Source organism: Tiliqua scincoides, chromosome 2 (genome assembly GCF_035046505.1).
Source record: "Tiliqua scincoides isolate rTilSci1 chromosome 2, rTilSci1.hap2, whole genome shotgun sequence".
NCBI lineage: Eukaryota > Metazoa > Chordata > Lepidosauria > Squamata > Scincidae > Tiliqua > Tiliqua scincoides.
In genome coordinates this window covers 228,605,223-228,749,401 of record NC_089822.1, presented here as the reverse complement: position 1 = coordinate 228,749,401, position 144,179 = coordinate 228,605,223, and the positions used below count along the sequence as shown (strand labels likewise).

The following is a 144,179-nucleotide window of genomic DNA, read 5'->3' as shown; positions in this document are numbered from 1 at the left end:
CTTAGCTGGACCCAGAATGAGAAGGTGCTATACATATGAAGCTGTCTTGTACCAAGTCAGATTATTAGTTTATTTTCCCAGTGAACTATGACTGGAACTGATTCTAAGAACATAAGAAGAGCCCCACTGAATCAGGCCAAAGGCCCATCTAGTCCAGCTTCCTGTATCTCACAGTGGTCCACCAAATGCTTCAGGGAACAAACTAGACAAACGGACACAACTTGCAGCCTGGTGCCCTCCCCTGCCTCTGGTAACCAGAGGGAGCCTACCTTGACCTTGCACATACCTACCATGACTTGTAAACCCGTGATGAACTTTTTCTCCAGAAGTTTGTCCAATCCCCTCTTAAAGGCATCTAGGCAAGATGCTGTCACTACTTCCTGTGGCAAGGAGTTCCACAGACTAATTACACACTGAGTAAATAAATATTTTCTCTAAGACCTCAGCCAGAAGTACTTACTGACTTCATTTTAACTAAGGACATGCAAGACCAAACACAGGATCTTGTTCATCTGTGTATGAGCTGTGAGTTCTCCCCACAACATATTCCCTGACAGCATGTAGGAGTTTACATTTAACAGGCATAATATTGCACCCAAAGCAATTACAGAATGTACCATCCTCCTGTTCCTTCCTACTCCTAAATGCAAAATTATCAGAGTCTCTTTTCCAGCTGTGTGCTTAGTTCTGAGAAAATTTTTCCCTTTTTTCATTTCTAACCAGGAAAAAGCTTGTCCTCTGAAGGACAGAGGAGATACTAGAAATATGCAAAGAATTGTCCACATTTGCTAAGGGAAGAGGTTTCATTATTATCTATGGACAGGGAGATAAATTCAGCCAAACATTTCTCAGAGTTTCCATATTGCACGCCAAATCTTCCCTTCCTTTTTAAATTCAGTGATACCATTTCAGCTCCATACAGGCTACAAATATAGCTTTGCAGAAACTGACTGGTGCCTAGTAAGGTACAACAGATGTAGACCATCATTTTGCATAATTGAAAGCAAAGACGCCTATTTCAGCCATTTCCATCAACGTACCCCTTTGAAAAAGTCAAAAAGCAAAACTTTTGTTTACCTTGCCTGAAGGCTATGCATGGAGGGTTTCACTACTGAGATCCAGTCTGGTGGTTAGAATATTAGATTAGGTCAAGAATGCTTTCAAACCCCAACTCAGCCATGAAGCTCTTTGGTGACTTTGCACCAATCACCCTCTTACACTAAACAACTTCACAGTGGACCAATTCAGACAATACTTTGCTGCCTGCTCTTTCTTTCTTTCTTTCTTTCTTTCTTTCTTTCTTTCTTTCTTTCTTTCTTTCTTTCTTTCTTTCTTTCTTTCTTTCTTTCTTTCTTTCTCAATTAATGCAAGGTGGCTTACATTGGCAGGCCATGCATATATCCATTTTTCAATGAGAAACCTCATAGAAACCTTCATTTCTCCCCATGTTTCCCTTCACTATGCAGTCATAATTCTGGCTACTGACTCTGGCACTTTCCAAGCCTCTCACAGGCAGCTGCAACCATGCTTCATGCTGGCTTCTCCTTTTGTTATCCTTTCAGAGCGCGATACCATAGTCTTTCAAGACTGAAGGTTGCCAACAACAATATCCTTTTGCAGCTGATTCCTCCACATCTGCCACACCAACATGCCAGGAGCATAATGTACCAGTCTCCCACCCAGTAAGCAATCCTGCTTAGCTTTTTCAAGCAACTCAAAACTCTGGACCACATCTCCTACCCAGTTAATGTAAGTTAAGGACATTCCCCTCAGCATATGCCTGAGCCCTCAGCAGCTGCTTAACTATGACCCAAATCCTAACCTGCTTTTCAGCACTGGCTTTACTGTGCCAATGGGACGTGTGCTGCATCCTGCAGTTGGGGGGCACTCACAGAGGCCTCCTCAAAGGAGGAATGTTTGTTTCCTTACCTAGGAGCTGCATTGCCCTTATGTCAGTGCTGGAAAATGGGTTAGGATTGCGCCCTATGCCTCACAATATCAATCCCTGCCCTCTCCTTTGTCTCACCCTAATGCTTTATGTTCCCAGGTCAGGCCTTAATAGCAAGTGTGCTTAGAGTTGCAGCCTTCAATCAGCAACGGGTCTTCCTGATGATGACCTGATGTGGTTCCTACTTTTCCCAGTATTGTTGAAACTGGTTCTTTTCACTTCAGCACTTCCCAAAACAGTTTCTTTCCATCCTCTCCCTTTTAATTGCTGATTTCCTTAACTGCATCATCTCATTGTTCTTTTTTTTTCTAATGCTATTTTACTTTTCAATTTGTGCATTTATGTTTTGGGGAAACAAAGGAAATGAGAATAACAACTGGTTTCATTTTTAAATTATTGTGCTTGCCGAGCTGAGCTGATCTGCAATAAGGAAGGTGACAACTTGGGCCCCTCCATTCTCTCTCCCAGTCCAGTAGTGTGCCAGTTCTCTCCTCCCCACCCCTTCCTTCCCTGATGTAGTTAGCAATTGGCTAAGAACAAAACGTCCACTGAAGATAGCACAGGGCTTCGGTGAAAGGAAAACACTGCCTTCCTTCCAAAGTCCTGGATTGCTATACATACATACAGGGAATAAAGCCTGCCCAACTTGAAAGATTCCCTCCCTCTCTTTTCCAGAGCCAAGAGAAGGACAGATGGAATATTCCTCATTTTCTCATGATAGCTGGGAAGTGAGACATCATTTCAGGGTGCAATCCTATCCTGCACTGGAACAGGCAAGCCAGGAAGCTTGCGGTGTATCCAGCACAGGATAATGGCCATAAGTAGTTCAGCCAGAGGTAAGGGGAAACATTTCTCCTTACCTCCGGGTAAGGACTGCTGGCCCGGGTAAGGAACTTGCGCCAGCCCAAATACGGATCTGGATTGTGCCCTCAGTAACATTTTTTTTTTCAACTGAGGAGATACAACCATTGGCACCTCTTGTGCAGCTGCTGCTGTGAGACAGCCATCTTCCTCTTCTTCCATCACTCCCTTCACCTCTTGGCCCTCCAAAGTGTAAAGCCAGTGATCTCACCAACTGGCAGTGTGCTCTTGCCCTCCTGCTCCTTTCTTCCTGCTCTTAAGAAAACCTGTATTGCTTTGAAACTCAAAACGAAGAAGATGCCACAAATTGCTTTTTTTGATCACTCCCCTCCCAGAAAAAGATGGAACTTTTTCCCCTGCCAATATTGTGTTGCTATTGCCTCCCCCCCTCCCAAAAAAAAAAGCTGGATTATTTTGTGTTTATTTGTTTCAATTATTTTTATCCTTCTTTTCCTCTTCAACAGACCACAAGGCAATTAATAAAAATCAGATTTATTTATTTTTTAAGTATAAAAGAGCCAAAATAGCAATGGACAGAAAAAACATCATAAAAATCTAAAGCAAGCAAGTTATAGCAATGGAAAAAGAAGGGGGAAAAGAGTAGAGCAACAATGTGGGGACAACATCAGGTGGATCCCTTCTAAAGCATGAGTGAACAAAGCATGGCAATTCCAGAACAATGTTAATCCCAGTATTCAGCCACGGGAACATTTTCTCCTTGAGAGCTCTCAATTTCAAAGAATCAGAAAGGTTTAGAGATGGCGTGCAAGAGCATTTCCTTCACTGCTTCTGAGCTGCCTGCTACAAGCCAAGCTTCGGGCAGGTAGGACTGCATTTGTGCGCATTTGCTCACACCCATGTCCTGTGACAGTGCACTGGTAAGACCGAGACACAAAATACGAACAACACAGATGGTGTTGACTCTTGGCTCAAAATCTATTACAATGGGTTCATTATGACCTCAGTACATTATGGTCAATTATCACAGGCTCATGAAACCTCATCTTTGACAACCTAGACAAAGGGAGCCTAAAGCCCATTTTAATTTGCTCCATAAAGATGGCAGTAGTCTAAACAAGACTTTAATTTGGACAAAATTAGTTTAATTGGAAAATTGTATAAAATAGGTGTGCTCCAAGACAGCAAAAGGACTCTATGGCAGACAATTCTGGGATGAAAAAAAATGTCCAGTCGCAAAGGACAAGAAGCATACTCTCAGGTGCCCACAAATACCCAAGACCCTCATTGCCAATGAAAATGCTCAAGGCTATGCTCATGCACAAAAGGAGGAGTGGACTTGTTGATGTTCACAATTTTTATTTGACAAATTTACAGCTGTGAGTGATACACTATGAACTCATATTTTTTTCTAGCAGCAATGACAAAAATGTGATTTGGATGCCGGGAAATAATTATATCTTTTTTAATCTTTTTTTCCCAAAGAGCTGGAGCCTAGATGCGAAACAGGATGAGGTGGTAGAGTTCTGGAGTATTAGAATGGGCTGTATCACTTCAGACTGTAAGCCCATAAACACACATTAGAATTACTTTAGATGTAAAAAGGATTCCTTGTGCTAGCACAAGTCCAAGGAGACAGAGGGGGCAGGTTAGCTTCCACTGGAGTAAATAGCATCTGACACAAGATGTTCATGCTGGGTACCACCCCCTCCCACCTCCAACAAGCCTATGGCTCCAGTATGCAATTTTGGAAGGCATTTTGCAACACCATAAAGCTACTGTTGCCATCCGAGCACTGATTTTGGTGTCAGCACAGCCCAATAGGATTGGGCTGTAAATTTAGGAAGAACTTTGTAACTAAAAAAAGCATTCCAGGGAGATATTTTATGATCTGATGTGATCTGATGATCTGATGATCTTATCTGATGATGATCTGATGATCTGATCTGATATTTTGTGATTTTATGTGCTATACAATTAGCATGACTTTACGCATCACTCAGGATCCCTTGGTTTCACATTAACCCATTTTTGCCCGGCCCATAGGTGTACACGTTTGGTCCCTGTTGCACAAATGCAACATTGGGCAGAAATGACTTTTAAAAAATGATATGTAAATGACAGCTAAGGAACTTATTCACTAATTAGTTTCAAGACCCTAGAGCAGGGGTGCCCAAGGCCCTGGGGCCGGCCCTGGGGCCACATGCGGCCCTCGAGGCCTCTCAATGAGGCCCTCAGGGAGCCCCCAGTCTCCAATGAGCCTCTGGCCCTCCAGAGATTTGTTGGAGCCCACACTGGCCCAACGCAACCGCTCTCAGTGTGAGGGCGACTGTTTGACCTCTCACATGAGCTGTGGGATGAGGGCTCCCTCCACTGCTTGCTCTTTCACATCTGTGATGCAGTAGCGGCAGCAAAGGAAAGGCCAGCCTTGCTTTGTGCAAGGCCTTTTATAGGCCTTGAGCTATTGCAGGACCATCATTCATTCATATAAGTTCATCTTTAATATATTCATTTATGTAAACTTATTCAAATTTTAAATGTAAATTAATTCTTTTTTCCCCTGGCCCCCAAAACAGTGTCAGAGAGAAGATGTGGCTCTCCTGCCAAAAACTTTGGACACCCCTGCCCTAGAGACAAATTGTTGAGTTTGTGGAGTTACACTAAAATCCATACACCTTTCTCTCTACATCATCTTCATGCTACAAAGAAACCAGACCTTTCTATTGTTTCCGAAAGAAGAAATTCCTTGTGTAATTATAGAGAAGGATCCGTAACGGGCATAGCCAGTGCTTAGCCAGGATTGTCTCCAAGGAGATATTTATCCTGGACAATCTCAGCATTTCAAAGACTTTATTATACTGCTGTGTAGCATCCTCAGCCACAACACACAGTCCCCAAACTCAGTGCTTGCCAGCAAAGCACATTTAATTAAAATTAATGAAATCTGACAGATTGGAATGACCTCCGTTGTAAAGATATTCTTTACCCCATTTAGAAATGGAACATTTGGGATATCATTAATAATGGGTGGTCTTAATAGCCGCAGCGAAATGAAATGGAAGGATAATTGGTGCAATTTGTACTGCAGTGACAATTTAATTATTGGCAGTTTTACTCAAACTGAGGCATGTGACTGAAAGAGGACTGCAGTTTAATATCACACTGCATAAATGTTTTGATACACCAAAAGAGTTATCCAGGTGTTAAGGAAGGGCCATGCCTTTGGAGCCGATTCCTTATTCCTTGGGGTTGATTTGTTCTCAAATATAAGTCTTGGTTTCTCTCTCTAAAGAGCAAACCCAGCTATCTGGGATGAAACCAGGGGTGGCTCACACCAATCTGCTGCTTGAAATAGTGGCAAATTCAGCTGTCCCCTCACCCCAAATTCTGCCGCTCACCTTCCACCAGAGCACATGCCAACGTTACAATCGTCTGCATGACAGCATATGGACCAATATCCCACACCAGCACACACAGACTCACAGCCCAATCCTACCTAAGTCCCCACATGGCGATGCAGCAGTGTCAGCACATTTTTGGCTGTTGGAGGTTTCCTTGGGGTAAGGGGACATTTGTCCCCGGGCCCTGGGGTAAGCCCTAGCAGCTGCTATGTGGTAACTTGGACATGCTGGTAACTCAATTGCTGGTGGATCAGGTCCACAAAGGTGCTCAGGATTTGGCACATGACACTGCTGATTTCACCCCCTCCTGGGCCTGATCTACCCTTCTCCCTGCCCCCATCACCACCCTGTTCCCTGCCCCTTCCCTGTTCTGCCCTTTCCTATCCTGTTCAACCCTTCCCTCCCCCCAACCCACTATGTGAGCTTATCTGCTCCGGCAAGTGTCTGTGGGCCTGCCAGCACACAACAGACTCCTTCAGCCTCCCAGTTTGCAGGCCAGCTGCGAGCATCAGTGGAGGTTGCTTTGGCCATAAAGCAGCCTCCATGGCGCAACACTAGTCATGCTGTGGGGAAGGAGGTTCGGACTGGGTATGCACACATACACACACGCATGCACATCATGCCAGCACGTACCTTACCATCCTGTTTGTCATTGCCGCCCCCCCCCCGCCACCTCCTAGAAGGTTAGTTCTAAAGTGCTGGGAGGATCCTGGTAGTGAAACCAGAGGAAATGAATGGCAATTTTCAGATTCATTTGGCCCTGTTGATAACTTAATCCCTTCTCTTAATTTAAAACTTCTTACACAATATTTCCTATTCATGAAATATTCATGAAATATTCACTCGGTGTTCATTAATCAAGAACAACTGTCATTCACTGGTTCCATTGTCATTGTCATCTAGATTATAAACCAGGTTTGTCCATAAGCAAACATAGAAAGGAACTGCACCTGTTGTCCGTTCCTTAAACCCTTTGATGATTCAAAGAGGCAACTGATATGCATTCAGTGAACTTGAGTAAGAATGAGTGGATTTCCTCTGTTTAATTCCATTACTGTTTCACAGGATTGCTCTGCCCCAAGTTCTGTTCTGCTTTCCTTCCAACTCAGCCTGGAGAATTTCCAAATGTAATTCTGAATTCCTTAATTGAATTAATTCATGTTTTCAATTTGCCATAGTTTTGTTACTTCTTTTCTTTTCATTTGCAGCATTTTTAGTTACCAATGCACACAGCACTTGGGTGCAATGATCAAACACAGTACAGAGAGAAATATTTATCCCAATGCCAGCACCAGGTTGCTGGGGGGTCCAGGCACAATGCACTCCACTGGGTCCTCCTTAGTACTCCCTTTTGCCCCAGTGTTGCACTTAGTGTAACTTCTACCACACAACTGTTACCCTGCATATGCCTGATCTTGTCTGATCTCAGAAGCTAAGCAGGGTCAGGCCTGGATAGTACTTGGATGGGAGACCGCCTGGGAATACCGGGTGCTGTAGGCTTATACCATAGTCTTTCGAGACTATGCCAACCTAGTCTTTCGAAGGTTGCCAACCAATGAGGTTAGGAGTTGAAGGTGGGTGTCCTCTGTTGCCACCCCTGCTTTGTCCAGTCATATTCACCATCATATCAAGATGCTTTTTTGTACTTTCTCATCAGAGCAATTAACAGCTCAATTCTAATCAACACCCCTGATGCAGCCATGCCAATGGGGTGTGCCTTGTACCCTGTAGTGGGGGGGGCAGTGACATAGGCCTCCTCAAGGTAGAGGAACATCTGTTCCCTTACCTCGGGCTGCATTGATGCTGGAAAGTTTGTTGGGATTGTGTTATAACAGAAGGAACTGGGGGAGACATTTGAATGAGTAGAATATCACAAGTACTCCTCCTGTCAGCTTTATGCCCATTGGCCAGAACTAACTAAGCGATATGAGACAGAACGCCTAGAGCATGCTTGCAGGGATGTGCTAGCAATTGAATCTCATATTCAGTCAGAAGCTTCTTTCTTTTCCCAATGTAAAGGAGCCAGGAAGAGCTGAGGAAAAAGTGGGAAAGTCTGAATATGGGGAAAAGTGGAGGAAAATGGCACAACAAAGAGAATGGGGAGAATGGGAGGCAAGATAGAAAAAGCACTGAAGCTCTTTCTTCCCATAGTCTCCTATGTATCAGCTGAAAAAATTCACTAGTCATATGTTTATAATAGTCATAAACACATACTTAATCTGTCTGGACAATTCTCTGTGACTAAAATTCTGTTCATTTGTGTGCACCCTGGTGCACTGGGAAAACATAAGGGAGAAACATGGAGACTTCAACCTTTTTCTCTTTAACAAATGGTTAAATGAGCAATGGTTAAGGATGATGTTATGATTAGAAATGGATGACTCTCTCACAATGTGGTCTCCAAACTTTAGCAGTAATTTAGTGTATTTTCTCACTAAATGTTTTCCATTTACTTTCTGAGTAGAGGGAAATTGGTCCAAGTGCAGATGAAAGCTAACAGAGGTATGTGTTTCTGCAATCCTCTGTGGATTCCCATTATAAGGCCCACTCAGATCTTATTAGTTAGACTAATTGCAACAATTATGCCTGACAGAACTTGCCAACAAACTTTGCCTTATAGTTGGGCTAGTCCCTTTGGGGGCATTCACTCTTGCGTGAAGCGGAGACATCATTTTCTAAAGTGCCAAGCACTGCAGTACCATAAAGCAATGTATGAACCTGTTAATGTGTGCCCTGAGTTCTCAGTAGATGTAAAGATACATAGCTCTGAGTACAAAAGGTCAGAACAAAGCCCTAAAGTGGAATAGATTATAACAACATCAAAGTTCCTGGGCTGGAAGATGATGGATCATGTATCATTCAAATCTCCCTGGTGTTCTAGGACATGTGAGGAACAGATAGATAAAAATGTAGTCAAAAGATTTCTTTTGACATCAAACCCTACCAAAGCCGATAGTAATCTCAAAGGTGACCTGTCCCTTTGAAGGCAAATTTTACTGTTTAAATGCAAACTAGATGACTCCAAAGATTACATGTGACTTGGTGGCAATGAATATATCTTTCTAATAACCCCAGCAGTGAAGGGAACAAATGCAGCTTCAAAAGAGACTGAGCAGAATGCAGAAGTGCTGTGTGACATACATTGGCATTTGCACGTGGGAGGTTTCTCTTCTCCTTCTTCTTAATCCTTGGTTTCCCCTGAAGCTGCTCCAAGTCCCAAACTGCTTTTAAAATAGTGGAAATGGAAAAGGTGCAGAAGAGAGCAGCCAAAATGATTACTGGGCTGGGGTACCTCCCTTACAAGGAAAGGCTACAGCGTTTCGGGCTCTTCAGACTAGAAAAGAGGTGCCTGAGGGGGGACATGACTGAGATGTACAAAATTATGCAGGGAATGGATAGAGTGGATAGAGAGATGCTCTTTTCCCTGTCACATAACGCCAGAACCAGGGGACTTCCACTAAAATTGAGTGGAAGAGTTAGGAGAGACAAAATAAAATATTTGTTTACACAGTGTGTAGTTAGTTTGTGGAACTCCTTGCTGTGGTGATAGCATCTGGCCTGGATGCCTTTAAAAAGGGATTGGACAGATTTCTGGAAGAAAAGTTCATTATGGGTTACAAGCCATGATGTGTATGTGCAAACTCCTGATTTTAGAAGTGGGTTACCTCAGAATGCCAAATGCAAGGAGGGCACCAGGATGCAGGTCTCTTGTTGTCTTGTGTGCTCTGAAGCATTTGGTGGGCCACTGTGAGATACAGGAAGCTGGACTAGATGGGCCTATGGCCTGATCCATGGGGCTCTTCTTATGTAAAATGGCTGCACCATCCATTTGTAACAGCACTGGGTACAGATTTGGTTGCTTCATCACTCAAAAGGATGTTAGAGAGATGGATACAGAGAGATGGATGTTACAGAAATGCAGCTAAAATAGGAACATCTCCTCTTCGGTGAAACTTGATGTGTTTGGGGATTTAAATTTAGAAAAATTACAGTGTTGGGGTTCTCAAAAATGGAAAGGGGTTCTTAAAATGATAACCATGGAGAGAGAAATATTTTCTTCCTTTGTCAGAAACTTAGAACTTGAAGCAGCCCAATCCTAACTAACATTCCAGCTCAGATGTAACTACACTGCATTTCTGAGGTAACTTGGAGCCCTCCGGACACAACTAGAGTCCCCACCAGGCCTTAGAGGGTTTCCATAGGCCTCCAGAAGCAGCCAGAAAGTCACTTCCAGTTTACTTCCACGTTTGTGAAAGTGACTTGGAGTTGCTTCCAGAGGCCTGTGGAGGCCCAGTGAGGGAGAAGGAGGTGGGTCGCAGGTCCCTCTGTGACAGAACATGTGGGTCGCAGAAGGAGGAACTTTGAGAATACCTGATCTAGTTGCATCACAGGCACAATGTGAGATATTCGAATGTACTAGTTATAAATTCTTCTCACATCCTGGGAGCATCACATACAACCTACTCATAAGCACTTACTGGAAAAAAAGAAATGATGTTAAAAATAAAATACATGATAGTACTTCAACGAAATGGCCCAGCCAAAAACTCTTGATAATATGACATTTGCCTAGAACAAAAGAACAGCAAAATGAGTTATGTGTAAACAGGATGTTTTTTGTCATGATATTCGTAGCTTTAATAGCCTCAATAACACTGACCAAATTATTTGTATCACAGTTGCAGCCATTTTGGGAGTAGTTTTGAGTAGTTCTTCGCAATCACTAGGTGGCAGCAGCTTTTAGCATACTATTGCATCGTTCATATTTTGCTCTCTTGATTATAGGAATTTCAGTTTTTGTGTGAGATAAGTGATCTAACTTTATGTAGACTTAGCAAGTCATTTCATGAGGACTGTAAAGCACTTGGTACCAATCTAGGAAGCAAATGGATCAGGATATCAAAGGTCAAATTTGTGTTTCTCAAATCTGTACCCTACCATGCAAACTGGCATATCTTATTTCCAGTGATATATCTACATGGTGATATCACATCATTATAAAGCAGTCCCATTGCTCTGTGTTATCTCTGTGAATGCTACCAATAATGAACAGAAATAGCCCCTGAATTTGAAGGGAGAATAACAAACCTAGGAGAACAAGCAGAACATAACAGTGTAAATCCATATTACTTGTCTCGTCAGCTTTACTTGGAAAATGCCACTCCTCCCTCATGAATATGGGCTTCTCTTGCCTGGTTCGCTTCATAAGGAATGAAAAAGCTGGGAGAGATGCAAGGTGATCCTGGGTTTGGAGCCAGGGTGGCTACACCTGAAGGAGGGCAAAGGCAGATAATGGTCTTCTCCACATCAGGTGCCTGCACAGGATTGTGGTCATAGATCCTGTTGAATTTACCATTTGTCTGAATGTCTGAATAAATAAAATCAAGGAATATGGCCCTTAATTTCTACCAAAAGTTGGTGTATTGTGTGTTTATGTGGGGGGGGGGGGGGAGGAATCCCTGGGCAATGAAAAGTGGCATGGATTGGAGCCAAAATACACTGTCTTGTGTGACAATTGCGTTTCCAGGTCCCAGTGGCACCGAGCATCATGTGACATCACAGAGGAGTGTAACACACGCACTCCTGTGCCTGCATTGGCATCCTCTCCCCTGCGCATGCACGGCCATTACCTCTGAAAATGGCTCCTTTTGGAGCCATATGGAATCGAGAGCACCTGAGATGAGCACTGTCACTGTCCTTCAGCGGAGATGGCAGAAAACCATCACTTTGCAGTGGGGAAGGCATTTACCCCCTGGGCCCACCTCAACTACACCACAGTCGTGTGATCACTGCCTCCCATTCATGTAAGAAGGGCAGGGGTGTGATTTTTGGCATCCCAGTAGAGCCCCCTGTACCTGTTAAAAAATCTGCTCCTGGGAGCTGGAGACTGTCAAGAACAAGATGGTATGTGGTACAAGAGTCTGGAGAGGGAAGGACTGAATTACTGAAAATCAATCCTCTCACACTTTTCTGTGAGCAGAAAACAACACTCGCATAAGACAGAGTTTGGATCTAACCCATGGAGCCAAAAGCTCCTCTTTACAAATTACTTATAAACACAGGGTCTTTTCTCAGACTTGCAGGGCAGTGTTGCTAGACTTGTGGGAATTCCTGTATCTGAACAAGAATAAATATACAGGACCTCCATATAAAGCAAAAGGCCTTTCTGCAATCTCATGAACCAATATACTGGATTAATTCAGGCTGCTCAATCCAGCATTGAATTGGGCAGCACAACAGCATCTGTGAGTGATCAAAAAGTCTCAAGCAAGAGCACCCGTAGACGAATGTGGAAGATTTAGATGAATAGGGCATCCTCAGTTCTCCGTCACTAAGGGTATCACCTCTGACCCTGACCAAGTATCATCCCAGCATATTCACCACTTCTGAGGAACAGGTCAATTGCTATATAAATGCCCAGAGGCTTGCAGAGAAATGTCAGAGGCTTTAAGTCATCAATTGGGTAATAATATGCTCAACAGATTTCCCACAAAAGGAAATGTTGGAGATGAACCGTGTCCAGGATTGAGGTCACACAAACACAGCCTTGAGTTGTTTTTTTTAATGCTGCCATCCCTAAGCAAGATGTTCATATCTTCCAGACAGCTAGGATCTCATATTGTTCACAGTACAGTAGGTCCTCCTTATCTATGAACTCAGAATCCACTGATTTGACCAAGTCCAGATGCCTTCCCATGCCTCCCTGTGCCTCATACCTCCCAGTTGCAATAGGAAAGAACTTCCCGTTTGTGTCTGTGACTTCTGATCACATCCAGAAGGGCTCAGCGCAACCTTCAGGTGATTCTGGTGCCGGACTTGAGCATCTGCAGATTTTGGTATCCGTGGTGGGGTCTGGAACCAATCACCCATAGATACCGGGGGATAACTGTATTGTTTAAGTACCTCAGAGAAAGATACACCAAAACTAAACCCTGAAAAGAAGCTGCTGTAACCTCAGTGTGTCATGGCTGCACAAGAGGCATCCATTTTGTACCAAGTGGCATGTGGAGGACAAACAGCTGGTTACCAGGTCTAATCAAACACATGAAGAAAACCGAAGATGGAGGAGAAGTCAGGCTTGTTTGATTGGCCTAGAGTTTGAAATCTGTGGTGCTAATTAAAAGCACAAATGGCCATGTACAGCATACGTGAGAATGTATGTGTATGAATACATACCAACAGACCACACATAGACACACATGTGTTAAGTTTTGTATTCCTTTTGTTAAATCTTTACTTACATTCCAAATCCATTTCTACACGTTCCACAGTTCATCAGGCCGGCCGCTTCAGTTTTGTTGTCCTAGCTGTCAGCAGACAGGAACGTGCCTATCCCAGTGATTTATCTGATGGTGGGATTCAACTTTCACTGGATCACTGAACACATCTGGACTGGCCTAATGAGCACAGCCTTCAACAGCAGAGGATTTTTTTTTTCAAAAATATTTTAGGCATGATTCACAGACCCAAAAGGTCTTGTTTTCTGATATGCTATTTATACCTAGCTCAATTAAATCACCTAGAAGAAAAATGGCACACACACACTCACAAATCTCACACACTCAGGGATGCCAGGGTTGTTTGAAGTGCAGCTCTCCTCATTGCATAGGTTAGGAAAACACCATTAATAATTTCTGATGGTTTCTCTCAGGCATATTTATATTGCAGGCTTTGTTAAGCAGCATTGAGTATCTTTTACTCCCAACTTCTGGCAGCAGAAGAAATCAGTTTGAGTTTAACCATCTCCTCCTACAAACTAGCTTAATAGCTATGAGGTACTCAAGAGTCTATTTCCAGCACTTAAATTAGCATTACTCTTGGATGAAGAGAAGATTTCTCACAACCTGCAATTCTAAGCACACTTACCGAGGAAGAAGTCCTATTAAACATAGTGAGACTTCCTTCTGAGTAGACAGGCATAGGATTACACTATGAAACACTTCGATTTGTGTGCTACAAAAGAAATAAAATTAGAAAGTAAAAACTAAAAACATGCAAAGAATATGTGTGTGTGTGTGTGTGTGTGTTGTGTGTGTGTGTGGTGTGTGTGTGGTGTGTGTGTGTGCGTGTGTGTTGTGTGCGTGTGGTGTGTGTGTGCGTGTGGTGTGTGTGTGTGTGTATACATCTCTGTGGAAAAATGTGAAAGAATATGGAAGCTAGGGAAGGATAATCTGCAATCCATCCTCTTGGAATAAGCTCCTTGTTATTTATTAAATTTATTTATTTTTCACATTTTTATACTGTCCTCCCTCCTCAGGAATTCCAAGAGATAGTGACTGGCCCTAGGTCACCCAGGAAGTTTCATGCCTGAGCGTGGATTTGAACTTGGATCTTCCAGGTCTAACTCCCAAACCACTACCCAGTGGTTCTCAAACTGTGGGTCTAGGACACACCAGGGGATTGTGACCCAGTTTTAGGTGGTTTGCAAAACTGACAGGGCTGATTAGGATACGTGCATCGAGGGTTAAACAAGCTGCTTCTTAGAGTGAGGAGCACTGCTGCCCAATCACCATTATAGCCACTGTACGTGGCATTTATAAATTAGACAACAGCCTCTAGGGCAGCAATTTTCAACCTTTTTCATCTCCTGGCACACTCACAAGGTGATAAATTTGTCAAGGTATACAATCAGTTTCTTGACAACTGACAAGGCACACTGCACTGCTGGCTAGTGGCTCACATCCTCCAGTGGTCCTACTAATAAATGACCCTTTCCCAAACTCTCGTGGCACACCTGCAGACCATTTGTGGCACACCAATGTGCCCTGGCAAACTGGTTGAAAATAGCTGCTCTAGGGTCTCTGAAAAATTTGAGAATGACTGCACCACAATATCCTGGTTCTCATTACACAAGTTAGAGAAACACCATTAATAATTTTTGATATTATGTTGACAGGGCCTCCGAGAGAAATTTTATCAGGGGGTACAAAGTTTCATTTGGGTCCCTTTGCGGGGGGGGGGGGTAAAAGAACAAGAGAAGATGGTGATGGGCAAACAGAAAGGGGGCACACAGGGGCAAAAAAACATGGGGAGAGGGTGAAGACAGCTGGAAAAGTTTTTGGAGCCCAGGTCTACCCATCCATGTGGCATAAGCAACCAGATACAGTAATACAGAAAACTCAACACACTCCTAAGTCTCTTTAAAATCTTTTAAATATAGAAAATCATTGCAGAAAATTAGCATCATCATATTGAGGCTCACACTAGAATGGAGAGTGTCCTGTGCATGCCAAAATTTGCTTCTGAGCTCCTATACACTGCTTCATGGTAAGCAGATCCACAAGCCAAAGAGCTCACGTAGCAGTCCAATTTCCTCCCATATTTGACACTGTGTGAAGGAGTGTCACGTCTGCATTCCTCAGTCCAGCATATATGGCTTGCCAGTAGCTGCAGCCACATACTCATGGTAGTGTCCCCAGCATCCTGTAAGGACAACAAGTCTGATAGGGAAAATGTCAGATCCTGGGAAATTTCTGGGCCCCCTCCTTTGGCTCCTGGGCCCCCTTTTTGACCCTGGGCCCAGGTACAATTTACCCCCTTTACCAGGGTCTAGGAGAGGGGGTTAAAGGGGGTAATTTGTACCCGGGCCCAGGATCAAAAAGGGGGCCCCATAGCCAAAGGAGTGGGCCCAGAAATTTCCTGGGATCTTACGTTTTCCTGTCTACTCAGATTTGTTTCCTGCATGGGATGCTTGGGACACTACCAGGAGCTTGCAGCTGCAGCAACTGGCAAGCCATATATGCTGTGCCAAGGAATGCAGACGTGACACTCCTTCACACAGTGTCAAAACCTGAAGGAAACTGGGCTGCTACAGTAGCTCTTGGGCTTGTAGCTCTGTTTACCACACAGGAGTGTATAGGAGCTCAGGGACACCACTGTGGGGCTACAGCTGCTGCAGAAGCAAGTTTTGGTACGCACAGGACACTTTCCATTCTAGTAGGCAACCTTCAGTCTCGAAAGACTATGGTATCACGCTCTGAATGGTGGTTCTGGAACAGCGTCTAGTGTGGCTGAAAAGGCCAATTCGGGAGTGACAATCCCTTCCACACCGGGAGCAAGTGCAGTGTCTCCCTGGTCTGTCTCCCTGGCTATGGGCCTTCCTTCTTTGCCTCTTAGCCTCAGACTGTTGGCCAAGTGTCTCTTCAAACTGGGAAAGGCCATGCTGCACAGCCTGCCTCCAAGCGGGCCGCTCAGAGGCCAGGGTTTCCCACTTGTTGAGGTCCACTCCTAAGGCCTTGATCCCTCTTGCAGATGTCCTTGTATCACAGCTGTGGTCTACCTGAAGGGTGCTTTCCTTGCATGAGTTCTCCATAGAGGAGATCCTTTGGGATCCAGCCATCATCCATTCTCACGACATGACTGAGCCAATGCAGGCGTCTCTGTTTCAGCAGTGCATACATGCTAGGGATTCCAGCACGTTCCAGGACTGTGTTGTTTGGAACTTTGTCCTGCCAGGTGATGCCGAGAATGCGTCGGAGGCAGCGCATGTGGAAAGTATTCAGTTTCCTCTTCTGTTGTGAGTGAAGAGTCCATGACTCGCTGCAGTACAGAAGTGAACTCAGGACGCAAGCTCTGTAGACCTGGATCTTGGTATGTTCCGTCAGCTTCTTGTTGGACCAGACTCTCTTTGTGAGAAAACGTGGTAGCTGGAAAAACGTGGAGTCTGGAAAACGTGGTAGCTGCTTTACCGATGCATTTGTTTAGCTCGGTATTGAGAGAAAGAGTGTCGGAGATCGTTGAGCCAAGGTACACAAAGTCATGGACAACCTCCAGTTCATGCGCAGAGATTGTAGTGCAGGGAGGTGAGTCCACATCCTGAACCATGACCTGTGTTTTCTTCAGGCTGATCATCAGTCCAAAATCTTGGCAGGCCTTGCTAAAACGATCCATGAGCTGCTGGAGATCTTGTCCCTGCAGCTCCAGTCATCATCAGGACCTGTCACTCTCATCAGTGCTTATGCACCAACTCTGTCATCTCCAGCAGAAGCCAAAGACAAATTCTATGATGACCTGGCCACCACTATCAAGAAGATCCCCGTAAAAGAGCCATTGTTCATCCTTGGCGATTTGTGGAAGAAGGTCATTCACAGCCCTGCTGTCACCACACACAAAGTCCTGCTGCATTGAGCTAATAATGTAATTTCTGAAGAAGGCTGACCACTGACCCAGACCACCATAATTTGCAATAAGTCGCTCTACTCATGCTGGATTTTTTAGATCTTAAGAGGGAGGAAAGACAAAATATATTTTCAATCTCAATTCTTGCCTGAACAAGCACTTGCCTGAACAAGCACTTAAGTGCTTGTTCCCTAATCAGTACCTCATATGGAGCAGAATTGCCCCCTCAAATGGTAAGCCCTTTCTAGAAGTCAAAAAGAACTATCCCTTGGGAGAGAGTAAAATGACTGTCTCCCATCATAATGACTGGTACTTAGCAAACACTTCCTCAACATCCAGGCTTCTGATTCTCTATATCAGGATATTGGCCATTCAGGAGTAATTCAGGAAACCAAAAATTGTGTGCCTGTTTTCAGTAGTGAGCACCATGCTCCAATAAGAACACACACACCCCCTACCTGCTCAAAGCCCACTGCTATTTGCCCTGTGGGAGAATGAACGGCATAATGCCACACACCAATATGCATTAGCGGGCAAGAGTATGATAGTCCTGGCACAACAGCTTCTGAATCATTAAACTGGTATGTTCCTAAACTTCACATCGTATTTCGAAAATGAATATCATTCAATTGGAAAGTGGTCTAATGTGGCTTTACACAGTACTATTAATTTTAAAAATAGCTTTTCAAAACATTCACAACATACCATATAGCAGAGATGACTGTATTTCAATATTTTGCTCCGTTTTACAGCAATGAGTTATGCAGACATGCTGAAAGCTGTTTCGTGGATACAGAATGTTCCATGGCGCCTCAGAAGGCGAACCAGCAGTTGCATCCCTGAATTCAGGATTATTGTCTGAAGGGTGTTTTTTTTTTGTTCTCAATACAAAGTTCTGCACTGCCACAACTTGCTCAGCAACCAACAGACTGGGTCCATTCCTGGTTGGACCTTTGAGTGGCATGAGCCATGGATCCATGCCAAACGTAATCCCACTCATGGCACTGTCCTTTGAAGAGGTTATTGGTACATTCAGGGTCAGAGACCAAAATCTCTCTCTTCATCTATTCCATGCAAAATCAACAAGTTGCCCCAAAAATCAGTATGTGTATTGCAGGGTCCTGCTTTTAATGAAAAACTTGGTTTTTTTTACAAAGGATCTCTTATAGTGTCTTAAAAAAAACAACTTACAACACTAATTGGCAGTAGTGTCCGTAAAGTAGAGAGTTATGTTTCTAAGTGATGAAGAGACAGTTTCTATAGGAATTGCTGTTTTTATGGACTACTTTAAGGAAATGGTCACATAAAACTGCAGACTACAATCCCTCAGCAGCTCTAACTTAACATACAGCATGTTTCTGTTTCACTCAAACAATTGTCTACTCATAAATGAGCAGGCCACAAAGATTGACTGCAATCCTACACACAGGCTGCTGAAATCCCACTGAGCAGAATGGGGTGTAAGCAGTTGGAATGCAGGACTGAAGTCACAGAGAGTGGGACATTTCCAGGACAAAATTATGGTCAAGTAGACCTCCACATTCCTCAGATCAATTTAAAAACAAATTGGGGTGGCCCATCCACTGGCAATGAGTTGCAGGTTGCATCAGTGGCAGATTGGGGGGGAGAATGTGGTGGATTTGGGGTTTTCCTCATTCTACCACCACCACCACCTGCTTCCAGCCTACCATGGATGTAACCTGCACTGTTATGCTAAAAGTGAACAGGAAGTAGGTCGCCCACCTCCTTACCTTGCTCCAGACGCAATCTGTTCAACATGGAAGTGTAGGACCTCCAATTTGTTTTACAGCAGTGTTTTACAGCATAGACGGAAGCAAAAATTGGAATTGTCATGGGCCACATGCAACCTCCTGCACAAAAAAAAAATAGTTAAATTTGGTAGACACTTGGCAAGACACTGGAAGTGATTGAGGGCAATCTTTTTTTTTCCCCTGTGAGCTCACAGACCACTTCTCAGGATCTCGCAGACCACCTGTGATTCGTGGACCACAGACTGGGAACCACTGCTTTAAATCAAACCAGAAGCCCTACACTTCTGCAACTGAAGACACCACACAAGAAGAATGGTAATTAGCTGCCTTTCTTTCTTTCTTTCTTTCTTTCTTTCTTTCTTTCTTTCTTTCTTTCTTTCTTTCTTTCTTTCTTTCTTTCTTTCTTTCAGTTACAGTGCCAAGGCAGCAGACTCAAGGTGGCATTTCAGTTCCTAACACCACTGGAAACAAACTAAGCAATTTGTAAAACAAAAACACATCCCTTCTCCATGGGGAGGCTGCAGGCAAAATCAAAGATTCCAAAGGCCATCTAGGTTACAAAGACAATAGCATAAGGTTTGAAGGGTCTATTGTGAGGGGTGGAATTTTTCCTGTACCTTCAGATTTTACCCCTGGAACCTCATCATGTATCTCCCTATTCAATGTAATCGAGTAACTTTGCAAAGCCACTCTGTTGGGGTAGAGAGGTGTAAAAGGCTGGAAAGTATGAAAAGGTTGGTTGGGCCACATCTGGCAGGAGGAATCACCCCTACCCAGATGCTCAGTGGTAGACAGTTCTCTGTGATGGGAGGGCTTCCCCTATAATCATGAATGTGCTCCTTCAGCTTCTTAAATCTTCAGCCTAGTCCATCTTCAGGAGCAAAACCATGAATCAGCTAATCGTTTTCTCCAGGATGCTATAGTATAAACTATTTGGAGAGCAAGCAGGCAGTTCCATCTCTCCTTCCCTGCACCTGTTTTCCTTCCTTTTTTTTGAAAGCAGTGTTTCCAACATTTCATAGATCCTGGAAGCTCACAGGTCCTTGCTGAGCTTTTTATTTTGGGGGAGAGTAGTTTATGAAACATCTCTTTTTCCTTTTAATTACAGGCTATTATCCTTCTGCATAGGCAAGCAGTCCCTTGCATAAACAGAAGCTATTACCTACTTAATTTTGGGTTGCTATGTTTTTGCTTAAAAATGGATAGATGCTCTTAATACCCAAGTTTGGTATTAAAGGGTCCATAACAAAATGGGTGTTCTATTCAGGACTCCATCTCGCCTGGGGCATGAGCCCTGTAGTCCTGTTCAGAGTTTGCAGACTTTCCCATTTTCCTGAAAATTATTCCTGCTGTCCTAAGTCATGCTAAAGATTCAGGATTGGAGCTAGCTGTCCCTCAACTAATTTTTGGGTACCCTGTTTCATTTCCAGAGACTTCATTGCCCAACTTCACCATGAGAAGGAATTAGGATGATATTATAGACAAGACAGGGTTCCCTGATTCTGATGGTATTTCCATGTGCTCTGCATCATTGGCCCTGTGTTTCACTCTTGAAAGCACCCTGTGGAATTCAGAGAGGCAGGCTCATTAATGTCAAGGTCTGGCCACTGCTGGAGAAAGGACAATGAAGAAGATTTACTGTTGCAAGGGCCTAGTAAAACTGTTTTGATGTCGTTAAACAGCTTCACAGGATTCCAGCACTTAACAGGACTGACCAAGTTGCAGTCTGGAAGTACAGCAGACTTTAATTCTGACTTTATTTCAGAGCCTTTCTTTGCTTGAGAACATGCCTGAGATTAACAAGCATACTCACAGAAACACGTCTCACTGTTTAATATAGCCACAATTCAACCAGTTAAATCTTCAGACTAATCTCGCTCTTTTAAAAAAACCCTTAGGCAAGCCGGAACAGTGCGCTTTTCAGATGTGCCCAGCTTCTCAGCTAGACATTGCTTTCAGAAGGATATGTTGTAATAATCCCTTTGTCTTGATGCCAGTTCAGACTGAGTGTGTCTCTAAGCATTGTTGAACTAAGAGAGGATATATTTTAAAGTGACAGGACTCAAAGAGTTATGGTGTCCTAAATCAAATTAGCAGACAGTGCCTGAGTGGGAGCCGCTGTAAGATTAATGGGCTGCCATTTTTTTAAAAAGAGTAACAACAAGGTAATGAACAAGTTTAACATGAAGCTAAACGGATGAATGGAGATAAATTCACAAGGTGAAATACGAGCCCCACTGAAGTCAACAGGAGTTTTGTCATTGATACCACTGGAACTCGGTTTTCACCCACACAACTTTGACAAGGAGATTTGTTATAGAAGATCACTGGCCAAGACCTTGGCACAGGATGCAATCTGACATCCCTAGGATTAAACCATTAACAACAAATCCTAGACAGCAGCAAAAGCAATGAGAAAGATCATGCTTGCAATGACAAAAATTCAAGCAAATAACATTGTTGGCTATGTTGAAAAACATGACTCAAAGCCAAATCCTATGCCTGTCTACTCAGAAGTAAGTCCCATTAGAGTCAATGGGGCTTACTCCCAGGAAAGTGTGGATAGGATTGGGCTGTGAGTCATGTTTTTCAGCATAGCAAACGATTTTATTTATTTATTTATTTGCTGTCAGTTTGTTCTCTTCCTTGCTCTGAAATAAAAATGTGTAATGCAGAAGCCCCCTTTGGACATTCTGTAACCTTATACAGTTTCTACGGTTACAGATGTATGTGGGAGTGTACTGGTTAGCCCCAAGCCTAGCATGGATGTGCTGTGTAGTCCCACCATTACTCTCCCCAGGTGGGTGGCAGGTGATGGAGCTCATTGGCATCATGGACAGGGCTTGCCAGTCTACATCCTCCCCATAACTGAAGATACTATCCACTGTTACAGAGCATCCAATAACGATAACTGTTCACTTTATATCTGGGTATTGTTTACCCAAATAGCAACAGGCGAACAACTAAAAAATGGATTATGGAGGTAAAACACCCCATAGTCTATGATGCATTATTTTTTATTAGCAGCAGGTGTGAGCGAATCTAGGGTTGACTTCACACATTACAACAGTGTCCTTGTTGCCACTGAACAACACTGGAAAATATTTCCAAATTTTAGAATTGGTGAGACTCCCAAGCAGAAATACCAGAAAATTGTGAATTGCAGTGAATTGTGCAGGATGGAGAGAAAGAAGTCAGGGTCAGAGTGAGAAAATGGAAGTCTTCAATGTATAATTAATAGCAGAAGCCATGGGATTTGATGATGTCACATAAATATAGTGGTGGCTGGAGAGAAAATGGAAAAGAACCAATAAGAGAACCCTGAGGAACTCTCATAGATTAGATCAGGGGCGTCCAACCCACAGCACACAATGTGCCACTTTTTATGTAGAGAATCTTGAATGGTTCGTTCCACCTTAATATCACTTTTAGTGATTCTCATGATAGCTAAATAGAGCTTCCAAGTTCAAGGGCAGTTTATCTTAGAATGTCAGAAGTTACAGAGCAAGAAACATGGGAGTGATGTTGCCTATTTGAGGCTTTCCAAAGACACCTAGCTGATTGCTGATGAAGCCAGAAAGGTGGCATGCATGGACCTTTAGTCCAGGCCAGCAGGTCATGTTCCAAGGTACATATAATGTGCGTTCATTGCTCCCCTCTGCCTGCCCACCTTATCCTCAAAGATGATTTTAGCCAGGAACTCTTTGCAGATGATTTTCCTGAAGTTGGTATGCTTCTCCACTGGGCTGGGCCAACTGGGCTTTGCTGATCTCATTGGCCATCTCTGCACTGCCCCACTTGGCCCCCACTGCCTTCTACAGCCTTGCCTTTTCAGCATTCTAGACATCTCCAGTAAGGTGAGTGACCTGCCAGTCAGTGGAATACAGCTTGCAAGCATCTGTCCTATTGACTTTTTCTCCTCATCATTTTTTTCCTGCCCTTCTGATTTTCCAGCCAGAGCAAATCCAGCAGAATAGCTGTGGCTGCCCTGAGTGTGCCCACTGCAGAAATAGAAACTTGGGGACATGCTATGTAAGGAGTAGCAAAGAAATCAAGCCAACCATAAACTGCTGCAGTACTTTATTATTATTTAAATGGTTCCCCCCCCAAAAAAAATATATGGCAAATTTGTGTCTACCACTTAGATAGTGCCACACATGCCACAGGTTGGCCACCCCTGGACTAGAGCATGGGAAGATAGAAGAGGAGCTTCTCCTAGTGCACCCTATGTAGCAAAGCCACGAGAAAGTTGATTTTTAATCAGTGGCATTGAATTGGACCAGAGAGAGAAGCAGCTCTCTCTGTGCTGTAGCTTTGTGCTGTAACAATTACAATTTTATTCAGCCATAAAAAATTGGTTAAAATTTCTTGAAGGGATTTGATCTGGTACTAGATTCTACCTTCCCCTTAGGAAAAGTTGATACAGGGTTACATTGACCTGATTTTTCATAGTCTTGTGTAATATAACTATGAGCTCGTTTCCATTGCTTCCCCTCCCCAATGCACCAGCACCAAAATGGCTACTGTTGTATCCGGTGGTGTGGGGCAGCCCGGGAGGTCTCTTCTAGGTGAGGGAACAATTGCTCTCTTACCCAGGAGTAAACCTCTGCAGCACAGGGAGGGTCTACTATTTAGCTACTGTGATATCTAAATTGCTGGCACAGGTGTGTGTGAACCCATGCCTTGCAATTGAGACTAGGGTTAGGATTTGGCAGCCACAGCTACCGCCAAACCTACCCCCTTACTGGACCTGATCTGCCCATCCCCTACCCACATGGCCACCCCATTCCACCTTCCCCCACCCATATTGCTACATCATCTTGCCTTCCGCCACCCACATTTCACTCTCCTGCTACCCCTCCTGCCTCCCCCGCCATGGATTAGCAGGCAGCTCTGGATCCTCTGGTGCTGGCAGGAGTGCCTTTTATGACTGACACTGAACAGTCAGTGCCAGCAGAAGAGTGTCATGAATATGTACATGTTAGGCCTAGATTAGCATGTGGAGCCTGAACCAAACTAAGTCAGTAAAGTAGAAGTGGTTAGCAGTTACCAGCTGCAAGAATGTGAGTAAATAAACAAGAATTACAACCCCCTGGAATGTTTAACACCTTAGTAGACGGAGAGGCGGCTGATCAAGCAGAATGGAATGCAGCTATGGATCTCCAGTTGGGAGGGGTAAGAACTAGGAGGGCTAGCAACCAGGCCAACTTTAAGAAGGTTCTGTCCTCAAAAGTTTCTGATTGGACAGTCTAAATAAGTATGAAGTCACCTCAGCACTATTAGCGTAAGAAGTATGAGTGCCCCAAGGGGTGTGCGTGTTCCTTCTTGGACAGAGTTTGGGGGCAACATCCTGCACACTTGGAGCTCCATTGTCCAACACAGGCACCTGGCCTAATAGGTAGCCTGGAGCTAAAAGATCTACAAGAGAAGTTGACCCAGGTGAGAGATAGGGACTAATAGAGATACCCAGCTAGCTTTATTATTTTATTGCTGATATGTTTCCTAGATGTTTATGCCTCTAGCATTTGCTGCCTTACTGTAACTTTATGTAACTTTATGTAGCCCCTGGGGGCTGGGGATAAGAATGGGCCCTCAGTTTGGCTGTACTTGTCGTAAGAGGCGACTAAACAGCCACCGGGTAGATGGGACTCGTCGGCCTTGGAAGGCAGCTCATCTGATAGAAGGAAAACTCTGATCCCAAACCTCCACTGCCTTGTGGCTACATCCAGTTATGGAAAAGGCTTCAGGAGTCAACCTCGAGGCAAAATCCGGAGCCGGAGTCCCTGAGGCAGTTCATGGCTGAACACAGTCACGTTCTGGCAACTCCTGCAACGCCGCTGGAACCAACCGTATTGGCCTCTGCCTTTCCATTGGACCATTTCAGCGACGTGGAGAGGGGGGATTTGCTGCATGGGTAACAGTCTATCCTCCATACCTACTTTACCCAGGCTTCGCGCACTGGAGAGGACACTCTGTTCCAGAACCACCATTCAGAGCGTGACACCATAGTCCTCCCAGACTGAAGGATGCCAACATGTAACCTTATGTACTTAATAAAGTTGTTTCATTGCCTGTTGGGGACAAAGGTTCAGAATCCTGCCTAGCCGTTCAGCAAGCTACCAAGTGCTCATTGAGGTCTAGTAACTTGAGGACTGAAGCTTTAATTGGAGAAAGAGCTCAGTGCCTGCAAGGGATAGAGTTAAGCCTAGAGGGTCTCAGTGTCCCTGGACTGAGGCACTGGCACATACAGGGTGGTGGCAGTACTACTAAGCAGAGGGGCCTTGAGGGCTTTAGGGTTCGAGAACCAAGAACTCTGAGCACCCCAAACCCCCCTAAGTTTACAATAAAGAGATATGAAGATTATGGCCAGTAAGTATAGGATTGGGCAATATTTTTCCATAATAATCAATATCCCAGATCTATGATATTCCCATTGTGCTTTTAAGGAGAATCTGCTCCAACCCCTGCCTCCCAAGCTTGGAAGGTTCAGACACTGCAAACCTTGCCTTCTTGTACACTCTCAATCTCTGCTTGTTCATATAGCTTTAAATTTCTGAGTTGATCACTGTAATCAGCTATGTGAAAACACCAGTCATTTTAAACATTATTATAGTCATGCCATTCCCATGTCACTGGCCCTGTCAGTTACACTGGTTCTTCTGTTACAAAGATTTTGTATTCCTCACAATTTGTGATTTTAACTCTGGCTCAGATTTGGCATCTAGAAACTGCAGTTCCAATTCAACGTCCTTTTACACTGGGTTACGTCTCTGATTTTGTGTTTAATTGAGAAAATGTATATACATTTCTAATCACATCTGGCTTCGAACATCAATGAATGGAGGAGAAGAGCGTCCAGTTCTTGCTTTCATTTTGAAGTGAGGCATGTCTTCAATCTTCAAGGTTATTTTGTAAACCAAAGCAACATTTTGAGGATGAAGCTATTTTCTTTGAAATCTATAATTGTTTTCTCAGTCTTACAAGCAAGCACTTAAGCCAGAAAGATTTACGGAGACCCTGGAGTAATTGTCTACCAAAATACCAAAGCATGTAAACACCATTTGTTCTTATGTCTGCGAAGAAGCAAGCTCTAGGTAACAAAGAAAATGCTTACATTTCCAACAGTGGAGCCTTTCTTTTCATAGATGCTGCTTAATATTTATTGCTGGAGCAAATGGCAGCGTAAGTGGTAGCACTTAAGCAATACATCATTAATTAAAAAAGAATGGCTACTGTCAGCTAACAATAAGCCTTGTGGATAATTGAGGCAATATGACAAAAGTTTGAAAAAAAATGGTTGCAGTGTTATAATGCCAGTTTAAGAAGAGCATCTTTATCATCCATGAGAAAAGGGAAGAAAGCTTTCCAGACAAAAGGAACCTGAATGGTGAGTGAGACCACAGTCAAGTCTTTGCAAATAGTTTGCCTTACTTAAGTAAGATTCTTGTGATCGAAAACTGATAGCAAGGCAGACGATGGGCTGACTTCATGGGTTCTGACTTGTTCATTTTTCAAGAATCTGGATTTCCAAAGTCTTCTTAAAGGAAGCTGCTTTGGTGAATCACTCTGCTTTGTTTCAAGAAAGGATGTGAGTGGTAGGCAGAAACATCTAGTTCAAACGTAACCTGATGTTTTGTGTGTCCTTTAGGGAACAAACGTATCTGTGATGCACCCTGCAGAAATGTGAGATGAGTATGCAGGGTTCAAACTGAGCTCATGGGATCCAGGACAGCTGTCATTCATGTAAACCGCTGTCTCCGTGTGGGTCATGTGCCCCAATTGTGAAACTGATGGAGGCTTGAAAAAGTACTCCCTGCTATCATTACAGCCCAAGCCTAACCTGTGCTGGAACAGGCAGGTTGGCTGGCCTGTGCAGTATGCAGCCTAGGGCTGGGGCTGGCTGAGGCACAACTCAGGGAAAGGGGAATCACTTCCCCTTACCCTGTGTAGCATGGCAGCTGCCCCAATGGGGGATACTTGGAGCTGTGCTACCAAAATAGATGGCACTGGCCCAAGCAGGCTGGTATAAGGCCAGGCTGCTTTGGAGGGGCTGCTAGTATAAGGCCAACCTGCTCAGCCTAACTTTCTTTTCCACAGAGCTGATGCCCCTGTCATATGTATGTAGTCGTAGTCCGTACTCCCTCATATGCTATTATCTGTTACAGGCCCACAGACATCATGAAGTCCTGACCCATATTGTTACCAAAAAGGGCTGTTTTGTATAGGGGAATAATTACACTGCCCTTATTGGAAACTTCAGGACCATAGGCTGGATAACAAGACGGCGTAATGCAGAGAAATTCCCTTTTAGCTTAAGGAGGAGACTGAAAGAAAGATAACTTTTAATAAAAGATTATATTTTTATTACAAAAACACACAGGTAAACATAATGCACATGAAAAATGATGAGTCTTGGTCCTAGTACTTGCATCTAGTGTACCTAGCTTTATGGTGGTTGCATGTGAAAAGTATTTGGTGCATCCGAGGAAATTAGAAAGGGAACGGTTGTAGGGAAGGATTTTAGGGGTCCCTGGTCTGCCAAACCCAGTCGCTAACTAAAGATGGGGAGAGAAGGGGAGAAAAAAAAGGGGGGGGAAGAAAGGAAAAAGTCCCAGATGCGAGATAGTTACCTGACTTGTAGAGCAGTTGGATGGGGGGGGGGGAGTGCTGTGGAGGACCCTCTGACACGGAGGGAGAGCCAGAGAGAGAGAGCATGTGGGCAGAAGCCCTCTCTTAAAAGGGTTTTTTTTCCAGACCTGGAGCTGACCTGGATGAACTGGATGTGACCTAGAGCTGACCTGGATGTGCTTGCTTACTACACACAGTGGGGTACTTGGAATATGTAAAACATTGAAAGGATTATCAGCAAAATTCAATAGGGTCAAATGACTGTCTTCCTAGCTGGGGGAACTTACACAATACAGTAACCCAGGAAGGCAGTTCAAATTTGCATAGAGTGCTTAATCGGTGATTGAGTTAAAACAATACAATGAATAGGAGACACTCAAACAATGATTTACTATGCCAGGCTTCTTCCTAGAGAGGTGGAAGTTGTATCAGCTTGTGACTTGACCAGAGTTTTTGGAAACATGTGCTAGGAGAAGTGTGGCCTGCATAACCTTTTAGTAACATAACCAGATATAGAGAGAAAATTACAACTAAAAGGAAAAAGGGGATTTTCACGTAACAATATGAGACCAAGTAGGCTTTAATGTTGAAACCACTCCCATCTCCATCAGTTCAGGTAGAGAGACTGTTAGGGTGGTGCAGCAGCAAAGTTCTGTTTTTATCTTTTGAGCCCAACACACACTCAGCATTAGGAGAATGCACAACAGGGTATGTAGTGAGTAAGGTGGAGTCTCCCTCTTCACATATTTGCAAAGTGAATGCATTGTGAGTATATGTGAAGTGGTGGAGACTCTACTGCCTAAACATGAAGGGTCAGGCATCCAGTCTGTAGTTCCCCACAGAATTAAGCAAAACAAAACAAAACAACACACACACACACACACACACACACACACACTCAAAACCCCACAGAAAACAACTGTGGTGCTCCATTAAGTGGGCAGGACATGCACAAACATGGCATGCTAGCTCTTTAAATGTGCAAAATACTAGACATGATTCCAAAGAAGATTTTTTTTTTTAATGACTTAACCTTGCTGATTTTTGTTGAGTAAGAATTGCCCATACGAGTAGAGACAACATTCCAGTTCCCGTATATGAATAGTAACCAAATTTGGATATATGTAAGATGAATTTCCTTTACAACTGCATATATTTTTTAGGTTAAAAGGAAAGGATCTATTTCTGCTTAATAGCATCCAGAAAGGAAGAAAAAATGCCAGAGTATCACAGATGATCTTTCAGAGGAGCAGCTATAGTGATGCAGCCTTTCCACCAAAGCACAGGAATATAATTATGAGCACATCATCTCTGGTAAAACTGACACATGAAGAAGTCCTTATGTGCTATATTGGCAATCAACATGACAGTAGAGTCTGGATTTAACTGTGCGCTTCTTTCCCCCCATTTCCGTGTCTTCTTCCTATAATTTCTCAAGTTCATTTCCATTTATTCTGAAGCCTGCAGTACTTTTCTGGATCTATGCAGAAGTATTTAACATCTACGTGAAACCACTGAAAGAGATCGTGTGTGGTTTTGAGTGTCATCAATAAGCTGGAGGACTTCTGTACATAGCTTTTCTGCTACAGAATGCCACAGAGCTCCAGGAGAGTTTTGTCTCCTATGCTATTTCACTACTACATAGGAAAGTTTGTTTGGAGATTTGGACCGGTGTCATCAAAGCGCCCAAATCATCCAGCTTCATCTCTCCTTTTCATCTGAGTCAGGTGTAACCATGGAAATGCTATACAGGTGCCTGAAGGCTGGATGAAGGTTAATAAGCTAAGGCTCAATCCAGAAAAAAATGGAGGTAGTATTGGCAGCAACTTGTGCATAAGTGATATTCATGACACAAACCACCTTTTCGTAAGATTACACTAGTATACTAGCTGTGGCCCCTCATGACCACACGTGATACATTGTACCACATTATGCCACAAGAAATAGTCTTTCCAAAGCTATCCACAACTTTTAACATCCAGAATTAACTATTGCAAGGTCAACTTCTACCCTTAACTACTCAAGACTTCAGCTTGTTCACAATATGGCTTCAAGAGTATTGAGTGATGCTGCCACCCAAACCAACTTTTACCATCATCTAAGGATCTCCATTGCCTTCTAGTTCATTTCAAGGTTCAATTCAATGTGCTGTTTTTGAGACATAAAAACCTATAAAGGTTGAGAGACTTGTAGCCAAATCCTAACCAATTTTCCAGCGCTGACACAACTGCAGCTCAGTCTTGAGGTAAGGGAACAAACATTCCCGTTCCTTGAGGAGGCCTCCATGACTGCCCCTCCATCACAGAATAGAGTGCTTTCCCATTGGCATGGCTGCATCAGTAGTAGAATTAGGTTAGGATTAGGCTGTAAGATATCTGAAGAACCATCTGTTCCCAAAGGAACAGCAACAGAGTCCTAGCTAACTGCCCAATCTTATATGGGCCTTACTTTAGCATTCTGGTGGTATCATGTGCTTTACAGCGACTGCAAAATGCAACATGCTGCTTGGAGCAGCCAAGCTGCTGCCACAAGCTAAGAATGGCAGTAGCCTACCAATGGACTCTCTACATCCTCCAGCACAAGTAAATCAGTGCAGGGGTGGATGGGAAGGAAGTGGGGACAAAGAAGGGAGGAGAGGAATGGTGAGGAGATAGGGCAGAATGGGGGGGGACAAAGACTGGAAGGGGCAGTATCGGCAGCAGTGGTATCACCAATGTCCTATCCCTCTCCCATGCCTTGATGCCTTCTGAGTAGACTCATTCTGATTCCAGAGGCTTACCCCCAGGTAAGGAAACAAATGTTTCTTTACCCAGAGGATATCTCAAGGGCTCCCCCCTCCCCGCCCCCGGCAGGATGCAGCAATGCAGCTGCATTGGCAGGGAGGGAAAGAATAGAATTGGCTCTAAAATGTTTAACTTCAACAACTTACATTAAATTAAGACAATAAAATGTCAACCAATCACAACAGTTAACAAAAACCAATAGTGTAAACAGCAATAAAAGCAGTGATGTAGCCAGGATAACATGAATCTCCCATTAAAAGCTTATGAAAATAAAATAATCTTCACCAAGCACCAAAAACTAGTGAAGTAAGTAATCCTGTTTAGCTAAGACATCACTGCTAATTCCAAGTTTTCACTACTGATGTATCAAGCCGCAACCATTCATGTCTTTCGTCAGAGCAGGCTACTGTCTAATTCTACGGACCCATGAATACACTGCAGGAAGCAGGACCTCAAGGGCTTGCAAAACACACAGGAAGTAGGTAAGCTGGATGCAACACATTTTCCAATAATTAAAATCCTTTCCCCCTTCATCAGCTTGTCATGTCACTTCCCAAACGAATACGACTTCTTCAGGAATTTAGCTGTATTTCATCCGAAAAAGAATTGTCTCTTCATCGCATACTCACAAGCATGGCACAGACTTATTAGTCAGAGGCAGCAGAGAAGACATACAGTATTCTGGAATCCTGCCCACTACACAGCCTGAGTATCTCAGCCTCTGTTTACTTCCAGCTCTTTGCCAACACAAATGCTTTCATTTCTGAGCGTGCTTGCTGCTCAAATGACTATTGCCATCTAAAAATGTAATTTTGGTCTTCAGTTTGTCTCCGACATTCAGTGCTGTCTCCTGAGCTTGGCAATTAATTGCTAATCGTCAAAGCACCTGGTTTTTATCTTCAGAAAAGCCTTTTTATTTCCCCTTGTTTTAACTATTGATTAACATCAATCAAGCAAACTACTTTCTCATCAAACTGATAAAGGAGACAATGAGTGTCTGGAGAGGTTCTGCCAGGCCAGAATTCTATCGGTTTCTTTAGCTATGGGTTTATAGTCAGTAGCGTAGCTGGGGGGAACAGTAAGTACTGGTGCTGGCATGAGCCATGTAAATGGCCCCTCCCACTTGCCATCAGAGCCATTCTGGACAGCAGCTGTGGGCTTCAGTGGCACCAGCTGCTTAGTATTTTGACTATACAGGGGTAGACTGAATGTTCTCCACTATCCCCACCTGACAATGCAGGAATGGCATGGCAAATCAGATGGGGAGCACAATCACCTCTTCATGCAATGGGTGCCAATATTGCCACCAAACATAAGAGAACAACTTCTTGAAAGGGTGCCTCTGCCCAGCGCCAGGAATTGATGTCATAAAGAGGAGAGCTCATTGTTTTAGATTCTTGTTCAAGAAATGAGATCCAGAATGGTAAATGTTTGGGAGTTGGACTTAGATCTGGGTTCAAATCCCCCACTCAACCATGAAGCTTCCTGGGTGACCTCGGGCTAGACACTTTCTCTCTGCCTCACCTATCTGGTGTATGTTGAGAGGACAAAAGGGAGAGGAGCAACCATGTGCACCACCCTGAATTCCTTGGAGGAAAGGCAGTATAAAAATGTGAATAAATAAATAAATCTAAGTTGAATCCAAAAAAGCATTATATGAAACACTAAGATAAACTAACCAATAATGTCAGCCTAAACCATTTCTAAAGTTTCATTTTTCTCACATCATGCTAAAGCAGCCCCACTGGTGTCAACAGCACAACTCCACAGTAAAGCTACCATCCTATACACATTTACCTGGAAGTAAGCCACATCAAACATGATAAGACTTGCTTACTGAGTAGACATGCACTGTACTGTACTGCAAGAGTTCAGTCTAAGGCAGGGGTGTCCAAAGTTTTTGGCAGGAGGGCCACATCCTCTCTCTGACACTGTGTCAGGGGCCAGGGGAAAAAAAGAATTAATTTACATAAATTAATATATTAAAGATGAACTTATATGAATGAATGAAGGTCTTGCAATAGCTCAAGGCCTATAAAAGGTCTTGCACAAAGCAAGGCTGGCCTTTCCTTTACTGCCGCTACTGCATCACAGATGTGAAACAGCAAGCAGTGGAGGGAGCCCTTGTCCCATAGCTCACGCAAGAGGTCAAACAGTCACCTCACACTGAGAGCAGTTGCATTGGGCCAGTGAGGGCTCCAACAAATCTCCAAAGGGCTGCATTGAGAGGCCTCGAGGGTCACAAGTGGCCCCAGGGCCAGGGTTTGGGCACCCCTGGTCTAAGGGTTGGATCCCAAATCCCATTAAGTTCAGGACAATTGAGGATGCCACTCTGTGCTTCAAAGAACAAAAACAAAACCAGTCTGAGCAGCGTAGGATTTGGCAGATGCCCCATTCCATCGCGGGCTCTTTTGAACACCTCCATCATGATTACAGCATTAACAGCCCCACTGGCATCTTGCCAGTCCTCCTCTGGTTCGTGTTTCATAACTGTAGCCTAAGGAAAAACTGCACCTTAAAGAAACTACTCCCATTTAAATGGTTGAACAAAGAAAACAACCACAATTTTTTTTCCTATTCCCGCCCCCCATCCCCAAGAACATGTGGAAGAAATTTGAGTAAGACATAACAGCATTAAAAATGGGAAATGGCAAATTTGGTTTAGGGCATTTTTTTTGCAGGACAAATTTAATACAGGCTAGAGACAAGGAAAATAACTTCAATTTTGGAGCACGGCACTCCTTCAAAACTCTTTGAAAACTGTGTTTTGACTTCAGAACAAAACAAATAGCTTTGCTCTTTTCTATGTGGACTGGATTTCCTATTTTCTCTGTGTTTTTTTCCCTACCTTTCTCCTTCACCGGGTTCAGATTTTTACAGAAAATGGAAACATAAAGTGGATAAGAGATCCATTTGGACTTGTCACGTTGCACAAGAAGGATTTTGTTTCTAAAGAGCTTTTTTACTCCTCTGTTATAAAAAGTTCAGGGAAAAATGTTCTGCAAAAGCCAAAGAAATAAATAAAAAATCCAATAGGTTTTTATGAAAGAGAACAGTTAACATATATATCTTGTTAATTCCTGCAGATCATAAACTTACAGTGAAATCGGATATACATTAGTGGTGCCAGTAAGAGAGCAGAAACAAAAAGGAGCCAGGAATGACAGCACATAGGCTTAAAGCCCCCTTTTGGCATTCACACACATATGCTGATAAGAAATACCTGTTTGACTAGAGAAGGTAAGGGAAAGCAAGATAGCTCCCTTGGGAGGCCATAGGCATGTGTAGCCAACACAAGGTCTCTCAGAGCAAGGACTTAGCATAAGAACATAAGAACAGCCCCACTGGATCAGGCCATAGGCCCATCTAGTCCAGCTTCCTGTATCTCACAGCGGCCCACCAAATGCCCCAAGGAACACACCAGATAACAAGAGACCTGCATCCTGGTGCCCTCCCTTGCATTTGGCATTCTGACATAACCCATTCTGTCATGCCAACCCAATCCTGTCTGGGCATTCTGACATAACCCATTTCTAAAATCAGGAGGATGCGCATACACATCATGCTTGTACCCCATAATGGATTTTTCCTCCATCCACTAGCATCCACGAATAGGCCTATCCATTTGGCAAGGTAATGTCAGGGCGTTGTGGTGGTAGCGGATTCGGTATGGGCTTCCCCTCAAGTTTGCTGCTTCCACCACCTCCCTCGGATACCTCCCTGCTTCCACCACCTCCCACAATGATCCACTTTGCAACCCCTAAAAGTGAGTGAGAAACGGATGGCCTGCCTCCATACTTTGTTCAAGCTAGGGTTTCTTTAAACATGGAAGTGCAGGACATCCAGCGACATACCCCCAGAGCACAGAGCCTGCATATAGAATGTTGACACAGCAAAAAAAAAAAAAAAAAAAAAATGCAGTGGCAATGCACAGGCAGCCACAGAGCCAAACATAAGGCATGCGCTGTTTGGGACAGGCTTGGAGAGGCCATAAACGGGCACTCCTGAGGGACTAGCAGGTGAGCCAATCAGAGGGAGCACTGCACAGGCAATCTGGTTTACACCAAACACAGGGTTGCCTTTCATCAGTCCACACTCTGGCTGGGGCATACTATGTGTCTTTGCTCACCTGCCAACAACACCTGCTGATGATCACCCTCAAGTGTGACTCTTCTCCACCCTCCTCTTCCCAACAGACTACAGCATTCGTCATGACAGCATGCTTGTTGTCCCAAAGACCTGCCCCCCCCAACCCCTACTGGAGCTCACAAAGTCAGGATGGGGATGATGCAGACCCTTAGCACAAGCATCAGAGAGCACCTTCCCTCCTGGTGTAGGGGGAAAAAAGCCTTTATTGACTCACATTAGGGATGGAGCTGCATTTGAAAGAAAATCACACAAGATGGGTTGCCAGTCACATTATCCAGGCAGAACGGTTGTGCCTCTTGCAAATTATAGCATAGCAGTAGAGTAGGAAGTACCAATAAGGTCTGGCTGCACCCCTGACCTCACTGCATGACATGGAGTTTACAAAGGTCCAGGGGCCTATCTGGAACAAGTAGGTCAGCAACCCCACAAAGGAAGAGACAGCTGGGATCATACCAGTCACTGTTGCCAGGCATGCTGTGGGCTTCCCTTGTGGCCTGCGCAGCTGGGCATGTGTAGGATCTTGTGCCATCTGTTGGAAAGGTGCCCGTGGGGAGAGCAAAGCAAAAACAGAGAGCAGCAAGAAACACTTGTGTTCAGTGGGGATTACTTTCAGGTACCTGTGTATAGGATTGCAGCCCCAAGGTGCAATCCTATGCACACTTTCCTGGGGGTAAGCCCCATTGACTAGAATGAGATTTACTTCTGAGTAGACATGCATAGGATGGGGCTGCCAGTTAGCTTCATGGCTGAGAAGGGATTAAAGGCCCAATCTTATCCAACTTTCCAGCTCCAGTGTCACACAATGCAGCTCTGTGGTAAGGGAACACATGTTCCCATACCTTGTGGAGGCCCCAGTGATAACCTCCCTCCACAGGATGCAGCGCACATCCCACTAGCACAATTGCACCAGCACTGGAAAATTGAATAGGATTGGGTCCTAAGATTGCAATCCTATCAACACTTACCTGGAAGTCAGTTTCATTGATTATAATGGGGTTTACTTCTGAGTAGATATGCTTAGGAGCAGGCTTTCTTGCTGCAATTCTAAGCACAGTTTCTTGAGAGTAAGTCCCATTAGATTTAATGGAACTTACTTCTGAGTAGACATGCCTAGGATTGGGCTGTAAACCTTGCGCAAAGGCCAGCTTTCTGACCACAGCACAGCTGGGGCTGCGATCCTATGCACACTTTCCTGGGAGTAAAGCTCACTGAATGCAGTGGGACTTAGGACATAAGTCTATCCAACTTTCCAGTGCGGATGCAGCCATGCCAGGGTGTGCTGCACCCTGCAGTGGGAGAGTAGTCATGGAGGACTCCTCAAGGCAAGAGAACATTTGTTTTCCCTTACCTTGTGAGTGCATTGCAGCTGCACTAGTGCTGGAAAGCTGGATAGGATTGGGACCTTAGTTCTGAGTCAACCTGTTTAGGATGACTGTATGCTGAGCCTCTGCCCCCAAATTCTTTGCTGGCTTTGCTTCCAGAGGCTGTCTTTTGTTAGGGGTTCCCTCCCTCCCAATCAGGGCCTCTGAGAGAAATTTTATCAGGGGTACAAGGTTTCTTTTGGGCCCCTTCCCCAAGGGGGAGGGGGCAATGGAGGCAGGCAGGGGGAGGCTGCTGACAGCCAGAATAGTCTTTGGAGCCCAGGTGTATCAGGTTTCTTGATGCAGAGTGGAGGTCTACCTGACCATGTGGCACTGGCATTTAAATAAAGTAGTATGGAAAACCGGGCACACTCCCAAGTCTCTCTAAAATCTTTGAAATATACAAAATCCATTGCAGAAAATTAGCATCATTGTGTTTAGGCTCACACTAAGATGGAAAGTGTCTGGTGTGTACCAAAATGTACTTCTGAAGCAGCTGTAGCCCTGCAAAGGCATCCCTGAGTTTCTGCCCACTCCTGCATGGTTACTGGATCCACAATCCACTATGTAAGTAATAAGTAGCAGGCCATTTTCCTCCATGATTTGACACTGTGTTAAGGAGGGTCATGGAAGCATTCCTGGGCCTGGTGTGTGTGGCTTGCAGTAGCAGTTAACACTGCATGCACATGGTTGTGCCCTGAGCATCATGCACAGGCAGTGAATTCAGGTGAGAAAGGAAAATGTCAGATGCCAGGAACTTTCTGGGCCCCCTCCTTTGACTCCAGGGTCCCCTTTCCGACCCTGGGAACAAATTACCCCCTTTAGGCCCTGCCCCCAATCATGCCCCCAAACCAGAGATCACACCTGGACCCAGCTAACAGCCCCATCCTATGCATGTCTACTCAGAAGTAAGTCCCATTAGAGTCAGTGGGGCTGACTCCCAGGAAAGGATCGGGCTGAAAGTCTCTCCTCCAAGTGGGTTCTCCTGTTTCCACTTGGAGCCTCCAAAAATGCAGAGCGCCCACGTTGCCATGGCTGGAAAATATGTTATTTGCTTTCAACAGAAAGCTGCCTCGCTGAGACATCCCCAGCCGGAGCCAGCGGAGGTGGACAGGAGAGAACAAGGGCGCAGGAGCGACGCTGAGATCACCATTTATTTCGGGGGCTGCCAGCCCTAAGAATAGCCTCCCCGACACACTCGCTTCCTCTGGCTCTCCGTGACTCGGCTGCCCCGCCGCCCTTTAAAAGGGAAAGACGGGGGCGGCTGACTCACAGCGGGACACCCAGATGTGCCGCGCGCCCTGCGCAGCTGGAAGGCGGCGCGCCTCGCTCCGATCGCGCCCTCCCCTCCGGGTGGAGCGCGAAGACAAGAACCTGAGCGGGAAGGCTCGCTCCCGATTGGCGGAAAGTTTGAGCGCCGCCTCTGATTGGCTGGCGAACTTTGAGAGGGAGTTGTGGGCTGCTGTTAAAGGGACGTCGTTCGGGGCGGCTGCGGGAGAAGCGCTCAGGGGAGCATCTTGTGTGAGGGGCTGTGCTTCCTGCCACTCGCAGCGAGGGACCTGCGGCTGTCGGTGGGGCAGGCACGCCTGGGGAATGGATCTGAGTCCAGGCATTCAGAAGGTGAGTGGCTGGCTGGCTCCCTTGTTCTCTGCTCCCAATCCTAGCCACACTTACCTGGGAGTAAGCCCCACTGACTATAATAGGACTTACTTCTGAGGAGACATGCATATGCTTGGGCTGCGAGTCTGCAAGCAGCACTAGCCAGGCTCGTTTGGTCGGTCTGTGGAACTCCTTGCCACAGGATGTGGTGCTGGCGTCTAGCCTAGATGCCTTTAAAAGGGGATTGGACAAGTTTCTGGAGGAAAAATCCATTATGGGGTACAAGCCATGATGTGTATGCACAACCTCCTGATTTTAGAAAGGGGCTATGTCAGAATGCCAGATGCAGGGGAGGGCACCAGGATGAGGTCTCTTGTTATCTGGTGTGCTCCCTGGGGCATTTGGTGGGCCGCTGTGAGATACAGGAGGTTGGACTAGAAGGGCCTATGGCCTGATCCAGTGGGGCTGTTCTTATGTTTGTTTCAGTTTCTGTCTCCCCAGATGGGTTCTTTCCAGCTGATTGCAGCCATGGAGACTCTTCAGGTGGTCTCTGACCTCCTAATTGACAACATCAAGTGTATAACTTGACAGTGCCTTCACTTGCCTTTGGCAAGCTGCACTGCTGCTACATGGGCTCTTTCACTGACCTGGGTCTTGTTGAAGGGAATTCAGTGGATGGTTTTGCTGAGTTCCCCCCCTCCCCCTTAACTCTAGACTGGTGTTTCCCAAACTTTGTAGCACTGGGACCCACTTTGTAAAACAACACTCTATCAGGACCCACCAAGCTTTACAAGACTTTAAACAAATCCAGAAACTTATTTTTATTTACGAAAAAATGATCAATTTCTGTTAATGAGGCAACTCTTTCCCATTTCTCCCCAGAAAATTAAAAAAAATCTTATTCCTTACCACAGCTACTGTGCTGTGGCATACTGTGGTAGTATGTGGTGGCATACTGTGGTGTGCTGTGACTAGTCTGCAGGTGTGCCACTGGAATTTGGGGGAGGGCCATTTATTAGTAAGGCCACTAGGGGATGTTGGGGCCCCCCCCACCAACAGCCTTATGTGCCTTGTCAATTATCAAAAACCTGATGGTGTGCCTTGACAATTGTGTGCCATGAGATGAAAAAGGTTGAAAATCGCTGCTTTACAGGGTGCCATCAACTAAGACACATTTATCTCTCTCTAGATTTACATATGCTTGCAAACTGCTGGAGCTGGGCTCTTTGTAAGGCAATTAGCTCCTGCAGTTTGCAAGATAATTGTTGGTTGCTCTGCAAAGAACTTCGCTCCTGCAGTTTACAAAATGGCTGCTGAGCTCTTTTGCAGGGCAATTAGCAGCTATCTTGCAACTCTAGGAGCTGAGCCATTTGCAGAGTAACTAGCAGATATCTGATTTTTGAATAACATCAGGCTTGGTGTAATTAGTTATGCGATCTTGCCATCACTTGTATTTACATGGAAGCTCTGCTCAGCACTTTGTGACCCACCCAAAATCAGTTTGTGATCCACAGTTTGGGAAACACTGCTCTAGACTCTTCTAGCCTCTGCCTAGGTTGCTTTGTGTGGTAGCCGCAGTGTAAGCATCAGGCTGCTAATCTCTCTCTGGTTGTTGTAGACCAGCCATTTTCAACCACTGTGCTGTGGCACACTGGTGTGCCATGAGTGGTCCACAGGTGTGCCACAGGAATTTGGGGGAAGGTCATTTATTAATAGTGCCAATGGGAGATGTGAGAACCCACTGGCAGCATGGTGTGCCTTGTCAATTGTCAAAAACCTGGTGCTGTGCCTTGACCATTTTAGTGCCTTGTCAGTGTGCCATGAGATGAAAAAGGTTGAAAATCACTGTTGTAGACTGTGCTAGTCTGGAACCAGGTGTGTGCACTCTCTATGTATGCACAGTGAACTCAGTGTTACACTAAAGTTGTTCCACTGCTTTGTATGCACATCTGTGGATTTCACAAAGCCAATGGAAAAGTAGCTGCAAATTCATGGCTGTGATTATATTCCTTTTCATATAGTAAAACTTTAAGAAAATATTCCTTGCAAGCCTGTGAGCCAATATCTTGCTTGTAGGAGTGTTGAATAATGGAGTTGATCAATTTGTTGCTGACATGTGATTAGAGATTGAAGGCTTTGCTGGGGTAGCTATCATGTTAGAGGGGAGTCAGTCTCTGATAAGAATATATCCTTATTTCTGGGTGCATTTTACAAAGACTTCTTCTGGAAAACTCTGTGTACACAAGTCTTGTCCATACAATGGCTTTGTATACAAACTCTTGTTTTAATGCAGGCTTCTTGCCATCAGTCCATGTGTTGTGCTAAATGGGGGTCATTTCCAATGATTAGATTTTTTTTTAAGGCATTGCTTGGAGGAAGACTATAGCACTCAAGTTGCACCTCTTGATACCAAAAGGATCAAGCATTGTCTGCGCCAGAATCTATCTGGCCACTTATTGGTTAGCCTCCATATGAACCCATTTTTGCCCAGCCCACAGATGTATACATTTGGTCCCTGATGCATATATGTAACATTGGGCAGAAATGGCTTAAAAACAACCTGTTCCTTAGAAATAAAGTTGTCTGTGCTGCTTAGCTTGCTTTAACTCCTGAGATGGTATGAATTCCCTACTTTTTAAAAAATGGTGCAACATATCTTCAGTTTTACAGTTGGAGAATTCTGGTTTAGGAGATGAGCTAACTCTTGTATCCATAGCTGACCTGTGTGTGTGTTTGAGTTTTGTTTTGCTAAATCTAAATCCTCAAGGTCATAGCCCATTTGACTCATTCTACCAAGATGAGGGGTTTATTTTCACAACAATAGTTTCTGGACCAACAAAAGATAAATGTGGTAATAACTTTTTCTGAAGTACAAGGCTTGAATATTGCTTTTCTTTCCAGGCTCTTTGCTTTGGATGATAACTTTTATTGCAATTGAGACTCTATTGCTGTCTAAAGAAAAACTTAGCCACTTTTTTGTGCTTTAACAGAATGTACAGTAATTATGGATAGCCAAAAATTAAAGTCCACATGTAACACTTAAATAATGGGGAGGGGGGGAGAGTATGGAATCAAGTGCAGGGAAAAAGTCAGCCCTTTTCAAACCAGGCAGGCAGAGACCTAATTCATGTCTGTCAACATGCCTACCCTGTAGGTTATTCAATTTTTTTACCCCACCTTTCTTCCCAAAGGGCACTCAAGAAGGCTCACAACCAATTAAAATACATATATAAATTACTCATTAAAAGCCAGCAGTATAAGAAACTGCCAATCATAAAACATTAAATTACTAAAAAGCATGACCCTTGGCCATCATACCCTAGTGACTTTCAATCTTTTTCATCTTGTGGCACACTGACAAGGTACTAAAATTGTCAAGGCACACCATTAGTCATTTGACAACTAACAAGGCACACCATGCTGTTGGTGGGGGCCCCATCCCCTAATGGTCCTACTAATGACCCTCCCCCAAACTCCTGTGGCACACCTGCAGACCATTCAGCACACCAGTATGCCACGACACAGTGGTTGAAAAAGGCTACTCTAGATCATTGACTTTCAACCGTTTTATCTCGTGGCACACTGACAAGGTGCTAAAATTGTCAAGGCACACCATCAATTTTTTGGCAATTGACAAGGCACACCCATTGACAGCAGGGGCTCGCATCTCCCAGTGACCTACTAACAAATAATAATTAACGGTATTTATATACTGCTTTTCAACAAAAAGTTCATAAAGCGGTTTGCTGAGAAAATCAAGTAATTAAGTTGCTCCCCATCCGAAGAGGGCTCACAATCTAAAAAGATGTAAAAGAACCCCAGCAGACAGCCCCTAGAAAAGACACTTCTTGGGTGAGGAGGGCCAGTTATTCTCCCCCTGCTAATGAAAGAAGAGCACACATCTGAAAAAGTGCCTCTTACTTAGCAGGGGTAGCCAGCTGACCCTCCCACAAACTCTCATGACACACCTGATAATCATCCACAGCTCAGCAGTGTGCCATGGCATAGTGGTTAAAAATGGCTGCCCTAGATCCTACGGGGTACCTAAGGTGTTTTGGAATAAAAATGCCTTTACAAAAAATGTTTTTCAGGTGGGGAAAAACAATATAGCCAGAAAACTAATAATGAGGGAGCTGTTCTCGACTCAAAGAGGAGGGAATTCCATAGTGCAGTCACCATCACCAAGAAGGCCCTGCATTTATTCAGCCAATGGCAGGAGTTTGGTATGATTTGGTTTGTACTGTACTGATCCAGCTTATTTATTACATTTTCCCTGAGCTGACCAAGGGAAATTAGTTTTAAGCAGGATAGCATTTCTTTCTTCATTATGTTTATTCCCAAATCATGCAATTTTCATGAGGCCTTCAGGAAAGACCCTAGCTTTTCCTACCACCAGTAATCTAACCTCCTTGCAGCAAATGGTTGAGTACATCTCGCAACTATGGTAAGATCACTTAGTTTGGGCTTGCCAAACAGGGTTAAATTTCCAAAGGGTGGAGAGATTTTTGGTGATAGTTCACTCAGATGTGTCTTCCCTTTGTGATTGTTGGGTTCTTGTTTAAGGATTTAGGTTGGCCATTTTCCACCACTGGGCCGTGGCACACTGGTGTGTCACGAATGGTCTGCAGGTGTGCTGTGGGAGTTTGAAGGAGAGTCGTTTATTAGTAGGGCCATTGGGGGGTGTGAGCCTCCCACCAACAGCATGATGCGCCTTGTCAGTTGTCAAACTGATGGTGTGCCCTTTGACCATTTTCGTACCTTGTCAGTGTGCCATGAAGTGAAAAAGGTTAAACATCACTGCTTTAGGTGATCATATTGAGCCTTTGGACTTGAGTGGCTTAATATGAACTAAATACACATAGAAGGAAGAACAAAGAAAGATGTTTTGAATCAATAATTCAAAGTACCCATAAAAATACAGATATAGGAAATATTTAACAGCTCTGAAATTTAGACATGTATCAATCTCATGTTGCAGATTTGCATTGATGGGCTGAGATTGTGGCTTAAGGCCACCCAGGGAACTTGGTACTAACCTTGTGCTGGAATGTGGAACTTCTAGTACAACTATCAAGCTCTTGACTACAGTATTTCTCTACATCCATTACATTTGAAAAAAAATTAATTTTTGGTCATTCTTGCCACCCTTTTGCCTCTTGCTTCAAATGTACTGTTCCTGCCTTGAGAAATGCTCACTTTAGCCCTCTAACCTTTCTATTTATTTAATATCCCTGATTCTCTTTATATTTCCACCAGACTTGTCCAGGGAGTTTTGCATTGCTGCTTTCAGTTTGATCTCTGGTCTTTCTACTCTAGCAAGCAGCTTTTCAAAAAATCACCAATGACTTCTGGCTGCTGCATCAAACAGCCTCTGCTCTGCTTTCAGCAACTTTTGACACAGTTGATCATCTCTCCTCTTGTAAATTCTCTCTTTAGGTTTCAGGGACTTCGTCTTCTGCTGGTTCTCTTCTCCTCTTTGTGACTGATCTTATACAGCCTGTCTTTACTTGTTCTTCCTCTGCTGCTTTCTTTTGGTGTACCCTGGGACACAGCTGTTCCCATGGCTTTATGCATCATTTAAAGAGGAGTTTAAGCAGCTTATAGCTCTCTGCTCCTGTCTGTACCTCTTGTCATCCAATTCTGCATACAATACTTGACTCTAAACTTTTTTAAAATACAGATGTATTTTTCAGCTTAAACTCGGGGACCTGTTCTTTCATTAGAGTAGTGTGGTTGCTCTATGGCTCCTCTCTACACTGCTTAAAAATCTGTGTAGCTGGGAAACCACATGGGATTGATCCATGACCTCTCCATGCCAGAACTACATGTGTGCATCCCATCCATGGAAAGTTATTCCATGCCCTGGCCTACAGTAATAAAGTGGGCTCTTAGTATGTAAAAAATAAGACTCCCTTTTTTTCCTTCTACTGATGTCCCTGTTGTAAGCCTTCCCATTGTGTTCCACCACATTTAAGTCAAGAATTGGATGTAAAAATTCCCCATACTTAGTCCTTTACCATTATAGCTCTGCTTGCATTTCTTGTTCCTTTGCGTTCCGAAAGAATCATCCTTTGTTTAGATTTTGCCTTTGCTGGGCCTCCATGCACTTTCTCCTCCCCACACCTTCCAAGCTTTTGAAGGGATTTTGGTATTATTGCCATACTGCCAATTTGGTTGTCATGAATTCCCTCCACCAGTCATCAGAGGAGGGGCAGTGGACACTGAGGGGGAGACCTAAGACCTCCTCATCTTCCTCTTGGCGCTCAGCTTTGTGGCCACTGCTGCCTCTGATGGCTGATGGTGGGAGTGGAGGCAGCACTGGATGCTAAGGGAGAGAAGTAGGCTCCCCTAACCCTGCCTTAGAGGTTAGCTCTCTACTTGTCTTTCTCCTTTGGCATTTAGCATTGCTGCCACCACTTCCTCTAATGGCCATGGGACAAATGCTGGGTTTGCAGTGTCCTCTCCATTGCCCAGTACAGGAAGTAGCGGCAGCAGCTGTAATGCTGGATGTTAAGGGAGAGGTAAGTTAATCCTTGGCTGTAGTGTGTGAAAGAAGCTGATCAGCATTCCATGGGGGCAGGATGCTGCATGGGAGGTGGTGTATAGTGGCTAAACATGGCTCCCAGTCACCTGATTCAGCCACATGTTGCTTGCCAAATCCAGATGCTAATTGTTTCCATAATAATGCATATGTTGTGGGACAGCCTCTGGCCAGAAGACTTGGTATCTGTTTAAATGTGCGCATGGTGTTTATTCATATTCGCATTTGGTTGATGAACCTGAAATAAGTTCCCAAAGGACAAAATGCCTTTTTTTTTTTTTTACACAGGGACATTAGGTATGCAACAGAGAGCTTAGAGGTCCTTGGCTGGCTAATGTGCCCCTCCCAGCATTCTCCTGCAATTGGATAAATACCAAGATGCTTAATTGTTTCAGTAATCTTAGAAATGTATACTTAGGAGATATGCATGAAAAAACTTGAGCTTCTGTTAAATTAATATTTTAATGAATTTATACCACGTGTCTCTATAAAATGTCAGTCTGCTTATAAAACATCAAAGTCAAAAGTCTGGGTGGGGGAAAAATAGTTATCCAGTGTTGAAAACACATACTCATGGTGCCAGGTGTGCAGAGGGAGATTGTTCTTCAGCTGGGATGTTGCTGTAAGAGAGGCCCATTTTATCTAGTGCCTGTCTGAAATGCTCAGTAAGCAGGGAGTAAGTAAGTAAGCTGAGGAGGGGCTTCTCTTCTCAGAACACCTCCTAATCTTCATGGGAAAACTAACTACTGTGTATAGTAATGCAGTGTGTGGAGGAAGGCTTCTCTGGGAGATCTTGAATGTTGTGGAAGGAAAGTTGGGAAGTTGACTTGAAGTTTTCATGGACGAAACCGAAAAAATAATGTTCTTCTACAGCATTCTGCATTGCATATTTTCCTTGGTTCAATTGTCCAAAGGGCTTCTAGTACAGTTTAATGACATTCATAAAGCAATAAAAATAGTTTGCATGTTCCTCTTTAAGGTGCCAAGATGAAGACTGTAGTATAAGGAGTCAAACAGGACCTGGCTGCATTCTTGATTAAAACCAGGGTAGCTAGGTTGCAGTCAATGGGATCAAAGTCTGAATAGGCTGGTTCAACTGTGAATTGAGCTGTAATCTGCTTCTGTTAAGCATGATACCTTGCCACCCTTCAGGTCACACCTTGGTTTGCTTTTTTTTTCACTAAGGTTTGCTGTGAAGTCTCTGTCCCTGCACTGGTAACATGACACGTCGGTTCCATAGCTGCACAAGTAATTTGAAAAGTTGGGCATAAAGCCAATAGTGGAAAGCTGAGAGTTGGGGCTTGTCATCATGGGCTTGTGTGTGTTTTCCCAAATCCAGAATGTAGGTTCATTGACTTAGGTACTTTTCCTTATGTTGACTTAGGTACTTTTCCCTTTCATAACAGCATGGGGGGAGGTGTAAGAACTACCACAATTGAGCTGGTGTTCAGTCTGGTGTGCATCCCTTGCTAAACTATGTACTCTGTTATAAACAGCTGAGTTTTTAAATGTGGCTAGTCTGGTAAGGAAGGAACAGCCATAAAAATGTGAACAAAAACAATGGAGTGGGAATGCTGTAGACAAGAGAACAGCAGAGGAGGCTTTTGGCAGCAGGGAAGCAGCGTTTAAGTATAGTATTGTCTAGCTTGGTGCTGTCCAGCCAAGACAGTTTTAATTTTTAAATGCCTATGTCACAGTCCCTTACTTGCAATGTCTCTGGGAAGTTTTAGTTAGAAACTGGCTTATTTTTCATTTGAGCTTATGAAGTCTTTTGATGACTTCAAACTCATCCCAGTTGAAGAATGATCTCCCACTGTCACAAAATCAGAATGTCATCAAACTTTCTCCAGCTTGGTGTTGGTGCTGAACAATGCCTAGGAGTGTGTCATTCCTGTAACTGGGTCGTGGAGATATGTTGTTGAGGACTAGACTACTCAGGTGAGAAGAAATGTGTTCAAGCACTTAATATGTGCCCCCTTCATGTTCTTCCAGCATTGAGGGACTTAAGTTGCTTGACCAACCTGTCAAACTTGATGGTGGTGGTATAGCTTATGGACTTGATATGACCTATAGGGAACCCATCTCTTCCACTAGAATCCTGTCTGGCAGGACTGTGGTTCTGAATGCAGTAGGCTCTAGAGCAAGGGTGTCCAAACTTTTTGGCAGAAGGGCTACATCATCTCTCTGACACTGTGTCGGGGGCCGGGAAAAAAAGAATTTACATTTCAAATTTGAATAAATTTACATAAATGAATGTATTAGAGGTGGAACTTATATGAATGAATGAAGGTCTTTCAATAGCTCAAGGCCTATAAAAGGCCTTGCACAAAGCAAGGCCAGCCTTTTCTTTGCTACTGCTGCTGCATCACAGATGTGAAACAGCAAACTGTGGAGGGAGGCCTTGGCCTGCCGCTCTTGCAAGAGGTCAAACAGTTAGCCGTCATGCTGAGAGCAGTTGCATCAGGCCAGCACAGGCTCCAGCAAGTTTCCAGAGGGCCAGAGGCTCATTGGAGACTGCAGGCTCCCTGAGGGCTGGATTGGGAGTCCTCTAGGGCTGCAAGTGGCCCCAGGGCCAGGGTTTGGGCACCCCTGTTCTAGAGCAGTGGTTCTCACACATTTAGCACTGGGACCCACTTTTTAAAATGAGAATCTGTCAGGACCCACCGGAAGCGATGTCATGACCAGAAGTGACAACATCAAGCAAGAACATTTAACAATCCCAGGCTGCAATCCTAGCCACACTTACTCAGGAGTAAGTTCTATTTACTATCATTGTTAAAAGAATATATATAGTAGCTTGTTAAAATTGCAGGTCTGTAACATTTCCCCAAATGCAGTCACAACCCATGGTAGCATCAAGTCTAATATATTAAAAATAAAATATTGAAATGAATGGGGACCCACCAGTTTGAGGAACATTGCTCTAGATCAGAGGTGTCAAAATCGTTTCATACCGAGGGCCGAAGTTAGCATTCAAGGCTCCAGCTGAGGGCCGGAAGTGATGTCATTAAGCAGAAAGTGACATCATTAAGCAGCTAATGACCAGAAATCAGACCCTGTTCTCGTATAGAAACTCATTAATTGCAAATGACAGAAGAGAAAGTATGCAAATCTTGATCATATTTCAAGATTTGGGAACGCCTAATTTTCATGTGGGCTGCCATTTCAGCTGTAACACCTCAACAGCTGAGAGCCTGAGCGCCGGATAAAAAGCTTCTGGGGGCCGCATTTGGCCTCCGGGCCTTGTATTTGACACCCCTGCTCTAGATGCAAATTCTTTTGGTGTGCTGACCACCCTGCTGACAAGGGTCTTTGTCTGAGCTGATAGAACTGGTCTTGGATTGGTATTCCAGATGACTTCCATGTTCATGCTAGGAAGCTGCCTTTTTTGGGGTGGCTCAGGATGTTGCTTCCTTCCAGTGGTGAACCAGCCAGAATGGTCTGTTTTGTTGGCTGATGGAATTGGAGAGGTTGCTGAGTGAACATCTTGTAGGCAACTGTGTTTTGAAAGTGGATCCCCTTTAACAGTCAGAAAAAACCATGCATGTTTAGAAGCTAGCGGCATCATAAATAGTGTTCTCTCCTACACAATCTCTGTAGGGAAAAACATATTCTGTGTTGTGGCCCCCTAGAAACCAAAAATTCTTTGACCTTTACCTGATACAGCAGATGTTCCTTTAGCTTGGCAGTATTTGACTTTAGTCCCCTCTCCCTGCCCCAGGTTAGAAAAGAGAATAGCCTGTGCATCTCTTTCAAGTTATAGCCTGCTTCTTGAGATGTCTATGACAGTTTCCATAGACCACTTATCTATGGAAGTGTCTGTTCTTTTAGCAGTGAAGGAGATTCTTATCACCTGGGTGGTGGTCCTGCCTCTTGGATTGTGGTCTAGGGATCCGGTCTATGAACGACTCTTGGCTTCTCCAACCTTCTGAAGAATCCTGGAAGTGGTGGCAAAGGAGAGGAGTTTAAGACACTTGATTAGGGGTGTACAGTGCTTTTTTGTGGGGGAAAAAGGTGCAGGATTCACAACTTGTTAATCTTTTATTTATTTATAAACCATTTTTTGGTTGGCAACGTTCAGTCTCTAAAGACTATGGTATAAGCCTACAGCACCCAGTAGTCCCAGGTAGTCTCCCATCCAAGTACTAACCAGGCCTGACCCTGCTTAGCTTCCGAGATCAGACAAGATCGGGCATGTGCAAGGTAACCATTTTTTATTGGAGAAATACAATATTTTTTATGTGCTTCCCCCTAAAGATGAACTTACTTTTGAGTAGACATGCATAGGATTGGGCTGTCCATCTCCACATCCCCTTCCCCCTATCTACTTTTTCTACACATGGGGAAAAATACTGTACAGGTGCACTTGTAGCGTGTAGTATGTAGTGTGGCACTACTTTGAGGAGAGGAAGCAGTGAATGGATTCCAGAAAATGGCTTACATGAGTTCCATGTAGTAAAATTACTCTAAGCAACTGTGGGAGTAAGAACAAAAAAGGAATTCTTACATGAGAGGGGTCCTTAGGTGCACATAGAAACAGCTATTTTTGCAAACAAGCGATTAAATATGGTTTAATTCAGGTATCAGAATACTCTGTGTCTTTGGGAAGGCGCTTGGCATGCAATTGTATGTTCTCTGCTGCCCTGAGCAGCTGCTGTGCATTGCTGGAGAGGAGCTGCAAATGCTGGCTGGAGGGTATGCTTGTGGGGGAAGGGACGAGGAAGATCTCTGGCAAGGCTGGACAGCATGTTGTACACATGTAGAATCCCTTTTCACCTGTCCTTAGCGTGTGAAAACGGGTGCAGATATATATCTCTGCCAGGATTAAGAGCCCAATCCTAGGTATGTCTGTTATGAAGTAAGCCTCGTTCTAGTCAATGATGCTTACTCCCAGGAAAGTGCCTAGGATTGCAGCCTATGAGCCCAATCCTATGCATGTCTACTCAGAAGTCCACTTTAGTGAATGGGGCTTACTGTGGATAGGATGGCAGCCTTAGAGTCCAATCCTGTGCCTGTCTACTCTGCCTCTGTTTTGCTCCCCCCCCCGGAATGCCTCCGAAGGGGAGGGGCCCCTGCAAAAAGGTGCCGGAACTCCGTCCCGTCCCCCCCCCCCGCGTTCCATTAGAAAAAAGCCCTGGGGGTGTATAACCCAAGAACATTCATTTCTTTAAGGCTTGAAATCTGCATATGGGAAAAAGAAAATAGTCTGAGCAAGAAATGTCAGCACCGTAGATGGAATGTGAAGCAAACACTGCAGTATGGTCATGTTCCAAGCAGTATCCATCACCTGAATTGGAATGGAGCAGAACACTGCAAACAAGCAAGAAAATGGTCTTTAGCTGGACTTCAGAATATTAGCGTTATTGCTTAAAGAGAACCTTGATGGGTCTTTCTGACTAGCACAATAATGCTGAACATGTGCCTTGGCCAAGCATCATTACAGTACATGACTGCTTAATTTTCAGGATTGTGAGAAGAATGCTCTCTTCTGGGCATGGGGGTGAGGTACTGTCAGTTGGGGAGTTTAACTTGGCAGTGTGACACAGCCTGTTTTGAACGAGTCTGTGAACAGAGTCTGGAATCCATTAAGGCTTGCTGCAGGGTCCTGAAATTTTGATTGTTCACCCGGTGTTCGGCTTAATTATTGTTGATGCCTTAAGCAGCCTATGATGAGTCAAAGAGAAGCAGCAGGTAGAAGAGAAATTTCAGTGCTGGAAGATTTGACTTGAAACATAAAATGAAGAACCTAAGTCAAAACTAGGAGAAGGTTGATGGGCTGTGCCTTTGAACAAGATTGGAAACACTTGACCCTGATGTTGGGATGTAACCTAAGAGCACATGGCCATCTTGCACTGCATTGAAACAATTTCATCTTCAAGAAAAGAAAATGAGCTTGTTAATTAAAACACTTCAGCTGAATTTCACGATGTCTCTCCTTGCCAAACTTCAGCCATACTGTTTAGTTGCCAGGGCCCCACAAATTCAGTGGTGTATAGGTGGAAATGCTGCCAAAACAGTGTTGGTCACAGAATTCTAGCCATGGAGGAATGTCTGGTCTAGGGTATCTGAGGGACCACCTCCTTCCATATAATTCTACCCATTTTCTCAGATCATCAGAGGGGGTCCTTCTAACTGTGCTGCCACCAGTAGAGGTGAGGGGAGATGGCAGCAGAAATAGGGCCTTCTCAGTGGTGGTGCCCGGTCTATGGAAAACCTTCCCCTTGGAATTGAGAACAGCTCCCTCTTCAGAGTCCTTTTGGTGGAGTCTCAAGATTTTTTTTTTCCTCTAATGTAGGGAAACTTTTCAGTGCTGACACTGGGGGGCTGGCACTTTTTTAATGAAACATCTTTTAAAGATCCAAGGTGTCTTACTGTTTTATTGTTTTTATTAATGTTTTAGCATTACTTTATTGTACAGAAATATTTTGTAAGCTGCCTTGAAGTCCCCTAAGCGGGGTAGAAAGGCAGGATAGAAATTTCTTAAATAAATAAATGTTCGGTGTTCATTTGTTTTCCATGGGTAATCAGAGTTCTAAGGCCTCTCTCAATTGCTACCTTCTAGGCCAGGGTGGTCCAAAACACTGATCTTGGTGGCCTATCAGTCTTCATAAAGATCCTCCCAAATATTTCCTCAGTATGTATGCATATGCCTGCTCATTGGGGATTTAACTTTATGCATCTGAAGTAGATCATAGTCTACAAAAGCTTGTGCTGAAGTAGACTAACCTAAGGCACTACCTCTTTTTGTGTACTGATGCAGATGGGCAGCCCAATCCTGAAATTCCCTGCACCCACTGGAGCAGTGGTGCCTAAGCAGCTACTGCTGTATCCAGCAGGCTCCAGGAAGCAGCTGGAGGTGTTCTTGGGAGAAGGAGACTTTTGTCGTGCAATGGGGCTTCAAGTCAGCATCAGCTGTTTTGCCTTCTAACCCAACACAGCGTTCAAGATATGGTGGAAACAGAGTCCTTGGAACCAATCCTACCTTGGTTCCTTTCTTCCACCAGCTCCCCAGAGGCTGCACTGCTGCCCAGGCAGTCGCACTTACCCTCGGCGATGGTGCATCTTCCCTTGTGCTGGGCCCAGCACCTGATTGGCACAGGCCCCGTGTCAGTGCTCCCTGCTCTGAGGGTGCCATAAACCATGCTACTAGGGGCTCAGTGCTGGTGGTGGGCCACTTTGGGATTGGGCCCTAACAGAGCTCCTTCTGTAGTGAATGACTTGCTGAATTTAAATTTTGTAGGTTGAAACTGGGAGCTGCAAAAGAACTTGGATAAAACTGTTGAATCTGGGGCTTCTTGCCTCAGAGAAAAGACTGTGGCTGGATCTACAGGTGGGCGTTAAAATGCTGCCCTGTGAGAAGTTTCAGGTGCAAAGATCTAATGAAATGTATTAACCTTGGTATTGCCAGACATCAGAATGCAACTTTAAAGCTCTTTTAAAGTTTAAAGCTCCATTACTTGTTTCTGGTATGAATGTTATTTCAGGCAAAATTGACATGCATGCTTTTGCCCACAAGTTTTTGGCATACTTTGGAGAAAGACACTCCCCCCCCCCCCGCCTTACTACATTAATGAGAACCACACTTGGCTTTAATGCCAGACATGCCACTAGATCACTATTAATTTTTGACATGGTTTAAATTTTCTCATTTTCCTAAGCTTGTTTACTGGATTCTGTGCCATGGGTTATAAGAGCTGGAAATGGGCTTTACTCCATGTTTTGGAAGGCCTTGGAAATGGAACTGTGGCACTCTGGGAGCCCCATCAGGTTAGTTTGCTGAAATTGCATAATATCTCCTCTACAGCATTCCCCTGACCTCTTTGCTTCCACAAGTGTTGCCTACCTTGAGACTAAGGAAATAGATTGTGATTCTTCCTTTGAAGAAGTTTACGGCTGAGACTGGTTTGGCCACTTAAACGGCCTCCTCTCCCTTTCCCATATATTTATGATCCCAAGCTTACCCTGACAGGAGCTTTGTATAACCTTTTCCAATGGGGTCCCCTCCTCATTTTATTGCAGGTGGAAAAGTAACTTCCAAGTTATGACCTTCTTAAAAATGTCACATGCCCAGACAGTAGAGGGAGACTAAATGTAAGTTTAAGAGCGTGGTGCTTTTGCTAGCCAGCAGACTTGAAACACTTCAGGACGGAAGCAGAGTAATAACCAGAGAGAAAATAAAGAGCTCAAATCCGACATCCAATCCCCGTGGGCTTGATTCTGGCCTGTATAGTTATTAAGCTTTGACCTGACTGCTGGAAATTGGATCGAGTTCTAATACGATGGTTAACTTGCCCTTTAAGCAGCAGAGAGATTTGTTGCTTGTCCCCTGTGTATCCCTCTGAACACCTGCAGTGTTCAAAGTGTGGTGAATCAGCATACATGCTTAGTAGGTGCATGCTGGGAGCTGTGGCTGGCCACATGGGGCCATCCTAGATAGGCAATTCTGAAGGGGATGCTTTTGAGCACAGAAAAGACAGTGGGGAGGGGAGTGCTCACTCCTTTTCTTGACTCCCCCCATGCTTTGTTTGCTCTCCATGCTTTGTTTTGTGGTCGAGAAACAGGAAGTGGGTGCGATCAGTCTGCAGGGGTGAGTGGATGCACGCCCCTGTGCCCCTCCACAGCAGCATGATGCTGGGCATCGTGTTGCTGCCTACCTCCCGCCTGTGCAAGAGCTTACAGCAGTGTTATTCAAACTGTGCGGCAGGCTTTTTAGGGAGGCGCCAGGAACTGAAAGGGGAGGCGTGGGATGTCCTATCACAGCGATACAGTCACACCCCTGGGCAGAATATGAGCCCATCTTCTACCTGTCGTCTGCGTTTTTTTAAAGCAGATGAAACGGGAGTTGCTCAGCTGCGAGAGTAGCTACTGCCACCCCGCCCTCTTCTCCCTCCACTCCAAGACTGCCGCCTTCTGTGTTCGCTGCATGTTGTTTCCAAAGCTCTTGGACTCTAACCCCCAGCTGGCAAGTACCAAGCATGCTCAGCTTGCGATCCTTGACCCTTGATGATCCTTGTCTGGTTGGTTCCTAGTTCCCAGCCTGGGATCACTTCTCATGAAAGTGAAATCTCTTTTCAACCCCCTCCCTCTTCCACTCCCCCCTTTCAGTCTCCAAACCTTCCCGCTTTCCTCCCCCTCCCCAAATAAAATGCTTCCTATTTTACCAGTCACCAGGGGTCTTAAAGTTGTTTCCATGCAGTTGGCAAAGGGGGGAGGGGAGAGACAAGCACACACTTTACTTGGCCAGGAGCAGAAAAAGGGTACTGTATTTAAAGTGATTTATTAATCTTGTTGTTTGACTGAAGAGGAAAGGCTGTATTTTTAAAATGATGAATCTTTCTATTTGAAGGGAATACTTATCAGCCATTGATGAAGTGATTGCCAGCCCAATCCTATCCACACTTTCCTGGGAGTAAGCCCCATTGACTCTAATGGGACTTCCTTCTGAGTAGACATGCATAGGCCTTGAGCTGTGCATCTCCTAGTATAGGAGATAAATCAGCTTCCTAACCAAACCCTTATCAGCTCTGATATATTTTCATGGTCTATTTTTGTTTTCCTCACCAGCTGCTCGAAAAATTTAATTTCATTAAATTAAGAAAGGGTTCAATCCTATCCAAGGAGACTGGGAGAAATGACTAGTTGGATTGAGGTCCACAGGGGTGTGTGTGTGTGTGTGTGTAATGTTGGTCAGACCGGTTGTTCACAAAGTTCATTTGATAAAACAATTCTATTGGTATGCTTACAAAGTTTAAAAAAATGAGTCCTCCTGGACTAGACAAAATCTACCTACTCCAGCATCCTGTCTCCAACAGTGATCAGCAGCTGAGAACTCGTGCAAGGAAAGCGCCCTACAGGTAGACCACAGCTGCGATACAAGGACATCTGCAAGAGGGATCTGAAGGCCTTAGGAATGGACCTCAACAAGTGGGAAACTCTGGCCTCTGAGCGGCCCACTTGGAGGCAGGCTGTGCAGCATGGCCTTTCGTAGTTTGAGGAGACACTTGTCCAACAGACTGAGGCAAAGAGGCAAAGAAGGAAGGCCCATAGCCAGGGAGACAGACCAGGGGCAGACTGCACTTGCTCCCTGTGTGGAAGGGATTGTCACTCCCGAATCGGCCTTTTCAGCCACACTAGACGCTGTTCCAGAACCACCATTCAGAGCGTGATACCATCGTCTTTCGAGACTGAAGGTTGCCTACAGAGAGAGATATTGCTGTGTATTAATATATTTTTAAGATCTGCATTTAATTAATGATATGATTAATATTAATATAGTTAATATATACTTAATATTTAATATTGTATTATGATAAATATAATATTATATTTAATATATTATAGTTAATATTTCTGGCCACTTCCTGTTTAATGATGTCACTTCCATCCCTCAGGAACATGATGGGGAGTCATAGCCAACAGCCACAGGGGTCAAGGGAGCCACTGGCTGGAAAAGTTTGAGTACCACTGGCTTACAGGCTCTCAAACTCTACCAGAGAGTTTGAGAACCACTATACTAGTCCCTTACCAGTGGTTCTCAAACTTTCGCACCGCTTCTTAGAATGACAATCTGTCTGGGACTTGTCAAAAGTGACATCAAGTAAATTAAAATAGATAATTAAATTACAGTAAAACAAATAAGGAGAAACCACCTCTGTTCTACCAAGTGAATTTTCTATGTAACCTGCCTGCAATAATCCCCCCCATCAGTATAATTTTCAGCCCTACCCAGTGCCCAGTTCAGTTTAAGTTCTTATTTTTGAACCTGTTGTGTTGGCAACCTTCAGTCTCGAGAGACTATGGTATCGCGCTCTGAAAGGTGGTTTTCGAACATCGTCTAGTGTGGCTTAAAAGGCCAATTCGGGAGTGACAATCCCTTCCACAATGGGAGCAAGTGCAGTCTGTCCCTGGTCTGTCTCCCTGGCTATGGGCTGCCCTTCTTTGCCTCTTAGCCTCAGACTGTTGGCCAAGTGTCTCTTCAAACTGGGAAAGGCCATGCTGCACAGCCTGCCTCCAAGCGGGCTGCTCAGAGGCCAGGGTTTCCCACCTGTTGAGGTCCACTCCTAAGGCCTTCAGATCCCTCTTGCAGATGTCCTTGTATCGCAGCTGTGGTCTACCTGTAGGGCGCTTTCCTTGCATGAGTTCTCCATAGAGGAGATCCTTTGGGATCCGGCCATCATCCATTCTCACGACATGACCGAGCCAACGCAGGCGCCTGTTTCAGCAGTGCATACATGCTAGGGATTCCAGCACGTTCCAGGACTGTGTTGTTAGGAACTTTGTCCTGCTAGGTGATGCTGAGAATGCGTCGGAGGCAGCGCATGTGGAAAGCGTTCGGTTTCCTCTCCTGTTGTGAGCGAAGAGTCCATGACTCGCTGCAGTACAGAAGTGTACTCAGGATGCAAGCTCTGTAGACCTGGATCTTGGTATGTTCCGTCAGCTTCTTGTTGAACCAGACTCTCTTTGTGAGTCTGGAAAACGTGGTAGCTGCTTTACCGATGCGTTTGTTTAGTTCGGTATCGAGAGAAGGAGTGTCAGAGATTGTTGAGCCAAGGTACACAAAGTCATGGACAACCTTCAGTTCATGTGCAGAGATTGTAATGGAGGGAGGTGAACCATATCATCAGGATCCACCTAGCTTTACAAGTTTAAAAAAGAGGGGGAAAATCTACCTTTCCAGCTCCAGCTTCCAGTTATATTCTTTTTATTGGGGGAAGGGGGCTGCATTCTGGAGCATTTGTTGAGCTCCACTTTCATCAGAGCTGTACCATTCTGGTAGCCTTACATTCATCTTTGCTTGACTTGACCACGAGCCAAGACATGTTTGCTTACTTGTGAATAAATGGAAACATGTAGCTTAATTTCACTTTCCATAGGGCTCAATAAATTTGTCAGCTTTGAGACAGGGACTTCTTCTCAGGTGTTTTTAGGAGTCTTCGTTCATCACATAGGGACCATTCTGGTTTTACTGGATTCCTCTCAGCCTGCCCTTGCCAGTGGATTAAGGCAAGTTGGCCTACTCATGAGTAAACATGCAAGATGGCTGGTTCACTTTCCACATGACTCCATGCATTTGCCTTATTGGCTGAAGCAGTGATTTTTTTTTTTCAACCAGTGTGCCATAAATGCTCTGCAGGTGTGCTGTGGGAATTCAGGGGTTTATTATTAGTAGGACCACTGGGGGATGTGAGCCCCCCCCCCACAGCACAGTGTGCCTTGTCAGTTGTCAAAAACCCAAGGTGTGCCTTGACAATTTTAGCGCCTTGTCAGTGTGCCGTGAGAGGAAAAGGGTCTTAAATAGCTGAGCTAAAGCTTCGCGACCCACCAAGTGGGCCATCACCACAGTTTGAGAAACCGTACCTTATCCTATTGTAATTAAGTTCAAGTGAGCATAAGTGGAATAACTCTTCTCAGTTCCCCATCTCCCAGCCTCCTCTGTCTGGATTGCACAATCAAAGCTATATGCTCAAAGGTCCTTCAATCACATGTTCATTTTGAACAAGATGTGCTGCTCATGCACAGAAGGGTCTCGTAAATTCATTTGAGGATTGTTAGAGTTTGGTTTAGATTAGAGCAAGTGCAGAACTGTTTTGTCACCTGCCAGTTTCTGCATGTGACCTGTACTTAGTGCAGAGAAGGCTGGCTGTCCTGGTTCCTGCCCACTTGCGTCCTTTGCTGTTGTCGTTACTGCTCTGCACTGCACCCAGTCTATCCTGCTGCCTCTTACAGCAGCGTGTATGTCTTTCTCTCCACCCACCTTGCCCTACAGGCAGTGCCACTCTCACTTGCACAAAGGCACAGCATGGTGTTGTGAGAACTACTACTGTGTTCCAAAGGAAAAACCAATAAAATTGCTGCTGCAGCCACACAGTGGTTTTTTTTTTTCCATCATAGGTATTTTCTAATTAAAGTCTGGGACACATAGTATATTTCATTCATCTGCTTCCGTGTTAAGTGATTGTGCAATATTGTGCTTGTGCTGCATATGTTTGAGAGCTTTTGGGTAAACTGAGGCAGGAATGCATACAATGATTATACAAGCTGAGCAGAGATGTCTGTGTAATTCTGGAGGAACAATGGCCTAAATACTAAACATACCTCTATAAAATAAAATCCTCATGAATGTATGGATGTGTACCAGCTATACCTTTATTTCAGCTTTGTTCAATTTGGCCTTAAGCTTTCATTTCATAAAATACTAGTTTATAGTCACTTAATTGGATTTAATGATCTAATTAAAAGCCAGAATCTACATGCCAGTAGAATATTTGAGTGATAATAAAGTACTAATGTAGTAGAAACACTGGCAGTTTAGTTAGAGCATGTACTCCCCCCCCCCGTAAGAATGATGTAAAGAGGCAGTCAGCCAGTCAGCCTTGCCATCTAGACCAGTGTTTCTCAAACTGTGGGTCGGGACCCACTAGGTGAGTCGCAAGCTGATTTCAGGTGGGTCCAATGCATTTCAACATTTTATTTTTAATATATTAGGCTTGATGCTACTATTGTATGTGACTGCATTTGGGAAAACGTTACAGATCCATACTTCTACAGGCTACTATGTATATGCTTTTAACAATGATAGTAAATGGAACTTACTCCTGGGTAAGTGTGGGTAGGATTTCAGCCTAGGACTGCTAAAAGTTTTCCTGCTTGACGATGTCATTTCCAGTCATGACATCACTTCCAGTGAGTCCTGACAGATTCTCATTCCAAAAAAGTGGGTCCTGGTGCTAAGAGTGTGAGAACCACTGATCTAGACTAAATTGTATAGTGGCATGAGAGCTGAAGCTTATACAATTGGAATGCAGACGGTGAAAGCAGCTAGTCAATGACCCTATAGATAGCATCACTGGCTATGCTGTGGGCATACTATGTAGCCTTATAGTGAAGTGCACCAGTCAGTAGGATTAAGAGGACTTAAATGTCCCTGCCTTGCTGGCTGGCTGCCTATATGCTAATTTGAAAACAATTCCATGATCATCATGCCAAAATTTGTTCTGGCCTGTGTAAAATGCCTTCTGCATGATGTGAACATGCAACAGCAGGCGTCCTGGTCAAAAGAATACTGAGAATATATCTCCCTTTTCCTACCCACTGACATATCACATTAGCACTTGAAGGGAACTTTGGCTATGCTTTGTGTACACCAGCTGGAAAAGAGTTAAGTTTGCTCTTAATGGTTTGGAAGTGGGTCCTGTCTGTCTCAAAGATGCATTGGATGTGTGGTATCAAAATAAAATGGTTTGTAGGCAAGGAGCTTAGGATGACATTCATGAAGCTTCCCTGTGTTGTCCTCCCAACACACCTGCGAAATAGGTTGGACTGAGGGGATCAACTTGATGGTTGTAGGGGATTTGCCCAGTAAGCTTGGTAGTTTGGGGGGGGGGGGAGAGATTTGAACCTAGGCATCAGAGAGACTGAGCAGGGCTGCATTTGCTCTGGTCCTACTCTCAAGCCTTTAAGCATCCATGGCCCTTAATACAGAAGAGTCCTATAGCTCTTGATTGCTATTGCTTGGAATTGGCTATTGATTAGTATCTTTTAGGGGTGACTGTAGTATACAGCTAGGACATCTTAAAACTTTCTCACTCTGCTTATGTAAAGGCCTCTAGGATGTTGTGGTAAAGGGTTAAGAATTTGCTAGAGGGCAGTAGGGATAGTGCCCCAGATATCTCCAGCCCCACACTGTCCACTAGACAACATTGTTCTGCTCTTGAGATGGAGGGGGAAGGCTCTCTAAGGCTGCAGAACGGAGTTTATTCTGTATTTGCAATATTTTTGTGTGTTGGATACATTCTTGCACCAAGCAGATCTTGTTCTACACCAAGTTACTATCTCCTGTGCTTTCTCCAGTTCAGGCTCAGTTTTTGAAATATTGGTCTCAAAATCCAGTTGGGTAGGGGTGGGAGGCGAAATCTTTCTTTCTGCTCTATTTTTAAAGCCTGTCTTTTTCCTTATCATGAATTCACACATTGTTGCTGGGGAAAGAAATCCTGCCAAGTATGTACTCCTGGAAGGGCATGATATTTGCGGAGACTCTTGTACAATTATATCTTTGTCATGCTGGAAGGAGGCTGAAAGCTGGCAGTTACTGTTCAAATAGTTTCCTTGGGTATTGGCACCCTTCTCTGTGTGGTGGCGTGCATGAGAATGGCCAAAATTAACTGTTTCAATGGCACACTTCTAGAATTATTGTGTCAAATTTGTGATCCCAAATCATGCTCTGGGTTTCTAGGTTGGGGAGCAGCTGTAAACCGATAGAGCATTCTTGCATACAGGAGAGCCTGGGTCAACTCCTGGTATCTCTAGGTGGGACCAAACCCCTGGTGACCCACTGCCAGCCTGAGTTGACAGTCCTGAGCTAAATGGATCATGGGTCCAACTCTGCTTAAGGCAGCTTTCTATGGTCTAGATCTCCTTTCTGTTTTTTTGTTTGTTTTTTGTCAGGTTCCATTTCTATCTCTTTGGTGTCTGGTCAGCATTTGCTGCTATGGTAATTGATAGCTCATTTATTTCCATGTCATCAAGAAAGCAAGGCTGAAGTTGATAACTTTGACTTGGTAAATGTCATGCAAAGTGATTGGCTACCATTAACTCCAAACTAATTGGACTGCCTTTTGTTTGAGGTGGGAGTGGTGTATTCTGTCAATATGTTGACACCAAACATCTTTGGGGGAGGGGGGACGAAAGAAGACAAAGTGGTGACATGGACAGATGTGTCTCTTCATGCAGCTAAGAAGTAGCAGATGTTTGCATTAGAGCAGAGGCCATCATGTTTTGTGATCTCTGAACTAGGAAGCAGTTGGTTTACATGGAAGCGAAGCTATGTTTGCACAGGCTGTACACTGGGCTAGCCACCAAAAGGAAGAATGTAAACTTATAGCTTCTTTATGTTTAGGTTTTCAGCTGTACAAATCTGTTGGCTGAGTAGCATCTGGAGAATGTGCCAAAATTTGATGAGGGGAACTGCTTTTTGGTCATTTATCTTCCAGGATTAAGATTTATTTAAAACTGTATGCATGGCTGAGTGGAGAGTTTGGTATTGCCTACAGTAACAAATAGGTGGTTTTTTAATTTCATAGATGGTTGTATGTATCGAGTATAAAGGTCCACATTTCGTAGACATGCCAGTTTCCACTAATCCTCTGATAATTCTTGGATGCTTCAATCACACCTTGCTTGAAAGATAGTGGAGCACTTTTTCCATGCAAACAATTCTAGTTTTCTTTAGGACCCTGGTATCCATGGATCCAGCATCCATGGATATGACTTACCCTGAATACCCTGGATTTAAACTGCGTCCAAGTATAAATGCCTTTTTAAAACAAAACCCCCCAAAAGCGTGAACATTTGGAGCTCCTACTGTTTCTTTGCAAAACCATGCAGTTTCCAAGCCTCTACAGCTATTTTTAGGGCTGAAAGACCCACTTCCAGGTCACACAGAGATTACTTGCTTCTCCCATATTGGTCCCAGAATTCATCAGATACCAGGGTCCACCCTGTACTCATATAGACAAACAGAACTAGGTGGTTCTGGTGAGCAGTTCACCACCACAGCATGCTTTCTTTGGCTGCTGTCTTGGCTTCAGAGCTGATGCCTTCTTGCCGTGCCATTCTGTGAGGAGAAGGGAAGACAAGTAAGCTGAAATTGCCAACAGGCTACCCTGTCCCTAAAGAAATGCTCCAAGTTTCCTAAGTGTTCGAGCTCTGTGAAAGTGGTGCACTTTCCAGTGATGATGCAAAGGCATATTTCTTGATATGGGAAAAAACCAAGCAGTGTACACCACTGGTGCGTACCAAGGGCGTGTACACAACCTCAAGCACGCATCAAGATGTCATCTATGTATGGACAGAATGGCAATGATACTGATACTGGCTCCATGTTTGTCAGTGTATGAGGTTCTATTGAATGGAATTGGGTCCCTTTTCTAGTCAAGTCTTTCACATTTCATGACCACTAAAGAAATCCATGTTTAGGTGGCTGGAAAGAGACTTAACACAGCCATAAACCTCGGTCCCATTTAGGATATTGGTAGAACTCTGTGGAGACTGTGAATAGGAACACTGGAAGCATAACTATGTATCTGATGCACAATACCGAGCAGGGAGCAAATGACCCAACACTCAGTTTAGCAGCTCTCAATTCTCAGTCATGTATAAGACAGAAGCAATAGTAAAGAGTCCAGAACTGATGCACAGTCTGTGCAGATTTTGGCCAATCACCCCCCTCTGAATAGGGTTGCAGTCCCTCTTATGGAGCAGATCCACAGCCTAGGGGTTCTCTTGCAGCTGCTCCTGGATTCCCAGGAGCCTTTTCTCGGCTTTAATTAAGCCACCGGCGACAACCATACCTGAATGGTTCAGTTCTGACCATGATGACCCATGCCTTGGTGACCTCCAGATTACTTCAATGTGCTCTATTTGGGAGATCTTGGGGATGGGATCCAAATCTAAATGCAAAATTCATGTTTTATATACCCCATACGCACAACCTGAAGGTAATTTTATACAATATTTTAAACAAATTTGTGCATGAAACAAAGATTGTACATGGAATACAGTTGGTGATTTTATTTAGGCAAAAAAGTTTAAAAAGTCATGTTGGCACTCAAAGTTTCATATTTCGAACCTCTGGATAAGGGGTAATCTACCAGTACTATATACAATAGTTAAATGGCTTTCACAAGTGACTTTGAGGGACCTAAGTCTCTCTTTGACCAAAGGAATTGGCTGCATGGCAGGTTCTCATGCAGAACTTGCATGAGATCTTGGAATGGCAAAGTCACCCTGCATGAAGAGACCAACAAGCTTATACTAATGTGAGAATTCAACTGCTTTCCTATTGCACAATTCCATAACCATGGAGAAAAGAGGAGTTGCTTGCCTGTCTCTTGTTACGCCAATATGGGTTCTGAGGGCATTTCTTAGTTTGAAATATCTCACTGAGACTGCAATCCTAACCACACTTTCTTGAGAGTAAGCCCCATTGAACCGTTCAATGGGCACGAGACCTTTCAGAGTGCAATACCATAATCTTTCAAGACTGAAGGTTGCCAAGGTTCCAAGCCCCATTGAACAAAATAGAACTTACTTCTGAGTAGACCTAGTTAGGATTGTTCCCTGAAATGCATACCTTCAGTCATATTTATTGTGGTGGAAACACTTGCAGATGAAGTTTTCCTAACTTTTAAATTAGGCATATTCTCTGACCCTTCAGGAGAAAAAAGTAGTACACCACTTCTAACGAGTCTTATTCCCTCTCAAGTTATTCTTGCAAGATTTTCAGCTGTTCTCACAATATCTCCCCAGACTTAGCCAGTATCAGGAAATGCAGGAGTGAATGAAATTATTATATGCTGAAACTATTCAAACCTCAAATATTTGCCTTGGTTTTGTTCCTAGCAGTGGGTGAAGCCATGAACTGGGACTTGAGTAAGTTTATCCAGACCATTTTGCCATACTTCTTCCTTAAGCCTCAAAGTAAACTTCAGAATAGTATACTCTGTGCATTCATTTAGACACAGGAGTTCAAACAAGGATAAAAACTGTAGACAAGGTTCTCTTGTTTGTACAATTGGTGTGGCAGACGCCACCATCACAGGAATGTCCCAATTTGCACTGGATTAAGGAAAAACTTGGTAACGCTTTGCTTTTAATCCTGTCAACTCATCACTTTTTTTTAATGAACATAACTGATCCTCTTCATGGCATTCTTAAAATGATTCACTAAAGAATACTAATGACTGCAAAATCTAGTCTTATAATATTTTGCGTGGTGTGAATAGAAGCTTTTTTCCCTGTCTCCCAACACCAGGCTTTTTTTGGGGGGGGGGGCAGGAAGGGCGAAATTGAAAGAGTTAGAACAGATAAAGAAATTTATTTTTACCAGTGTGTAATCAGTGGAACTCCTTGCCACAGAATATGGTGATGGTACTTGGCATAGCTTCCTTTAAAAGGGAATTAGATGAATTTATAGAGGAAAAGCCAATTGCTGGTTGCAAGTCATGATGACTATATGTAACCTTCGTGTTTTTTTGCTCTCTGGATGCCAGGTGCAAGGAATTTGCAGCAGGATACAAGTATCATGCTGAGTGCTCCTTGAAGCATGTGGTAGGCCACTGTGAGATGGACCCTCGGCCTGATCCAGTAGGGCTCTTCTTAAGAGATTTCTTTACCACACTTTCACCCTTCTAATAGTCAATCAAGTAGCTCCTGGGCCATGTCACTAACGGCATCTCTCCTGGTGACTGAAAAAGCAGTTGTGCATATATGAACTGTTCATGAAGAGCAAAATTACTTGAGATTTAATTTTTTCTTGCTGCAAGAATGTGTATTGATGGCCACGTTGCAAGCCTATCACAGATGTGTGAACAACTGGCAGCCATTTTAAGTTGTATGTCAATTCTTGACAGTACATTTTGTCTTACATAATGTCTATCAAACTATATCATAAATCCTTCGACAGGCCAGATTATGTCTTGGGGTACATGTGTTGGCCCAGGATTTTCTAAACAAAACTGGGTATGCAGAGGAGGCACATGGGGGGGGGAATAGTGGTGAAATTTGTAGAGGATAGAGGGGCTTCGGTCCTTTACACTCATTGTGATTACAATCCTAACTGCCCACATTTGTGTTCCACTTGTTTATTTTTTTATTTTAAATAAAGCTTCAGTTGAAGCTTAACACGCACAGTCAACATAACATTGTTTGGCATTGATGCTCTCTTTTTAATGGATATAATAGAGAAAATTGGCTGCACTTGATAACATAAAGGCATGTATATATGGCATTGCCTGGAGTTCCAGTATTATTCACATTTCACTCTTGTGTGTGGTTTGTTTTCCTCTTTCCGCAGTTGAGGCTTATAACTTGCAGTATCCTTAATACTGCTAAAGCCTGATCTTTTATAGTAATCCCCAGTTCTAACACATTCTAATGAGACTTCAGGTTGGCACTGTGAGCAAATACCAATGTTGGGGAAAAAAAAATTGAATTTGCCAACTCCTTGGAAGATAAGTGGGAATGTGAAACAAATGACTTCTGGATACCATTTTGTGCCCAAGGGATGGTCTAAAATTCTGTGCAGCTGAAAGTGCCTTGCCCAGCCATTGTAGATTCTGCCTTTGCTCCAGCTGTGTAAGTCCTGCCAGACAAAATATTTCTGGGATAGCTGTGATGTGGTGAGGAAGCTCCACTGAATGAGGATGTGTAGACCACTTTGAGAGTCTCAGGCCCAAATCCTAAAGAACTTTCCAGCACTGACATAGCTGTGCCAGTGGGGTGTGTGCTACATCCTGCAGTTGGGTGTCAGTGACAGAAGACTTCTCAAGGTAAGGGAATATTTGTTCCCTTAACTCAGAGCTGCACTGCCCTTATGTCAGTGCTAGAAAGTTGGTTAGAATTACACCCTAAGCTGTGCAATAAGCACCACTGCATATTTTTCTTTGGGGAGGGGTCAAATGGGAAATGTGCTTCTTGGGATTTGCTGCTAAAGGCATAATTCTCAAGGCATTGTAAGCTTATCTGCTAAAAGCTAGGCATTTGACTTTAGAGGGTTCACTTTTTAGTGCAATAAAATTGTTCTGTAAAGCACTGTTCTCTCCTTGGAGCATCTGTCCCTCTTCTCAAGCATCTATAGATTGGAGCATCTGTCCCTCTTCTCAGGAGACTGTATACCCTAGTGTCTGTTGTGGTAAAGATGTTTGGGTACTGCATTTATTTTATTTTTTTAAACAGACTATAGTGGCTCCCTCCTCCAACCTCCTGAATGCAGACAGACCAACCTGGATATAATCCAGGTTCTAACAAGGTGTCTCTAGAGCCAGTTGTTAGATATTGCTGTCAAGAGAGCCAAGCCTACAGCAAAACGAAGCCAAAGTCATCTGACTTGGTCTGCTTCCATCACTTTTTGACATAGTTAAGCTTGACTTGCTTTCATGACATGCAGTTGGAGCAGTGGTTCTCAAACATTTTAGAGACCCTAGAGGCTGCTGCCTGATTTATAAATGCCAAGGGCTGTGACTATAAAGTTAATTGGGCAGCAGTGCTCCTCCACCAAGTAGCAACTTTTTTTAACCCATGATGTACATAGCCTAATCTGCCTTGTCATTTTCACAATTGACCAAAAATTGGATCATGGCCACTTTTGGGTCCCGTACGCACAGTTTGGGGACTGCTGATTTAGGGCAGGGGTGTCCACAAAGTTTTTGGCAGGAGGGCCGCATCATCTCTCTGACACTGCGTCAGGAGCCGGGGAAAGAAAGAATTAACTTACATTTAAAATTTGAATAAGTTTACATAAGTTTACATAAATGAGTATATTAAAGATGAACTTATATGAATGAATGAAGGTCTTGCAATAGCTCAAGGCCTATAAAAGGCCTTGCACAAAGAAGGCTGGCCTTTCCTTTACTGGCACTACTGCATCACAGACATGAAACAGCAAGCAGTGGAGGAAGCCCTCATCCCACAGCTCACGCAAAGAGGTCAAACAGTTGCCTTCACGCTGAGAGCAGTTGTGTCGGACCAGTGTGGGCTCCAACAAATCTCTGGAGGGCCAGAGGCTCATTGGAGACTGGGGGCTCCCTGACGGCTGCATTGAGAGGCCTTGAGGGCCGCATGTGGCCCCAGGGCCGGGGATTGGGCACACCTGATTTAGAGGATAATGTTTAAGTGTTACAGATCAGACTACTGTTAAAAGGAGAGCTTAGTTCAAAAACTGGCCATCTGAGACCAAATAAACTGTTCTTAATAGTTGCTTAATCTTTAGAAATTAAACAGCCTTTCCTAGGATAATGTGAGGTGCTAAGAGAAGCTGTGCCTGTTGGACTGCAAAGAACGTTGTACAGAGGGTGAAAAGTGCCCTTCCTACTCTGGATATTTCTAAACAGGGGTTGAAGATTATGATTATCACCCATGTAGCCCTATGGAAAGCTTGATTGGGAAGTTTGCCTTTTCTGACTAAGGGGATAACTGACATGGCTTCAGATTTGTGAAGTTTCTGGGTATTGTGATTTTTTTCTTTTGTTGAATGTCTGGCAGCCAGAGATGCAATGGGATATGCTGAACATTAAGTTTGCTTAAAAATCCTATCCTGGCTTGGTGGCTGAGTGACTGAGATTCTGCTTCTAAATGTAGCACAAAATGGTTCATTACATCCTTTGACAACAGGGTTCTATTCCATTTTACAGACAAGAGCAACTCGGCACACATCTGCATAGGGTTCTCCAAAGGTCATATGTGTGTGCTGAACATTCTGTTGCTAACCATGTTGGTGACAGTGAGCTGCATGGTAGAATTTATGGAGAGCCATTGGGAGAATAGGTACTTCCTAGTTTTAAATGTGTCACTTAAATTCAGTTGGCATCCTTCAGTCTTGGAAGACTATGGTATTGCGCTCTGAATGGTGGTTCTGGAACAGAGTGTCCTCTCCAGTGCGCGAAGCCTGGGTAAAGTAGATATGAAGGATAGACTGTTACCCATGCAGCAAATCCCCTCTCTCCACGTTGCTGAAATGGTCCAATGGAAAGGCAGAAGCTAACACGGTTGGTTCCAGCGGCGTCGTAGGAGTTGCCAGAACGTGACTGTGTTCAACCATGAACTGCCTCAGGGACTCCGGCTCTGGATTTTGCCTCGAGGTTGACTCCTGAAGCCTTTTCCATAACTGGATGTAGTCACAAGGCAGTGGAGGTTTGGGATCAGAGTTTTCCTTCTCTCGGATGAGCTGCCTTCCCAGGCTAAGGAGTCCCATCTACCCGGTGGCTGTTTAGTCGCCTCTTACAACAAGTACAGCCAAACTGAGGGCCTATACTTATCCCAGCCCCCAGGGGAAATAAATAACTTAAATAACTTAAATAACTAGGCAGAAAGCATGCACTAAAAGAAGGAAGGTGATGTTGGGCTACATGCACAAAATCAAAAATTCATGTAAGAGGTGGTTCTTTTAAAGATGGTGACCTTGAGCAGTTGGAAGTGGTAAACTCTAACCTGGGTACCACCTTCTCTGAACTAGGGAAAGTTGCTCTTCATTGCAAGAAGAATTTTGACCCTTGTGCTTTTCTGCATAGGTTGGCTGGGATAAGAATTGGAATCTTGTTCCTTATTTTGATGCTTGTTCCTTCTCTGATAGTTGATTGCAAAACATAGTTTTGGGGACACTTTTGCCCTGCCTTATGATATTTTGTACCCTGTGGTTTGGCACGGTTCTGTCTTGGTTCATGGTTTTTGAATGTCGGCATGACATAATGGAGTAAAGTCATCTGGTTCAGAGTCTCATGTCATCAGTATGCCACTCTGGGAAGCATTGATTGAAGGGTGATCTAGAAATGTGTTGGCCGTGTTAAACTGATGAGTGTACAAAACTTGCTGTGCAAGTGTGTCGGCTTCATACCTTCAGGAACTTTGTTTTCACAAGATGGGGATCTCTGAAAGAGAGCCCTAAGATTGGTATATATACACAGACCTTCAACTGAACATGTGACAGGTGGATGCTGGAAGAGCCTACGTGACTCCACTTCTCCCCACCCATCCCCCATTCTGCATCTGAAGACGGCTATGAAACTAGAAGCATGCTTTTCTCCAGAACTCTGTATCAGGCTAGGTGTCAAGCAAAACGGAGAATGGAGAAGACTAATTTGATCATGCTCATGATGTTTCCCAAATTTGTCTCCTCTGATAAAGAGTTTTGGAGAACTCAAAAGCTCTGAAGTTCACTACTTTGTGAATTTCAGTTGCATTGAATACTAAAATAAATGTTTGGCTTATGATGCAGTCGATGGTGCTCACCAGCTATCCTTTATATGAGGTATGTGCCTTGGGGGGGATCTCCATATTCAGCAGGATTAGTGACTTATCTGGCAGTGCCTTCAAACTATTCATCATTGGAATACTCAAATGGATTTAGACCTACTCCAAGATCGTAACTAGGAACAAGTTTTGAATCTGTTTCAAGCCAACAGCTTAATCCTGGGAAGAATGTAACAGTTCATTCAGACCCCCATAAGGGTGGAGTAACTTTTTGAAGGGCTCTTGTTCGCTTAAGTCGGTACATGTTTGCAGCAGTGGGAGGTGCCAGAGTTCAGGCAATTCAATAGAAATGTCAGCAATTCTAGCCACTAGGTGATTTAAAAGATGTATAATTGCACACTTTGTTCCATAGAGGCCTCTATTGTGCTCGCAGTGCTTCTGAAGTACCAGCCAATTCTACATTTGCTGTGCTAGCAACTAAGAATTGAAAGTACTAACAGCTGCCACCACAATGCCGCATCACAAACCAAGATGTATACCCCCCAGGGATCAAAAATCTTGCCAAGAGGAATAGAGCTGGTCTCATTCCCTCTTGGGCTCTTTTTGCAAGTGATACTTAAATCCAATGTTTAAACAAGCTGCACTACGTAGAATGCATATTGTATCTTAAAAATGGTTCTCCTTTGCTTGTTATGCCATGTTAACAGTAGTGCAAAAAAAAAAAAGGGTTTGCCTTTTGGGGCTGTGATCTTGTATATCCTTTCTAGGAGTAAGCCTTACTGAATACGATGACCTTATTTCTGAGTAAACACGCTGTCAGTCTTTAACTGAAAAAGCCACAAAATCCTATGGTACTTCCAAGATTAACTTGGGACCAAATCCTAACCAACTTTCTAGTACTGATGCAGCCATGTCACCTGAATACCTGCTGCATTCTACGGTGTGGAATAGTCATGGAAGTTTCATCAAGGTACAGGAATGTTTATTCCCTTGCTTCAGGACTGCATTGCAGCTGAATCAGCACTGGAAAGTTGGACAGGACTGGACCCTTAGTTACTGCAGCAAGAACCCAGTTCATTCCCCTTAGCTGGACTTCAAGCATCTGAAGTACGTTCTACATTACAAAATATTTGTCTCTAAAGCCCTATACAGGATTTTCTGTGTATGATAGCAAGATTTGTTGGTGAAACCAGCTATGGATAGATAGAATTGGTTATAGTGGTTGTAGTTATGGCTGCAATCCTGAACATATTTCTGGCTGAACTCTAATTGGTGAGACTGTCCACTCAAAACTGGAGTATCAAATCAAAATTGATAGCTGTTGCTGTAACCTGGATGCAGACAGCTGTGCTAGAGATAGCAAAATCTTTTCAGAAAGTTGAAAGGGGAATCTCTACTTCTTATGGTGTGCAATGCTGTTTGACCTCTCTTTTTCTTGTGACTAGAGGCAACAAAAAGTTGTCTGAAATACACACATCTTGGCCTATAGCACAAGAAGAGATATTTTCCAACTATTCCTAGCTCTTTCTGTGTTCAGCTTTAGGATTTGTGGTCTTGGTTGCCAGCTGAAGCCACAAGCCTCTCCAAATCGGTATGATAATAGCTGCCTTCTCTGGTGGATTTGCTCATTAGGATATCGGAAACACCACTTTAAACATTATTGTCTAAAACAAGGTTTTTGAAAAAACATCGGCATCCTGATAAGCAGAGCTTATTCTTTTTTTTCCTCCAGACAGCTCCCCTGACAGCTAAATTTATCTAGTAGGATTATGGATTTCCCTAGGCATTTTTTTCACTTTCAATCTGTGAAACTACACCTCATATTTCACCGCATCAGTTTTGCAAGCAACATCTTGCATAGGTGGAGTTGGAGATAAGCAATCCAGGTTCCTTCCTTGTTTTATCTCTTAGAAAAGTGTTTTTCCTGTGCCTTAATTTGTCTTTTCAATTACTCCCTCGTTTCGCAAGGCTTGCCAGCAATAATTATGAGATTTTGGAATACAACCTAGTGAGACCTATACTTCTGGGCAGAGATCTCTTCTTTTTAAGAAAAGAAAAATCTTGCTTGTACTGAAGATCAGTTTTGGCAGGTGGTATTGATTACAAGGAATATTCGTTAATCTAGGGTTTATATGGTTGCCAACTTTTCGACTGGCCTTTGTAGCTTTACTGGATTGCGCTGACATTATCTTCTGCAGATGTGTATTTCCATACAGTGTCTGCTGCTTTCCACAGATAAAGCAGCTGAACAAGGCACAGGAGCAAACTAGGGCTGCCACTGAACAAGGAAAAAGCCTAAACTAGTGAGAGTCACAAAGAAGTGAAACATTTACTGTGCAGTGTTTGCTGCTACATTGGTGCAACATCCAAGTAACATTTGTTATATCCTAAACCTGTCCTACACAAAGCAGAAGGGACAGTGAGCCCAAATAGCTCCACAGTGGCAGAGCCTTCCCAGTAACTCCCAGAAACACTGACACCAGTTGCCAGCCATGGGGCCTGTGCAAGGAGCCAATTTCTGCAACTTATAACTGCAGTCCTGGTGGCCAGGGAAGTGCCACAGGATGAACTAAGCCGAGGTTGGAGACGGAGCTGGTCCAAGAAGTGGCTACTCCAGACCAATGATCCTTGGTGGTCTCCAGGAATGAGCAATACGGTGGCAGCTGCTTCTGCCAACCACACTGCTTGATTCTTCTTTGTGGCATATACAGGCCTTGCCATTTTGACGCACATGCCCTTAGGACAGGATTGACATTTTGCTAGATTATAATAAGTCTGTAGTGATTTTCAGGTTTAGGCTGGCACCTTTTTGGTATGATGCTTGAAGAGTACAATTGTTGCAGATCAGAGGAAAGTCTCATGTAGTTCAGAGTCTGGGAAAGTCCTTCCTTTCAGGGAGGGAAGGACAAGGCTGGTAGAAAGTCAACATTCCACAGTGACATTTTGCTGCAATATTTCCTAGAACAGTTTTGTGTTGAACTCCTCCTGTACATTCTACCCCCCCCCTTAATTGCAGTAGATCATTTTCTGACTGTTAAGTCACTTATCATCTTCTGACTATTAAAAGCAGGCATTTTGGATATTAGGCACAATTATTGGAATACTTGCTCTATAAGTAAGCTAATAGAGCACCCTCAGCTCTCCACCTCTCTTCTAAAAATTCCTGATCTTCAGATCTGTATTTATAGGTTTGTTCTTGATAACCAGCCATCTCTCAAGAATGAAGGGGATAGATTATCACACTGCCCCCTTTCCCTTTTTCTCCTAAGATGTTTGATCATTTTTTTCCTCATTCATCATGGAAATCATCTGCAAAGAATGTGGAAACTAGCCACATACTCAAAACAACATGGAAGGGTTTTTATAGGGAGCACAGAGTTGGCAGGCCAATAACATGGCTTTGATATCCTGTTGTCGCCATGCTGCAAGCTCTTGACTTCTCAGTTACATTATGCACCTAGACCCACATACTCCATTTAACATGGTACTATCATTTTTTAATTGCTGCATCCACTCCATGATATCTGTTTTCAGTGTGTATTTGGAAGAAATATATCAACATGCTTTGAGTAGCCCCATCACAAAAAGCTGTAAATAAACATAAGTATTCCATGTCCTCAACTATGAGACGTGCACTTAGCTAAATGTTTATGAAACTTATGGTCTCAATTTATTTCACTTTTCCACACCATACTAAAAGTGCTTTTGAGGATCACAAAATAAGACGACATAAGAACATTTCATAAACTACCACTCACTGTTTGGTTTTCCCTAAACTAGCGTACTACAAAGGCTGTTTCTTTTCCAAAGAACCTAATCGAGACCCATCATTATGGCTGACGGTTCTGGTTTGATTACCCTATTGCTCCTCATTCTGTGAATGATCACCAGTTTGCCAAGATTAATGCAACAGCCTGAAAAACGTTAGTATGATCTAGGGCTTGGTCTTTGGAGCTTATTTTCAATGCCTGAAATGGGCTATGGCTTTTTAATAATAGTAAATAAAGATTGGCTTCAAGCCTCCTCGGAGTCCTTTCATCTCCCCATGAAGTTAACCATAGCCTGGCCACATACATCTGGATTTGTGTTGAAAAAGCATGTTGATCAGAAAGAATGACTTCAAGAAGGTTTGGGCCTCCACACCCATAGCCACATGAAGACACATTGCATAAGCATTGCTAAATACGATGCGAAATGATTGTAACCTAGTAGCTTAAGTTTCTGCTTTCTCTTTTCTTGCATGTACAGGTGGAACCTATTTATCCATGTTAGTTCTGTTCCATGATTCCGTGTGATTAACAAAAAACACGTTGTGCTAAATTCCATAGTTATGCAAATACACTGTAGCCTGATACTTCCAGATGGAAAGAAACTAAGGCAGCTGTTATCAATCCCTCTGCTCCGTACTCAGCCCTCCCCAGTGCCAGCTGTCCTGCTGAGCTTTTAAGAGTCCAGCCCCATGTGTTTCTACTCAGAAGTAATCCCCATTGTAGTCAATGGGGCTTACTCCCAGGAAAGTGTGGAGAGGATTGTAGGCTAAATCACATGCTTTGCTTGCTGGGAAGGCTTGCTTGTGTCAGTGATTGCCTGCACCATGTGGAGGGGGGGGGGGAATTTGGCAAACACTCCCTGGGTTTTTTAAAGCAATCCCCTCTGTTGCTACCACACCTGCCCCTGTGTGAGTGAGTGAGTGTGAGCGAGCTCCACCTTGCTGCACCTTGTGTTCTCGCTACAGAGGTTTTCTGCCCCCCCCTTCCGCTGGCTCAGTGGCTCCAGGAATGTTACTGTTCCTTGCAAGGGGAACCTCTTCCAGGGCTATTTCCCTGCCTGGGTGAGGCGAAGCCTTTTTGCAGTGTTTTGGGCTGCCTGGAAATGGAGCGAGATGCCAGCACAGGGCAAAGGAGGCAAAGGTGTGTGTGACTTTCAGTACCCCCACCCCATTAGCGTTGAGACAAATCTGCAGATTAAAAAATCTGTGGATAATAGGCTGCGCCTGTATGGCTCAAATATTCAATAACAAGTATGGCAAAGTTGATGACACCCCATGCTGTGGCATGTGTTCCGTCCCCCTCTCCTCGACGTATGCAGTATCTAAATGATTGCTATAGAACTGGCTGCATTTTAACAAATTTCTGTATGATTAAATGTGCTCCTAAAAGGAACACAGTATTTCTATTAATTTTTGCAAAAATAAGACTTGACAAGCCACTTATAAAAAAATCCTATAAATCATACTAAAGGAGCACAGCACTAGATATGTGTTCCAGTGAAATGTTTCAAATTCTTCCTGGACCAAACTAGCATGCAACGGAGACTTTATTTGGAAAGGATGAGGAGGACAGAGAATTGGCACCCAGAAGGTTCATATGGGAGTGTTGCACTTTGGTCTTCTTGACTCTGTTCTAGGACCGATCATAAATATTTGTGCCTGTGATGTTGTCATGGATATCTAGCTTTCCAAATGCTGAGCACTCAGGATAAAAAAAGTTGTCTTAGAAATCAAGGCTTCATATGAATTATGTGAAATGCTAGAACCTTGGTAAAACCTGTAGATAATATCTTTAATTGGGAAGCATGATCTTACACTTTAATTTTTTGTCCCCCTGCAGATGTCCATTAACCAGCAGCCATCGGGAAGAGGCGTCTCTTGCTTAAGATGCAGAGGAATGTGCACTGGCTTTGAGCCACATCCATGGAGGTATCTACAACCACCTGGATTCTTGTTTCTTCACTTGGCTTTTGTCTAGTTCTGGCATGATCGTAGCACAACTACTGATGAGCAAATTCAGTGGTGCTACATTGTAGAAAAGATACCGTCTGATCCTCTTAAGATCAGTGTTTGTGTAGCTAGGAATTCAGTGAGATGTGTGTTTCCAACTATACTATCCTACAGAGGTTGCCATGGTCCTAGCAAGGATCCATGCCCAACCCATCAGAAGGCCAGGCCAAGATCTGAACCCTTGTTCCTGTTGCCAATAGTAATACCCAGCTCATTATTAGGTAGGCAGACTGGGGGTACCATGAAGGACAAAGCAACTTGGCAGTACTGAAGACTCTCTTTGAATGGTGTTATGGTCTGTCCAAAGACTTTAGCTCTAAATGATAAATATGTCTGAGTTTGATAAACATGCAATGCACTGTGTAGATAACTCCAGATTCAAATTTTGTTGATGGGACACTGACTTGGTGCATATAGTGCCAGCTTTGAGGACTTGTTCCTTTCCCAATTGGCATGGCAATGATGCACCAGAAGAACAAACCATGTGCCCTGCAGGAACGGTACTGCATTCAGTTCTTCCATGCTGCTCGTCTCTTCAGCATCCCATGTACCAAGTCTTTCATTCAAATGTGGCTGTAGAGGAGGTGTTAACCCACCAGCAGATTATACTACTCAGCCCAGCAACTGTTAACAGTTTTCGTCTTACTGTACACCAGTGGTTTTCAAACTCTCATGGAGAGTTTGAGCCACTGTAAGTGCTTGCGGGGGTGGGGGGGAGGCAGCAGGGTCAGGTGGATTGCTAAAGTGCCCTCACTCAGCTTTTACTTTCACTGCTGCAGGGAGCCCTGCCAAAGGTTCGCACTGGGCTCCCCACACCCTAGGGAGGCTGCAGGAGGCTTGGGTAAGTGCACCCAAGCCCCTGCAGCCTCCTGAGCTGCCTCCTCCCTGCCTCCAGGTTGCCCCCGCCCCTTAAGGGGGCAGAGGCCAGGGCCCACAGGGGCTGCAGTTTGAAAAGCCCTGCCGTACACTGACCTCTATGGTCTCGTCCATGGTCTTCACCTCTTATGGTGGTGCTTCCAGAGACTCTTCCGGATTCTGTGGCTCTGTTTTTAGGGCAACTATCCATAGTAGTAAATTGTCTGTCCCTCTTCCTCTACTGGCTCCTTGTAGTAAAAAATGTTTCCAGACAGCTGCAGAACTCAGGAGTTTTTCAGCAGTTTTCAACCACTGTGCTTCAAAGTCCCATAGCTCACCTGTAGACTTCATTGCACCCCAATGTGCTATGGCACATTGCTACTAATGTAGCTTACAAAGTAACTTTATATGGGACAATATAGCCTTTTTTGCCTCTTAACTATCCTGACTTAATAGGAAACACATTTTCTCAACCTCAGTAGGTCGTTGTTGCGATGCCACATTAAAAACTGCATAGCTACTCAACTGAGCAGACGATGTATAAACATTACTCTGGCTAGTAAAACACATAGCATCCCTGGTCTGCCTTAAATTTTTCAGATTTAGTAGCTAAGCTAGTAGTTGTCTTTAGTTCTGCTGCTTTTCATGTTTTGAATGGTTACACTGTTTGTCCAAAGGTCAGTGTATATAATTTGTGTCCCTGACTTTGCCCCTTCTGATAGTGGGTAGCTGTTGAGACATTCCAGTCAAAGGACACCAGTCTTTTAGCAGTGATGTCATGTTTCAAAAATGTCACATTCCTTAAGCCTCTGCTCCCAAGGGAACTGTTTGTAGACTCAAGTGGCCCTTTTGAATGAAAATATTCAGAGCCTTTGATATATCTGTTCAGCCAGCAGTCGCATAAACTACCAGGCATGTCCTGAATGTAGTCTGTTTTGATTTCAGTGGGAAAACATTTTCAGACCAGTGATCCAAGACACACACACACACACACACACACACACACACACAGCAACATCAATTCTGCCTCTATTCAATTGCAGATGGGCTTCTCCCATTATAATGATGTCTTTGTAACTTGCTGGCAACACAGCAAGTTACAAAGTTTGCTCAAAGCTAGCACTTAAAAGCTGGTTCTGCTTGTGCATGGTTTTGTCTCTGGTATGGGCAAGTAACACAACTGTATCTGCTAGATATCGCCCTCTCACCCAATTCATCTAAGATTGCTCACTTCACCTTGCTACCTGTGTTGAAAGCAAAAAATCTTCAACTTCCATTTTAGTTTCCCGGTTTTGTGAAGATCTAAATGTTTTGTTTCTCCTTCCGATGATATTGTAATACTGGCCCCAAATTTTGAGAATTTTTGTCTTTTGGTCTTGCATACTTCCACACTTCAGAGGAAGACCCTTGCTGTTCTGTCTACTGCAGTGTCTCTCAACACTTGTCTTCTACTGTACCACTTCACATGGTCCACCTATTCAGAGTACCACTGGAATTAACTGGCAGTGACATCATTGCCAGTTACTTCTGGGTTAGGAGGCCAGATGTGATGTGAAAAACACCAGTAAGAGGCTCAGGGCAGACAGGAGGGCTTGTCCAAGTGTGGAAAAGCATGCTTTGGAGCTCTGCCTGCTGAGCTGAGACTCCTACTGCTATTTGTCGCATGCCTGGTCTCATTGCTAGGCAGCAGGGGTCCACAGGTCCTGTGAATACCCCAGACACCACCTCAAGTGCCACTGGTGATACCTGCACCACTGGTTAAGAAACACTGGTCTATTGTAAGGAACTTGGGGTGAACTCAGGCTTTCCAAAACTACTATAATCTGGATTGTGCCACTTCAGAAAGCAGGTGGTGAACTCAAATGGGCCAAAAATCCCCAAATGCAGAAAGCAAGTCAAACATATCAAGACCTGGCAAGACAGCTTTACCCTGGGTGTGGTAGCTTTACATATACAGTTAGACTTTTGACAAACAAAAGGATTCAAACATATGAACAGTGCTTCCCAATCTTTTTTTCTGAAAAGTAGTATAGTCCTAGGACGACTATATTAGTGACATGAACTACACAGAAGCTTGTGCAGAATCTGTTAAGCCTAGAAGCAAGGCCTTTTTACTGTGATCATACTGAGGCTATAATCTTCTCAATGGGGTCTGACTATACAGTATATTCCCGGTATCTTCAGATTTTGACTGCAGATGCTGCAGGTACCAGTGAAGAGCCACTTTGGTTTGATGAGCAAGCTGGAAGTGGCATGAACAAGTATATTCACATATCCTCAGGGGGTCCTAGAACAGATTTCCCAATGGCTAAAGAGGTTGCACTGTACAGTTCACAACACTTCAAGGTCTTCTCCCCTCAAAAGGCTTATGACTGGGAGGGCATTTTATGGTTCTGTAGAACTGCTGCTGCAGGGCTGTATATATTTCCTTCATTGGAAGCTATCTGAAGCCTGAAGGGATGGGATGCAAAAGTGTTTAAAGAACTATTTAATTCTTTCCCTACTCTTCCTGCAATAACTTCACTACAAACTAAAGATAGAAAGGTGCATGGTGATAGTAACTGGTGACATTTGGACTTGGTGAGGCCAATGCATTTTTGCTCATGCATCATTGCCACAATACACACATGCAATTTTCTTATGTATATGTACACTTTTGGATAACCAGCGTATGCCAAACAAAAGCACTTCACTGATATTCCCCCTGTAATGTATTTGTCAAAAGCATTAATCAGCCACTCTGGCAAATAGCAACTGATAATGCAAGAAGTGATTATCGCACTAGATCTGCACCCTGAGGTCCATAAAATTATACCAGTGAGTGAAGTACTTTGAACACATAGAAACATTATATAAACACTATCATCATTGTCTATACTCGGTACCAATTTCCATAGTTCTTGTAGATTATCTTTCCTGCAAAATAAATATGAGAACATAGAGACACCTAAAAATCTCCTGGAGATATTCAGGCCAGTCGTGGAAGTATGGCAACGTAGGACGCAACTGCACAAAGTTACACTTTAAGTGTATGTTAAAGTATCATTAGACATTTCAGATGTAGCTAGGTCACATGGGCTAGTCACTTCTCAAAGCTTAATCACAGGGTTTTTGTGAGGATAAAAGGGGGTTGAGGGAATGACATGCTTGGCACTTAGAGCTCCTTGGAGAGACTGGACTTGGATTTCAACATACCAGTTCAGACTCCCTAACTGCGGGTTCTGAACCCATGGTGGAAGCTGTACCTGAACTCCTGGACAACAATGGAGGTGCTCTCTGGTGGCATCTGGGAGCCTTTCTGAGTCCTGTAGAGGCCGTGGCCTCTATGAGCTTCAGATCCCCCCCTCCAAGTAGTTTAAAGGATACTTTCAACTAGTTCCAATTATAACCTATAATTTGCTCTGGGCCTCAGCAGGGCTCCAAACATGACCGGAACAAGGTTCTGGTCGCATTTGAAGTCGCTGTGGCTTGGAACCTGTAGATTACATTATTCATGGGTTTTGGTATCTGGGGGGGGTCCTGTGAACTGATCCCCTGCTGATATTGAGACGCCACCTGTACAGCGGTTTTTTGGTGGGAGGTAGAAGATGCCAAGGACAAATCTGAAAAGCCTACTAGGCCAGGCCTACTCTTCTGCACCAACTGTGTCTGTCAGACTAGGAACAGAGACTGTTGCAATGAGAAGGGGTATCTGCTGTTCATAACTGTGCCTTTCTTCCTAATTTGGCACCTGGTTCCTATATGAAGTTGGCCAGCTGGAAGGAAGTAGTAACCTGAGTAGGGCCAACCCTACTCAAACCTCTTTTCCTCAGTTATAGGCTCATTGGGATTATGTTATTGGCTGAAAATTGCCTCCAAACAGCTGGCAACCTTGGCAGCAATTGGCTGAAAATGTTGATAATTCCTTAAGAAGGAATTATCAAAACTTTCAGCCAATTGCTGATGAGAGAAAGGGCAGAAACAGTTGGAACAAGCAAATTGGCCCTCCCTGCACTATTAGAAAGAAGTCTTCTCATGTGAGGTTCTAGTCTGCAAGCCCTCTCTAGGGCTATCAAGGGAAGAGAGAGGCCTGAATGGAAAGCCAGCTTGAAACTAGAGACCGACACAGTGGCATACGAAGAGGCTGCATCAGCTCTGGAAAATGGGATAGGATTTAGCTCTTACCCTAAGTTGTTGACTGTGTCACAGAGAAATCTTTGATTTAGGGCACAGTCCTAACCAGGTCTACTCAGAAGTGTGTCCTAGTTTGTTCAATGGGGCTTACTCTCAGGAAAGTGTGGTTAGGATTGCAGCCTCGGTCAAATTAAACCTTTACCTGCATTTTTCATTTCATTTTTTTTTCCTTGGAGTGGCCAACCCCAATTTGTCCCTATTGAGAAGCCTCCACTAATGCATGGAAATAGAGCATGACAGGACTGTGATTCCATCAGTGCGTATGGCACACTTACACATATCCAAGCCTTGAGGAGCATACAGTCTAGAAGGCTCATGCAGTCTCTATTCCTCCCTTACATTTGGATCTACACATGCAGCATGACTTAGTTGTGTTGGTAAACTTTACTGGGTAAACTTGCATCGTGCTGTAGTAGTAAGTCCCATGTTGTTCAGAGGGGTTTGTTCCCAGGAAAGTGTGCGAAGTTTTGTAGCCCTAGTTCCTTGGCGTACACAGAAGATATTGCATATGTACTGAATGCCTGGAGCTGTACTGTGCTAGTCATGAAGGGACAGCAGAAAAATGTGGCCAAGGGCAGCCAGGATACAAGAGCAGTTCCTTCGGTTATGCCCTGGCTCTGTGTTGGAGATGCACAGTACCTTGGATTATTGCCTGTAGTTAATGAGGCATAAGCAATGTCTCTTTGCTGGCTGTTTTTCACTGTTAGTGAAACTTGCTTGGATACAGTTTCCTCCACCCCTGGCGTGATGAGCAAGAAGCCATTAATAATAGGGCCCTAATATTTGCATTAACAACCAGTGATATCATCAGTGCAAAAAAGATGGACTTTGTGTCATTAAAAAAAAGTCATTTTTACTGTGTGTACCACTTTGAGATGCGGTTCTAGAAATGCTTTTAAAGGGAGCTATCTGGAGTGAAGCCACTGGGATGGTGATTCCATTTACTCTAAGCAATGGTGCCAGTACATCATCCTACCAACATAAAAACACATGCTCAGCTTCACCTACATTATGGCTACTCTGAAGCTGGGAAATGCTTTTTTAATATCCAATGATGGTATTACCTGCTGTTAATGCAATGGCCTGCAATATATAAAATCTGAAAGAATATACTTGATGGCTTATAACCTGCAAAGTAAAGACATATAAAATTTAAACAGACTCAGTTTTGCATTCAAGCTCTCAAGCCCATGCCAAGCATGCTATAAATTTGCTGTATGGGAACTGGGGTTACCCAAGCACTTACATGGGGAGTGGGGGTGGAATAACTCTGGTAGAGCATATTTGCAAATGCAAGATCCCACCACTGGTCCCACTCCCCTCCCAGGACCTGATCTGCAACACCCCCCACGCTCACCTGTTCTCCCTTACCTTTTGTGTCTTCACAATAACCCTGTGATGTAGCTGCCTGAGCAGGACTGACTTTCAGAGGTGCAGGGCAAAGATGGCAATAAGAGGTTGTGAAGGATTACATCAAGAACTCGGTTTTGGTAAGGCAGTACTATTATTGGATTGAATCTAAGCCTTCTCTTGCGCACAGGCTTTGAAAGGTTGTGACTCCCCCAAATGAAACGCAGTGACCCATAGGTTGAAGGGCACTGTTCTAGAACATGCTGTAGCTCCCTGATCAGAAGCTAATTTTCCTGGGGGCCTCTTTCAGAAACAAGAAAGATGTGGCAGGCCAAGGTCTCAATTCTCCCCATACTCCCACTAGACATGCCAGCAAGTTCTGTTGCTACAGATGCTACACTTAAGGCAAACATGGCAGCTGTAGGAACCAGTCACCATCTGAGGGCTGGATTTAGCCCAGGCCTTTCCTATGCCCACTCTTGCTTCAAGCACTTGAGAATTTTTTTTCCCCTAACAATTGCACAACTTGAGCATCTCATGGCAAAAAGCCTTTTGTTCTGGTGCAAACTTCTCTTATTGGTGTGGTATCTAATTTTTTTTTGTTTCCAATATTAATATTTACAGTATTAACCCAAACTTGATAAGTGTCTCTGGGTGAGGAAATTCAGAGGGGGGGCATGATGGACTTCTTTCCATCATAAGATCCCAAAACACAAGGAAGGGGTTGACATGATAAATGACGAATCAACAATGTGTATCGAAGAATTATCCTTATTTGCTAAATGGTAGTTTGGTCTGAAAGTGAATGTGTTAATGTCTAGGGTTTGAAACACTAGCTCTTTTATTACCTGCCCTGTGCCTTGAGGACTAGGCCTGCTAAAATATTAAAAGGAACGATCCTTTATATTAACTGCCTCCAGTGCTCATTTTTATAACTGAATGCATAACTTTGATATTTCTACTATGTGAGCAAATTATTTTAAAGGTGGGGCTGGCTTTGTCTATGAGGCAGAGTGAAGCAGCTGCTTCAGATGGGTTGGGAAAGCAGCAGACTCATACACCTCATGTCTGCCTACCAGCTTTCCTGGCATCAAGCCATTGCCTTCCAGGTTCTAGAGAGGTTCAAGAAGAGTAAGGGATGACAGTTGTTGAAGCTCCTGCCAGTTCTCAACTAGCAGGGGCTTCAGCCATTGCCACCCCTTGCCCAGATCACTCTCCAGGCGTTGGAGAATGAGTCAGAATTGGGGCAGTGGTGGTTGAAGTCCCTGCCAGTTGAGAGTTGGCAGGAGCCAAGCTGTTGCCTTCCTTCAGGTACTAGACTAGAGAGTGATCAGAAGGGCAAGGGGTGGCAGCATGCATGTGCTTGCCTAATAGGAGAGCTGGAGTTGAGCCCATGCCTAGGGTATGCTTGGGTCATCCTTGTCAATAGAGAAATGTCTCAAGGGCAAACTGGGGTCAGACAACAGAACATCATAACCTAGTATATCATGATTGATGGAAGCAAACTTCATTGCCAGGTCCCCAGGATCTCTGGCAGAGGTCTTTCCTAGCTTTGCTACCTGAGATCAAATGACTGGAGCTTCCAAAGCTGAAATCCAGAGACCTGAGCTTTGAGTGCCTACATGCTGTTGGTAAACTATCCAGAGAGAAATACCTTCTGCTGTAATGTCTTTTGGTTTGCACTAATTGAACATTAGCTTTAGAAACTCTGACTGTTAAAAACGGACAGTCGTATAAGATGGGAATATTTTGGATGTTCAATACGTCTGAATAATCCTCCAGCACTTAATAAACTAGATGCAAACAACAAGCGAGTATGCTATCATGTACATGTGACCCTATTCCTAAGCAGTCCAGTGGTTCATTGAGGTGCTTTATTAGTCACCAGTTGTCCCAGGCAAGCATCTCAAAAAAGCATATTGAGCCATTTTGGGTAGGCTGCCATGTGCAGATGCTGATGGCCTTGGAGGCTCAAGAATTGTGCAGGTCTGTTCTAGATCCTATACAGCTATTTCTATGCATATACATGCATTCCCTGGTATCCATGAGGGTTCTGTTCTGGAACCCTCTGTTAAGTAAAACTGTGGATGCCCCTTGCCTCAATACCCCAGTAAAGACCATGCTCATCCACCCGCAGCCTCTGCCAGGCTTAGAATGCCTCCTAGAGGTAAAAAAAAAAAAAAAAAAAAAGAGGCAACTTTCAGTTGAAAACATTAGGAGGGCTGGGAAAGCCCCAGAGGGGCTGCAATTATAATCTGTTTAATTGTACTTGTATTTCTGGTCTCCTTTCTACATGGCTAACTTTACTCTGTCATTCTTTATCCTTGATATGTGTTTCTTTTTTGCTTTTGCATATCCTCTAACATGAAAATAGGGATGTCCTTGTTTTCATACAGTGGCTAGAATGTTCATCATTCCTTCAGTATATCAGCCGCTGCACTGACATAAGCCAAGAAGATGTGCTGCTCTAGTTCATTAAAACACAATCGGGTTGTGGGACGACTATAATCAAACCTTCTAACAGGCCTCAGTAACCTGTGAAATGGCAGGCATTGCTGTCCATTATACCTTACTAGCCAGGCATGTGACAAATCTGTGGGCATGTGCATCCCAACTTCTAGAGAGCTTGGACAGGGAATGGAGCCTTGAAGGTTCACAAGTTGAACAATGTTTTGTCTCCCAATGGCAACAGTGGCATACCACTGGCATACCACTCAAGAAAATAGGGACAGTGGAGTCGCATGTGTTTGGTTCTGGTCAAAAGAGCCTTATGGCTTCATTTCCTCATATGTGTGCACACTTGTTTTCCATGCCTTTTTAAGAACCTCTTTAGGACAAAGAATTGCTTGTATAGAATGGAATCTTGTGGACAGACGTCGAAACAGATTCCCAGGTCTCTACACTGTTTTTTCCCTGAAGTCTCTACATGCTATTTTTAGGAGGAAAAAAAATTCACAAATGAAACATAATCATGCCGTTGACTTGATATACCTTGGAGAGTGGGAGAGAACCGGAATCCTGAAAAGAAGGCATTTGCCCTTGTTCTGTAGCACAAGTTGTCTTCCTGAATTGAACTCTGGCAAGGGCAGCTGAAAGCAAACATTCTTTTGTGTCATTGGCCAATTGGAGAAGAGCAACCACAGCACAGATCTTTATTGGCACACACGGGGGCTGGGGGGGGAAGGGCATGAGGCCAAAGTAATTATAGACCACTCTCAACCTAGCCTCCTAATTCACTGCATATGGATTTATGAGCTGTAATACCTTTTCTCTTCATCTAAGAGGCATTGGCTTCCAGGTCTAATTGTTTGAGCACAGGTTAATAAATTCTATTCATTTTACTTGCTCTCAGGTTAGGAGCTATTTGGCAAAACTAATTCCTTTACTATTTTCCAGTTACTTTGCTATGTTCAGTCGGCACAAGAATGTCATTTGTAGCTAATATGGCTGTGGAAATGCTCTGGGGGAAAAATTGTTTATGCAATCTATAGTCCTCAATTGGCAGCTCAATCTTGGTTGGCATTGTGTAGTGTATCAAGTGAGGACTGGGGTTGTACCCTAAAGTTGCATGCAAAGGCATAGATCTTAGAAACATAGAATGCATAGATTCATCAACACCACATACACAATATTTTCTAATAACTCAAGTATTTTTTTTTTTTTTGCTTACAATTCACTACAAAAGCCCAGTACACAGACCATGCTGAGTACAACTTAGCACAGTCTGTGTACTGGGCTTTTCTAGTGAGTTGCAGACAACAAATAGTTGAAGTAGTCAGAATCTGGTTTCTAGTCCACTGGGGCCAAGGCCTGTTCAAGGTCCAGGGTAGGCCACACAGTTCCAAGCTGTCACAGGCTTCTGCAGCAAAATTCACTTTCCACAGTTCTCACATGGCCTCTCTCCTCTTGAAGCACAAAAATAGTGAATCCAAATGTGCATGTACTAGGAGGTCCTGTTCCATTTTGGATCAGGAAATGTACGAAACCTGAACCAAAGAGAGTCTTTTAGGCAAAAACAGCTGACAACCAATTTATAGAAAATCCAATCTAATCAGATCTCTTTGAGTGGAAAATTAAAAATGGGGAACAATGACCCCAAATGTACCCTTCCTCTGTGGTGGGGAGATGGTTGGTTATGCCTGAATTGTATCAAACCACAATTGGAAGCTCTGATTTTGAAGTTCATAGTGCAGATGGAAGTTGAGGTCTGTTTCTTTTGCTTCTTGGGAATTGAGATGAGGGCCTTGTACTCAGAGGGCCTCAATTAAATCTCAATTAAATCCTCAATTAAATCTAACCCAAGGTTAAAATCTGGAAATGTGCCCCATGTTGTCCCTTGCACTATGCAACAGTGTGTTGAATCTGTCATAAGGTACACTTGACTGGCCATCAAGTAACCAAGTTGACCTCTGGTCTCTGACATGAAAATCTTTTATGCTAGACCTGTATGAGGGGCACCTATTTAGAGTCTTCATCTGTAGAACAGATAGTAAAATAGTAACCATCATGATACACAAAGCTGCAGGAGAAAGAAAACTCTGGTCTCCTCTGTTTCTTGCTGTCCTTTACCCAATGCAGAGCAAGAGAGCAATTGACAAGGATTGCTAAATGGAGCATCCGGGTTTAGAGTAGCCACAGAATAATACCAGCTGCTTCTGGGAAAATCCTCTGCTATTGCCTTCATCCTGTACACGTCAGCTTCTCTGAGGCATCTGTTTGGGCCCTGTATGAGAAATGAGATGCTAGACAGACTTTTGGTCTGATTCAGCCTGATCTCAGACTATGTTTTTGTTACAGAGATTGACATATTTGGGTTTCTGCATATGACCTTGAGGGATAAAGACTGGATTTTATAGAATTGTTCTAGTATGTGGTGCAACACTTGCAAATGCTCTTTGCACTTGCAACACTTGTAAAGTGTTTCTTTAGTGACCCTAACACAATTTGCAAGGAGATCCTCAGATTTTAGAACATGGATGTGTTTGCCATTCCATTGCAGGCATTTATCTCATTTCATGATCCTAGGTCTTGCTTCAGTGATACGCTTACAACAAAAGCGATGCAATTTAAAAGTGGCATTCAGCTGGCAGTGCTGCAGATTTTTGTCCCACTGATGACGGCTAATACATCAGCGCAAACGTTCTAATATCATTGTGTCAACATTACCAATTTCTCCACGTGATGATATAACGTATGCTGCAAGCTATTAAGCTGCTGTCAAAGTTCTCATAATATATTATGATTTCCACACCCAGGGAGCCTGTAAAAGGCTTATAAACCAAAGTCTCTGCAGTTCAAATCCTTTCTTCTTTTGTAATTTTCACAATCTTCACATCTCCTCACCTAACAAATTTTCCGCGCAACTCTGCTGGAGTCTTGTGAAGAGTAACTCCACAGCCTGCATTTCGGTACCTGCGCACGAGTCTTTTGACCAGGAGACAGAAAAACCTAAATAAAGATGTTCTAGTGGTCGCATTGCCACACTTAATGCACTTTATACCACTGCTTTTGTAAACTTTTATCAAGATTAAGTACCAGATGGTTTTTCTTTCTCACAATTGGGCTCATGTAATCATCTTTGCAGGTGTCGTTTTACAGTTTATGTAACTCACAGTTATGCACTCACAGCAGACTAACAGGAACACTCGATCATTGTACCCTGTGGCTTATTCAACAGGGCCTCTGCTGCATGGATTTTTACAGTTTTTAAAATATTCCACACCACTGCAAATTCCGTTGGTTCCATAGCTTACAAGCTTTCCTCTCCAGCCAGAGTACTTGCCAACAAAGGACTTTTGTCCTATGTCATGATCCATTTGAGATTTTTAACCTTCAGTGTTTCTAAAGTTCACCCTTGAGCCTTCAAAAGAGCACATACCTATTTGGGGTCTAGCTTCTATCAAAAGGATGACCTCATTTTGTCTCCCGCAGGAAAATATGCAAGTCATGCAAATGCAGCCAGGAAGATCATAGCCTGAGCTCTGACGCAGAAGATGACCGGAAAATTGGCCGCTTGCTTTCTGATTCGAAATATTCTTCACTGACTGCCCGGGTAAAAGGAGGTGATGGTGTTCGCATTTATAAAAGAAATCGCATGATCATCACAAATCCTATAGTGTCCCGGAAAGATCCAACTTTTGACACGGTTACATATGAATGGGCTCCACCTGGACTGACTCAGAAGCTGGTAAGATCACTTGTCAAAACATACATAAGGACTTTGCAGAAATGTACAGTATAGAAGTACATAGGATCTAGCATGTTACTGGGAAATGCACAGAGCTGCCACTGTGTGTGCCTTTTCCTGCCTCTTCTTCACATCGCCCTTTGTACAACAATATCTGGCATCATGTAGCTGTACTGTACATTGCCCTGCTCTTCTCTTGCAGACAGTGCTGTCATTTGCAGCATTTTCACATGTTGCAAGATCCTATAAGGAAGACTGGAGAAAGATATGACTCAAAAGTCATATCTTAGAAAGGCCCATAATTTTCAGCATGGAAGAAAAAATAGTGTCATGTGTTAACACAAGTACTGTTCAGGTTCTGAATGATACAAGGGCAGCACATCTAAGGGGGCATTGTTGATATCAGAGGGAGGAAGAATGCTGGCCAAATGTCCCTTCTGGTGGGGAGGGAGGGGCATCTTTTTCTAAATTTGCACAAAATGCCATATGGGCTAGCAGCAATTCCAATATTCAACTTTATCCTTTCTGGACAATTTCATTTTATGTCTAGGGCAGTGATTCCCAAACTGTGAGTTGGGACCCATCAGTGGGTCACAACCTGATTTTTGGTGGGTGACAGAAATGACAAGCTCATAGCTGACAGGGAATATGCATAGAGCCCTATGGAAACCAAAATGGAGCAGCATTTGTTCGTACTTGTGAATAGGTGAATGTGCCTTGGTCCACTTCGAAGGGCAGGTGGAGGGGAGCACAATCCCACCACAGTGATACAAATCCTATGAATGTGGCACTCACCAAAGGCACCAGAAAGCATTCCCTCCCCCACATGCTCACACCATCGTAAAATAGAGGTTTGAGCAGCTGGTACTTCAGTCTCATAAAGCAAGAGTCCTGACAGAGTGTCATTTTTAAAAGTGGGTCCCAGTGTTAAAAAGTTTGGGAACCATTGGTCTAAGGCAGTGTTTCTCAAACTGTGGGTCAGGACCCACTAGGTGGGACATGAGCCAATTTCAGGTGGGTCCCCATTCAATTTCAATATTTTATTTTTAATATATTAGGCTTTATGCTACCATGGTATGTGACTGCATTTGGCAAAATGGTGCAGACCTGTGCTTTTAACAAGCTACTGTGTATATTCATTTAACAATGAAAGTAAATGGGACTTACTCCTGGGCAAGCGTGGGTAGGATTGCAGCCTAGGATTGTTTCCAGAAAGTTTTCCAGCTTGATGATGTCACTTCTAGTCATGACATTGCTTCCAGTGGGTCCTGACAGTTATTCATTCTAAAAAGTGGGTCCTGGTGCTAAATGTGTGAGAACCACTTATCTAAGGTATATACCTGGCCAAAGTGACTAATTCCAGATAAAGATTAAAAGTGGGCCCATCAACCTCGCTCTCAAGGAACATGCATATAGATCATACAAGCTTAAACTTAAAAGCGAAATTACATTTCTCGTCCTGTTCTACTTGAGATTACTGTTTAAAGTATGGATATTGTTTATCAGTTGGGCTGTCATATAGCAAAAATAGATTGCGTCTAGTTAAACACTTTACTAGTACACTTGCTGGTGGTTTTAAAATTACATTCAGAGCAATCCTATCTTGTGCTGGAACAGGCAGTCCAGGAGGCCTGCACAGTATCCAGCACAAGATACGAGTAGGTGCCCAAAGTGGCTCAGCCGGAGGTAAGGAGAAACTCTTCCTCTTACCCCCAGTAAGCCACTGCAGCCCCAATGGGTCTCCTCGGATTTGCACCATCTCAGGAGGTGGCATAAGTCCAAGGAGAGTGGAGCAGCTTGTTATACTGCTTGGGAATGGGGGCTAGGATCCGACATATCAGCCAGGTCCTAGCCCTGCTGCCCGCTCCCTGCCTGCCCCCAGAACTGCCCTCCGCCCCCCTCTTCCTGCCCCGGAATGCCTTCCTCCCATCTCCTTCCCAGACCCCTGCGTTGGCTGAGCTCGGCGACACAACCTACCTGGGGAAAGCCAGCACTGGTGTGGCTTGCTCCTGAGGAGGCATAAACTTGTGCTGGCCCAAGGGTGCTTTAGGATTGCACCTTTAGTATTTGAATTTGGCATCAATCACACTCCTATGAGTTTAAGATATTGGACATTAAAAATATATATATTGTTCAGGTCTCTCTGGATCCTCTGCCTATCTTTGCAACCCAGTTCTAAAATTGCAGTTTCACTAAGTAGATATGCCTTTCACTGAGTTAGTTGGGCCCACCACAAGGAATGAATAGTGCAACTTGAAACGAGTGAGAGTGAAAACGAATTGCGACATCATTGAATAACCATCTTCTAGCAACTTGACATGAAAAGGATAGTCTGTCTGTTGGTAGCCTATATCCATCCCACTTGCTGCATAAACCATGGGACCTCAATACAAGTACAGAGTGGTTACTGACCATATCCCCTCTCTTGTACATATGTCACGTGTACATAGATCTCTGCACAAGTTATCCTTCTACCTGTAAGAAGAACTGTGTGAAAGCACATGTGTAAAATAACCAAAAGCCAAATTTATTGAACTGTACTGATTGTTGGCTTGTCTTTAAAATTATACCTTGTATGAAAATAGCAGCTTAGATTTAGTAAGCAATTGCATTTTTTAATCTCCCACATCCAGTGTGGTGCAGTGCTTTCTCCATCTGAAAGGTAACTAATGTCTTAGAATCCTAGGATGATTGCTGTTTACATAGATGTATCCGGGGATATTGAATCTCTTTATTACCAAAATCTATTTCCTGATGAAACAAACTTCTTATGCAGTGCATTCCTGAAATCCACTGGGATTTCCAGTTGAGAAATCCACTGGGAACAATTGGTGCTTCTTGGCAGATCCCTTTAAGGGTTTGAAAAGCATTTGGAGAAGGGTATGAATTCCCTCTTTAATATGAAAACAGGTTGCCTTTTGAAGTCTCCCTGTTCAGCCCATCTGCAAACTTTGAGAAGAAAATACTGAATTCAGGATTGCCCAGCAGCTTCAAACCACATATGACCTATCACCAGAGTATTAGGTTGGCTTCAATCTGCTGTTTGTAGGTTTTGTATATAGGGGGAGCATTCCCATTCCAGTAAATGAGATAATATTGTTTAGGTCAAAACTGTTTTCTATTTTTGAAAAGGTTTGTAAGGATCTTCCCACCTGCATGAGCAGGTGTGTATACACTGATTGGCTTGGGTCATCCCAGGGGAAAATGCATGAAAGTATTTGGGCCTGTTAATACCTTAAAATGCACCAAGATTTGAGATTTGGTGTGGCAAAGTTACTTCTGTTTTAGTTTTGAATTTGTGAATTTCTTGTAGCATAGAGTTCTGGAGCTTGGAGAAAGTGCTCATAAGGCCATTTTTGAGGCAGGCTGTACTTCACATCCATAGGGGGTGTGGTTTTAGCATCTGAGCTTGCATCTTCAGGTTGCATTGCAGGTGCAGGTACTGTCACTAAGACTTGGGTTGCAAGGACATAATGAGATGTCATTCCTGCTTGTATTGTGAAGTCAGTTTAGCATCGTGAAGGGTCTTCTGGACTGTGATGAGTGCAGTTTGGAGGTTGCATTGCTCTGTATTGGGAATGTTTGACTTTTTTTAAAGGAGGGATAACTCCCTTTATATGTGTGTCTGAGGAGGATATCTACTTGCCTATATGCATTTTATGTTGCGAATCATGGAAGTTTTACACTTAACATTTCTAGGAAGAGAAGTGTACTTGGATGGAAGCTGATGGAATTCTCAGGTTGACATGAAACTTGGTGTAGTTATTCTAGGAAAAACCTGTTTTTGTTTTCTCTCAAATGAGGCTTATTGAAGGTAGAATGTCCAGTATGTTTATGCTGAAGCTGCATCATGTAGATACATCTGTGGTCACAGTCCCCAATTTTGCCTCCTATTTTGGACTCTGAGCATGGGATACTATGTCATTCAGATACAGTAGTCACGTTACTAGGATTGTTCGTACTTCGTCTCCAAGAGGTTAGCAAAGAACCTGACTGTGAGCCATCTCATTGGACCATGAAGCCCACCAGTTCCCAAGGATGGATAATTCAAGGAGGTTGAGTGACTCCAAAAATCTACTGGGACAACCTGGATACTGACCAGAGGTTATCAAGAAGAAGGGTATTCCATGTACAGGCATGCCCCAGTATCTGTGGGGGTTCTACTCTGGAACCCTCCCCAGTGCTGTTAACTGCAGCTGTGGGTACTCGGGGACACCCCCCCAGCCCTCTGAACCCAACTGGAGTTATGCTTTGGTCAGGTCCGGAGACTTTTCTGAAGCCTGTAAAGGCTGAGTGTGTCTGCTCATGGCCTCTGTGGCCTTCGGAATGGCCATGTAGTTCAAAAAAGTGACTTTTGTTTTCTTGGGGAACAAGAACTGATTTTTTGCCCTTGTAAGGTATTATGAGACCTGGGGAACCTTCCAGGGGCTTATAAGACATAAAAACATCATGTCCGGTTCCCACGGGTCATCACCCGGAAGTCACTTTTTCTTGATCCAGATGGCCATTCTGAAGTCCATAGAGGCCATGGGCAGGTGCATACAGCCTCTGTGAGGCTCAGAAAAACCTCTAGAGGCAAGGGAAACAGAGCTCCTTGCTGCAGGGAGGCCACAGATCCGATCCGTAGTTAACTGAAACTGCGGATATGCCCCCCTCCGTAGTTTGACCTCACTATCTACAGCAGGGGTGCTCAATAGGTGGATCGCGATCTACCGGTAGATCGCGAGGCAAAATGAGTAGATCGTGGAGTGCCGACCCCCCCCTTCAGGTGCCTCTGGGAGGAAACGCTGCCCCCATTGTAGTCAATGGGGCTTACTTCCAGGTAAGTGTGGCTAGGATTGCAGCCTCACAGCCTAATCCTAGGCATGTCTACTCAGTGGGGCTCAAGGTACACCAACATACATTGTACACATAAATGTTATATGTTATGATGGCGCGAACATTGTAAAAAAAAACTCTGGTAGATCTCCGGGCCTTGCTGGGTTTCAAAGTAGCTCTCAAGCCAAAAAAGTGTGAGCACCCCTGATCTACAGGGATTACTTTTCTGGACCACCTGTGAATACCAAAACCTGCGGATAAGTAAATCTGCTGGTCCAGTCCACTATGACCTCATACGTGACTTGAGATGTTCTCTGGTTGCATCCAGAGGTATTTTGAGGCCTCCAGAGACCATGCACAGCCTCTGCGCGCCTCAGCCTCCCAGACGTGACCAGAGAACACATCTGGGAGCTTAGGTCCAGCCATTCACCATGAGTTTGGAACCTGTGGTGAGTGAAATCAGTGGGTTCCAAACCATCAATAAGCAGGTCTGACCTGTATTTCCAAACAGATAAACCGCAAGAAAAGATTATAAGGTAAAGGTTTGAGTTAGTGGCCTTCCCATCTGCTCCAAAGTCATGTGGACCTGAGTTCAGAGACCCCTTTCAACCTTTTGCCTATGGCCCAGTACTATTGTTTGTCCTTGGTTAACATCAAGGGGTGGTAATTTCTAAAAACAGAATGCATTCAATAAGAGGCCCCTTATATCATCCTAAACTCACTTCAAATGACCTTCTACAGTTACAGTTCAACTCAAACCTGCATGTTTTAAAAGTTCATTCTCACTTGAAAGGAATGAAACTGGGATGCTTTGGGACACCTGTCAGCCTCCTGTAATGTCTTAATCCCAAATACATCTGATGCTCTTGAAGAGGGCCTTGTTACATTGCTGGATTGGGCCTGAAGTGGCCTAGTACTTTTGAAACCATGAGAGAGCTTTTGAGAATCTGTTTTTTGTTGTTTTTTTTGTAATGTGTAAAATCACTTAGATACAGTCACTGAGTTCTGTGACCCACTGTGGAACAATACAACTTGGCTGTAATGTTGATCAGTTCTCTTTCATAAAAATGCAATTTGAATAACCTCTACAACTCCTTGTTGGCAACTGGCGGATATTTCCATGATGCAGAAAGGAAACAGAATATTGTTCCCACATCCTCCTTCAGTCTGAATGTATCTCAGTATGATGAATATGTTAGTCTTCAATTTAAATCTCCTGCTACTACTTTAGTCACATTTTATAAAGGGGATATCTACAAAGCAGCAGCAAATTGTTCCTCTTCTAATTTTTCCTCTTAAGTACCCTAATACATCCTAGTACCCTAGTACACCTGTGATGTTCAGAAATAATATAATTCTGTGGGCTAAAACTACTGCTTGAGTAGCCTTATTGTTTAAGCATACTCTGTGAGTAGGTGGGTTGGGAGCCAGATGCAACACAACAAACACCAATAAGTGGCTCATGCTGGACAGGAGGACGTTTTCGAGCACAGAGAAGCGTGCTTTGGAGCTCTGCCTGCTGAGCCGAGCCTCCTACAGCTGTTTGTTGTGTCACGTTCCTGGTCTTGCTGCTGGGCAGCAGGTGTCTAGGGGTCTTACGAGTACCACCAGGCACCACCTCAAGTACCACTGGTGGTACCCATACCACTGGTTGAGAAACACTGGTTTACTGTAAAAGTGAGGATAACATATCTTCTATGCCTCCAGACTGGAGTTTGCCCATTCCCCAAATCAGGTGAAGTAATGTTCTCCATGCCTGGTATTTAGACTTGGCTAGTGTAATAGAATCAAAAGAACACATGGGAATACATTAAAAATATCTTGAATTTGTTTAGCCAACAAAGATTTTTTTTTTTTTTAGGAAAGTATTCTACTAATTGAACAGGCTTAGCTATATATTGTGATGGCTACACTCACAAACATACATACATTTTTTTAACACTGAAAGTCTTCCCCCTCCGCCACCTTCAAACTGAGTTAAGATATTTTCTAATCTGTTTCCAGACCCTGTTCTCTATGCCAGGAAAAGGATTTGGAAGGAAAAATGACACGATTCAACAAATTAGAGGCAGATTGAGTATTATCAGCTATATAATCTTTAATGTGGGGGAAGGAAGGAATCTGCCTGTTTGCTTCAGTCCGAGTTATGTTGTTTTACTGAACTGTGTTACTGATTTTAAAGTAAGATTGCTCCTTGGTAGAAAGACTGGCTGCTTGTTTCTGGTTATCCCAGCCCCAAAGCTGGACGTGATAGTTGCATTTATTGCTTTTCATAAGCTTTAATGCAAGTGGGATAGCTGTAAAACCAGTGTTGATCTTTTATGCTTTCCCAGAGAGAGAGAGGCAACATATTCTGGGATGCAGAGGACAATGGGGCTGTTCGTAAATATAATTTGATGGGTAAAGCACAGTTCTAAAGACTTGCTAGAAATTGAGTTCTAATGATAAGACTACTGGGAATTGTCCCAGATAAGTTAGGTTCATGGATCATGCCATCGTTATCTCCTCCCACCAACTAATTGTCCACTAATCACGGGGGGGGGGGGGTTATCTAAACCACTTAAAATAGTATTGGAACTATGTATAAAGCCAAGGTGACCAAACCATGGCTGATTTATAAATGCCAAGGGGTGTGGCTAAAATGGTGATTGGGCAGCAGTGTTCCCCACCCCCCAAGTAGCAGCTTGTTTAACTGTTGATGCACGTAGCCTAATCTGCCCTGTCTGTTTTGTATCCCAACAAAAAGTAGGTCATGACTCAGTGGGTCCCAGACCCACAGTTTAAGAACTGTTGGTAAACAGAGTACAAGGAAACTCTAGGGGAAGTTGTAACTCCACATCAAGCATTTCACTGATAAATTTCTTCTCAAAAGAATTTGGCAGTGTTGGAGGGAAAACTGATTGGTTTTTTTCTTTAACACCAGTCGGTCCTTGTGATTGCTGCCATGTGCTCGTTAAACTTCTTGCAAATCCAATGGGACTATAATCACCTTTCAGTGCTAGTTACCCTTGGAAATGAATAGGTGTTTGTATGAGTACAACACCCAGACTGAAAGTGTAATAGTGTTTGCTTTTGCTGTGGAATGTTTTTAGGACCTCCTTTGGTAGGGCTGGAATCAAGCCTTTAAAAAAAATACATTTTAAAATTTTTTATTTGGGTTGGATAGCAGGATCTGTGTTTGCAAAGATAGCGTTTGGGGTGAGAGAGAGTTTACCACACATCCTAAACACAAAGGGAAAGTGTTGGCCTAGGAAGCTGTGAATATTGTTGATTCAAAGTAGATGGGAACAGAATGTAAGGTTCTTTACCCATGTACTGTGTTGAAGATATAAATAGCTCATATTCCATCTGCAACTAAGAAAACGAGCTAATAAAATAATTAAGGGAACTAGTTATTGGTGTGTGAGGGAACGAAATTGCCTGGAATACTTGAAGAAAAATGAAATGTGTTGGGTATGGAAAAAGAAGGTGCAATTCAGAGGTTTAGTATAAAGTTTAGAATGTTCAGCAAGCTTTTAAACCTGTATCCTTTTTTTTCCTAATTACAACTCTAGTTTGCATGTCAAGTGTTCAGTCAAGAAAGCTGCATTGCTGTGTAGGCTTTTTTGTGAATGCACGTGGCCTGGAAGGTAATAAGCCTTTAGTGAAGTTTACAGCTGAGTCACTTCCAGTTCCAGTTCTGAGACCTTCTCCCCTGTTTGGGAGAGATTAGAGAGTGTAACATAAAGCTCAATCCTGGTTTATAATGGGATGCCTTCAAATGGTTAATGTTGTGCTCAACAGACTACTGGTGCCTGTTACAGAAGGGAGTAGAGTTTTCTTTTCCTAACTCTGTGGCAAATGAATTTTTATGCCCTGAAAAGAAATTTCAGTTCTTAACCTACTATGAATGGTACTCTGGTTTTAGTAAAGTCAGTCATGTACTCTGAGGCTGGCAACAGATGATGAACATGAATATTAAACTCATTTATGACAAAGGATATCCTAGTGACTTTTTTCACTAGACACTGTTTCCAAGATGCCCTTGGGGACACAGGTGAAAGCTGCACTGCCTGACCTGTAAAAGCAAATCTGGCTATGATGCTGAGCTGTGTTCCAGAATATAGTGCTAGTGTGCTCTGAAAATGGAAAGTAGAAGTATTGTGCTAATTCTGTTATTATTGTTGTTATTGTTGTTAATAATAATAATAATAATTTGTAGAATGCTATCGGTGTGCAGATGACCTGCCCTTGCAGCTCACAATCTAAAGTAGTTACAAGAGAAACAATGGGGAGACACCTGGGGAATAGTGCCAAGGAAGATGGGGAAGGCTATAGAAGTATTTCATAAGAACATAAGAACAGCCCCACTGGATCAGGCCATAGGCCCATCTAGTCCAGCTTCCTGTATCTCACAGCGGCCCACCAAATGCCCCAGGGAGCACACCAGATAACAAGAGACCTCATTCTGGTGCCCTCCCTTGCATCTGACATAGCCCATTTCTGAAATGAGGAGGTTGCGCATAAACATCATGGCTTGTAACCCATAATGGATTTTTCCTCCAGAAACTTGTCCAATCCCCTTTTAAAGGCATCCAGGCCAGATGCAATCACCACATCCTGTGGCAAGGAGTTCCACAGACAGACCACACACTGAGTAAAGAAATATTTTCTTTTCTGTACTAACTCTCCCAACACTCAATTTTAGTTGATGTCCCCTGGTTCTGGTGTTATGTGAGAGTGTAAAGAGCATCTCTCTATCCACTTTATCCTTCCCATGGGTAATTTTGTATGTCTCAATCATGTCCCCCCCTCAGGCCTCTCTTTTCTAGGCTGAAGAGGACCAAACGCCGTAGCCTTTCCTCTTAAGGAAGGTGCCCCAACCCCGTAATTATCTTAGTCACTCTCTTCTGCACCTTTTCCATTTCCACTATGTCCTTTTTGAGATGTGGTGACCAGAACTGGACACAATACTCCAGGTGTGGCCTTACCATAGATTTGTACAACAGCATTATAATATTAGCTGTTTTGTTCTCAATACCTTTTCTAATGATCCCAAGCATAGAATTGGGCTTCTTCACTGCCGCCGCACATTGGGTCAACACTTTCATCGACCTGTCCACCACCACCCCAAGATCTCTCTCCTGATCTGTCACAGACAGCTCAGAACCCATCAGCCTATATGTGAAGTTTTGATTTTTTGCCCCAATGTGCATGACTTTACACTTACTGACATTGAAACGCATCTGCCACTTTGCTGCCCATTCTGCCAGTTTGGAGAGATCCTTCTGGAGCTCCTTACAATCACGTCTGGTCTTCACCACTCGGAAAAGTTTGGTGTCTTTAAAAGTTTGCAAACTTAGCCACTTCACTGCTCAACCCTGTCTCCAGGTCATTTATGAAGAGGTTGAACAGCACCGGTCCCAGGACAGATCCTTGGGGCGCACCGCTTTTCACCTCTCTCCTTTGTGAAAATTACTCATGGACACCCACTTTGTTTACTGGTCTTCAATCAGGTCTCAATCCATGAGAGGACCTGTCCTCTAATTCCCTGACTATGGAGTTTTTTTCAGTAGCCTTTGGTGAGGGACCATGTTGAACACTTTCTGAAAGTCCAGATGTATAATGTCCACAGTTTATCCCGCATCCACATGCCTGTTGACCTTTACAAAGAATTCTAAAAGGTTTCATGTTCAGGTACTTGGGCCTAATTGCAAACTCACTGCAGTGGGGGGGGGTATTGCCAACAGAAAAGATGGGTTCTGAGGAGGGATTTGAAGAAAGGGGGACATCCCTTGGGTGACTGAAGATGAGTTTCAGCTCTAAAGGGCAGCAAGAAGGGTAGAGCAATCTGAAGGAATAAGAAACCATTGGGCTAGTAGGTGGTAGAGCTGGAGGACAAAGAATCACAGGCAGGAGCTTAGTGGGACATGAGAGGTGTGATCATGAAGGAAATTTATTGTTGATGCTGCATAAGAGGCTAGTCACTGATGCAGAACTTACCCAGTTCCATTTTTTTTAATGGAATGGAGCATTTTTCACCATCTGTGTAAACACTTAACTGTACTGAATAAATACGGTACCTAATTGATCACAAGAGACCTTTGTATTTGAGCTGATCCATGACTGACTTTTTTGCTTGTGCAACTATACCTTGGCTGTTAAAATATGCAGTGAACAGATCTTCCATTAAGGTCTAGTAGGTTCTGTTGCATATTTTATGAAGCTAATGTATACCCTAGATGGGGGTAAAGCATTAACAGCCTAACAGTCATACTATTCATTAGGCAAATGCTGACCAAGATGGAAACAATTTCAATGCAGCTGGAAGCTGGTCTTCTAAAGAAAAATAGTAAATGGCCAAATGGCTTCCTATTCACACTACAATAGGGGGAAAGGTCTCTAGCTAGGAAACCTCCCTTTCCTTTAGTTGCATGTCATAAAGAAATATGACTTTGCTGACCATTGTAGAAATTAATTTAGAAGGAAACTGACCTGCCTTTCTTCAGCCATGGATCCAATGTCCAGTGATGGATCCAGTGGCTGCTAAATTACCAACGAACTGTTCATTTGATTTTAGAACCAACTGCATAGAAATTGCTCTTGAATCACACTGAAAAAATATACTTGAGTAAAGGGCTACCCAGTAATGTTGGTGGCCATCAGGTTCAAAGATACAAACTCAGGAAATTACTGTTTTTTTTATATATTGGCTTATTAGGTTAATCACTTTCTATAGAAGTAAAATGGAAGACATTCCAGACAATATACAACTTGGAGTGATTTTTCTTTCAATTTCCTCCTGAAGCATTAAACAAGCCTCGTTAACATCTCACCGAAATGTTGTATGGGGGTTTATGAGGTACAGCAGCTGGTGGTTAACCATTATAAAAAGCTTGCCTTGAATGGCTTTTAGCCAGCAAAATGTTGGCAATTGCTTGCCTGTAATCTTTCATAAATAGGAGTCGTGCCTCTAGGCATGTACTTGGTATTTGCTAAAAACAAAGGATGCCAAAAAGGTGTGGCAGATTAACATTTTGACTCAAGCATTGAGTTTTTGTGGTACCTGAGATGTGCTGTGAATTTTCTTAACCTGTTAAATTTCTGAAACCTCACTGGGGCAGAGCCAAGACTCTTCCTCCCAAATCAGCAGGAACATGGTATATTCTCTCTAAGTCGGGAACAAGAGGAAGTCCTGACTCTTATTGTTTTGCTTCTGTTGTGGTCCAATGGATGAATCCCACTGGGTGAGAGAGGGGAGAACTTTTATCAGTAAAAAGCCTCAAAAGTTTTGCTTCTACCAGGAAGGGAAACTACCACCGCCAAATTAGGAACCTTTTTCACTTCTCTCCTTTGGAGTAAACTCAAAAGACCCAGAAGCATAGAAGCTGGTGGCTAGAGGATTGATCTAAGGAACCTTAATTCCTAAGTTCAAGAGTTAGCTCCTTGGTAGTGAGATCCCTGAGAAGCCATCGGGTGAGAGAAGAGGGCTCTCTGCTGTGGACAGAGAGACTGGGCAAGCAACTGGAAAAATTTGAGTTCAAAAGAAAACCTAGAAGGGTAATGATAAAGAGACAAAATGGGCACTTGCAATTGGATAAGGACCTTGAGTGCCTGTAAGGGAAAAGACGGGATATGAAATGTGTCAAAAATAAAAATGGGTCTTCTGAGTTTGAGGTACAATGAAAGCAATAAATGGCTAACATGACTAACTAGAGAAACTAGTTTCTGCCTAGAGTAGTTCTTTTTTCACTACGGTTTCCACTTTCTCCTCCAGGGAGAACCAGAAGGGTCATCAGCAATGAAAGCATCATTTTGATTCATTCAAGCCAGCAGCATCTTACAGATTCCATTAAGCTCCTGCAAAATTTAACACTAAATATTTGGGCAGAGAATAAGCCCACAGATCTAAGGCTATCTGGTCTTTTTTTGCCTGAGTGTAATTTTTCAAGCAAGGCGATAGACTGAGCCCTCAAGATCCATAGCCTTTTTCAAAAGGCTTCTTGCGTCCAGACCTCTATACCTCACAAATAAATTCTTATTACCTTATACTTATTACCTCACAAATTAATACTCTTGTTTCTTTTCTGCAAACCAGGCCACCCAGTATATGGAACTGATTTCAAAAGAAATGCAGCCAGTGGCTGGTACTGAAGGCGCTTATTATCGTCGCAGGAGGCTGATGCGACAACTACCAATTTATGACCAGGACCCTTCCCACTGCCGGGGCCTTACAGAGAATGAAGTGAAGCTGATGGAAGACTTCATAAAGAAATATAAAAGTGAAGCTCTTGGAGTTGGAGAGGTTGCCCTGCCAGGTCAAGGAGGAACTACCAAAGATGAAGGGAAGCAACCAGTGAAAAATGTTTCCATCAGTAAGGGAGTGGTGTCAACCAATGGAACTCTGGGTGGTGTGCCACAAGGGCAAGAATTTGTAAGTACACAACAATTGTGCATGCTTAGGGTTACTGCCCATACTAATGGGGACCTGCACAGGAAAGAAGGGCAACTCTCTTCTAAATCTGTTTATTCAGCTGCCCAATGGATGTTCTTGGCCAGATATGCTTAAGAAATTTTTAAGCACGTCTTCAGAATGAAACTTAAGACAGTGATCTGTATTTACCAATCCAGGAATTTTAGTCCTTTTGTTATAGTGCTTGAGTTTTCAAGCTCCCACCTGGCAGGATACTTGCAAACTTTCAGTCCTCTGAGCCCTCTGGTGAAAAGCTATGATTGATACTGGTGTACAATGGCTACAGCAGTATACAAGGGCTGCATCAGTGGTTCCCAAACTGTGAGCCATGGAAACCAGCCAAGGGAGCTGTGGAATCCTCGTGTAAAACATACCACCCTATACAATGTATAGAACTGTAACCCTAATGGGGAGCTGCAGCCAACTAATGACCCAGTAGGTCAAGGGAGTTGCCAGTCGAACCACTGGGAACTACTTGGCTACACTGTTGCTGTATTAAATATGACTATGTGAATTGTGTGAAGGAAGGAAAATGGGATGCTGGAAAAATTGTGAACTGGGAAGAGTTGGGTAAGAGAAGGTGTGAGCTTCAAATCAGATTTATCTGCTATTCAGTATCCTTTCAATTTCAAGGGGAGTTTGAAGGATCTCCATGGGGTGGGGAATTGGTCATAGAGGCCTCCTTTCTTTTATCCCACTACCTGTTTGGATCAGTTCCTTTGGATTCACTTATCCACAGGGAAAAAGAATGTCACTTCATGCCATCCACAGCCTCTTCTCAGCTGTCCATAGTGGCCATACTGCAGCTACCCACTGCTGGCACACCTGATCAAATTAGCTACCCTTCCTCCTAACCCCAGTGATCCCATAGGATCAATGGTTCATTATCCACTAATTTGTTATCTGCTGGGTTTTCCAGGAACCCAACTGACGGGCAACGAATATGCACAGAGCTGGTGCAGTGTAGAAGGGAAAATAAAGGAGGGGGAATCCTTATCTTTGCCCTGCAAAGTGCAGACAATAAAAATATTTTGCAGGTCTACATTTGCAAGCACATGTTGAAGGTAGCAATCGTTCAGTCTGGACAAAGGTTTCCTTTCTGGCAAAAAGCAACTTACCAGCTGAAAGAAAAGAAGCTTCCACTAAACACATTTATGAAAACCATTTTGCCAAGGGGGGGCTATTTTGACTGCGAGTTTCTCCTTCCAAGTAAATACATATCTGTGGTGTTTGTTCTCCAGAAGAATTTTTTTTTTTCCTTTGGGGACCAATGGAAAGGGGAAACTCTAACTGCTCCATTTGTGCAAATGTGGCAGACAGAAACTCTGAGACAGCTCTGCAAAATTCCACAGAAGGTTTTGACATTCCACCAAAATAACATTGTTTTTGTAGACTGGTGAAAAGGCACCTATGGTAATAGTTTGTTTTTATAGCAGAGCCGCTGTAATGACTTCAAATAGTACATGTCAGGGGGGAGGGGTGTATGTGCATATTACACCTTTGTAAAATAACATTAGATAATGTGTGATTTATGTGTTTATCAACAAAGTGTTGTGCGATTCTTAAAAAAAAAATATCTAATTTTATCAGCATTCTTGTTTAGAACAGAGTTTGAGGCTTGCCAGTAGTGCTGGAATTCTTTCTGCCCCCCCCCCTTTTTTTCTTTCTTTCTCAGAATTTGAGCATCTTGAGATCTTAAATTTACAGTTACTGTATATCTTGCAATAAGATGTTGGAACCATTTAGTTATTTGATTTTTCTCTGTAAACCGCTTTGTGAACTTTTGGTTGAAAAGCGGTATATAAATACTGTTAATAATAATAATAACTTTATGAAGTGTATTTTAGAAAAGTGCATCCACTATTGCCACTAAAGCCACAAACTAAATAAATGTAGGATAGTGCATAGATTAGTAATGCATTGCAGCTGCCTAGTACTGATTTTTTCAAGGGAAAGGGGAGGGCAACTTATTGAGTCTGCCTATACTTCCACCCCCCAAAAGATGACAAGGGGCTCTTGGTGGTGTTTAGTACAATAGACCAACATGCTAACTCTTTTGGATTTTGTTCATGGAAAGTAGATCTTTTTCAGAGAGTCAAATGTTTGTGGGGTGCAGGTAAAATTCAGCAGCAAGTTTAGCCCCTAGAACGGCACACATTGTAGACAAATTTTGCATACTTTTGGAATCCTGCAAAATCAAGGTCCGTGCTCTCTAGGAAAGACTGAATGTTCAGTCTGTATATGCAATCGCAGGAATATATGTGGGGCAAGACCTACCACTATTATAATACCACCCCACATATTCACTTTATGCACTCTTTTAAATGGACAACGTGGCTTTGTGTATACATAGGATGCTAAGCCTACTGTTAGTAAAGTATTCATACTACACTCAAACTTTTTAAAACTGAGGTATCCAAGTTCACTAGTAAAGAAAATGTGCCCAGTTAAAAACACTAACAGTCCCATCCCAACTAACTCCCCCTGCAGCATAAACAAAGTGGGCTCCACTGTATCCCATGGGGGAGTTTTGGCATTTGAGGCCTACTTGGAGTAAGGGAACATTTGCTCCCATGTCCTGGGATAACCCCCAGTAGCCACCATGGGTCAACTTGGACCTGCGCCAGCTCTGTAGCTGGCACAAGTCCATACTGACCCGGGAAGACAGATCAGGCCCAGGAAGGGGGTTATGATTCGGTGGGGGCCACCAAATCTGCACACTTCCCAGACCCAGTCTATTCTCATCACCACCCTGATCTGCCCTACACCACCTACCTGCTTTGCCCTGCCTCTCCCACCTGCCTACCTTGGTTGGTGGATCTTGAGCCATCCACTCGTGCATAAGAGGACACTCCAGCCTACCTGCTGGCAGCCAAGCAGCACTTGCCATCAACGGCTGCTTTACAACAGCTGTAAAGCAGTTGCCACTGGTGCAGTGTGCACTCTGGCGGCTGCCAGCCCCCATAGGATTGGGCGGCCAACTATTGCTATTCTGCAGCACTTCTTTCTTCATGTTCACTTAGAAAGAACTCCCATTGTGTACAGTGGTGTTTGCTCCAAGGATATGTGTTGCATTCAGCCCAGACCTATGTATATTGTAGTCAATGGGGCTTACACCCAGGTAAGTGTGCATAGGATTACAGCCTTCACATCCAGAGCCTCCTTGTCAGGCTGTGGACCCAACACGGAGGCTCGTTGCCACAGAATCTATTAGCCCCATTGCAGGGCTACTTCCCTTCCCCCAAGGAGCTGGCAGCAGCTGCCCTATTGTGCAGAGGATGCCATGGCAGCTGTTTTGGCTGCAACAGGCAGCTCAGTATTGGGCTGTTAGTAAATTATTGTGTTAAGGAACCATTCAGGTACAACTCTTCATGCACTGGATGAGAACTCCATTACGCAAACAGGAGGCAAAGTAGAACAAATTTTCTTTTAAATATAGCCAAAATAAAATAGGCAGGGTCATTAAAAAACCTACTAGTTTTCCATCCCGCCCTAAGTAGCTGATCGGAATTAGCCTGTGTTCCAGTACATTTCCTGAAGCCAGCAACAATCCAATAAATACCTACCGAAAAGTATCGTTCACCATTAAGGACTCTGGCATTCAACTTGAACACTGATGCTGTGTAGTAGCTAAATCTTGAAACTGTTTCAGTTAGAACAAAAAATATTGCAGCCTTAAGATAAAAACATTGGAGCTCTTCTATTCACTGCAAGTAGAAATTCAGTTTATGAGCACATAAAATTGCCTTGCACAACATTGGACCATGTCTGTCTAGCTGAGTATTATCTACAGGCAGGCAGTGCTTTTACTACCCACCCAACGTATCTATGAATAGTAAAACACATGAAGTACCAAGAGAAATGGCTTTAATTAGCTATCAACAGAAGGTGGAATTTCAAATCATTATGCCTGCTGATCGGTTTCTTGAAAAGTCTTGTCAGGCCAATTCAGATGATACTCCCCTTGCCCTGCACTGTTTCACTTCCACCCAATTGCCCTGGGAAGGGGGGAGACAGGGTAGTACCTATGGACCACCCATCAGCTTTCAGTTTAAATAGGACTTTAAAACTGAGCATTGATGCATGGTTCAGATTAGAAAGCACGAAAAAGCACTGCTGTAATTAACAAAAAAAAAGCTTCCCAAAATGATGTATTACTTTTAGAATGTTTACAAAACACTTCAAATGACTCTTACTCAAAAGAATAATCTCTTATGGAGCAGTTCACCACTGAGGCTTGAATCAACTAAACCTTTTGTCTGGAAATTATCAGGAACATAGAGGAATGTCATTGTTACCTCGTGTGCTGATCAGATATATGTACAGGCATGAGATTAGGCAATAGTCATCTACACACACACACACACACACACACACACACACACACACACACACACACACGCATTCCCTTGACATTTAATTCAGTGTATTGCTCAAATTGGCACAATATTGGAATGGCAAGGATAGGGTGAGGCAATATGGGAAGCATGGTTGCTTAGCCATTCCAAATTCTGGTGTTTCCCGCAGCAAGATTTGAGGGACGGTGAATGCATTCAAATCTTGCTCATGGTCTTCCAAGAGGTATTCAGTTGGCCACTGTAAGGAGAATGCTTGACTGCATGTACTGGTCTGAACCAGCAGGGTTCTTTTATGTTTATTGGTGTATCCATCATCCAGAAGAGCTGTGAATAAGTTCATGTGTTGCTATTCGGGGACACTGTTCTAGTGCTGTGGCAAAACCTGAGGTAAAACCTCTAGAAAATGGACCCCACTTTACATTGCTCCGCATGGCAATCCATTCAGGTGTATTAGCAAACTCGTAGAATGGGCAATTCTCTTGACAACATTCCAAACATAGTTATTTGTCATTTTTAAGAAAAATTACTTATTTTTAAAGACTACAGTGATGCAGACAAAATATGTACATCTCCACCAATTTACTATATAAAAGAAAAGACTAGCTCAAGAAGCTTGACCAAAAATTCTTACAATCTTTGAAAACTAGGAAATCGGGGAACCAATTTTGTCTTTTGGAGACCTCTTGATTTTTCTGTGACATTCAGTCAATACTTTTTAAAAATACATATGTTCCACAGAAACACTTTACTGTTCCCCAAGTTTAATTTCACAGGTGTGTACGTGCATGCTATGGCAGAAAGGAGGAATGTCTGAGGGGAATCTATTTTCATTTCCACTGAATCTTTTTTTTAAAAAAAAAATTGTAAATATTTAACTAAGGAAGTATTATTTGGCATGAGATAAGTTACATGCTGAATATGTTTCCAGTGTGGATGCTGAGAGTCCAAATACAGTCTTTCCATGTAGTTTGAGACAGTTTCAAAAGAAATATTTTAAACTCACCATTTTTATGCCCCTTTCCATTTTCATGATTAAACTGAAGCCCCTCTTAATATTATTTATGTACTGTGTTTGCCTTGTCTTTTCTAAATGATTTGGGATCATACTTTTTAGACAATCTCCTCCCACATGAAACTGCCTGGTTGCTAAAATGCTCCTCTAAGGACTTTCTTTGGGTCACCCTCCTCACCTTCAGAAGCAAGGCAGGCAGTGCGCATGGCAGGGCCTTCTCAGTTGTAGCTCCCAGACATTGAAACCCTCTTCCCAAGGAATCTCCCCAGGCAAGTTTGTGCTAGCTATTAGACCTTGGTTTCTAGTTGCCAAGTTTGATACAAGTACTTGTTTGGCTTTTTATAATTTCTCCACTGTTTAGTGTTTAGTGATGTGTTTTGTCAGTGGTTCCTAAAGGTATCTGGGTCACAATGCTCCCACATCCTCTTCTTCCCACCTAAGCCAGGCACCACTATCTTGAATACTGTGAAATCTTGCAAGATCAAAATGGCAGCTCCTGGGGGAACAATTAGGAGGGATCACCAGGGACATCCTGCAGCACCCTCGTGAATGTGCCACGATGCCCTAAGGCTGTGGTTTTCAAACTCTCTGGGAGTTTGGAAACCACAGTAAGTCCTTGCAGTGGGGGAAGGCAGTAACATGATCCCCAGGATCGCATCACTCAGGGGGCTGCAGGGACTGAGATGCACTCACTAGTCCCTGCAGCAGCCTCCTTGGGGGAACCCTTCGTGAGCATCTGCAGAGCTCAACAGCCTTCCAAAAGTGAAAATGGAGTGACCGCACTCCACCTCTACAAAATCAGAAGTGGAGCACGATCGTTCCACTTTCACTTTTGGAAGGCTGGGGAGCCCTGCAGACACTTGTGCAGGGCTCCCCACACCCCAGGAAGGCTGCTGCAGGGACTGGTGAGTGCATCCCAGTCCCTGCAGCCCCCTGAGCAATACGATTCTGGTGATCACGTTGCTGCCTTCCCCCTGCCCCTTAAGGGGGCAGAGGCCAGGGCCTTCAGGCTGGGGTGTCGCGATGTCCCAGCTTGAATACCACTGCTCTAAGGAAACTTTGGGAACCCCTGGATTATGTCATTCTTATGAATTTATACTTTTCAATTTTAAATGTTTAGGCACTGGAATATTCTTGTATTTTGAACAGCAGCATAAATATCTCTAATTGTTGTTTAAAATGTTGATTAGTAGCTGCTCCATAAGTAAAGTGTGTCATTACTTGAAAGCTTTCCAAGATGTCCATCTCTTCTGTCTTTCTTAAATCATTCTAATCTTGGGAAAGTGAACTGGGATCCGGGACTTAAACTATTTGTTTTTTGGAGCACTTCTGGATGTTTTTAATCTAAACTTGAGTGCTAATGTTAATCTTTCTTATGGTGTTGCTCTCTTCTCCCACCTTAGCCCAGGTGACCAGGAAAGGAAAAGGAAACAATTGCACTGAGGGAAGAATATAAAGCAGCCTCCTCTCCTGTCCTCCTAGTTGTGAAAAGAGATGGTGGGAGGGCACCAGCTGTTCAATTGAGTCACTCCTGCTGCTGTATTGGGAAGCTCTGAGACTGATTTGAGGGAATGCATCATTTTTCCTTGCGTCTGTCCATATGGGCTTCCTCTGGTGGCCTTCTGCTTAATGAGTCACACCAGCAATACTGAGTCTTGCTGCTACTCTCCATTCTATGCCCCCAGCTTTCCAGTATAGGGTTGTAGGCAACAGTAGGACTAAGACATGTCAGGGAAGTTCAACAGTCATGAATATGTCCACAAGAGTTTGCGCCTGTGCAAGCAAATTGACTGACAAAAGCTTCTTTTTCATTCAATACTTCGAGTGGTCAGTGCTAGTTTTAAGATGTGTTCAGCACCAAAATCTGAAAAAGTTGGTAGTGGAAAGCAGCCAGTCCCTTATGGCTAAAACCAAAATAAACCTGTGATTTGACAAGTGTGAGGCTAAGAAGCCTTTTTACCTAGAATGCCTCCTCTGTGAACACTGTTAATGATTTTGATGTTGTGTTAAGATTTGGAGATAATTTTTAGAGAATAAACTTGGTGTGGCTCTCCTTTCTTGGTTCACAGTCTCAAGAAAATGTGTTCCTTTAGCTGGTATCTGTTTGATGTAGTTTTGGGGCAGGCCTATACTTGCCCCCCCCCCTTCAGACGGTTCTTGAGACAGCCTTTACATGGTGACTGCTCCATACAGCAGGTTTTTTAACATATAAAACATCTAATAGCATAACTTGGCAAGATCTCATTCCCATGCCAGTGCTGAGTACTTCTTGCTGCTGCTGTTTGGGAAAGGAGACTCTCCATGCTAAGTTGCTGACTTGCATATTAAGTGATCATACACAGGTCTCCTGTCACAGTGATACAAGTGCTTAAATTTGGGATTGTGTAAGCCCCCTCCGTGTCTAGTTCATGTTGACTTGCAAAGCTCCCCTTATAAATATACTGTGGATGCTTTTGATTAACCCAGAAGTTGGTTTCAAATTTCTTTTTTTGGTATTTTTGTTTGTTTAAAGCTTAGTGCCAACCCTTTATCGAGAGATGTTTGAAAATGGTGTGTGTCTTACTCAGAAGTAAGCATTTTTTGTTCCGTAACTTAGGCTGTAATCCCATCTTACTTGCTGGCAACAAACACCTCTATATCTACCCTAACTTCAAATCAAGTTTGGCTTTATTATGAATCAAAGCAGCCAAAAGTGGAGGAAATCATTGTGTGTCTGGCTATGAGCTAGAAGAGTATTGCTTCATTTATTGGAAAGGTGTGGCTGTAAATTCCTTGTGGGTTTAATCTCTTTCCTAGATCTGTGATCATTGCAAGCAGATGCTGCCCATGGAGTGTCCTGTGGTGTATGCAGATAGAGCAGGATATGATCGCCAGTGGCATCCTTCGTGTTTTGTGTGCTCCAAGTGCTCTGAACCGCTCGTTGACTTGATCTACTTCTGGAACAATGGGGCCATATGGTGTGGACGTCATTACTGCGAGAGCGCAAGGCCCCGCTGTGCAGCCTGTGATGAGGTATGGTAGCTGAAGACATGGAATAGCTCCTTTGCATAGCCTTGATGCTTAAAGAAGGAAAGACAGTAGTAAATACTTCTGTGCTTGCATGACTAGAAGCAAAGAAAATCTTTCTGATCCAGTCTGCATTGACAAGAAACTGCTGAACCGGAGGAGTGTCATTTGGCCAAATTCATCTGTGAATGGATGAATGGCCTATACTGCACAACTGGGATGTGGGGGGTGGGTGGAGGAGACGGGGAGGGATTGAAGCCGAGAGATAGAACTTGACACAGGTTAATAAGAGAGCAGTTGGCCTGAGGCACTGAACCATTCAAGGAGATCCCTGCTTAGTTCAGCTCCATAAATGTGACATTTGAGCACTCTATACAATGAATGTGAAACAGATTGAAATGGTTGTAAGCAAAAGCCTCTCTTAATAATGTGTTTTGAGTTTCCATTTGCCTTAATCTCTGTGTGCGATGTTCTATAAAATCTGAATCTAAATGTAAACTTGTTCTGTGGTTTTGGATTAGTCAGGCCCAAGTGCTCCCCTAGCATGTTTACATATTCCCGGAAGAATAACCATTCTGTGTAATGCTTAATAGGAACGATGTGTTCATTACTCTTGTTTTTCTGTGTGGTGGTGTTTTTTGCATGCGTAATGAAGGAGTTAAAAGGCAAACTTGCTAAACAGAGCTGTTTACTTCCCCAGATGATATTTTCTGAAGACTACCAGCAAGTGGAGGGCCTTGCCTGGCACAGACCACACTTCACCTGCCTGGAGTGCGAGGCGTTGCTGACGGGCAAACCCTTTTTCCTGGAGGCAGCCAACCTGCTCTGTACGACCTGTAGCAAAAACAAGACTTCCTAAATGGCTGGCTTGAATCCCAAAGTCTGTTTTCTGCCTCAAACCAGATTTGATTTAATTGGACAAAAATGTCAGGGAGGGGGTTTTAGGGGAAGAAGGTCACTACATATTTTATTCAGGCTGCTATGGATGTTTTCAAGCAAGTAATTATAGGACAGCAGAAGAGAAATCTTCAGATGGTAGGAAGCGCATTGGTAAAGTCTAGAGAATGGAAAGTTCTAGATATAATCAAACATACTGGAAACCAAGACCTGCTATGATCAGTTATGCAGTGGTGGCATATTTAAAAACGAGACCTCATCTAGGCGGTCTAGAAATATGCAGGATGCTTAATACTTGTATCAGGTCTTGCTGTAAATTAGTGTGATTAAACTATCACGTACTCAACTAGCCAAATGAGTAGCATTAGAGTACTGTGTTTTGGAATACATAGGTGGAAAAAAAAAACACAGTCCTGGAGTTCATAAGTCGTTTTCCTTGTTTGTAATGAGTTCTGAGCAGTAAAGTATCTTAAAAAAAAATTAATAAAGGTTTGCAAATTAACAGTGTTAACTTAGTAACACTTTGCTATTGACCTATAGCAGTGCTCTTGTTCCTGGCTCCAAATAGATTATAGTATCCCACTCAATGCCTATTTTAAAAATCCCTACATGGAGCAGCTTTGTCAGCTCAACCATATTGAGGGAGTCATGTATGAGCGGAGACATGCACAATAGAGCCTGTTCTTCTAGAAATTGTGTCTCTTAAAAGCATGAAAGGAGGGGAGCCTTTCAGACATTAGGAGTTGGCGCACATTACGTTATACTTTAAAAAACCACATGAACAAAGTGCTCATTACGATTTTGCTCTTTACTAATTTACTAGATAAAGAGAATTACAGTGGTTTGTAGGTTCCTCTCTATCACTTTTTGCCAAATGTTTGTGGTGGGAGTCTTGACCAAAATTGCAGAAGTGTTTTAAAAACAAAAAGTGCATCCTAAGAAGTATCCTAACTTCAAAATAATTGTATCCATTTTACATCCCACGAAGGAAGTGTTAATATTTGTTATAAGAATAGTTCAGTGGCGTAGCTGATCACTGGCATTGCAGGGGTGGCAATTGCACCAGGCTGCAGGCTGCCTGGGAGCTACAGTCTGGCCGCCCACTCACACAATTACATTTCCCCCCATGATTGCCGCTTACTTGCAAAAAATGACATTCTGCAAAAAGGGGCATCAGGAATAGCGGTCTCTGGCCACTTGCTCCCCTTCCACCGAGGGCTGGGGGGGCTAGCAGGAGGGGGCTGGGGTGGTGGGAGGCAGTAGATTTTTTTAAAATTAAAAAAAAAAAACTGGGTGTGAAGTCACACCCAGAAGCAGTGTTACTTCTTGGTGTGATACGGGGGCATCATTTTTAACTTTGCCCCGGGCTCCAGGGTGTGTAACCTACGCTACTGGGATAGATTAAAAGTTTGAAAGTTCATGCAGTTCCTGTTCTTCTAGGATTATGAGCAAAGCTTGCATTAGTTGCCTGCATTAAAAGTTAGTGATTTTTTTTTAATTAACAAAAATGAAACCAAGAGAATCTGCATAAAGCATATTTGGTTCGGTCAACTTGCAGCAATAATCAATAGGACTACTGCTTTTAGCATCAGTCAGACAAACCACCCCAGCCTCTGTGTTGAGTTGGCCATGTCGTTTCAAAAATTTGCTAGAGTAAATAAGGTTTTGTTACTAAAACAAGCACACTTTTCCAGAAACTTTTAAATCAAGCATGTGTAAAATGAGAGGTCCCTGTACTTGGTTTGGTTTCTCTCCCCTCCCCCAACAGCAGGGCTTTCCAGACTCTAGCCTGCAGGCCAGATCCAGCGCCTTTGCTAATCCCTGCCTTGCATGAATGGAACTTATTGTTCTGTGGGGGAGGCTTCCACTGTCACTGCTGATTGCACCCCATGTTTGTTCTGCCCTGCCTCTTTCATGTCCTGCTGCCCCAGCAGGTGCTCTCATGATTTCCTGGCAGACGTGGCAGGTCAGAGCAAACATGAGGGTGAAATCGATAGTAACAATGGAAGCTTCCCCAATGGAACAGCAAGCTCTGGTCACACTAGGAGGCTGTTTGCGGCGCAACACTGTCTGCAGTTTGGAGACCACTGGTCTACATTAAATTGGGATATGCATTATACAGAATGCAATAGTGGTCAAAAGCAGGGTTCAGACTGAAGGTGATACTGTGAATTTAAATGATTTGTAGATCTCACGCTGCAGTTATGTATGTCAGGTAATGTTCTGGTATTGCATCAGAGCAAGATTTCATACCTGCTGTCCTTGGCTATCACTTGTGGCTACATCATGGTGTGAAACTAATAACTGGTAAGTTGACAGGGGCACTTGGAACGACACACTTAAGTGTTCAGAACTGATTTTGGGCACAATCCTAACCGGGTCTACTCAGGAGTAAGTCCTGTTTTATTGAGTGGGGCTTACTCACAGGAAAGTGTGGTTAGGATTGCAGGCTTTGTGTCTAAACAGCTTGTGCCTAATAGGTTTAATGCATTTATATAAATTCTTGGTAGTAAATTTTGATGAAACTTTGCAGGTAAACTTTACTGTTTGGGACAGCTTTCTGTATTCTTGCAAAGATTGGAAATTTGTGGTCATGAGTCATCCCTGTAAGACAGGAATCAACAGAGCTTAATAATGAAGCCATCTTTTCTTCATAGCCAGCCTTTGCCATTGTTTAGGCAGGTTTTGCTTTTAGATTCATCTAGCAATTTGATCTCCTCCCCTGTGTCCCAGTTCATAAGTTACTCGTGCTCTGAGTGCCACTAACTTGCAAACCATGGCACCTGGAAGAACAGCAACAGCTAGCTGAGGCTATGGAGGCAAGCATGGTCTTCCTGATGTGTGAATTGGCCAACATGCTTGGAGATTGAGCTGTGAATCAGCACTTCCCTGGTTCAAATCTCCCCTCTGCCATCAATTCATGAGGGTTGCCTTAGGCAAGCCACTCCCTAAGTCTCAGCTCTCCATCTGCAATAGGGGGTTAGTACTTACCTTTATAATATTGTTGTAAGGACTACATCAAGTACATGTGAAATGCAATGCATCTAGGCACATGTGCCAGCATACAAGAAGGGACTACACTGATCTCCATGCGGCTCATGAGGATGGATCATATACTTTCACTTTTCGGGTTTCAGAATTAATTGCATCATCTTAAGACGTACCACACATACAGACCAATCCTAACCTACCCTGGAGGATGCAGGCCTGCCCTGCATCCAGGGCAGGGTTGGGGCCAGTTACGGCTCAGCCAGGGGAATTGCTTACCCTTACCCTGGGTAAAGCTGCAGCAGCCCCAAGGGGGCTATTTGAATCTGCGCCACCTCAAGAAGTGGCGCAGTTCCAAGCAGCCTGAAGGTGCTCTGGGCTGCTTGGGACCAGGAATAGGATCTGGCATAAGTGCTGGCTGCACCCCCCACCATCCACTGGCCCACCCTCCTTCCCCAAAACACCTCCTCCCTGTCCTCTGCCCACCAGCCTGACTTGGCCGACACAGGCTTACCTTTTGTGCCAGCTGAGCAGGGCTTGCATTGTACTCCTTGTTCGTCCAGTGGCATAAAAGTGCTTTATGGCACTCTTGCGATGTTGGTGACTTGCACCAGCCCAACATTTCAGGATTGCTCCCAAAGTGGCTTAAAATGAATCTTGGGTTGTTGCAACTTAATGGTACAAAACACAGGTGCAGGCTGCAATCCTACATACACTTGCCTGAGAGTAACTCATATTGACTACAGTGGGATTTACATCTGAGTGAACATGCAGAGGATTGTGCTGTCAGTCCTGTATGCAGGCTGCTTTGATCCCCTCAACATGCTTAATGATGAGCAGAATTGTAGCCTTTGACATTATGCCAGCATCACAGAGATGTTGCATCATGTTGAAAGAAGGTATTCCATTGCAAATACCTAACAGTGGTGCTGGAGTCTTATGATAAAAGATAAGCTCACTGGACATTTTGGTGCTTTGGACAATCTTACCAATAGAATCTTACTTGCCAGTCTATTAAGGAACAATTCACCAAGCCCTGGCTTCATTCAAACTATCATCCTTGGCAGTGCTTGGTTTCCTTCCTCTTACTTTTAGTGAGGATTGCAGGTGAAACAGCACCTGAAGAATTATGTCCATTGGTTTGACATGTATTATATACTGTATGTAGAGTGTGAATAACAGTTGTGTTTAAGTTGTAATGCTCAAAATACCTAACACTTTTTTCTAAAGTTAACTGACAAGACATGAAAATTGTTTCTAAATGCTTAAATAAACTAATCAAAATGAAAACTTTGGAGACTTATTTTCATCCTTTTTATGAGTTGGGTTGAAATGAGTGAGCTATGTTGATTGATTTACTTCTGGAAACGCCTGAATGTGAAGGATAGTTCCTTTGGTATTCACCACCATTGTATGCTGACATACTCGTAGACTTCGTTAAAATTTTCCTATATGTGACTCTGCGTAGAGTTGCAGCCTATGAACAGTGGTAGAAAGGGTCAGGTTCCTCCACCAGCTAAGGATGAATATTTATACCATTACTACCCGATTACCAAATGAGGCAAAATCAGATGCTTTATGAAGCATCATGTCAGACATTATACAATGTTTGTATACCAGTCTTCAAACAGCCTTATTTATAAGGGCTGCTGGGAAGCTGAGTTTCATTAAAGTGGTGTGCTCAGCCATGGAGCTTGCTGGGTTACCATTGGCCACCCTTGGTGACCATGGAGAGCCACTATCTCTCAGACTCATCAACCTCACAGAGTTGTGAGGACAACCGACAGGAAGGAACCATGTATACCGCCCTGTGCTTCTTGGAGAAAGGATCAGCCTAGAAAAGAGACGCCTGAGGGGGGACATGATTGAGACATACAAAATTATGCAGGGGATGGACAGAGTGGATAGGGAGATGCTCTTTACACTCTCACATAACACCAGAACCTGGGGACATCCACTAAAATTGAGTGTTGGGCGGATTAGGACAGACAAAAGAAAATATTTCTTTACTCAGCGCGTGGTCGGTCTGTGGAACTCCTTGCCACAGGATGTGGTGCTGGCGTCTAGCCTAGACACCTTTAAAAGGGGATTGGACAAGTTTCTGGAAGAAAAATCCATTACGGGGTACAGGCCATGATGTGTATGCGCAACCTCCTGATTTTAGAAATGGGTTATGTCAGAATGCCAGATGCAAGGGAGGGCACTAGGATGAGGTCTCTTGTTATCTGGTGTGCTCCCTGGGGCATTTGGTGGGCCGCTGTGAGATACAGGAAGCTGGACTAGATGGGCCTATGGCCTGATCCAGTGGGGCTGTTCTTATGTTCTTATTCCTGCTTCACCTGAATCTGTCTTGGGTAAGCAGCCTAATCTAGGAGGAAAAAAAAAACCTCTGACAGTCTGAAACCCTTGCCAAACTACTGCAGATCATGCAGAGATCTACCTTATCTATCTCTGGCATATCTCTTATCTATCTCTGGAAAATCTCTAAATTCACTATCTCTGTTATAGTAACATGATGATCTTGCTGTATATAGTTCATAAAGACAGAACAAAACAGTGGTTGAGAGTCCAGACTCTGCTTAGATCTAAGAATATTTTTTGCTACCTCATGAAACAACTTCTGCCTGTGGATGAAATATGCAAATCAACAAGTTATGCCTCATGTTAATTAATGGTGCTTGCACCTATGTTAAATTACTTTGATTTCTGAACTGGTAATTTTTATTTCTTGGTGACTCCCGTTTTGAGTTACTATTGGAGTTGTTACCACAACTCCATTCGCGCAATAGGCTCTCTATGTAAAGGAGGGACTAGAAAGCTTCAGCACATTGAATAAAGCTCCCCTTATGAAGTAGACATTGATAGGTTGCCAACAGTGTCCCAAGAGTCAGCCTGAACACATTCCTTTAGAAGAACAAGGTAGGAAAAGGCAATATGGGATAATAAAATAAGATTCAAAGGCTGCTATTGAAGTAGGATCTGCTAAATGTGTTTTCCCCTCAGAAAACAAGTCTGTCTATAATTAAGAGAAGTTGAAGACCAATGACAATTGCCAATGGAGTGTATATATATTGCATAGAGTACCTCTGTACTGTGGGTCATGACCACCCAAGGCTGGCTTTTCATGGTAGCCCACTTGACCCAGGTAAACTCACTTTAGATTTCATTTGGGAAGACTATGGGGTCCATTGATACCCTGCCATTTCAGTTCCACCGGAATGAAACTGCCCAAACTCTCATCTCAAAGGATGCTGCATATCTAGGTAACAGCTAGGATGCTTCTGTCCTCCATCCTTTTCTAGCACTGGGGGTGGAAGCTTTTTACAGGCACAGTTCCCTTTTAAAGAGTTTTTAGAAAATGGTCCTTTTTAGTACATGAAAGTATGCAGGAAGCTCTTTTAAAAGAATTAGAAGTTCATGAGGGAAATCTTGCTTTCCTCATGAACTCAGAAAGTGAATCTAAAGAAATCTCTCACACATTGTTGGCACTCCACTGCCATTATTTGCTATATGAGGAAAACAATACTGGCCTAGCTTAGAACGCCTCATCAAGGTTACTGAATGTGCGTCTTCGCAACGTCTCCCTAAAATCTCTCCTTTCTGCAAAATCTGGGAAAACAACCAAAAGAAAGCACCAATGTGGCATCTAGGCATAACCTAGGGATCCAGTCATGCCGCACAGCCCTCCACACCATATAGCTGAAAATGCAGAGGGTCCACTCAGATGTACTGGCAACATTGCTGATAGCTAGTATGCTAGCCAAGCTGAAGCCAGCCAGTTTGGCATTTTCCTTCCACCTGATCTGTCCCAGTAGCAATTTCTCCATCTAGGGCTCTCCAGATACCTTCAACATGTCAGTGTACAATATTTAGATTGTTGAAACTTAAAATCTGGACTATAGCATAGCTCACTGGTGTTCTCTTGGGGGGGGGGGGAATGGTAAGTTTTGCTTACCCTCAGAGCACTGGGTAAGTGGTCCAGAGCCATTCCAAGCAGTGAGAGCAGTGTTAAGACATTTCTTCATGTTGCTGTCACTGCCAGGAATAGCTCTGAACATGAAGGAGAGGGACTGCTTACACAGTGTGTTGAGGCACATGCACAACTTACTGCTCCCCCCCACCCGAACACCACTGGCCTGGTTTGGCATTTCAGTGCACACAAGGTCAAAGTAGCCTACTCTTGCACACGTGGGTAGTGGTAAGACATCTTAATTGTCTTATTAGCCTGTGAAGTTCGGGTGTATGTATGCATCAGTTCTATATACTTCCTCAAGGAAAGCACTACATAAACACTGTGACCCAAACAACAAAATTTGTTCAGTATTTGCCTTCAGGAAAAATTATGCTTTGGAAAAAAAAAATTAAACTGGCACAGCTAAATTAATCAAAGGCAAGAAATGTAACATGTTCATCTGTTTCAGATTGGGCACTGCAGCCAAATTACAACCAGACTTTTTCTTTCTGGTGTTGTGTGGGACTCAATGTATGTAAGAAGAACTGACTGATTTAGAAAAAGCTGGTTGAAGTCTCACCACAGGTAATTAAAATCAAGGGAAACAAAACAGTCTTATCAGGAAAAAAAAGACTCAAATTTTTAAAATATTTTATTAAGCAATTATCTTGGAGTCCTGATACAAAAAGGCGCCTCCTTAGATTCTCTGTCTGAGCTAATCCTTTAGAACATGGAGTTGAACTATCTGCACTATGAGCTTAACGTTGCAACCAAATGGTTTTAAACAGAAAATAGAAGCTTGCTAGAAAAGTGAATGCAGAAAAGAATATGAGTCTCTGCTGAGTTGCCACCCCCCTTAAGGATTATTCAAATGTTGTGCCTGGAGGTTAAGACAACAGGATTTAAGACAGCAAATATTATAAAATATAGGGGTAATTGCTGTTGTACCAATCTAAGAACAGCCAAGGAAAAATCAGCTGTCCAAAGTAAAAGTCAGCTATATAGTGGTGACCCTTAACAAGGCCATCTTGAAGTCCCCAAGGGTGGCAGCCAGGGTGACATAAAAAGAGAGAAGAAGAAAGTTGCTATGTTTCCATAGCCCACTACCCAGGGCTTTCCCAATACCCCAATGAAGTGGAATGCCAAATACTGCCCATCTTACCCGATGATGTGTCAGCCACTGTTCCCCCTCCCAGTCATATATTGTAACTCAGTAGTCCCCTCCCTTCCACGTCCAGGGAGCAGCAGGCAAAGGAGTCACAATGGAGATGAATAAGTAGACTACAATAAGTGCCCCCAGCAACCTTCTGCCTCAGGTGAATGCTTCAATTAGCCTCATGTATTGGCGGGCCCTGCTGCTACCATAGTAGTGCTACTATACGTTGCACAGTGAAAATAGCTGTACCTCTTCATAAACCCACACAAAATTACTTGTATAAAAAGGAAAAGGGAGTGAGTGCTTAACTTAGCTGACATAGCAAAGTGGCTCCTCAACAATGGAAATGAGTACTCCTTTGCCAGAGAAGTTAGCTCCTGCTCTTGCCATTTTTTTTGGTAGAAACAGAAGATCTTTCTATTTTTGAAGGCATTTTACTCTAGCCTCTGAATGTGTTTTCTTTTACTTAGCCTAATGTTATGGTTCTTCAGCCTACTATTTTAAATGGCTCCTATTTGCTTTTAGGTTTGGGCTTTTGTTCCAATATTTCATTTCAAAACTGAAACACATTAAAGAAATAAATCCTTAGCATCTATTGTGGTCCGGCCTGTTCATACAATTATTTTCAAGGTGGCTCACAAATTAAAGCACCAAAATTGTGTCACAAGACTCTAACGCACATAAAATGACAGATGTCATAAAAAATGTCAGTGTCTGCAACAACAGACCCATAAAGTGCTGAAAACAGACAAGAAATAAAACAGCAGAGCATACTGTTATCAAAAGTTGTGGGCATCCATATTCTCACTTGGTGCTGAATGTTCATGAATGTAATTGCCAGGTGGCAATTGCACAAGCAGGATCTTCAGAGAGATGTCATGTTCCTAATGCTCATGTGAATTTGCCCTTTGTATTAGTGTGTCAAGAGAAAAAAGATCCACTCCATTGGGTTCCGTCAACAGTGGATTGAAGTCCAAGTGGACACTCAGTAATGTATGTAGGAAATCTGATCTTCTTGGGGTTCTTGAGTTCCAGCAGATCTTAGCTGATGAACTGAAAACAAAAACGAAAGACGATAGTCCTGGAGGCCATTTTTCCCCTGAGGCTAGACATCTGCACAAATAACATGATAGTATTAAAAACAAATAAATGCAAGACAACAATGTAGTTTGTTTAGAAAACACTGCAACTTTTCTTGGATGCCATGTTTTCTACACATAAAAAAGAAAATGGATACAAGAGCTCCATGTTTTCCATCTTCTATGTAATACGTTACATGTACAGCACCCTTTAAAAACACATAAAAGAAAGAGAGAGAATCGTAGGCCACAACTTGTTTCATAGAGGTCTTTTTCTAGATTTGTGCCAGTTTTTATAATATAGTATGTTACATGTTTGAATTAATTCCAATGAAGATACAGAAAATGTCTGTGTATGGTGTGTTTGAGATATGCATTTTGCACCAGTGCAATGTTATTAATCAAGTCCGCAACTACAGCAGACTTGATTAATCACAGATAATGCCTCAGGCCATTACTATTTGTTATGGAAAGAATGGACAAACATCATAATCCCTTGACAGCCAACACCATGGCAGGACATGGCTACATGGGCCAGGGTATCTTAGAGATTGCTACTTCCGTACAATCCGGCTCGTCCTCTTAGGTCATCAGAGAAGGCCTTTTAACAAGTGCCGCCGCCTAGGGAGGTGGAGCGGCGGCAAGAAATAGGGCCTTCTCAGTAGTGGCACCAACGCTATGGAATTCCTTTCCCCTTGACTTAAGAATGGCTCCCTTTCTTGAGACTTTTCAGCAAGGCCTGAAGACCCTTCCGTTTAAACAAGCCTTCTGAGTTCTTGGCCTTTTTAACATCTTTTCAACATCTTTTAATATTTTTTACAGGCCTGATTCTTTTATGATTTGCTGCTCTATGCTCTATTTACTTGACTACTTTTTATCTGACTGCTGTTTTTATGATATGTGTTAATATGCTTTTATCTGTTTTAAATTATGTTTTTAATCTGTTTTAACCTGTTGTAAGCTGCCTTGATTCCCTTCGGGAGAAAGGCGGGGTAAAAATAAAGTTGTTGTTGTTGTTGTTGTTATTACATCTTTTTGGAAGTGATAGAGCAGATTGTCCTGATGCTACTTACTACAAGGCCAGTCACCTTACTGTTGCCTGGACAATGGAACCAGATCAGGAAAGGGTTGCTACTCCTCTAAACCTTGGGGACAGACCTCTTTGGTGTAGTACTCTTTAGGCTGATGGATTGTCACTGTGGATTTTCTGGGGCAGGGGGCACTCTAGTCAAGGATGTTATGGCCCAGAAAGGGACTCATCTTCTTAACATGTGATCTGCTGATTCCAAGTCACATTCCAGAACAGATCTATTTTTCTTTCCTTTCTCTGCAATATAGTGGGAGGAAGTAATGGTGGTCTTTCATTACGAATGCATGTGAGTTGATGCTCCAATGTTTAAGAAGAACAATGAGATGGCCATTGTCTCAGGAATTGAAATCACCAAATGTTCAACCCCTAAAGGCAAGTGCTGTCCTTTTGGTTGTTTTGCCAGATTTTGCAGAAAGGAGAGATTTTAGGGAGACAATCAGATGGCGTCCACCAAATCTTCACGATAATTGTTGATATGCCAGTGTTTGTATCACAACTATCAGCTGTGATATTCTATTTATTTATTTTCCACATTTTTAGACCACCCTTCTAAGGGTGGTGTACATGGTTCCTCCCCTTCTTTAGTCCTCCCCTCCCCTCCTTTTTTCCTCACAACAAGAAAAGTAGGTGAGACCGAGAGAGTGACTGGCCCAAGGTCACCCAGGAAGCTTCATGACCGAACAGGTATTTGAATCTGCATCTTCCAGGTCTAAGTCCAACTCCCAAACCATTACACCATCTTGACTCTCAACATACCTATGAACTAACAACTCAATCTTAGCGCCCAAGCTTCAGTAAGTAATATTAGTCCTATCCTGCAAAGTTTCTATAAAAGCAATGGAAATAGCACTAACACTCACCATTTTCTTCCTGCGTAACAGGTAACTTTTCTTACACAGGCTGACTATTCAGGCAGACATTCAACAAACTACAGGAATTAACCCAGTTGGCTTGCATCCCTCCCATACTACAGCACTTCTTATCATCGCAAAGCACTTTTAACCTCAGTCTCTTACAGCTACAGTCAGCCTGTATGGCACTGCAAGAGGTATTACAATAACTTTTGCTCACTCCCATTGGGATATTTCCTTTAATTCATTCAAGTCCAGGGTGGAGCACATTAAATGGCTTGGTGCACTAGCCTTCTCCAAAACATCTGGATCTGATTACTGTACTGCTCTCTCTCTCTCTCTAAATTGGAAATGTGGATTTTTTTGTTCAGAGATGGGGTGGTCCTGGCCATCCCAAATGGAGCCCATCCAAACAATCTGCTATCTAATGGTATACGCATGAGGTCATAGAACCATGAGACAGAAAGCACTGGCACATGTGCCTTGGCACAGAATTCAAGTTGGTCCTACAATCGCCCAGCTGGAGTATAAAGTGCTTCCCTTTAGTTGATTTGATGTTGGCAACCTTCAGTCTCTAAAGACTATGGTATTGCGCTCTGAAAGGTGGTTCTGGAACAGTGTCTAGTGTGGCTGAAAAGGCCAATTCGGGAGTGACAATCCCTTCCACACTGGGAGCAAGTGCAGTCTGTCCCTGGTCTGTCTCCCTGGCTATACAATTCCCTTTAGTACAATTGCTCTAACTCAGGGGTGTCAAACGCGTTTCATACAGCGGGCCGAAACAGCATTCATGATGCCTAATGAGGACCAGAAGTGATGTCATTAAGCCGGAAGTGACATCATTAAGCAAGTCAGGGAAATAGACTTATTTTATTTTATCTTTTTACTAAATTCTACCTTGCTTTTCTCCCCATAAGAGGATCCAAAGTGGCTTACAGAAAATCATCAAATTATAAAAAATACAAAAAAATCATAAAATCACAATTAAAATGATTAAAGTAGACCATTAAAAACTTCTAAAAACAGCAGTAAACAATTAAAACAAATTACAATAAATGCTACATAACAAGCAAAGCAATAAACAAAATTTAAGTATTGTACATACTTTATTAAATCATCATCATCATGATCATTAGCATTGTCATGATTACATCCACTGTTCCTTCCAGTTTGAGTTTTGGAGAGAGTCTGACAAAAGGAAGTGGCTGATTGAAGCTCAGAAACTACAAAATAGCCTCTTGTAAAAGAACAGCTTTTGGGCCACTTGAAGTTGGCCATTCCTTCCCTCCCAACTCCAGCCCCCAGAATGTTCCCCCCTCCTGCACCCCTTCCCCTTGCCCTCTTTATTATCTGCCTTTATTCAGCCAAAGGTCTTCATTTTGATAAATAGAGTTTCTCCTGAGAGCCAACTGATACATGGCCAGCAATTCAAAATCACCAATAACTCAGAATTAACTGAAATCCTATCACAGAGATATTTAAGTAGCTGGTAAAACTTGAAGTTGCCCTGATAAGCGCAAAACCTCCCTTCTGGATTTGGCCTGCCTCATAATAGCTTTTCCATTAAAAAGGGCAGTACTGCAGCACCCGATAAAATCACTCCTCTGCTATTGTATCTCTTAACACCAGTAAGAACAGACAAGCTTCCAGCAGCAGCTCAAATAACAGAAAATGCCATCTGTCCTGGGAAACCAAAGAACCCTGGTAGACAAAAAAAAATCAGGCACGGAAGTTATGCTAGAATACGTTTGGTTTCACATCAGCTATAAAAAGCATCAAAAAATGTGCTTTCCTTGCAAGAATGCTTACAGTACATCCACTCACAGTGGTCCTTCTCTTTGCAGCAGCACATGCGAAGAAAAGAAATGCTTTTTTGATTTAGCACAACTCCCTTGATCCTCTCCATTTCCTACTTGTACAGATAAGTCACTGTCAGATATGAAGGAATCTGCCTGCACTATAAACCCCAAACTTATATTTTGCTAAACATTCAGAGCTGGCAGGGTTGTAAATGCTCCCGCTGTAAATAAATAACTCTCAGGCACTTTGATTTCCATTACAGTGAAGGAAAGGAGTTGCTCAAGCATATGGCTGGGAGGGAGAGCACAAGCAAGGCCCAGAATCAACCTGCAAAAACTCCTGTGGAAATGAGTGTTTCTCCCAGAATATTGTACTCACTCCTGAATGCAAAACACAAGGGAGTTTCCTTAGCCTTGAGTTTTGTCCCACAGAATAAGCCAAGCACCCTTTCCACTTTTTAATCCATGAGTTCCAAAACCTATAGAGCTGCACAGGTCTGAGGAGACCCATTGTAGAATGCAATGGGAGGGGAAAGGGGAAATAATTTCCCTTCCCCTCTGAAGCCTCTTGATCCCCCCCTCCAGCTGGATACAGTGCACTAATTTTTTTGCACATCTGCACTAGTTATTTGGGGGGGGTGAAGAAAAGGATTGGTCTCTTCACCCATTTTTGCCCATCCCACAGGTGTACACAGTTGGTCCCTGTTGTGTATATACAATGTTGGGCAAAAATGGCTTAGGGTGCAATCCTAACCAACTTTCCAGCACTGGCAGAGCTATGCCAGTGGGGCATGTGCTACATCCTGTAGTTAAGGGGCAGTCATGGAGCCTTCCTCAAGGAAAGGCATGTTTGTTCCCTTACCTTGGAGCTGCATTGTCTTTACCTCAGTGCTAGAAAGTTGGTTAGGACTGCACCCTTAATTACCTTATGTAAATGTTTGAACTAGGGCACCTTGGGGCCTAATTCTTCCTTCAAAAACATTTATTTATTTATTTATTTTAAATCTCAAACATGTGGAATGCGCAGGTTTTGCCCACTTTCTTTCCTTTGACCACGTCCCCCATCTCCTACTGAAAAGTGGCCTCATGCCTGTTGTGGCCTCCAATAAGAGGAAGGACACAGGCAGGGGATATGCTTGCCTGGACTCTATTCAGTGAAAAATGAATTGTGTGCTTGCCACACACCCACTGACTTGCACGCAGTGCTGACCATGGGCTCCCTTCCCTGGTTCTCACTGGGGTAGGACAAGCAATCAATTGGCTGGCACTGCCAAGAAATTATCGAGGAACATCTGTGCTTTGAAAACAGGGAGGGGAACCAAGTGTTTTGAAAAGGGGGTCCTTTTGAGGGAACCACACTTTCTAGGTTAAAGAACAGAACTGAATAATGAGGGGGAAAAACTTCCCTGTGGAAGTTGGAGTGGCAAATCACATGATGTTTCTTAACTAGGAAGTTTTCTGCCCTCAAACTGGCAAGCCCTCAGGGGGAACTCCCTTTCAGTGGGTAAGTGCTGCAGGGATACATGCAAACACAGGAAGTCTGCCAAAAGGATGATTGGCAGCACTGGAGGAGAGACTAGCATGACTTTTGCCACAAAGAAACTCCTGGATTTAATGTGTGGTTCTAAGTCCTGTCTGCAGAGACACTCACAAATGCATTTTCCCACGGAATAACTGCATGTCTTGCGCAGGCCTAAGACCCAACTCCACTGTGCATGGAGGAGAAAAACAAACACGATGACCAAGATGTGAATGGAAGAACAACTTGCTTTGTTTGTTATCACTTCTCCTTCTCAAGCTCCAAATGGCCGACGGCATAAAAAGTTAAAATAAAAATCCCCAAAAAACTAAAATCCAGTCATAAAACCTTAGCAGTAATAACAGCAGACAGCATGGCACATAAATTGCATCCCATCTAAAACTTCAGTCTCCAAATACCTGGCAAGCCAGTTATGCCTTATGTGCCCTATGAAAACCTAAGAGTTGCGCATACTTCTGTGGTGCCTACGCTGGCAGACGAGCCTTGGAAGAATTGAAGAGAAAGTCAGATTCCTTCCTGCAGGTGTTCTCATTTCTTTCACAGATGGAACTCAAAGCAGGGCTTTCTGCACAGATTATGACAAGTTGAGGATTGTGCGAAAAATGTTCCTTTCCCTCTTTCTCTCTGAGGTACACGGGCTACTGAATTAATCAGTAGAACTAAAACCCATGCTTGTTTGATGGCTCCCTGCAGATACGGGTTTCACATTATAGCCACCAAAAGAAGGCTGTTTGAAATTTCCCCATGTGGGGGCTGTTCAGGCCCAGCTGGCCCACTCTCCTTGTCAGCCCCTTCCTCTAAAAATGCACACATACTAGTGTGGGTGCCTGCTCTCCCCACCCCATGGCTGGGATGGGAAGAAAGATGAGCCAAGCCAAGGTGGATCATTTCAAACAGAACCTAGGTGGAGTGAAGAGGCTGTGCCCAGGACTGCCAAAGCTGGAGGTAAGGGAAAGGGGTGAGAGACCTCCCAGAATAGTAGTGCATGCTAGAAGGGGTCCCCCACTCTTCAGTTGCTTTCCTTCCTTTGGGGGTTTAGATATGGGTAACATATACCTGTAACTGAAACACCTTGTGCAAAAATGAATTAGGGGGATTTTGAGCAGAAAAAAAATAAAGGTGAAGTATGTCCTTTCCTCTGGTCATTCTTCCACATTCAAAAATCACAGCTTCCTAAGGCTTCTGTTTATTTTAAGAAACTAGGCTTTGCAATGTGCCTTTTGGTGCAATATATGGTTTGTCCCATATGGGATCCGGCCATGTCGTGAGAATGGATGATGGCCGGATCCCAAAGGATCTTCTTTATGGAGAACTCGTGCAAGGAAAGCACCCTACAGGTAGAGCACAGCTGTGATACAAGGACATCTGCAAGAGGGATCTGAAGGCCTTAGGAGTGGACCTCAACAGGTGGGAAACCCTGGCCTCTGAGCGGCCTGCTTGGAGGCAGGCTGTGCAGCATGGCCTTTCCCAGTTCGAAGAGACACTTGGCCAACAGTCTGAGGCAAAGAGGCAAAGAAGGAAGGCCCATAGCCAGGGAGACAGACCAGGGACAGACTGCACTTGCTCCCGGTGTGGAAGGGATTGTCACTCCCGAATTGGCCTTCCCAGCCACACTAGACGCTGTTCTAGAACCACCATTCAGAGCGCAATACCATAGTCTTTCAAGACTGAAGGTTGCCAACACACATGAACATAAGAACATAAGAACAGCCCCACTGGATCAGGCCATAGGCCCATCTAGTCCAGCTTCCTGTATCTCACAGCGGCCCACCAAATGCCCCAGGGAGCACACCAGATAACAAGAGACCTCATCCTGGTGCTCTCCCCTACATCTGGCATTCTGACTTAACCCATTCCTAAAATCAGGAGGTTGCGCATACACATCATGGCTTGTACCCCATAATGGATTTTTCCTCCAGAAACTCGTCCAATCCCCTTTTAAAGGCGTCTAGGCTAGACGCCAGCACCACATCCTGTGGCAAGGAGTTCCACAGACCGACCACGCGCTGAGTAAAGAAATATTTTCTTTTGTCTGTCCTAACCCGCCCAACACTCAATTTTAGTGGATGTCCCCTGGTTCTGGTATTATGTGAGAGTGTAAAGAGCATCTCCCTATCCACTCTGTCCATCCCCTGCATAATTTTGTATGTCTCAATCATGTCCCCCCTCAAGCGTCTCTTTTCTAGGCTGAAGAGGCCCAAACGCCGTAGCCTTTCCTCATAAGGAAGGTGCCCCAGCCCCGTAATCATCTTAGTCGCTCTCTTTTGCACCTTTTCCATTTCCACTATGTCTTTTTTGAGATGCGGCGACCAGAACTGGACACAATACTCCAGGTGTGGCCTTACCATAGATTTGTACAATGGCATTATAATACTAACCGTTTTGTTCTCAATACCCTTCCTAATGATCCCAAGCATAGAATTGGCCTTCTTCACTGCCGCCGCACATTGGGTCGACACTTTCATCGACCTGTCCACCACCACCCCAAGATCTCTCTCCTGATCTGTCACAGACAGCTCAGAACCCATCAGCCTATATCTAAAGTTTTGATTTTTTGCCCCAATGTGCATGACTTTACACTTACTGACATTGAAGCGCATCTGCCATTTTGCTGCCCATTCTGCCAGTCTGGAGAGATCCTTCTGGAGCTCCTCACAATCACTTCTGGTCTTTACCACTCGGAAAAGTTTGGTGTCATCTGCAAACTTAGCCACTTCACTGCTCAACCCTGTCTCCAGGTCATTTATGAAGAGGTTGAAAAGCACCGGTCCCAGGACAGATCCTTGGGGCACACCGCTTTTCACCTCTCTCCATTGTGAAAATTGCCCATTGACACCCACTCTCTGCTTCCTGGCCTCCAACCAGTTCTCAATCCACGAGAGGACCTGTCCTCTAATTCCCTGACTGTGGAGTTTTTTCAGTAGCCTTTGGTGAGGGACCGTGTCAAACGCCTTCTGAAAGTCCAGATATATAATGTCCACGGGTTCTCCCGCATCCACATGCCTGTTGACCTTTTCAAAGAATTCTATAAGGTTTGTGAGGCAAGACTTACCCTTACAGAAGCCATGCTGACTCTCCCTCAGCAAGGCCTGTTCATCTATGTGTTTTGAGATCCTATCTTTGATGAGGCATTCCACCATCTTACCCGGTATAGATGTTAGGCTGACCGGCCTATAGTTTCCCGGGTCCCCCCTCTTTCCCTTTTTAAAAATAGGCGTGACATTTGCTATCCTCCAATCTTCTGGCACCGTGGCCGTTTTGAGGGACAAGTTGCATATTTTAGTCAAGAGATCAGCAACTTCATTCTTCAATTCCTTAATAACTCTTGGGTGGATGCCATCAGGGCCCGGTGACTTATTGATCTTTAATTTATCAATGAAGTCTGAAACATCTTCTTTTTTAACCTCTATCTGACTTAATTCCTTGGTCAGGAGGGGTCGTTTGGGCAGCAGTATCTGCCCGAGGTCTTCTGCCATGAAGACAGATGCAAAGAACTCATTTAATTTCTCTGCCATCTCTAAGTCTCCTTTTATCTCCCCTTTCCCTCCCTCACCATCCAGAGGGCCAACCGCTTCTCTGGCGGGTTTCCTGCTTCTAACATATTTGAAGAAGCTTTTATTATTCCCCTTAATGTTGCTGGCCATGCGTTCCTCATAGTCTCGCTTGGCCTCCCCTATCACCTTCTTACATTTCTTTTGCCACAGTTTATGTTCCTTTTTATTCTCTTCATTAGGGCAAGACTTCCATTTACGGAAGGAAGCTTCCTTGCCCTTCACAGCCTCTCTAACTTGGCTGGTTAGCCATGCGGGCACTCTCCTGGATTTAGTGGAACCCTTCTTTCTTTGCGGTATACACCTCTGCTGGGCCTCTATTACTGTTGTTTTAAGCAGCCTCCATGCACTCTGGAGAGATTGGACTCTTTTTACCCTCTCTTTCAACCTCCTTCTAACCAGCCTCCTCATTTGAGGGAAGTCCGCCCGTCGGAAGTCAAGGGTTTTTGTTAGAGATTTGCCTGGTATTCTTCCCCCAACGTGCACGTCAAAACGGATCGCAGCATGATCACTGTTCCCCAATGGCTCAGTAACGTTTACATCTCTAACCAGGTCCTGCGTACCGCACAAAATTAAATCCAGAGTCACCTGTCCTCTGGTGGGCTCCGTGACTAGCTGATCTAAGCCACAGTCATTTAGCACGTCAAGAAATCCGGTTTCCTTATCGTGACCAGAACACAAATTGACCCAGTCAATATGAGGATAATTGAAGTCCCCCATGATTACAACCCTGTCCTTCCTTGTCACCTCCCTGATCTGTTTCCTCATTTCAAGGTCCCCATCAGATTTCTGGTCTGGAGGACGATAGCACGCCCCCAGTATTACATCGCTGCTCAAGCCTGGTAATTTAACCCACAGAGATTCTACGGTGGAGTCGGACCCACCTTCAATCTCTACTTTGCTGGATTCTATCCCTTCCTTAACATAAAGGGCCACCCCACCTCCAACACGCCCCTGCCTGTCCCTCCTGTAGAGTTTATAGCCCGGGATTGCGGTATCCCACTGATTCTCTGCATTCCACCAGGTTTCCGTTATGCCCACTATGTCAATGTTTTCCCTTGTTACCAGACATTCCAGTTCTCCCACCTTTGCTCGTAGACTTCGGGCATTCGCATAAAAGCATTTATACACGGAATGCCCCAGGATGGGCTGCTTATCCGCTCCTTTGTCCCCGCATCCTCTCATTGTGCCAAACTGTCTATCACATCCCATCTCCCTACCTTTCCCAATTTCTTCTCCTACCCTGCCTTTGTCTTGTTGTTCTCTAACCTCCCCATCCTCATCCCATAGGGATGAGGAGTCCCGAACCGGATGCCCCTCGGCTCCTGTCGGCCTTCCCCCAGGGATCAGTTTAAAAGCTGCTCTGCCACCTTTTTAATGTTATGCGCCAGCAGTCTGGTTCCATTCTGGTTCAAATGGAGCCCGTCCCTCTTGTACAGGCCCCGCTTGTCCCAAAACGTTCCCCAGTGCCTAACGAATCTAAACCCCTCCTCCCTACACCACCGTCTCATCCACGCATTGAGACCCCTGATCTCCGTCTGCCTAGCTGGCCCTGCGCGTGGAACAGGTAGCACTTCAGAGAACGCTACCTTTGAGGTCCTGGCTTTCAGCTTCCTGCCTAAAAGCCTAAATTTGGCCCCTAGGACCTCCCAGCTACACTTGCCCACGTCGTTGGTGCCGACATGCACCACAGCCGCTACCTCTCCCCCAGCACTGTCTACTAGCCTGTCTAGACGAGAAGTGATGTCCGCAACCTTCGCACCAGGCAGGCAAGTCACCATGCGGTCCTCACATCCGTCGCAAACCCCCCTCTCTATGTTTCTAATAATCGAATCCCCCACTACAAGAAGCCCCCGACCCCCCTCCCGCCGAGGAGTATCCCGAGTGCGCTCGGATACGGGCCCATCCCCTGGAGAAGGGATCCCCCCTAGGGGATTGTTTCCCTCCTCTCCAGGATGATGTCCTCCAGTCCCGAGACTTCCCACCCGGGCAGCCGAGGAGCTGCACGCCTGAGGTTGGGACGAAGCCTGATCGTCCCCAGAAGTCTCCCCACGGTCCTCCTCTGGCTGCCTGCACTTCTCCAGGTCGGCCACCAAGGCTTCAAGGGAGCGGACGCGTTCCCTGAGTCCCTGGAGCTCCTTGCACCGAGGACACACCCATGACTTATGCCCCAGAGGCATATAATCATACATGTGGCACTCGATGCAGAACACTGGATAGCCCCCACCCTGCTGCTGGCTGTCTGACTGCATAGCTTTTTTGTTGTTGTTGTTGTTTTATTTAGGGGTCCTTTTAAAAACCGTACACTGGATAGCAGCCCTTTTCTCTAGGGAAGAGGAAGGGCAGTGTCTGGGGCCCTGGCCTCCTCGCCCTGCTGCTGAACTCGCCCAGATGCTAAACTCTCGTGCCTTACCTGGCACTTAGTTCCCAGAGGCACTGGGTTCCCAGAGGCCACACGCGTCTGCAGAGAGCCTCATGCGATGGCCCGCCTAGCTTTATACTCCTGGCTGGCTCCTCCCCCCTCCTTCCTTCCTGATTGAAAGGGGGCTGGCCTTCCCAGGTGAGTTTACAAAAGCTCAGGAAGGCAAATGGCTGCTGATGGGCGTGACCTACTCTGCAGGCTCCTGAATGGACTGCTTGGATTAGCCTAATGGGGCTTTTAATGGGTTGGGAATTGGCCCTTCCTAGGTCCTTTCCCTCCTAGTTCTGTTCTCTTAGGCTGGACTGTTTTTGTAACCTCAAGCTAGTTTTTATTTGGGTTTGTTTAATTATTTATTGCTCTCTAGATCCTGTGTCCCAATTTACTGACCTGTTTAGGTTATGTTCTAACTTAGATTAGGTTTAGCCTGGGTTAAGTATAGGTTTAATTTAAACAAGTAGAAAACCTGCTTTTCACTTTATCCTCCTCCCTTCCTTCGATTAAGTGCTACCTTAGGTGCAGCTAACTTTCAATTTTGATTTAAATGCCTGACCCTTGGGCACTTACTCACGAGTAGGACTCTGCTTTTACTCACGAGTAGGACTCTGCTCTTACTCACGAGTAGGACTCTGCTCCTACTCACGAGTAGCCCTATGTACCTCCCTTAGGTGCTAACTTTCAATTTTGATTTAAGGTTGCTTTAAGGGTAAGGTTAAGGTTAGAAGACAGGGAGTTAGAAAGACAAAGCGTTAGAATGAGTACACTTACCTCCTCCTCCTGCTCCTCCTCCTCTCCTTCTCCAAAACTCAGAGGTCTCCTCGCCCAGATGCTAAACTCTCGTGCCTTACCTGGCACTTAGTTCCCAGAGGCACTTGGTTCCCAGAGGCCACACGCGTCTGCAGAGTTTGTCTGCAGGGACATGGTTTGTCCCTGAGCTGTTTTTTGTCAGTGGTTCATACGGGCCATGCAGAAATAAAAACAAGTTAGAAAATATTGTCTTTCAGTTGTCAAAGGTTCTTGGCAGCCACTCACACAGTTTCAACAGCTGTCTCCATGCTGGGACGCAGAGCCCTGTGTGCACTGACATGGGAAAGCTCATCCATTCTGTGTGGGAAAGAAGCCCAGCAATGGTGCAGCCTGAAAGAGGGTGCTGAAATAATGAGGGGCAGTATCCCACATTTTTCTTTCATCTTAGAACAGGGGTGTCCAAAGTTTTTGGCAGGAGGGCCACATCAGCTCTCTGACACTGTGTCGGGGGCCAGGGCAAAAAAAAATATCAATTTACATTTAAAATTTGAATAAATTTACATAAGTTTACATAAATGAATATATTAAAGATGAACTTATATGAATGAATGAAGGTCTTGTAATAGCTCAAGGCCTATAAAAGGCCTTGCACAAAGCAAGGCTGGCCTTTCCTTTGCTGCCGCTGCTGCATCACAGATGCAAAACAGCAAGCAGTGGAGGGAGCTCTCATCCCACAGCTCACACAAGAGGTCAAACAGTCGCCTTCACGCTGAGAGAAGTTGCGTTGGGCCAATGTGGGCTTCAACAAATCTCAGAAGGGCCAGAGGCTCATTGGAGACTGGGGCCTCCCTGTGGGCCGCATTGAGAGGCCTCGAGGGCCGCAAGTAGCCCCCGGGCCGGGGTTTGGGCACCCCTGTCTTAGAACAATGACCATGGGGGGGGGGGTAAATATTAAATACTATCTTACCTTCTACCATGTCTCTGATCAAAGTCACAGCTGCTTCTTACTATAATATCTGTCAGGATTGTGTTATCAGTATTTGCATGTAATGTGTAGTTTGCCCCTCTGGAAGCCAACAAGCCCCCTGGACTCTAGCAGTTCTATTTGGAATTCAGCTGGCTAGCTGCCTAGAGAAAAAATTTGGTTCCAAACTGTGGGTCGGACCCACCAGTGGATCACAACCCGATTTTTGGTGGGTCATGGAAGACAGCTGAAAAGGAATCTATATTGAACCCTGTGGAAACTAAAATGGAGCAGAACGTGCAAGTTTACTTGTGCACAAGTGAAGGGCAGGCTGAGGAGAACTCAATTCCACCAGAATATTTCCGAACCTATGAATGTGGAGCTCACCAAACGCACCAGAAGGTATTCTCCACTCCCCCCACCCTACTAAAGCAGAGGCTTGAGCAGCTAGTACATTGAAACATTTTCAGTCTCGTGAAGCTAGGTGGGTCCCAATAGTTTGTCATTTTAAAAAGTGGGTCCTGGCACTAAAAGGTTTGGGAAGAACTGGACTAGAACATAGTTGTTTTATGTGTTTATGTCTGTTACAATATTCTCCTATAAAGAATATACGTAGCTTTGGCTTTGTATAAGCGTAAAGGTAATGGGTGGTTTTGCTATTATTCTTGAACAAATCCAGTCAAATGTACTTTGCTTAAAAAGATCTTGGGATGATAATTGTGACACTGCAGATCATTGAAGAAAGGAGGCAATTAATAAACTGTTAATAAAGGAGGCAAACTGTTTAATTAATACCACTGATTTTTCAAACACCGATGAAACCTTTAGCTCATTAATCAATCTTGTATAATTATATCATTAAATTGAATTAATAATTCATTTCAAAAGAAATAGACTGAAGATGGATGTGGAGTGAATGATGGAAAATAAATTCCATCTCCTTTAAACAAAAAAAAACAAATAGCAAATGCACTTTGGGGATGGTGCATACACCCTTACTCGATCCATCTTCTTGGACACATTGATTCCCATACCAGTGAGTCCCTGCACCATTAGCTCGCTTCTTTTTTTGCACAGAGTCCTGGGCAGACCAAAAGTTGTGTGCATATGCACAGGGTTGAGTGTACACATTATTGCACATAGTGAGGGATTGGATTATTCCCTAAGCATTTTTGTGGCAACACAGACAGATCCAACCAAAGATGGGAGGGAAGACTTCATTTCAACTGGGGCCATTTTGGATGGATGAGTCAGTTCCCTGGAAATATTTCCGTTCCTCATGATACATTGGGTTTTAAATGTAATTTGCTCTAAGTCATCTATTTAGATCTAAATGATTTATAATGAAGCAGATCATCCTGCTATAAACATATGTTGAGGGGCTTCACGGCTTCGAGGCCATAATCAGCTACTTATAAAGATTAATCTGTTCCTTGGCCCTTGCTAATTCGGGTAGGAAATCTGTCTCTTGTGAAACCATGGATTGTTTAGGCGCAGCTTAATACAGGTTTACACAGAAATGAAATACACCTCAGTTTTTGTCAGTAGTGCTTAGCTTGGTTGGTAGGAAGGATTTTTAGGATCAATGCTGCATTTTGTACTGTGAAGGTCTGCACTCCCTACTCAGTATCCTTTTCTTCCAGGAATCCCAGAGGGCATTCCAGATCTTTATTCCAGACATTTTGGGTAGTGTGCCTCCTCATGATCATGAGTCAGGGCCTCAAGTTTGCAGCAGCTCATGTTTATAGCCAGATAAGAAAAAGACACTTCACGCAAGATCAGCAACCCTTTCATTCCAACAGGCAGATTTTCAGACCAAGGGTCTATTCATGTTTCAAGCCTTGGAAGGCTGCTTCAGCAATTCAAATTGTAAGGCTAACTCTACTGCATCTGCCCCCATAGCCTTCTGCAAAGGGGTGAAGAAACAGCAACACCCTTCCCAGGGGTATTTGCAGCCCAGGTCCATCAGGGACAGGCTACTCCAATTTGCTAACAAATGGATGCAGACAACACTGGATGATTGGGTTCAAGAAATAGTGGGTTCAGGGTATGCATGTGAGCTTGTACACTGGGGATGGAGCAGATTCCAACCAACACTCACATTGAAAATTCAGTGAAGCATGCATTGTTCATGCAAGCATCTCATACTCTGCTCAGTATCAGGGCAGTAGAGCCTGTTCTGAGGACCTTGCAGCAACTGGGGATTTACTCCAATTTGTTCCTGGTATCCCAAAAAATGGGAACAGAAAGCCAAACATGATTGATTGAATAAGTTACCCTACAAGACAGGGGTGCGTCTATCCATTTGAAGAGCAGAACTTCCTAGCTTCAATAGCTCTGTTGAAGGCTCCATGCACTGGTGTACCTAGGAGGGGTCAAAGGGAAAAAATGCCTTAGGGCGTCATGCCTGCAAGGGGGGGGTGGCGCGGCGCCTTCTCCGCCTTGCCACCTTCCTCAGCCCTGTATGCAGGTGGGCCTTTAAACCCAGTTTTCAGGGTTTAAGGCCCTTAGTAGGCCTTTTGAGGGCAGGAGAGGCATCTTCAGCCCTCAAAAGGCCTTCTAAGGTCTTTAAATGTCACTCCTGAAAACCGGAATTCAGGTTTAAAGGCCCTCCAGAGGACTTAGAAGGCCTTCAAAGGGCCTTTAATTGTCACTTCCGGTTTTCAAGCAAAAACTGGAAGTGATGTTTTAAGCCTTCTGGAGGCCTCAGAAAGGCCTCAGATGTGACGGTGGGAGGGCGGTATTCTCCATGGTGCGGGTCGGCATTCTACAGTCTTGGCCCTGGGTGGTACAAGGGTCAGGATCGCCAGTGCCTCCATGTGCCTATCGGGTCCAGTCTATTCAATAATTGTGGTGTTATGCTAAAGTACAGTACCTATGCAACACTGCCACAATAGGGTTTGTGTAGCAGGCATTTGAAGAAAACAGTTGAAGAGATGTATCATAGGTTTGTGGAGTTGCGTCAAGAAAACAGGTAGGAATTGGGTAGAGAAGCCTTAAGCATGTCGAGTCAGTTCCTGTGTGTTGTGTCCTAACTATCTTTCACAAACAGAGGACACTTCCATTTGGCACATGAGAGGGAAAAGTCCATGATCACTTTTACTCATGCAGCCTTCTGCACCCCAGTCAATCCTGTTTCAGAAGGACTTCCCACCTTCAGGAGTAGATTTGGAGAAGACCCTGCAGGCTGCTGCGCTGAACATGGGGCAGGGAAGCTCACTTGCTCAAGCTTCCTTCCCCTTGCGCTCGATGATACAACCCATGGAGTTCAATGGATATTACTCCCAATATGAGTGTTAAGAATTGCCACCTTAATCCTATTAAACACATTAGGAAATTAATAATTGACTGTCACTGAACAAACGGATGCTTTTATATTGCAGTTTTCCCCTAAAAGCTTCTCTCAAGTCCTTTCTTTTGAGATGCCTAGAAAGTGAAAGAGACAATGCATTAGTCTTGATAACTTTAGCATTTATCATATCGTACAGCTAGATTTTTGTCCGAGGGATTGACACTTGTGCCATTTAGACCCATCACTCCAATAAATGGGATGTTTACTTTCCTAACAGCTAGGCAGAGTGCAGCAATTTTCTGAATCAACCGCTTGGAGGATGATGTAACAATGTTTTGTTTCACTAGGAAGAAAATGTGCAACTCAGAAAGGAAAAAACCCAAATATGGCAATATGTGAGCCTGCAGTTGTGTCCTAAAATGGGATTTTAGGATTGAGATTAATGAAGACAGTCTTCAGACAGGGTAGACCGCACTGTCGATGTAAAATCCCTTAAATGTATTAAGCACTGGACAGTTGGAAGAGGGAGAGAAACCACTAGGTTTTGGAAAGGAAAAATAACAACAACCCAACTGAGGGAAATTTTCTCCACAAAAATGAGCTATGTCAGGAGGTCACTATGTAAAGAATTTCAGGGCTAGATGGGTAGATAGACCAGCTCATGGGGAGAGGCCTCATATGGTTCTTCCTATCTGGCATTTCAAGACAGAGAAAGAACAGATAGAGAAAGCAGCTTTCTCACAAAATAGACCTAGAGGCCTTTCTTTCTGCACAACCAAGCTCTCTCTCTCTCTCTCTCCCCCCCCCCGGCCGACGGTAAGTCAATTGGACCAATTGGACCCCGTGCCTAAGGACCCCCTGTGCTATGGTAAAAATAAAAAATTAATATTTTTACCAAACCATTTCACAGTCACTAAAATAAGTGGTTGTGTAACTACAGGTTGGGCATCCCTTATCTGAAATGCTTGGGATCAGAAGTGTTTTGGATATCAGATATTTCCATATTTCTGAATACTTGCATATACACAATGAGAGATCTTGGGGATGGAGCCCAAGTCTAAACACAAAATTCATTTATGTTTCATTTTATGTTATATGTATAGCCTGAAGGGAATTTTATACAATATGTTTAAAATAATTTTGTGCACAAAAACACGGTGTGTGCAAGAAACACAGTTTGTGTTGACTTGTGTGCTCCCTGAAGCATTTGGTGGGCTGCTGTGAGATACAGGAAACTGGAGTAGATGGGCCTTTGGCCTGATCCAGCGGGGCTCTTCTTATGTTCTTATGTGTTTCATCAAAACAAGTTCGCACAGAGGTTTATGGAGAAGAATCAACTGTAACTAAATATAACTAACACAAGAACAAAGAAAATGCACAAGAACACCAAATTCATTCCTTTAATCCCATACCTTTGCCAAAAACATGCAATAGAGGCAGTTCTCTTACTAATGTTAGTGTAAATATCTTTTACATTATGACATATGCAGAACTGCTTGAAAATACTTTATATGAACTGTGTTCAGGATCAAAATGACATGCCTCTGATCATAAAGAGGCTATGTAACAAAAATGAAACCGTCTATCCTTTCCCTGAAAATCTCCACCTCCAAGAGGAATTTCCTTTGGTTCTTCACAATATTTTGCTGCCCATGATCTAAGAGAGACATGAGAGGGAGACTCTCCTTTGCCAGGCCAAGCAAAACAACCTAAAAGAAGTGAGATTGGCTTCCTGTCTTTTCCTGGTATGTGTGCTTTCATCATAGTGAGCAGAAGAACAGGGACCAAATACAGCCTTACTAATGAATGTATCATGCTTACTGGATGAAATCACATCTGAGATTATTTAAAGGGTGTTTTAGTAGAAAGATGTAATGTTGGAATAAGCTCAAGGGGAAGAAATCAGCTGGTTAAAGAAATGCACAGTTTTGGCACTTAGAGGAATTAAGTGTGTTATTAATGGGCTTGAGATATAGGGTTTTCTCCCTGAGTCAGTAATAGTGTTGGTGAGAAATTATAATTTAATTATACACTGCATGGCCCAAAACACAATTGTTTAGCAACATTGGGTTTGGGGGGGGGGTGATGACACTATGATAAATTTAGGTAGTAAAATGTTACTCCAGTGCACGGGTTAGGTAAATTTTATCTGGCAAGGCTGACCAGGTTGGTGCTCTTTTGTTCTCAAGGTCTCTGTTGGGCCTGAACAACTTGAATATAGCCCCACTCCCCCACCTCCAAGTTTTGGATCACTGAAAGGCAGCAAAACAGAAGATATTTCCAGCTCCTGGCAGCAAAGATTACAATCTATTATTCATAGGCTTGCCAAGTTGCCCTGTTTTGTCAAGTTTTTTTTGTTTTTTTTTTGCAGGGGGGAGGGGGGGTCAGACAGAAATGCATCGAAAGTTAACTCAGGGCATTTGGTGCTCATCATTGGGCTCTCCTTGTATTCCTGGGCCCTTCCCCTTTAGTGCTGGACTCCACTCTTTTTCCACCAGGCACTCCCCATTTTTCAGGAGTTGGCAATCATGTAATTTCATTCACCGGGGCCTGTCATGTGACCTTACAAAGCACTGCCTCAGAGATTTCAGCTTTTAGGGTGCACTCAACCTGCTAGCGCTAGTAGCTAGACCAGGGGTGTGATACATAAGACCAACAGGCTGGATGTGGCTCACTGAAGCTCTTTATATGGCCCATGTGATAATTTGGTTATCCGACAACACCAGCAGCTGCTGTCAGCTGCTGAAATGTGCACTGGCAGAAGAAGCAGTGCTATAAGGATGGCACTGGGAGAGGCCGATTATCATGAGGGCCACCCTTTCAGCAGTGCTGAGGTGACATGGCTGAAAGGGCAGCCTGCCCGATAATTGGGCTGTCCCAGGTCTCCCCTTTCAGCTGTGCTGCTTCTGGGGAGGCGCAGGGAGGGAGAGACAGAAGGAGATCTCAGAAGCAAGGAGCAGAACAGAGAAGAGACAGACCAAAAGGGATGAGAAGGGGAGAAGCTGCAGATGCACTGGGAGAGCCTAGTTATCAAGCGGGCAGCTCTGCTTTGGGTGAAACATTACTTTCTAGTGTACCTCTCAGCTGCTGAACTCTGAAGTGATGCCTCAGCAGAAGTGGTACCGCTAAAAGGGCAGCCTGCATGATAATTGGACTCTCCCATGTCCTGAAAAATATGACCAAGGTTCACATATTTTCTCTTCTGTCATTTGCAGCTAATGAGTTCTGAAGTGAGAAAAAAATGCTTATGTCTGGTCATCACCTGCTTAATGATGTCACTTTCTGCTTAATGACATCACATCTGGCCCTCAGCAGGCATCACAAATGCTAATCGACCCATTGTATGAAACAAGTTTGACACCCCTGAACTAGACTGTTTACAGCTTTGCTGGAGCATGAGCAATGTATGAATTTTCTTGCACTAGAAGGAATAATTTTAGAAATCGAGCTCATAATTTAGTTAAGCTGTCAAAACAAATTGTCAGGAAGCATGCCACATTCTTGAGGAAATGGCAAACCATAATAATGCCCGAGCAGCTGACAAAGAGGCCATGGTTCGGAGGTGTATACTCTGACAGCTCAAGACAATATCAAGGTTCTTTTTTTATTCTTATTGTCTTACAGATCAATTCATTTTGCAGCCACATTAAGTGTTAAGGTAGCATATGATGGTAAACTGGACTCCAGGAGTTTCTGAATCAGAAGCAAAAATTAGACAAGGGGCACAATCCTAACCTAAAGTAAGTCCTATTTTGTTCAATGGCGCTTACTCTCAGGAAAGTGTGGTTAGGATTACAGCCAAGGTCACGTGCATGATGCAAACTACAACTATATGGCTTTTGAAAAGCAAATGTGCTTCGTATATTGGAGGCACGTGGGCTGTTCACAGGTTGAACTGTACCTGGGTTCATCTTTGTACCTGGCTACAATTGTTGGATACAGTTAGTGTCTTGTACCATGGTACAGTTATTTATGCATTCTATTCAATCTATGTGTAGCATACATGGACTGTTGATCTATAAAAGCAGACCCAGGTACAATCACTTATGGGGAAAGTTACATCCAGGAACATGCATTTTGAACCTGATATAGCATAATCTGTGAAGAGCCCTATGAAGTGGCACAAGAAAGGCAAAAGGCTCACCAAACAGGCCATAGCCCTTTTTCCAATTGAAGTGTGTTGCATCATGAAAGCTGATGATGGTAAATAAGAGGACTGTATCTCTGACTGTCACTGCTAGGAAGAGATCTGAAAGACAGTGGCATCACTGGGGGTACAGACCATACCCGGTGACCCCTTGGGGTGGGGGGTGTGACACCACTAGTGGCCTAAATTTTGAAAAATTTGTATTTGTGAATAATACTTTCATTTTATATATATTGGAAAGGTAATTTCATGCAGAATGTACTGAAACAAATTATGATGAATCACCTGTATTCTATGAAAAGCTATGGCCAATTAACCAGGAAAAGAAAACACAACTGCTTTGTATAACAAAAACTGGATTTTCTTAACTCAAAACCTACCAAATGAGATTGTTTCAAGAGCCAATGAGGTATTATTATGACACAGCAGGGAACTAATAGGGTGTTAGTATGAGCCAGCTCTCATTTCCATGTATCCAAGCTAATACTAGAACTTTTATTTAGTTGTATGAGTGTCATCAAGTTGGCCGCTGGTTTTTTGATGGTTACAGATTTCTTGGGTGACCTGTACTGTCCTATAAATTAATTTAGTGAATGTGACACCAACCGTAGACTGTGTGTATTATTCCGTATGGGCTGGTATGGGAGGAGGTCCATCATGGGGGGGGGGAGTTCTCACACCGGGCGGGTACAAACCCTACTGACACCTCTGCATAAGGAAGCATGCTGGTCTGCTCATTAGATTCAGCAAATCATTTGTGAATTCACACATAGCCAATATTATATGTCCCAGCTGTCCCCTATTTACCAGAGATAGCCTCTATTTACGCTAGCACTGGCTTATGGTAAATCACTTTTCTCCCTATTTTTGCTTTGTTTGAGGCACCCTTCTTAAAAATGGACTTAGGCTTCACACGTTTGCGTAAACATCAATAGGATTGTATTGTAAGCATGAGATGCCAGCATGGTCATCCATGAGGCTTCAACCCTTTCCTCAGGAACCCTAGAAGCTAAGCCTTTTGGCTGGCTAGAATGCACTTGGTGTCTCACGCATATGGAGGCAATTGTATGTACTCGAATATGGTGGCAACATGCAGTGCCCAGCCTTCCATTTCACAAATTGTGACTTCTGCACTATGAACCATACAGTAATTAGCGTCTCTGTAATATCTTTAACTGGAAGCATCAGCAGCATCCTCTTGGCTTTCAAATCAGTGTGAATACAGCATAGAGAAGGCAGCAAAAAAGGCCAGTTTAGGCTTTATGAACTGATTCCTGGTATGAGATGGGCAGGGGGGCCTAAAAGTATGCACCTACTTCCAGGCTTTCACAATAAATGCCAGTGAACACCCTAGTTTTAGACACTTTCTAAAAGAGAGACACTTTATGAAGCCTGCTCCTATACTTGTTCTCTGCCAAGGTTTCTTTGCTGCTGCCTCCCTCTAGTGACCCAGCTAAAAAAGAGCATGTACCCAATCCATGACTACTATCACAATTAATAGCAGCACATGGCTATTGTTTGCAGAAAATATATTCTTTAATCAAATGGCGAGAAACAAATGCAGTGAACAAAAAATAATCCACAAAACAGTTTCATTTATTATCTTCTGTACATCATAAGTTTTCTCTCTCTTTCTCTCCCTCTGTGTGTGTCTGTAAGTGAAATAACATGGGTACACATGAGAAGGTGGTTTCATGCTTTAAAAATATTAGCCTACATTGGAGTTTTGTAGTGCACGCCGGCAATTGCTCCTCAGTATACTTATTTATTTTTCCTTAAAACATGTATATTAGGTCGTTCTCCTTTGTACCAAAGGATCCAAGGCAACTGGCAGCATTACTGAAACATGAAGACACAATAAAATAATATGTGGGACACTGCAGTATTTGGTGTTGCTGATCACACTTGGCAACATCTTGTGCAAGAAGCATTAACCATTTTCAGGCATTCTTCACATGAGCTTCCTGTTCCCTCTTTCCACAGTCTTCTGAAACAGCAAATAATATACATGTCTACTCTGTGTTTGGGAGCCTTACTTTTCTAGGGTTCCCAATTCCATGGAGAACTCCTTTAACACATATAGGTGTATTCATGAAGGACTTCACAGGCCTCCAACCTTCACATGAATGTGCAAAGTTCAGAGGCAGGGCCTGCAGCCATTGCACATCCAGCCACCATAGATTAAATGCCTGGGACTTAAACATGGACTTGCCAGATCCAACTCCCAGACCGTAGATCATACAGCCTCCTATCCATAAACACCAATTTGAGCCCAGTACTCTCTTCCCAGTTCATCCAACCATAAGAACACCACAAAATTTACATACAGATACAATCAGCTCACATCTTTTGTGCTGATTATGTACCAAGGTTGCACATAAAGCCAAAATGGCATATAGTCAAAATGATCTTAAAACTCCAGAATCGCATACTGTCTCTTTAAAAACTAAAATCACAGTACAAGAGACCAGGCTCGCTGTGGGGCATATACTGAATAAGAGGAATGGCTGCCGGAATTGCCTGCAGTATTTAAACTGTTGTTTTTCTCTATCTTTTTTTTTTGGGGGGGGGGGGCAGAGCCTCTTCATGAATTCATGCAAGTAAAGTACACAAAAGATGAGGGTTGACTGTACATCTCATGATGCTCACCTCTGCCAAAAACTGTAATCACTTTCCTGTGATTTCACTTTCCTATATTACACACAGAAAACAATAAACTGAGAAGTATCACATACAGTTGTCTTATTCCTACAAATATATTCCATTTCGGTACAATGTACTCTGGTATTTGAACATAAAATACTATATAGACTGGCTTGTAATTTAATTCAGCACATCACTAAATTAGATCACATATTTCTTTACAAAATACAAAAGCTCTGAGCAAAATCTACAGCCTCCTTTGCCTTGAATATTTAAAATAATGCTTATCATAGCAATAGTGATCAACATATACATTGCAAACGGTGCTTTTTTGGTGCATATATACACATGCAGATTTTTCTGGAATGTATATCTCTTTCTGTTTGCTTTTCTTCCAGTGGTAGCTCCTTGAAGACAAGAAAGTTTAGATCGGGGTGTCAAACATAAGGCCCATGGGCCAACTGTGGCCCCTGAAAGCAATTTATCTGAACCCCATTATAATTGGGCTCTCCCAGCATAATAATTGGGCTGTCTCATGTCTTGAAAATATGAACATGATGTGCACATTTTCTCTTCTGTCATTTGCAGCGAATGAGTTCCTATGTGAGAACAAAGTGCTTATTTCTGGCCAGCTGCTTAATGACATCACTTCCTGCTTAATGATGTCACTTCTGACCCTCAGCAGGCACCATCAGTGCTTACTTTGGCCCTTTGTATGAAACGAGTTTGACATCCCTGGTTTAGATGCTTCCTTCTAAAGAGGCACAATTCTAATGCTTGTTGAAACTGTAGCATAGGCAAGATGTGAAAGGCTACCATTGCTTTGTTCTGATGCAAGACACATGCCAGAGTGTTCCACCCTGCTGTCATTGGTGCAAAGAAGCATCCACTTGCACTCATCAAGAGTTTAACCATCGGAATAGCTTGCTCTGTAGGAGGGAAATCTTCCTTGCAAAATGGTCTGCTGTCAGATGATGGTGCAGCCACAGCAATACCTTTCTGGATAGTCCAGGGCATGCACCTTGTTCTCCATTCCGTAGATGTAATAAAGATACTGTTTCCCTGCATACTGATAGCGCACTTCAGTGACAGGAATCAGCTCAATGGTCTGTCGCTGAAAAAAAGAACAGAAAGAGATGAAATCCCTAGTTGGGTGAGATTTTCATGTTGAAATTGTTTCCTTCTGAAAAGTTTGACGTCCTTGATCTGCAAACTTTTTTTGTTCATTCAAAACCACACTTGGAAAGAAGGTGACACTTGTTGTTGGCAACCTTCAGTCTCAAAAGACTATGGTATCGCGCTCTGAAAGGTGTTCTGGAACAGTGTCCAGTGCGGCTGAAAAGGCCAATTCGGGAGTGACAATCCCTTCCACACCGGGAGCAAGTGCAGTCTGTCCCTGGTCTGTCTCCCTGGCTATGGGCCTTCCTTCTTTGCCTCTTAGCCTCAGACTGTTGGCCAAGTGTCTCTTCAAACTGAGAAAGGCCATGTTGCACAGCCTGCCTCCAAGCGGGCCGCTCAGAGGCCAGGGTTTCCCACTTGTTGAGGTCCACTCCTAAGGCCTTCAGATCCCTCTTGCAGATGTCCTTGTATCATAGCTGTGGTCTACCTATAGGGCGCTTTCCTTGCACAAGTTCACCATAGAGGAGATCCTTTGGGATCCGGCCATCATCCATTCTCACAACACGACTGAGCTATTATCTCCCCAACGTGCTAGTTTTTTAACTGCCCAATCCTAACCCCCATCTGCAGTGTTGGAACTCACATTCTGGCAGTGCTGAATGGTCACAAACAGGGGTGTTCCCAGAGAAGGGGCAAAACAGTAAGTTTTGCAGGGACCTCAGCACACCGTGTAAGCGCCCCCCCCCGACCCCTTCAGAGCCATTCCAGGCAGCAAGAGCAGTGCTGAGGCATCTCCACATTTCTTTCACCACCAGGAATGGCTCCGAAGAGTAGGGAGAGGGGCCACTTACGTAGCACATTGAGGTGCTCGCAAAACTTGCTGTTTTGCCCTGCCCTGGAAACGCCACTGGTTGCAAAATGTGACACCCTGTTGCATGCAACTGGGGCTTTGCCACAAATGATGAGTGGTGCTGGTTGCACAGCAGCATCTCACCTGGCACTCCTGGTGCCAGTAAGTTGGCATGGGGGCAGTGGGCAGGCAGTGAGCTGGAAGGGAGAGTAACAGGGCAGAGAACGGGTGGCTTGGGATGGGGACCAGTGCTTCTGGGAGGGCAAGACAGGACCATTGCATCCTGGACAATTGTGTCCAGGTCAAATGCATCCTGGTATTGGGCATTTGCATCCCTTCTTTTTGCGCCTTGGACATTTTTCTCCCAATTTGTGTATATTTATATTAGATGTCCTTTTTTATTTTTTAATGCAAAGCTAGGGTTGGTTAGGGCTAGGATAAGAGGCTTAGGATATCTACAGTAGCATAGCTAGAGGGTTTTGCAGGGAGCCTCACCGCAGCGTGCAAGTGGCCCTGCAAGATTGGCAAGTGCAAGATTTTCTTCTTTCTGTTTCCTTTAAGTCAAAGACTGAGATCATTTGCAGGCAAGGAAAGTATGTTGCTTGATACGGCTGGCAACAGGGGCCAACGGAGAGCCCAATCCTGTGCTTGGCGGCACGGCTCCGTGCCGCTGAGCACTGTTGCAAATGTGCCATAAGGCACATTTGTGAGCCTCAGCGCTGGGCTCCCACCCATGCTAGACCAGCGCCGACCAGTGCTGAGCTAGTGCAGGGCGGTCGACCAGCTTCTGCGGCTCAACAGTTTCCCGAACTGCTGAGCGGCGATACGGTAAGTGGGGGGAGGGGAGGAGGCGTTCCGGGGAAGTGGGAGGCTGGCAGGGGAGGGCGTGGGACGCATGCCGGTGGGAGAGAGGGAAGCGGGTCCGGAGCTCCGCTCCACAGAATCCAAGGTGCTCATGGAGAGCTCCGTGCCCTACATGAGCACCTTTACTTTAATGCCCACCTTTTGGTCGGCAGTAAAGTGAGTAGCCCCATTGCGGGACTGCTTACACTATCTAGGAGAAGGGGACAAAAGTCCCCTTCTTCCAAGGTGCCTCCCGCAGTAGCCCAGGGCGCACAGGTTCCGGCGGCGGCCCTTTTCGGTGCCACTGAGCCTGGGTGCCCTGGGCAGCTCAGGATTGGGCTGTGAGTTGGGCCACTGCGAAGGACACACTGCTGATCTCAGAGACCACCTCTGTGCTGTGCAGC

General features: G+C 43.8%; 2 protein-coding genes and 1 pseudogene across 2 annotated transcripts in view; 2 read left to right on the top strand and 1 right to left on the bottom strand.

Moving 5' to 3' along the window:
* The first annotated feature begins 7,546 nt into the window (after positions 1 to 7,546).
* LOC136642474 (5S ribosomal RNA) lies at positions 7,547 to 7,668 on the top strand (annotated as a pseudogene).
* Positions 7,669 to 37,291: 29,623 nt separating this feature from the next.
* Positions 37,292 to 109,534, top strand: LMCD1 (LIM and cysteine rich domains 1). The gene is made up of 6 exons (XM_066615960.1): positions 37,292 to 37,599; positions 73,471 to 73,559; positions 85,950 to 86,205; positions 99,101 to 99,436; positions 107,642 to 107,857; positions 108,552 to 109,534. The coding sequence occupies exons 1-6, from the start codon at positions 37,573 to 37,575 to the stop codon at positions 108,708 to 108,710; spliced, it is 1,083 nt and encodes a 360-aa protein (XP_066472057.1). The 5' UTR covers positions 37,292 to 37,572; the 3' UTR covers positions 108,711 to 109,534.
* Positions 109,535 to 141,930: 32,396 nt separating this feature from the next.
* Positions 141,931 to 144,179, bottom strand: part of SSUH2 (ssu-2 homolog) — a 19,857-nt gene continuing 17,608 nt past the window's right edge. The window contains exon 9 of the mRNA XM_066618072.1: positions 141,931 to 142,077. Coding sequence (XP_066474169.1) covers positions 141,931 to 142,077 — 147 coding nt within the window. The remainder of the gene's footprint in view (positions 142,078 to 144,179) is intronic.

Excerpts from the sequence above, each read along its gene's own strand:
- LMCD1 (XM_066615960.1), top strand. The coding sequence starts at position 37,573 with ATGGATCTGAGTCCAGGCATTCAGAAG. Across the intron at positions 73,560-85,949 it reads TTTGAGCCACATCCATGGAG|GAAAATATGCAAGTCATGCA; the intron begins GTATCTACAACC and ends TGTCTCCCGCAG. Across the intron at positions 107,858-108,551 it reads GCTGTGCAGCCTGTGATGAG|ATGATATTTTCTGAAGACTA; the intron begins GTATGGTAGCTG and ends TTACTTCCCCAG.